We start from the raw sequence: 144179 nt of genomic DNA on the forward strand, positions 1-144179 counted from the left end.
GAGAGAGAGAAAAATGGTGAGAAAGTCGAGAGTGAGGGAAAAATAATGGTGGCCGAGAGAGGTAAAGAAAAAGAGAGAAAAGAAAAGAAAAAGAAATTTTTTTATTTTAGTTTAGGTGAGGTTAAAAAGGAAACTTTGAGTAATAAACCATTTATGGTCATGATTTATAAAGATGTTTATCTAAATTATCAAGCTAACCCTGAAAGCGCTTGAATTGCCAAGTTCTATTTCTTTTTTTTTGTAAGAATTTAATGATGTCTTTTCGGAGGAAATTCCTAGCGGTTTACCACCTCTTTGAGGGGTTGAATATCAAATTGATTTTATTCCTGAAACTGCATTTCCTAATAGGTCTGCATATAGAAGTAATCCCTAGGAGACAAAGGAGCTACAAAGCCAGGTTAGTGAATTGCTTGAAAAAGTTACATTAGACAAAGCATGAGTCCATGTGCTGTCCCTGTTTTGTTAGTACCTAAGAAAGATGGTTCATGGCGCATGTGTGTAGATTGTAGGGTCATTAATAATATAACAATCAAGTATAGGCATTCTATTCCTAGATTAGATGATATGCTTGAAGAATTGTATGGTGCATGCATGTTTTCTAAAATTGATCTTAGGAGTGGGTATCATCAAATTAGGATGAAAGAAAGGGATCAATAGAAAACCACATTTAAGTCTAAGTATGGTTTGTATGAGTGGTTAGTAATGCCTTTTAGTTTAACTAATGCACCTAGCACTTTCATGAGATTAATGAACCATGTCATGCATCCATTCATTGGAAAATTTGTGGCTGTTTACTTTGATGATATTTTTGTATATAGTCGAAATTTAAATAATCATGTAGGACGTCTTAGGTTAGTTTTAGAAGTACTTAGGAACAAAAGATTGTTGTAATATCAAAATGTGTAATTTTTGCCTAAATGAGCTTGTATTTCTAGGATTTGTTGTGATAGTGTTTGATCTAGGAGATTGGTTCGATTGCACTTAAGAAAGGAAAGGTTTTTGGAACAACGAAAGTCAAAGCTTATGCCTCGATGGGATGGACATTTTCAAATCTTAGAGAGGATCGATGAAAATGCTTATAAAGTTAACTTACCAGGTGAATATAATATGAATGCTACCTTTAACGTTGCTGATTTATCTCCATTTTCTGCAGGTAATAATTTTGATTTGAGGGCAAATCCTTTTCCAAAGGAGGGGAATGATGAGAATCCACCTGTACCCATACAACTGACTACCCATTGAGGAGCTGATCCAATACAACTGAAGATGAGGTGAATCACAAGGGTGCAAGTGAAGAGATTTAAGGATAACCTGGTTAGCTTCATTCAAAGTGTGATTAAATCTCAAGAGGGTATGGTAATACCCAAAGATCCAAAGCCCGTCTTATGCATCTAAGTTATGAAGGCAGAAATGGACCTGACAAGCTGTTTCGGTGCATTTAAGGGTTCCAGGCAGCAAGGGATTACTTTGTTAACTTTTGAACATGATTAAACTCACCAAGGGACAATGGAATTATGCCAAGGTAGAATCGAAGCTATTCAATGAGACATTTGCATATGGGGTTCAATTTGGCCGAAAATGCATGGTTTTGGCACTGACTTTGACATTTCTTGTGAATCAAGCAATATTTCCTTATTCCAATCAATGGAAACATATGGGAACCTATATTAATCCTATTTGGCATCCTACATGGCATATTGGAGCTGATTTGGAGAATAAACTAGCTGGTGATTAGTCAAAGACAGCTTATTTGACAAACTAGTTAACTAGTTTCCTAATTTGAAACTTTGACTTTTGTTTTAGGAAATAGTCTTTATTTTGGTTATTTATTTATTTATTTGCTGGAAAAATTACTTTAGGAAAGTTAGAATTTTATTATTTTGGTTGTAAATTAATTAACTCCTAATTCAAAATAAAAGAACTAATTAATCCAATTTAGATTAGTAAAGTAAAGGAAATTCGGCCACATCATGTCTCCTGAACCTATGGCCGGTTTTCCTAATGTGATTTAGGATTTTTGTTTTTTAAACCTTAACCTATTTAAAGACTTATTTTTTGATGAGAAAGCAATTTAGATTATTATTGAAAAATTATTTATGAGAAGAATTCTCTTTGTTCTTTTTGAACACCTAAAACACTTAATAGAGATAAAGTGTTTTAGTTTGACTTATCAATAGGACATCCATCACTTGTTGTGGCATCTTTATCATATACCTAGTTTTCTAGTCATAAGTTGATTAGGGATCAAGGTGGCCATTGGAATCGGAACTTAATTTTGATCCGAGCTAGTATAATATGGGTTTAGGAGCGAGTCGACCTAGGTTCATATCAACCAACCATACATACATACATATTCATTATTGCTGCATCAGCTAGGCAGCCTCAACATATGATTTAAGTTGACATAAAAGGCTATGATAATATGCATATCATGGTATCTTATATTATTTTTAAACAAAGATTATACATACAGTGAATAAAAGTATACTAAAATAATATCTTTTTTACTAAATATCAATTATATACATACGTACGTTGTTCGGCAACTATAAATTATACATCTTTGTTATTAAAAAAAAAAATCTATCTTTCTTAACAAAGAACCAACTAAAAAAATGTACAGAAGATATATTTCATATTTGGATAACTTTTTTTTTTTTTGGTTTTTATGTCTAAAATTAGATACAATACTTTTTGAGGTGACGTTGCATGGTAAAATAATTTAATTACTTTGTATAAGTTTTTGAGATGGTTGCATCAACAAATTAGCTAATGAAATATGATGCTCAGATGAATTAAATTGAAAAATTATGTTAAAATTAGTACCAGAGGAGCAATGGAGTGCATGCATGTGAGATGTAGTGAGTAGTGCCCAACAGAATATGTTAAAATTATGGCATGCCAGAGGAGCAGTGGAGTGCATGCATGTGAGGTATGGTGATTAGTGTCCAAGAAAATATGTTAGAATTTTTAAGTTATAGATGTAAGTAGTTTATCAATTGAAAGTATCTCATGCAAACTTTTATATTGTTTTTAAACCCAGAAAAAAAATGCTATAAATAAAAATATACTAAAATAATATATTTCTTACTATAGTATCAATTATATATGTACATATCTTTGTTCAGCAACTATAAATTATACATCTTTGTTATTCAACCAAAAAAAAAAAAAAAAAATTGATCTATAAAAAAGTAAAATGATGAGTTGCTTATAATTTAAAAGAAAAATCAGAAAATTATTTTAAATAAGTGATTATATTTATTGCATGTATTTTTATATGGTTTTGTTAAATTTAAAATATGTGGTTTTTATTTTTATTTTTCCTTACTATCAATTAACATTGTATATTACAATTTTTTATTTATTTATTTTTTTAAAAAGATCTTTGCCCTCAAGGATCCACCCCTAGTTACATGCATAAGAAAAATTGGTTCTCAAAATATTTGCAGACCATAGGATAACACAATTTAATAATATTTCATTTGAAAGACCATAGCATTAATAAAAGTAACATAAAGTTGCCATATCATAAACTGTAATGGCACCATACTTACATACATACATATTAATTATGACTGCATTAGCTAGGCAGCCTCAACATACAGTAACATAAGGGGCCATGGTAATATGCATATCATGGCATTATTCCACATACAATACATGCATGCATGCTTGATTATTACTTATATATATATGACTAGTGCTAGCTGGCAACCTAGTTCTTGCTTTTGAACTGTGGTGAGAGTACTGCCTGAATTGAAGAAGATAACTAACTGTGTGTATTATTTTGTGTATTTAAGCTTTACAGAATGGATAGAATTTATAAAGGTGTGGTTTTGACCAAAAAAGGAAGCTAATTAACATCTTCCTATGTTAGACAAAATTCAAAAATATTAAAAGAGGTAAACTAATGTCTTAAAGGCATTTTTTGTCAATGGAAATCTTACAAGTCTTGCCATATGAGAAATCTCTTGACTTAAAAAGTGAACGTTGCTTTTTTTATGATTGAGCAATCGTAGTCGTGGATGACGTTGATACAGAGGATATGTTTATGTTTGACTTCTCTTCTTATTTATCATGCCCCCTAAAGCTTGGAGAAGGTGCTATATGAACTCCAAGCTTATTCCTCAATAGTTGAAACACTGCTCCCGAAAGTGGCTTCATTTTATATTTGTAACTTGTAAATGTGAAAGGATATAGTGACCGATGAGCTATCCAACTTCTACTTTTTCTCTGACAAAGTGGTAATCGATCTGAATGTGCTTCATTTGTCCATGTAAAATAGGATTAATGGTCGTGTGATGTGATTCCGCCAGAGGCCGCTCAACTGATAACCCGCTGGGGTGCTGACTCGACATGGATGAAGACTAGGCCAATCACAAGAGCTCAAATTAAGAGATTTAAGGAAAACCTGGGAGTATTTATACAGGGGGTAATCGATCTCAACAGAGCTTGTCCATACTTGAAGATACAAAGCCTATTCTAAGCATCCAAGTGGTGGAAGCCGATACGGACCCGGGGTGACGGTTTTGTTACATTTTTGGAGTCTGGGAAGTATGAAATGGTTCCAATGCTTTATGGGTTCAATAAATATGCCTAATAGGTCATGGAATCAAGTTAAAGCAGCCTCAAATGCAATCAAAAAGCGCTTGTACGGACATCATCAACAATTTGGCCGAATTTGCTGTATTGCTTGCTGGCTTTACTGTATTTTACTGTATTAGCCTTTTCTTATTTTTCCAAGTATGGGCAACGTGTGGGACTTCATATTCAGCTTATTTGGCATCCTACAAAGCATCTAGAAGCTGATTTGGAGCTCAAAGAGGTCAAAGATTAATCAAAGTCAACTTGATCAAAAGGCTAGCATTTTTAGTTTCCTAATTTGTTTTTACTTTTTGTTTTAGGAAACTACCATTACTTTTTAGTTTTTATTTATTTATTTTCTGGAAGAATAAGTTTAGGAAAGTTATTATTTTATTATTTTCATTGTAAATTAATTAATTCCTAATTCAAAATAAAGGAATTAATTAATCCAAATTAGATTAGGAAAGGAGTGAGAATTTCGGCCACCATAGGAAAGTACTTTGTATGGCCGGTTTTCCCTTTTGTTTTTAGGGTTTTATTTCGTGGCTTTGTAGCCTATTTAAAGGCTTATTTTTCAATAAGAATACAACTTTGATTTGATTGAGAAAATACTTGTGAGATTAATTATCTCTTTGTTCTTTGAGAACACCTAAAACACCATTAGAGAATTGGTTGTTTTAGCTTGACTTATCAATAGGTTTTCCATCCCCTATTGTGGCGTCTACATTATACCAAGGTTTCTAACCACAGGTTGGTTAGGGGTTAAGGTCCATCCCATTAGAACTTGAACTTAATTAAAGATCCAGGCTAATATAATACAGGTTTAGGAGCAGGTCGTCCTAGGTTCGTATCATCATGTGTAAGGTTTGTCACACAGTAGGTGAGGTCGTCTGTATAGAGCTATGCCAATGTCTCTTAGGAGGTAGGTAAGCCATGTTATTCTGCCATTGCTATTACCATAGCTTGATATTCAGCCCCAGTGTTGGAACAAGCTACTGTTGGCTGCTTCTTGGAGACCAGGAGAAGCAATTCGCGCCAAGAAAGATGTAGTAGCCATTCGTGTTCGTCTTGTGGTTAGACAGCCTGTCTAGTCCACATCACAATATCTTGTCAAGTTAAAGGAACTTTGAGATAGAAAATGTAACCCATACATGAAGCTACCCTTGAGATATCTTAGTATTCTTTTAACATCTCTCTAAGATGTTTCAGGTGTTATTTGAAAGATATTACGATATGTAGTTGGTGCTAATTCACTGTTTTCATGTGTTGGAGTTGTTTAGAAGGTCTGATCTTCTTTGTTTACGTGTGTTACATGGTATAAGTTTTTAGATTTGTCTATTGGTTCACTATGTATATGGGTTGTACATATGGGAGTTGAATTTCTTGAGAAGAATCTAATATGGGGTTCCACGGTGTGGTAAGTGGATAAAGGCAATCAGGACCATTATGCCGTGTGTTTTCTAAGTTGTTTTCTAGAAAATTAACAAGCTCAAGATGTTTTTATGAGTTAATATGGTAGATAAGTATGGAAAATATTGTTCGTCAAACACAACATGCCTGTTGATGTAGACCCGATTGGTTGTTGGATGGAAACAACGAAATCCTATATCTTTTGTTTCATTTCTTATGGACCGATCACAAACACTTTTTTGATTGTGAATCTACTAACATAAATTCAATGCGTAATCTTAGCATTCAATGTGTATTCCTGAATAATCTCATTTTTCAATTATTAAACCATTTCATTTTATCAAGTTCAATGTTAATCAAATTAGTCAACATTTATATGTTTCAATGAAACAACAAGATGTTATTTGTAACAAGTAGTTTAGTTGGTTAGTTAATTGGTCAAATTTATTCATGAAATGGGTTGGGTTGGTATTAGTCTGGATACAACAAAATAATTCTATTAGATCTAATGTACTTATTAGATCTAATAAGTACCTTGTGTCAGAATTGAGAAATTCTATGGCTCAAATCTTTAGTATTCTATTATTTATTACATATGTCTACTATTTAGGTAGAATACTGTCACCCATTGTTACTAAGAAACTGAAAGAAACCTAAAAAATGGAAGAAAAGGGGGAAAAGTGAGGAAGAAACTTATGTAGAAAGAGAAACAACTTCAGAAACAAGGGGGACTAAACAGGAACAAGAGAGATCCACCGAAGAAGATCCTTCTCCTTCCCCTTTTTTTGGAAGAAAAGGAGGATCCGGACAAAATCGATGGAAATGGAAGAGATACAAGTGAATGGAAAGGAAAAAACAAAGGATGAATTCTACTTGAAAGAGACACGTTATAAAAATAGACCCATTTATGAAACTTATTATATGGATGTGGATGAAAATCAAGAAAATTCACAGTTAGAAATGTTTATAGAAAAAAAAAATCTACTCTGGGTTGAAAAACCTCTTGTTAATATTCTTTTTGACTATAAGTTTAGTTTTAATCTATAGATTAAATAATTGATTGAGTTAACTTAACTTAACTTGAGTTAAATTTTTTTTTAAATAAATTTTTTATAAATTAAAAGAAAATAAAAAGTAAATTAATAAAAAGATCAATACATAAGATATATAGACTAAGAGATAGGAAGAAATTCGACCTCCCTCCCACATATTTGATACCTTCTCCTACGAAAAAAGTCGCAATATCGATACCATTCGTAATTCCATCAATTATTTGTTTATAAAAAAAATGAGTTAATTGAGCCAATCCTCTTATACCTTTAGTTAAGCATATTGCATAAAAAACATCTATGTAACTACGATTATATGACCAATCATATATCCCATTTCATAGTTTTTCCCTAAGAAATTCTCTTTTTTTAGGAATACTTTTAACAAATGAATTAAAGAAATTCAAATTTTGTACAGAGGAATAAACTGGCCTATATAAAAAAGATGCTATAAGGATTCCAAAAAAAGCAATACTAAATGAAAAAAAATTGCGTTTGAAATAAATTCATACAAATCCACAGAAGTATTTGGATTTGGATGTAAAAGGTTTATTGCTGGATTTAACAATTTTGATAATATATCCAAATCCACAGCTTCTTGATTGAATTGATTGAAGAAAGGGATTTCTATGAATCCAATGAACAAAGTAAATAGTACTAATACAAGCATAGGAAATAGCATAGTATTGTCCAATTCCTGTGGATATGAGAAAGTGTTCTTAGTTCCAGAATGACTAATAGTAATAAAAGGGCACATCATGCTTCTTAGATCACTATCAAATCGATATGCCTTTTTAGAAAAAAGAAAAAAAGAAAAAGCCCTTTCATTATTATTCAGTATTAACAAAGGAACATTTTTTAATAATTTTTTCCCTTCTTTACCCCATAGAGATATTGAATAGAACGAGCTATTTTTTTTTTCCATTATAAGTTTGAAACTGAAGGTTTAAATGTCTTTCAAAAGTAAGTAAAAAGATTCGAAACATATAAAATGCAGTTAAGCTAGCTGTGGAACAAGCAATTATTGCAAAAATCGGTGAATATAACCAACTATCACTAAGAATTTCATCTTTGGACCAAAAACATGAAAGGGGCGGAATACCACATAGAGAACGTGTACCTAACAAAAATGCAATTTTTCTAATTGGTACATGTTTTCGTAAACAACCCATAAGAACCATATTCTAGCTTTTATCTGGAGAATATCCAACAATTGTTCATGGAATGAATAATTGATCTGGATCCTAAAAACAACAATGCTTTCAAATAAGCATGAGTAACCAAATGAAATAAAGCCGCTTGATAAGACCCCATACTGATGCGAATCCACCTGAACCCGCACAACTGACAACCCGCTGGGGTACTGACCCGATACGGATGAAGGCCGGGCCAATCACTAGGGGTCAAGCTAAGAGGTTTAGGAAACAATTGCTGCCTTTATCCAGGGGGTAATTCATTCTCAAAAGGGCTTGAACATACCCAAAGATACAAGGCTTGTTTTGAGCATACAATTGGTGAAAGCCCACACGGACCCGGGTAGCAGTTTTGGTGCATTTATGGAGTTGGGGCAGAAAGAAATGGTTGCAACTCTTTATGGATTCAATAAATATCACTAAGAGGTCATGTAAAAAATTCAAGGCAGAAGTAAAACCAACATGTACAGACTTGTACGGACAGTTTCAAAATTTGGCCGAAAATTGCTGTATTGTTTGCTGACTTTACTGTATTTTGTTGAGTTGGCTTTTTCTCTTTCTTCCAAGCAAGGGAAACGTGTGGAACTCCATAATAAGCTTATTTGTCATCCTAAAAAGCATATTGAAGCTGATTTGGAGCTCAAATTGGTCAAAGATTGGTCAAAGTCAACTTAGTCAAAAAGCTAGTATTTTAGTTTACTAATTTGATTCTACTTTTTGTTTTAGGAAAATTACCATTACCTTTTGATTTTTGTTTATTTATATGCTGGAAAAATAAGTTTAGGAAATTTATTATTTTATTATTTTCATTGTAAATTAATTAAGTCCTAATTCAAAATAAAGGAATTAATTAATCCAAATTAGATTAGGAAAGGAGGAGACTTTCATCCATATTAGGATTCTTCATTGCATGGCTGGTTTTTCCTTTTTGTTTTAGGGTTTTATTTGTTTTCTCTTGGCCTATAAAAGGGCTTCTTTTTGAGGAAGAACACACCATTAATAATATTCAGAATTTATTTTGTGAGATTGAATTTCTCTTTGTTCTTTTGAACACTTAAAACACCATTAGAGAGTGAGTGTTTTAGTTTGAATAGGACTTCCATCACCTATTATGATGTCTTCACTATATACCAAGGTTTCTAATCACAGGTTAGTTAGGGGTCAAGGTGACCATTAGAACTTGAACATAATTAGATTCGAGCTAATATAATATGGGTTTAGGAGCAGGTCGTCATAGGTTCGTATCACATACCTAAAGCCAACATCATATAACCTAATTGAGACATTGTAGAATAAGCTAAACCCCTCTTAATATCTTTTTGAGCAAGAGCTAAAGTGGCTTCTAAAAGTAATATTATTATAAAAATAAAAGCTGTTAGATTCATTATGAAAGGTATAACTATGAAAAGCGGAAGAAGCCAAGCTACAAGAAATATTTCGGCTGCTACCATAGTAGCAGCGTGTATAAAAGCGAAAATAGGGGTAGGTCCTTCCATAGCATCGAGTAACCATACATGATGGGGGAATTGGTCAGATTTAGCAACTGCACCGGTAAATAATGAACAGGCACACAAAGTAACAACTAAAAAATCAACTTCATTATTATCAACCACGTTATTGAATATTTCAAACAAATACCTGAATTCTAGACTACCCATTATCCAATAAAAACATAAAATTCCTAATAATAACCTAAAATCCCCTACACGATTAGTTACAAACACATTTTGACAAGCAGTTGCCATAATAGGTAGGGTGAACCAAAAAACTATTAATAGGTAAGAACACATTCCAACTAATTCCCCCAAAAATATAAATTTGTATCAAATTTGAACTAGTGACTAATCCTAACATTGAAGTATTAGAAAAATTCATATAAGCAAAAAATCTCAAATATCCCTGATTATGAGACATATAATTATCACTATAAATAAGAACTATAATTCCAATAGTAGTGATTAATACTAACATAAAAGAAGTAAGTGGATCAATTAAATAGCCAAATTCTAAAGAAAAATCATTATTGATGGTCTAAGACCATACAGATGGATAAATAAAACTGTTATTTATTTGTTGAATAAATATATGGGCGGAAAAAATCATAACTATACTTAACAGTAAAACACTAGGAAAACCCATATACGGTAAAGATTTTTTATTACCGTTGGAAAAAGTAGAAGTCCTACTCCTATTAACATAGGAGTTAGAAGGGGAATGAAAGGTATGATCCATGAATATTGATATGTATATTCCATAAAAAAAATCTTTTTACTTAATTAATTGTATCTGATTTACCGGCGTTTATTTCTTTGAAAATGGTCAGTTAATAAAAAAAGTTAAGATATGCAAAACTGAAATACAATTTTCTCGCTTTAATTATTCTGAATCTTTCTCAACTACCTCAAATATTTCAAATCAAGAGGTTAAAGTTGGTAAAACGATATGACCAAGTTACTAGTGAAAAAAAAAATACATTTTTTTATTAAATTATTAAGTCAAATTTTATGAAGATATAAAAATTGAAAAATTAATTTTTTATTACTATTACGTATTACAATAATTTATTTATATATATAGAGAAAGGATAAAAAATTTCACCAAAAAAAGCTTTTTGTTGTGATATGAAGCATAAATAACCCCAATTTAACTCATAAAATAAAGTTATTTATTTTAGTTTTAGTTGGATTATTCAGAATCAGTAACGAATTTGAACCAATTGATTGTCTTCTATTCCAATAAAAGACATTTGTTGGAAAGGTTATGAGACAGAAACTATGACTCCAACACGTGACTTTATATAAAATTTAAAGAAGGAATTCCTAAAATAGCTTTTATAAAACCATCTATCTTGTACCTTTTTGCAAATTAACTACTAGTCTCATTCTAATTTTTAAAATTTAATTATATTTACTCATTTATCGAGCTTGACCAATTAAATAAAATGAATAATTAATAGAAACAAATTACTAAAGTTTTTTTTAATAAAGATAGGGGCTGGGTTATTAAACATTTTGAAGTATTTTATTCCATGTATAAAATTTTGGATGACGAAAAAAAAACTAGACAGAGATAGAAAGACACAGGTTTTTTTCTTTGTATTTATTTTTTTCTTGTATCAACTCTAATCAATTCTAGTTCTATTGCATAATAGATTCTATAGATACAGAAGATATCAATTTGAAGGAAGATATAAGAGTACCAATAAAATAAATACAAATCTTTCTTCCATATGTTGTATCAAATTGTATGGAATAGAAAAAAAAATAAAAAAAATTGTATTTAATTTTTAAAAACCACCATATTGTTTATGTTGTTAGTAATATTTTATGCGATTTTTCTAGATCCATATTTTTATAAAGGAAGTACAATCTAGAGAATAAATAGATCGATAATTAGAATTAATAGTAAAGAACAATTGGTTTTGAACAATAGATGTCTTTGACATCCAACCCTGGTAATGAATAACCTATTTGAACTTTTTATAATAATTAAAAAATTGACAATTTATCAAAGTTAAAATAATTAAACAAATAAAAGGAATAATTTATATTCTTTAATGGTTTGATCCAATCAATTGTAATATTAAATAAATTGAAGTTGTTTTGCTCTTATAGTCGAATAAAGAATTTTATGTTGACTGAATTTTAAAAACAAAAGACGCTATTTTTTTGTGTGAAAAAAGAGTAAAAGCAAGCACAAGATTTCACCTTTCGTTTTAGTATGTTTTATAATTTTCAAGGTGGGGATTCTTATTTTCCCCATCGATTTGATAATTCAATAATAACAAAGGTTTGTCTTTTTTAATTATATTATTTTTATACTATATAATTATATTCTAATATATTTAGAATACCATAGAATATAGAAGAGCAGGTATAAGATTTTCAGTCAAAATTAATAGATCATTGAAACTAATTGATTAAGTTTAAAATGTGTCTTATCACTTTCTAAATTCTTTTTTCTCTAAGTTCATATCACTCTGTATCCCTAACTTTCACCCAAATTAATAAAAAGCCCTTTTACCTTTTTTGAGGTGATTATACAAAGACCTTACCGATTTTTTCTTCGTGGATAATTCTTTTGTAGATTCATAAAATCTCATAAATGAGAAATGAATCATTAAAAAATGCAAATTATAAAGATAAAGAACATTTTTGAGTTTTATCCATGGATTGAAGTTTGAAATATCTAGGTACAACAGTTCCCGTTTAATCGAGCATGAATTAATAAATTCTAAAAAAACCCCAGTGTTAAGTTAAATAAAACTGACAACCTAATACCAAATATAATGACATATTGAAAAAAATAAGGATTCTTGTTGAAAACGATACGTTCAAATCCCTAATTTGGAAATTTTCAAAAAGTTTTTTTTAATCATCAATTTTAATGTTTCCTAAAATATATTGCATTGAATTTTTTCCTTTAATCTCGACAATTGAATAAAAATAGGTTATTATAATTTCAGGCAAGCCGCTATGGTGAAATTTATAGACATACTACTCTTAGGAAGCAGTGCTAAAGCATCTCGATTTGAGTCCGAGTGGTGGCATGGCATCTTGTAAAAGAGTAAGTCCTATAATGAAATCAATTTTCGATTTCCATTCCTATAATTGAGGTACCTCGTTTTTAATTTCAAAAATTTCTGATATTTTCAACTTTAGAGCATAGATTAACTCATACGTCCTTTTCAATCATTTCAATTGTAATTACAATTCATTTAATAACCTTATTAGTCGATGAAATTGTAGGCCTATATGATTCGTCAGAAAAGGGCATGATAGCTACTTTTTTCTATATAACAGGATTATTAGTTACCCGGTGGATTTATTTGGGACATTTACCATTAAGTAATTTATATGAATCATTAATCTTTCTTTCATGGAGTTTTTTCATTATTCATCTGGTTCCTTATTTTAAAAAACAAAAAACCATTTTAATTTAAATGCAATAACCGCCCCAAGTGCTATTTTTATCCAAGGTTTTTCTACTTCGAGTCTTTTAACTGAAATACATCAATCTGCAGTATTAGTCCCAACTGTTCAATCCCTTTGGTTAATGATGCACATCAATATGATAGTATTAGGCTATGCAGCTCTTTTATGTGGATCGTTATTATTAGTAGCTCTTCTAGTCATTATATTTCAAAAATTAATAAGGATTTTTAGTAAAAGCAACAATTTTGTAAATGATCCACTTTCTTTTGGTGAGATTCAATACGTCAACAAAAGAAACAATGTTTTACAAACCACTTCGTTTCTTTCTTCTAGGAATTATTATAGATCTCAATTGATTCAACAATTGGATCTTTGGAGCGATCATATTATTGGCCTTGGGTTTATCTTTTTAACCATAGGTATCCTTTCGGGAGCGGTGTGGGATAACGAAGCATGGGTATCATATTGGAATTGGGATCCTAAAGAGACTTGGGCATTTATGACTCGGACCATATTTGAGATTTATTTACATACTCGAACAAATTTTAAAAGTGTAAATTCCGCAATTGTGGCATCGATGGGATTTCTTATAATTTGGAGATGCTATTTTAGAGTTAATATATTAGAAATAGGGTTGCATAGTTATGGTGCATCTACATCAATATCGAATTGAATTGAAGAAAAGGCTTCACGAATACAAACCTAGGACAACGTAAGCATATATATAAGAAAACTTCATGTAAGCCATTGAGAAACCTTTGAATCAAGTAATGTAAATGATTCAAAGGTTTCTCAATGGCTTACATATCTGGTTAAAATAGAATTCAAATTCATTTTGTCATTTTAGTTAGTTAAACTTACGAGAAGAAAAAAGAATTTTTTATTTTTTTATCTTACAACAAATGGTTTTGACAATCATAGGATTTCTATTTGATGTTTTAGTTTGTTTACTAAGGAAAACCATCAATAAAAAAATTAGATAGAATAGCTTTGACTTTATCAACTGTTCGTGAGAAAACGAAATCCGGATAAATCCCAATAGCTATTGCAGGTAGCAGTATAGAGAGCGAAACAAATAGCTATCGTGGCCTAGAATAAAAAAAACAAGAGTTTGGAGCATTAAAAAGCTTGTATCCATAAAACATTTGACATAACATAAATAATGAGTAAATAGGAGTTAATGATACGAAACTAGGACGACCTGCTCCTAAACTCGTATTATATTAGCCCGGATCTTTAATTAAGTTCAAGTTCTAATGGAATGGACCTCAACCCCTAACCAACCTGTGGTTAGAAACCTTGGTATAATGTAGACGCCACAATAGGTGATGGAAAACCTATTGATAAGTCAAGCTAAAACAACCAATTCTCTAATGGTGTTTTAAGTGTTCTCAAAGAACAAAGAGATAATTAATCTCACAAGTATTTTCTTAATCAAATCAAAGTTGAAAAATAAGCCTTTAAATAGGCTTGAAAGAAACAAAATAAACCCTAAAAAAGTAATTCAAAACCGCACTCCTATAGGAATTAGGAAACTTGACCGAATTCTAATATGTCCTAAACTATGTTTCCTAAACTAAATTTGATTAATTAATTCCTTTATTCTGAATTAGGAATTAATTAATTTACAATGAAAATAATAAAATAATAACTTTCCTAAACTTATTTGTCCAGAAAATAAATAAATAAAAACTAAAAAGTAATGGTAGTTTCCGAAAACAAAAAGTAGAATAAAATTAGGAAACTATAATACTAGCTTTTTTGACTAATTTGACTTTGACCAATCTTTGACCTCTTTGAGCTCCAAATCAGCTTCTAGATGCTTTTGAGGATGCCAAATAAGCTGAATATGAAGTCCCACACGTTGCCCATGCTTGGAAAAATAAGAAAAGGCTAATACAGTAAAATACAGTAAAGCCAGCAAGCAATACAGCAAATTCGGCCAAATTGTTGATGCTGTCCGTACAAGCCCTTTTTGATTGCATTTGAGGCTGATTTAACTTGATTCCATGACCTCTTAGGCATATGTATTGAACCCATAAATCATTGGAACCATTTCACGCTTCCCGGACTCCAAAAATGTACCAAAACCGTCACCCGGGTCCGTATCGGCTTCTATTGCTTGTATGAGTAAAACAGGCCTTGGTTCTTTAGACATGGCCAACCCCTCTTGAATATGACTTATTCCTTGTATGAAGACAGCAAGATTGTCCTTGAACGTCTTGGCTTGGGCCCTAGTGATCGGTCCCACCTTCATTTGTATTGGGTCAGCACCCCAGCGGGTTGTCGGTCGAACACTCTCGGGTGGATTCGCATCATTCCCCTCCTCTTGAAAAGGATTTGTCCTCAAATCGAAGTCACCACCTGCAGCAAAAGGAGATAAATCAGCAACATTAAAGGTGGCACTAACATTATACTCACCCGGTAGATCAAGTTTGTAGGCATTGTCATTTATCCTCTCCAAAACTTGAAAAGGTCCATCACCCCTCGGCATGAGTTTTGATTTCCTTTGTTCGGGAAATCTTTCTTTCCTTAAATGCAGCCACACCCAATCTCCAGGTTCAAACACCATTGATTTTCGGCCTTGATTAGCCACCCTTGCATATTGCTCGGTCCTCCTCTCAATGTTTGCGCGGGTTTTTTCATGAATCTGCTTTACAAAATCAGCTTTTTGTTTTCCATCTAGATTAGCACGCTCACTTAAAGGCAAAGGTGTTAAATCTAACGGAGTCAAAGGATTAAAACCATAAACAATTTCAAATGGAGTAAATTTAGTTGCTGAATGTAAAGACCTATTATATGCAAATTCAACATGTGGCAAACATTCTTCCCAAGTCCTTAAATTTCTACTAATTAATGCTCTCAATAATGCAGATAAGGTTCTATTTACTACTTCGGTTTGTCCATCAGTTTGTGGATGACAAGTAGTTGAAAATAAAAGCTTAGTACCTAATTTAGCCCACAATGTTTTCCAAAAATAGCTTAAGAACTTAGCATCCCTATCCGACACAATAGTTCTTGGCATTCCATGCAATCTCACAATTTCCTTGAAAAATAAATTAGCAATATTGGATGCATCATCAGTTTTGTTACATGCAATAAAATGTGCCATCTTAGAAAACCTATCTACGACAACAAATATTGAATCCTTACCTGTCCTTGACCTAGGCAACCCAAGAATAAAATCCATAGACAAATCTACCCAAGGATAGGTAGGGATCGGCAAAGGCTTATACAATCCATGCGGTTTCAATGTTGATTTTGTTTTTCGGCACTTCAAACATCTTTCACAAATTCTCTCAACACCTCTCCTCATGTTAGGCCAATAAAAATGTTCTTGCAGCAAGGATAAAGTTTTTAAAACACCAAAATGGCCCATTAAACCACCCCCATGTCCTTCCCGAACCAATAATTCCCTAATACTACAATTAGGCACACAAAGTTTGTTTTCCTTAAACAAATATCCCTCAAATATGTAAAATTTATTAAATCCATGTTTCAAACAGGTTCTAAAAATTTCTCCAAAGTCACTATCATGCTCATAAAGTTCTTTCAATTGTTCAAATCCAAGCAATCTAGCATCTAAGGTAGAAAAGAGCACATACCTTCGGGATAATGCATCGGCAACCACATTTTCCTTACCTTTTTTGTAGCGGATCACATATGGAAATGTTTCAATAAATTCAATCCACTTAGCATGCCTTCGGTTGAGCTTTCGTTGACCCTTGATATGCTTCAAAGACTTATGATCCGTATGAATCACAAACTCCTTTGGCATGAGATAATGCTGCCACGTCTCCAAAGCCCTCACCAAAGCATACATCTCCTTGTCATAAGTCGGATAGTTTAGGGCAGCTCCACTTAATTTTTCACTAAAGTAGGCTATGGGTCTTCCTTCTTACATTAAGACAGCTCCAATACCTACACCCGAAGCATCACACTCAATTTCAAAAGTTTTAGAAAAATTTGGCAAAACTAACAAAGGTGCATTACACAATTTTTCTTTCAACAAATTAAAAGATTTTTCTTCTACTTCCCCCCATTTGAAACCAACATTCTTCTTGACAACTTCATTCAATGGTGCTGCTATGGTACTAAAATCCTTGACAAATCTTCTGTAAAAGCTTGCCAAGCCATGAAAGCTCCTCACTTGGGTGATAGAAGTACGAACCGGCCACTCTTGAATTGCTTTCACCTTAGCTTGGTCAACTTTGATTCCTGCAGCACTTATTACAAAACCTAGAAACACAAGCTCTTCTTTGCAAAATTCACACTTTTTAATGTTAGCAAACAATCTTTCCTTTCTAAGAACTTGCAAAACTTGCCTAAGTTGATCCACATGGTCATCCAAATTTCGGCTATATATTAGAATGTCATCAAAATAAACAACCACAAATTTTCCAACAAATGGAAGCATTACATGATTCATAAGCCTCATGAAGGTACTAGGTGCATTGGATAATCCAAAAGGCATAACTAACCATTCATATAGCCCATATTTAGTTTTGAATGCGGTTTTCCATTCATCACCTTCTTTCATCCTAATTTGGTGATAACCACTCCTAAGATCAATTTTTGTAAACATGCAAGCACCATGCAACTCATCAAGCATATCATCTAATCTAGGAATGGGATGTCTATATTTGATGGTAATATTATTTATAGCCCTACAATCAACACACATTCTCCAAGAACCATCCTTTTTAGGTACCAACAAAACAGGAACAGCACATGGGCTAAAACTCTCACGAATGTATCCTTTATCAAGCAAATCACTTACCTGTTTTTGCAGCTCCTTTGTTTCTTCGGGATTGCTCCTATAAGCTGGTCTATTTGGTATGGCAGCCCCTGGAACAAAGTCAATTTGATGTTCTATCCCTCGAATAGGTGGTAGTCCACTTGGAATCTCATTTGGGAAGACATCTCCAAATTCCTTCAAAAGAGAAATCATTGAACTTGGCAATTCAAGTTCTTCAAGGTTAGTTTGATCATTAAAATAATTTTCTTTGTAAAGCATGACCAGCAAAGGTTTCTTACACTCAATAACCTTATTAATATCCCCTAAACTCAAATAAAAATTGCTACTTAACCTTTCCTTTCTTTCTTTTTCTTTTTTTCCCTTGGATTGGCGCAAACCATCGGATTTCTCTTCCTTCTCCAAGCTCGCGGGTTTGCCACTTCCTTTCCCTCTCTTTCAGCTTTCCCTTGATCTTTCCATTCAATATGAACCTTAGAAACCTTACCTTGGTCAGCAACCTCAATCTTACCTTCTTGAAAGGATGGTGAAGCTGTTGGTGCCATACTTGCTTTTTCCTTGAGCTTTTCGGCTTCTCTCCTTTGTTGCATTTGTAATTGGTCTTTGTAAACCTCTTTAGGAGATAATGGTTCCAGCTTGACCTTCTTCCCTTTAAACCTGAAAACAATACTATTTTCTCGACCAAAATGAGTAGCATCTTTATCAAATTGCCATGGTCTACCTAATAGTATATGTCCAGTAATCATGGGTACAATATCACATAAAACTACATCCTCATATCTACCTATATTAAATTTTACTTTGGCTTGTTTGTTTACTTTCATCTCACCACTATCATTAAGCCATTGTAATCTATAAGGTTCTGGATGTTTAATTGTTTTCAAGCCTAATTTATCAACTACAAGATTACTTATCACATTAGTACAACTCCCACTATCTATAATCATGCTACAAATTTTACCTTGTATTTCGCAGCGAGTGTGGAAGATGTTTTCTCTTTGTATCTGCTCTTCATCTTTGTAGACAGCAAGTACTCTCCTTGAAACCAAGTTCAACTCGGCATTAGATGTATCTACAGGTTCGGCTTCATCTTCATTGCAATCCTCCTCTTGCTCGGTTTCAGCCCCACTTTCTTCACTCGCGGATTCCAGCTCACCATCACCCTTTAATACCATGATTCTTCTATTTGGGCATTGGCTGGCTATGTGTCCTCTTCCTTGGCACTTAAAACATATTATTTCTCTGGATTTTTGAGGTTTAGGATCAGATTTTATCTCACCACTAAATGCTTGGACAGATTCGGTCTTGACCTCCCTTCTTGGCCGGTTGGTAGTTTCTTCTCCTAATTTCGGCTTCAACTTGTTTTCATAAGTGGAATTCCTTTTACAGCCACTTGAACTTGTCCTTCCACTGCTAGAAACTCCTCCAAACCGTGTACTAACACCCCTCCTCTTGAATTGGTTCTCAAGCTTAATGGCTACATGCAACATCTCCTCCAATTCCTAGTATTGTTGTAATTCAAGTTGGTTGGCAATGTCTCGGTTTAACCCTCCAAGAAATCTTGCCATGGTTGCCTCCCTATCCTCATTCATATTCAGCCTCATCATTAACATCTCCATCTCTTTGTAATAATCCTCCACAGACCTACTTCCTTGAGACAAAGATTGAAGCCTTTGATGCAACAACCTATGGTAATGGGATGGCACAAACCGCTTCCTCATGGCTCCTTTCATTTGTCGCCATGTTGTAATTAAGTCATCACCAACTCTGCTTCGGGTGTTTTGCTCATTGGTCCACCATTGGAGTGCATAATGGCCAAACTCCATTGCTGCCAACTTCACCTTCTTACCTTCCGAATAGTTGTGGCAGTCAAAGATCATCTCCATTTTTTCTTCCCACTCCAAATAAGCTTCGGGATCACTTTTACCCATAAAAGGTGGGATATTAACCTTGATATTTCCCAAGTCATCATCTGTATCTTCCCTCCTATATCTCCCATGGCCAGCTCTATCTTGGACAGCAAAGGTTTCGTCCATACCTTCCTCAAAGTCGCCGTCGAATGGCTCCTCATCAAATTCCTCTCTCGGCCTCTCGCGACCTCCTCGTCCTCGGCCTCGTCCTCCATGGAATTCTTGCCTATTTCTTGTATTCGGCCTTCCTTGTGAGGCTTCTAGTCTTCCCACTCTTTGATTCACATGCTCAACTTGAGCACTAACCCGTTGTATTGATTCCAAGACAGCTCTCATATCCACTTGGTCTCCACTCCCGGTAGCTCGGTCATCGCCATGGAATGCTACGGACTCTTCCTCATTGATCCTCAAGGGTGGATCCCTTCTTCTTATTCTAGAATCTGCCATGTTAGTAAAATACTGCAAAAATAAAATAAATCCTCACAATATTCACTCCCTCACGTGTTTCACTCAAACAAGGTCTCGACACTCGTGTTTGCACACTAGTTTCGGCTTTTACCCTCTTTTAAGCTCTCACACTCTTGCCTTTTTCCACTCAATGAATTATCTTAAAGTTCTAATTAAAACACCCACAAAATAGCAATTAGATCACTAGTACGTTTTAATTAAACTTATCAACAAAGTAGTAGCAAAAAGTAGGCGATACTGAAAGAATCCAACAAATCCTAATTTTTCGGCTTTCTAGACAAGAAAACACAAAATAATGGGAAAACGTTGGAATTTTTGAAAACTGCACCAGATGGTAGTAGATTATGAGTTCAAGAATAAAATTCCAGAAAAAGAAATTCAAATACGAACAAGAATCAATGAGAACAAAATTATAGAAAAGTGTTGGTTGTTGTTCTTGTAATTCAAGTTTTGTATCAATTCCTTTATCTAATTTTAATCCAAATAATTTAAGCACCCAAAATCCAAATATCCAGCAGCAAAAATAATTCTCCAGCAACTCAAATATTGAATAAATAATAAAAAACCAGCAGCTCCAACAAATTTCCAGCAAACAAATCAAACTCCAACAAACCGAAATATTTTTTTTTCTTCTTTTTTTTTATTTTTTATTTTTTATTTTTTTATTCGGCTTTACCTTCTTTTTTTTTTTTTTTTCACTCACAGAACATAAACAACTGCAGTAGCAAGAATAATTACCAAAATTGCAATTCCAACTCCAAAACAAACACCAAACCCGTGACCTCCAAATAAACACAAATGTGCAGTTTTTTTTTTTTTTTTTTTATTTGTTGCCGCAAACTCTTTTTTTTTTTTTTTTTTTGAATATATGAATGCAAATATTTAAGACTAAAACAGCAAAGAAAAATCAACAGAAACCAAATTAACAAGAACAATGATAAAAGACAACCAACAAACTAGGAAACAAAAATACGATAAAACTAGGAAATCCTAATTCAACTAGGAATGAATTTATTTATTTATTTATTTTTTTAAGATGCTGAACGTGTATAGGATGGATGCAACCTTAACCTAATGCTAAAATTGTAGAATAACACAAAAACAAATAAAGCAAATAAAGATAGATCAAACCTGAACAAAATTTAGCTCTGATACCAAATGATACGAACCTGGGATGACCTGCTCCTAAACCCGTATTATACTAGCCCGGATCTTTAATTAAGTTCAAGTTCTAATGGGATGGACCTCAACCCATAACCAACCTGTGGTTAGAAACCTTGGTATAATGTAGACGCCACAATAGGGGATGGAAAACCTATTGATTAGTCAAGCTGAAACAACCAATTCTCTAATGGTGTTTTAGGTGTTCTCAAAGAACAAAGAGATAATTAATCTCACAAGTATTTTCTCAATCAAATCAAAGTTGTATTATTATTGAAAAATAAGCCTTTAAATAGGCTTGAAAGAAACAAAATAATCCCTAAAAAATAATCCAAAACCGGACTCCTATAGGAATTAGGAAACTTGACCGAATTCTAATATGTCCTAAACTAAGTTTCCTAAACTAAATTTGATTAATTAATTCCTTTATTCTGAATTAGGAATTAATTAATTTACAATGAAAATAATAAAATAATAACTTTCCTAAACTTATTTGTCCAGAAAATAAATAAATAAAAACTAAAAAGTAATGGTAGTTTCCTAAAACAAAAAGTAGATTAAAATTAGGAAACTATAATACTAGCCTTTTTGACTAATTTGACTTTGACCAATCTTTGACCTCTTTGAGCTCCAAATCAGCTTCTAGATGCTTTTTAGGATGCCAAATAAGCTGAATATGAAGTCCCACACGTTGCCCATGCTTGGAAAAATAAGAAAAGGCTAATACAGTAAAATACAGTAAAGCCAGCAAGCAATACAGCAAATTCGGCCAAATTGTTGATGCTGTCCGTACAAGCCCTTTTTGATTGCATTTGAGGCTGCTTTAACTTGATTCCATGACCTCTTAGGCATATGTATTGAACCCATAAATCATTGGAACCATTTCACGCTTCCCGGACTCCAAAAATGTACCAAAACCATCACCCGGGTCCGTATCGGCTTCTATTGCTTGTATGAGTAAAACAGGCCTTGGTTCTTTAGATATGGCCAACCCCTCTTGACTATGACTTATTCCTTGTATGAAGACAGCAAGATTGTCCTTGAACTTCTTGGCTTGGGCCCTAGTGATCGGTCCCACCTTCATTTGTATTGGGTCAGCACCCCAGCGGGTTGTCGGTCGAACAGTCTCGGGTGGATTCGCATCACAACTTGAGCACTAACCCGCTGTATTGATTCCAAAACAGCTCTCATGTCCACTTGGTCTCCACTCCCGGTAGCTCGGTCATCGCCATGGAATGCTACGGACTCTTCCTCATTGATCCTCAAGGGTGGATCCCCTATTCTTATTCTAGAATCTGCCATGTTAGTAAAATACTGCAAAAATAAAATAAATCCTCACAATATTCACTCCCTCACGTGTTTCACTCAAACAAGGTCTCGACACTCGTGTTTGCACACTAGTTTCAGCTTTTACCCTCTTTTAAGCTCACACACTCTTGCCTTTTTCCACTCAATGAATTATCTCAAAGTTCTAATTAAAACACCCACAAAACAGCAATTAGATCACTTGTATGTTTTAATTAAACTTATCAACAAACAGTAAGTAAAAAGTAGTTCATACCGAAAGAATCCAACAAATCCTAATTTTTCGGCTTTCTAGACAAGAAAACACAAAATAATGGGAAAACGTTGGAATTTTTGAAAACTGCACCAGATGGTTGTAGATGATGAGTTCAAGAATAGAATTCTAGAAAAAGAAATTCAAATACGAACAAGAATCAAAGAGAACAAAAATATAGAAAAGTGTTGGTTGTTGTTCATGTAATTCAAGTTTTGTATCAATTCCTTTAACTAATTTTAATCCAAAAAATTTAAACACCCAAAATCCAAATATCCAGCAGCAAAAAATAATTTCCCAGCAACTCAAATATTGAATAACTAATCAAAAAACCAGCAGCTCCAACAAATTTCCAGCAAACAAATCAAACTCCAACAAACTGAAATATTTTTCTTTTTTTCTTTTTTTTTTTATTCGGCTTTACCTCTTTTTTTTTTTTTTTTTTTTTTTCACTCACAGAACATAAACAACTGCAGTAGCAAGAATAATTACCAAAATTACAATTCCAACTCCAAAACAAACACCAAACGCGTGACCTCCAAATAAACACAAATGTGCAGTTTTTTTTTTTTTTTTATTTGTTGCCGCAAACTTTTTTTTTTTTTTTTTTTGAATATATGAATGCAAATTTATAAGACTAAAACAGCAAAGGAAAATCAACAAAAACCAAAATTATCAAGAACAATGATAAAAGACAACCAACAAATTAGGAAACAAAAATACGATAAAACTAGGAAACCTAATTCAACTAGGAATGAAATATTTTTATTTTTTTTATAAGATGCAGAACGTGTATGGGATGGATGCAACCTTAACGTAATGCTAAAATTGCAGAATAACACAAAACAAATAAAACAAATAAGGATAGATCAAACCTGAACAAAACTTAGCTCTGATACCAAATGATACGAACCTAGGACGACCTGCTCCTAAACCCGTATTATATTAGCCCGGATCTTTAATTAAGTTCAAGTTCTAATGGGATGGACCTCAACCCCTAACCAACCTATGGTTAGAAACCTTGGTATAATGTAGATGCCACAATAGGGGATGGAAAACCTATTGATAAGTCAAGCTAAAACAACCAATTCTCTAATGGTGTTTTAGGTGTTCTCAAAGAACAAAGAGATAATTAATCTCACAAGTATTTTCTTAATCAAATCAAAGTTGTATTATTATTGAAAAATAAGCCTTTAACTAGGCTTGAAAGAAACAAAATAAACCCTAAAAAAATAATTCAAAACCGGACTCCTATAGGAGTTAGGAAACTTGACCGAATTCTAATATGTCATAAACTAAGCTTCCTAAACTAAATTTGATTAATTAATTCCTTTATTCTGAATTAGGAATTAATTAATTTACAATGAAAATAATAAAATAATAACTTTCCTAAACTTATTTGTCCAGAAAATAAATAAATAAAAACTAAAAAGTAATGGTAGTTTCCTAAAACAAAAAGTAGAATAAAATTAAGAAACTATAATACTAGCTTTTTTGACTAATTTGACTTTTTAGGATGCCAAATAAGCTGAATATGAAGTCCCACACGTTGCCCATGCTTGGAAAAATAAGAAAAGGCTAGTACAGTAAAATACAGTAAAGCCAGCAAGCAATACAGCAAATTCGGCCAAATTGTTGATGCTTTCCGTACAAGCCCTTTTTGATTGCATTTGAGGCTGCTTCAACTTGATTCCATGACCTCTTAGGCATATGTATTGAACCCATAAATCATTGGAACCATTTCATGATTCCCGGACTCCAAAAATGTACCAACACCGTCACCCGGGTTCGTATCGGCTTCTATTGCTTGTATGAGTAAAACAGGCCTTGGTTCTTTAGATATGGCCAACCCCTCTTGACTATGACTTATTCCTTGTATGAAGACAGCAAGATTGTCCTTGAACTTCTTGGCTTGGGCCCTAGTGATCGGTCCCACCTTCATTTGTATTGGCAAAACTACAACTATCGTTAACCAAGGAAAATCATTTGTGGTAAAAACAAGATACACTTGGACCAGAAAAACCCGTGCCCAAATATATAAAATAAAATATATTATTATGAGCACCACATGTTGTTGTTGGTAAAAAAAATTAAATATATTCAAGTAAGGTTTTCTGAAACATATCGATAAGCTAGCCCCATACTTCAAGTTGTTTCATGCCATAAATAAACTCAAACACTCAAGAAATCCGATGGACAGGAGGATTCACATCTTTTACAACTGACACAGTCCTCTACTCTTGGAGCTAAAGCTATTTGCTTAGCTTTACACCCATCCCAAGGTATCATTTCTAATAACATTTGTGATGCGAATCCACCCGAGAGTGTTCGACCGACAACCCGCTGGGGTGCTGACCCAATACAAATGAAGGTGGGACCGATCATTAGGGCCCAAGCCAAGAAGTTCAAGGACAATCTTGCTATCTTCATACAAGGAATAAGTCATAGTCAAGAGGGTTTGGCCATATCTAAAGAACCAAGGCCTGTTTTACTCATACAAGAATAGAAGCCAAAACAGGGCCGGGTGACGTTTTTGGTGATAATAAGGAGGCCGGGTTGTATGAATTGGAACCCCATCCTTATGGGTTCAATTCATATGGAGGATTAGTCATAGAAACCAGCCAAAGAAGCTTCAAAGCCGACCAACAAGGTGGTTTGCGCACAAGGGGAAGAAAAGGCCGGATTTGCTGTATTCCTTGCTGACTTTACTTTATTTTATTGTATTAGCCTCTTCTCATATGTCCAAGCAAGGGCAACGTGAGGAACTTCACAAAAAGATTATTTTGCATCCCACAAAGACTATTGAAGCTGATTTGGAGTCCAATTGGATCAAAGAAGGGTCATTACCAACATAGCCGAAATTTACCATTTTTAGTTTCCTAATTTGTTCTTACTTTTTGTTTTAGGAAACTACCATTACTTTTAGGTTTTTATTTATTTATTTCCTGGACAAATAACTTTAGGAAGGTTTTTATTTTATTCTTTCCATTTTAAATTAATTAATTCCAAATTTAATATAAAGGAATTAATTAATCAAACTTAGATTAGGAAAGGAAGTATAGTTTTCGGCCAACTAGGATTCTTTATGTGAGTGGCCGGTTTTTTTCGTAGGGATTTTAGGGTTTATTTTGTTTCTTTCAAAGCCTATTTAAAGGCTTATTTTTCAATAAGAATACAACTTTGATTTGATTAAGAAAATACTTGTGACATTAATTATCTCTTTGTTCTTTGAGAACACCTAAAACACCATTAGAGAATTGGTTGTTTTAGCTTGACTTATCAATAGGTTTTCCATCCCCTATTGTGGCGTCTACATTATACCAAGGTTTCTAACCATAGGTTGGTTAGGGGTTGAGGTCCATTCCATTAAAACTTGAACTTAATTAAGATCCGGGCTAATATAATATGGGTTTAGGAGCAGGTCATCCTAGGTTCGTATCATTTGGTATCAGAGACAAATTTTGTTCAGGTTTGATCTATCTTTATTTGCTTTATTTGTTTTTGTGTTATTCTGCAATTTTAGCATTACGTTAAGGTTGCATCCATCCCATACACGTTATGCATTTTTAAAAAACAAAAAAATAAATAAAAAAATTCATTCCTAGTTGAATTAGATTTCCTAGTTTTATCGTATTTTTGTTTCCTAATTTGTTGGTTGTCTTTATCATTGTTCTTGATAATTTTGGTTTTTATTGATTTTCCTTTGCTGTTTTAGTCTTAAATATTTGCATTCATATATTCAAAGAAAAAAAAAAAAAAAGAAGTTTGCGGCAACATTTAAAAAGAAAAAAAAAAAACTGCACATTTTGTTTATTTGGAGGTCACGGGTTTGGTGTTAATTTTGGAGTTGGAATTGCAATTTTGGTAATTATTCTTGCTACTGCAGTTGTTTATGTTCTGTGAGTGAAAAAAAAAATTTTAAAAAAGGTAAAGCCGAATATATATAAAAAAAGAAAAAGAAAAAAGAAAAAAAATATTTCGGTTTGTTGAAGTTTGATTTGTTTGCTGGAATCTTGTTGGAGCTGCTGGTTTTTTATTATTTATTCAATATTAGAGTTGCTGGGAAATTATTTTTGCTGCTGGATATTTGGATTTTGGGTGCTTAAATTTTTTTGATTAAAATTAGTTAAAGGAATTGGTACAAAACTTGAATTACAAGAATAACAACCAACACTTTTCTATATTTTTGTTCTCTTTGATTCTTGTTCGTATTTGAATTTCTTTTTCTAGAGTTTTGTTCTTGAACTGATAATCTATTACGATCTGGTCCAGTTCTTCAAAATTCCAAAATTTTCTCATTAATTTGCTTTATTTTGTCTAGAAAAATCGAAAATAGGTATTTTCATTCCATTCGGTATTTGCTTATTTTTGCTTACTGTTTTGTTGATAAGTTTAATTAAAACATACTAGAGATCTAATTGCTGTTTTGTGGGTGTTTTAATTAGAACTTTGAGATAATTCATTGAGTGGAAAAAGGCAAGAGTGTGTGAGCTTAAAAGAGGGCAAAAGCCGAAACTAGTGTGCAAGCACGAGTGTCGAGACCTTGTTTGAGTGAAACACGTGAGGGAGTGAATATTGTGAGGATTTATTTTATTTTTGCAGTATTTTACCAACATGGCAGTTTCTAGAATAAGAAGAGGAGATCCACCCTTGAGGATCAATGAGGAAGAGTCCGTAGCATTCCATGGCGATGCCCGAGCTACCGGGAGTGGAGACCAAGTGGACATGAGGTCTGTTTTGGAGTCAATACAGCGGGTTAATGCTCAAGTTGAGCATATGAATCAAAGAGTGGAAAGACTAGAAGCCTCACAAGGAAGGCCAAATACAAGAAATAGGCAAGAATTTCATGGGGGACGAGGAGGTTGCGAGAGACCGAGAGAGGAATTTGATGAGGAGCCATTCGACGGAGACTTTGAGGAAGGTATGGACGAAACTTTTGCTGTCCAAGATAGAGCTGGCCATGGGAGATATAGGAGGGAAGATACAGATGATGATTTGGGAAATATCAAGGTTAACATCCCACCTTTTATGGGTAAAAGTGATCCCGAAGCTTATCTGGAGTGGGAAGAAAAAATGGAGATGGTTTTTGACTGCCACAACTATTCGGAAGGTAAGAAGGTGAAGTTGGCAGCAATGGAGTTTGGACATTATGCACTCCAATAGTGGACCAATGAGCAAAATACCAGAAGGAGAGTTGGTGATGATTTAATCTCGACATGGCGTCAAATGAAAGGAGCCATGAGGAAACGATTTGTGCCATCCCATTACCATAGGTTGCTGCACGAAAGGCTTCAATCTTTGTCTCAAGGAAGTAGGTCTGTGGAGGATTATTACAAAGAGATGGAGATGTTAATGATGAGGCTGAATATGAATGAGGATAGGGAGGCAACAATGGCAAGATTTCTTGGAAGGTTAAACCGAGACATTGCCAACCAACTTGAATTACAACAATACTTGGAATTGGAGGAGATGTTGCATGTAGCAATTAAGCTTGAGAACCAATTCAAGAGGAGGGGTGTTAGTACACGGTTTGGAAGAGTTTCTAGCAGTGGAAGGACAAGGTCGAGTGGCTGGAAAAACAATTCCACTTATGAAAACAAGTTGAAGCCGAAATTAGGAGAAGAAACTACCAACCGACCAAGAATGGAGGTCAAGACCGAATCTGTCCAAGCACTTAGAGGTGAGATAAAATCTGATCCTAAACCTCAAAAATCCAGAGAAATAATTTGTTTTAAGTGCCAAGGAAGAGGACACATAGCCAGCCAATGCCCAAATAGAAGAATCATGGCATTAAAGGGTGATGGTGAGCTGGAATCTGCAAGTGAAGAAAGTGGGGCTGAAACTGAGCAAGAGGAGGATTGCAATGAAGATGAAGCCGACCCTGTAGATACATCTAATGCTGAGTTGAGCTTGGTTTCAAGGAGAGTACTTGCTGTCTACAAAGATGAAAAGCAGATACAAAGAGAAAACATCTTCCACCCGAGAGTGTTCGACCGACAACCCGCTGGGGTGCTGACCCAATACAAATGAAGGTGGGACCGATCACTAGGGCCGAAGCCAAGAAGTTCAAGGAAAATCTTTCTGTCTTCATACAAGGAATAAGTCATAGTCAAGAGGGGTTGGCTATATCTAAAGAACCAAGGCCTGTTTTACTCATACAAGCAATAGAAGCCAAAACAGGGCCGGGTGACGTTTTTGGTGATAATAAGGAGGCTGGGTTGTATGAATTGGAACCCCATCCTTATGGGTTCAATTCATATGGACGATGAGTCATAGAAACCAGCCAAAGCAGCTTCAAAGCCGTCCAACAAGGTGGTTTGCGCACAAGGGGAAGAAAAGGTAGGATTTGTTGTATTCCTTGCTGACTTTACTTTATTTTACTGTATTAGCCTTTTCTCATACTTCCAAGCAAGGGCAACGTGAGGAACTTCACAACAAGCTTATTTGGCATCCCACAAAGACTATTGAAGCTGATTTGGAGTCCAATTAGATCAAAGAAGGGTCATTACCAACATAGCCGAAATTTACCATTTTTAGTTTCCTAATTTGTTCTTACTTTTTGTTTTAGGAAACTACCATTACTTTTAGGTTTTTATATATTTATTTTCTAGAAAAATAACTTTAGGAAGGTTTTTATTTTATTCTTTCCATTGTAAATTAATTAATTCCTAATTTAATATAAAGGAATAGGTGAAGCTAGTTTGGTTGTTTACCTAAACTAGTTAAACAATAGGAACTTAGTTCAAACCATGTGCCACTTTTTACTATATTTGGAATAGACATGTTGCAGCTGGTTTTTGACTCTTTTGTGTATGAAAAGTTAGGTGTTGACCATTTTACTTTTTAAATTTCAAATATTTTACTCATTTTGTAAGCTCACATGCTTGGCATGTGTGAACTAGTTGTAATTTCAAGCTTATATAGTAAAATGAATGAAATGGCTATACATCCAAGCCTTATTTTCAAAAGCCAACGTGTTCCTCTTCTTCTTATCTCTTCTTCAACACCTTAGAACACTTTAGGAACCCTAAAAACCAGAAAACACCATAACCAAAACCTAAAAACACAACTCACACACAACCATTCCCAAGAGCATCACCAAAAGCTTGCTTGTTGCTAACACTTCAAGCTAGCTTGCTCTTGGTCATAACCTTCTCACCCCAACAAAGTGGTATCAGAGCAAGGCACATTTTTGTGAGATTTGTGAGGTTTTTGGGCTGGTTCGTTCCTTGAGAGTGAAGAGATACTTGAAAGCACAAATATATTTTCATATTCCTTCATACTCGAAAGCAACATCCACATGGCTTCTTCAAGTTTTTCAACTCCTTCTCCTCCTATCTTCAATGGGAGAACTACAACATTTGGAGTATCAAGATGCAAGCCTACTTGAAGGCTTATGGTCTTTGGGAGGTCACCATAAATCCCCAAGAACCCGAGCCTTTGAGACAAGGGGCAACGGTCAACCAAATCAAGCACCATGAGGAGGAATTGACTAAAGGTTTCAAGGCTCTCACCGCCATTCATTCTTGTATTAGTGATACCATTTTCCCAAGCATAATGGCATGTGAGAGTGCCAAAGAAGCTTGGGACAAACTTCAAGATGAGTTCCAAGGGAGTGCAAGGACAAGGCAAATGCAAATCCTTAACCTAAGGAGGGAGTTTGAGACCATCAAGATGAAAGACAAAGAAACGGTTAAGGAGTTCACCACAAGGCTTCTTAATGTGGTGAATCAAATTAGGGTGCTAGGTGAAAGATTAAGTGACCAAAGGATTGTAGAGAAGGTGTTGGTCTCCTTGCCCGAGAGGTTTGAAGCTAAGATATCTTCATTGGAGGAGTCAAGGAACCTAAATGAAATTTCCTTGACCGAGTTGGTGAATGCCTTGCAAGCTACGGAGCAAAGGAGGAGGATTAGGCATGAAGAATCAATGGAGGCTGCATTTGTGTCTAAACAACATCAAAAGACACAAAATCAAAAGAAGAACAAGCTTAAGGTCATAAAGGAGAAAGGTGAAACTAGCAAACCCGAGAGGAAGTCCTATGAACCTTGTCACCATTGCAAGAAGAAAGGTCATCATCCAAGAAGGTGTTGGTGGAGGCCGGATGCATTTTTCCATAAATGCCAACAAAAGGGTCATGTGGAGAGAGTATGCAAGGCAAACAAGAAAGATAAGCAACAAGCAAATGTTGCTAAAGATAATGCAAGTGATAGTGAATCCGAAGAGTTGTTTGTTGCTACTTGTTTTAGTAGCATCAAGAATGATGAAGGATGGATCATTGATAGTGGAGCAACACACCATATGTCTCAAAAGCATGAGTGGTTCACAAACTTGGATAGGAGCAGCCACAACAAAGTCAAAATTGGAAATGGAGCCTTGATGGAAGTGAAAGGCAAAGGAGATGTGGTGATACACACCACCAAAGGTATCAAAACTATCCATGATGTTCTCTATGTACCTTCTTTATGTGAGAACTTACTTAGTGTAGGTCAAATGCTTGAGAACAAATATGCATTACACTTCTCAAACATGACATGCACTATAGTTGATCCACATGGAAATGAATTAATGTGTGTTGGAATGAAGAACAAGAATTTTAGGTTGAATATGGATGAAAATGGTGCATCGGTTGCATTGAACACCAAAGTTGAGAACACCTCTCAACTTTGGTATAAAAGACTAGGCCATGCTAGCTTTAAGTCATTGGTAGGCACACATGAACTTGTTAGAGACATGCCATTGGTGGAGAAGCAAGAACATGTGTGTGAAGTGTGTCAAAAAGGAAAGCATACTAGGCTAGCATTTCAATCTTGTTCTTGGAGATCAAAGGAGAAGCTAGGACTTATACATTCCGATATTTGTGGTCCTATGAGTGTTCCATCCTTAAATGGCAGCAAGTATTTCATAACTTTCATTGATGATTACTCAAGAATGTGTTGGGTGTATTTCCTTGAAAGAAAATAACAAGCTTTGGAGAAGTTTGTAGAATTTATGAAGTTAGTGCAAAATCAATCCGGTTGCACTATAAAGGTGTTAAGGACGGACAATGGAGGGGAATACACAAGTGAGGCTTTCAAACAACTTTGTAAGGATCATGGTATAGTTCATCAATTCACTACACCATACACACCACAACAAAATGGTGTATGTGAAAGGAAGAACCGTACCATCATGGAGATGGCTAGATGTTTGTTGTTTGAAAGTGGCTTGCCAAAGAAGTTTTGGGCCGAAGGAGTTAATACATCCATCTACATCCAAAATAGGCTTTACTCCAAGTCTTTGAGGAGTAAAACCCCATTTGAGCTTTGGTTTGGATATAAGCCTTCTCTTGATCATCTAAGGGTATTTGGAAGCATTTGTTACATCCTAGTACCACAAGAGAAGAGAGGAAAGCTTGATGAAAGGTCACAAGTTGGTGTTTTGGTTGGCTATAGTGATGTAACCAAGGGATATAGAGTGTATAACCTGGAAACCAAGAAACTTGTGATAAGTAGAGATGTGAAAGTTGATGAGGAAGCTAAATGGGTTTGTAGTAAGGAGGAGTTGGCTAGTATGGATGAAGACAATCGACTTGAAGCTCATGATAAGGATGAGGAACAAGGAAATGATGAAGGTGCTGCCCATGATGATGAATATGATGAGAATGAGCTAGAAATCTCCATAGGGGCTGATTTGGAGATTGGTGATGGTGTGAGAGGCACAAGACCTCTTAATGAGATTTATGAAAGGTGTAATGTGGCATTCAGTGATCCAATCAATGTCCATAAGGCTATGGCAAGAAAAGAGTGGAGACAAGCCATGCAAGATGAAATCGATGTGATAAACAAGAATGACACTTGGAGCTTGGTAACAAAACCGAAGGGAAAGAATGCTATTGGGGTGAAATGGATCTTTAGGACCAAGTACAATCCGGATGGGTCCATAAATAAGCACAAGGCAAGGCTTGTTGTCAAAGGATATGCACAACAAGCCGGTGTGGATTATGGAGAGACTTTTGCACCAGTTGCAAGGATGGAAACCATAAGACTTCTCCTTGCAATTTCGGCACAAAAGTCTTGGAAAGTATATCACCTTGATGTGAAGTCAGCCTTCTTGAATGGAATATTGAAGGAAGAGGTCTATGTTATGCAACCCGAAGGTTTTGTGAAGAAAGGAAGTGAAGAGAAGGTATACAAGCTACACAAGGCCTTGTATGGCCTTAAACAAGCTCCTAGGGCATGGTATGCCAAGATAGATGGTTTTTTGACAAAGCATGGATTTAGGAGGAGTCCTAATGAGCCTACATTGTATATTAGGACTCATGGTTGCATGGTGTTGGTTTCTCTTTATGTTGATGACCTCCTAGCGACCGGTGGTAATGAGAAAGAAGTGAGCAATTTCAAAAGTGAGCTAGAATTGAACTTTGAGATGTCTAGCCTTGGAGAGATGAAATACTTTCTTGGAATTGAAGTTGTCCAATCATCCAAGGGCATCTTCATATCTCAAGAAAGCTATGTGAAGGAGTTGCTCAAGAAGTTTAACATGGAGGATTGTAATAGCGTTGCCACACCTATGAATGAAGGCACCAAGTTGGTGAAGGATGATGATTCTCCAAAGGTAAATCCTTCCATCTATAGAAGTTTAATTGGTAGCCTTTTATATGTATGCTCTACTAGACCGGATATCATGTTTAGTGTGGCTGTTTTGTCAAGATTTATGCATAGTCCATCACAAAATCATCTTAGTTGTGCAAAAAGAATCCTAAGGTATTTGAAAGGTACTAGTGATTTTGGTATATGGTACAAGGATGGCATGAATGAAGCTTTGCTTGGTTATAGTGATAGTGATTGGGCTGGTTCTTTGGATGATAGCAAGAGCACATCAGGCTACATTTACACTTTTGGAAATGGTCCTTTCTCATGGAATTCCAGAAGCAACAAACCGTTGCACAAAGCACTGCGGAAGCCTAGTATATTGCTTGCTCAAGTTGTGCTAATCAAGGTGTTTGGCTTAGGAAATTATTGGAGGACTTGAGCTTGAAGCAAGAGGAAGCCACGGTAATATTGTGTGACAATACTTCAGCAATAGCAATTGCACAAAATCCAGTCCAACATGGGAGGACCAAGCACATACCGGTCAAGTATCATTCCTTAAGGGAATTTGAAGCAAGTGGTGAAGTGAAGTTGGAGTATGTGACTTCCGAGGAGAACTTCGCGGATATCTTCACCAAGCCATTGGGAAAGAAGAGATTTGAGATATTGAGAGGACTTCTCAACGTCTCATACAAAATTGCCAAGGAGGAGTGTTGAAGAGTGGCAATTTTGCCACTTGATGGTGCATGTCACCGGCTAGCATGCACACCTTGGTATCAAATCCTTTCCTTTTATGAGTTTATATTTTTTGTATGTTTTTAATTGATTCAAGGTATATTTTGATAATGTTTTGTGCCTAAGTTATGTATGCAAAATTATAGGCAAAATTATGCACAAAAGAGTAGGAATGTTATGCTTGAAGTGCCTATGGTGCTAGATTCATAATTTCCAGCAACATAGTTCCACTATTTATCTTATATCTCAGGTTGTAAATGGAGTTTTGGGCTGAACTTTTGCAGGATGTATACCGACATATATAGAAGACTATGGTTTAAATTTCAGGTCAAAATGACATGGGAAAGTCCATTTTCTATTCCAAACAGATTGCTGTATCTGATGGGCCCAGTATGCAGAGTATGGGCCAGTTTTGGAGCTGTTTGGCCCATGATCCGGTTCCAGAACTTTCCTAGCTCTTGGAACAATATTTATTGATGACCAAGGATGCTTCAAACCAAGTTTCATAGGCAGATACAAAGGGAAACTAAGTAGGTGAAGCTAGTTTGGTTGTTTACCCAAACTAGTTAAACAATAGGAACTTAGTTCAAACCATGTGCCACTTTTTACTATATTTGGAATAGACATGTTGCAGCTGGTTTTTGACTCTTTTGTGTATGAAAAGTTAGGTGTTGACCATTTTACTTTTTAAATTTCAAATATTTTACTCATTTTGTAAGCTCACATGCTTGGCATGTGTGAACTAGTTGTAATTTCAAGCTTATATAGTAAAATGAATGAAATGGCTATACATCCAAGCCTTATTTTCAAAAGCCAACGTGTTCCTCTTCTTCTTATCTCTTCTTCAACACCTTAGAACACTTTAGGAACCCTAAAAACCAGAAAACACCATAACCAAAACCTAAAAACACAACTCACACACAACCATTCCCAAGAGCATCACCAAAAGCTTGCTTGTTGCTAACACTTCAAGCTAGCTTGCTCTTGGTCATAACCTTCTCACCCCAACAAAGTGGTATCAGAGCAAGGCACATTTTTGTGAGATTTGTGAGGTTTTTGGGCTGGTTCGTTCCTTGAGAGTGAAGAGATACTTGAAAGCACAAATATATTTTCATATTCCTTCATACTCGAAAGCAACATCCACATGGCTTCTTCAAGTTTTTCAACTCCTTCTCCTCCTATCTTCAATGGGGAGAACTACAACATTTGGAGTATCAAGATGCAAGCCTACTTGAAGGCTTATGGTCTTTGGGAGGTCACCATAAATCCCCAAGAACCCGAGCCTTTGAGACAAGGGGCAACGGTCAACCAAATCAAGCACCATGAGGAGGAATTGACTAAAGGTTTCAAAGCCGAAAGTCAAAAAAGAAAGTTCAAACTGGCCAAGGAAGGAGACTAGAACCAAATCTGTCCAAGCACCAAAGAATGAGGTAAAATTAGATCCTAAACCTTCTAGACCTCATGATGTTGTGTGTTTTAAGTGCCAGGGAGGAGAACACATTGGTAGCCAATGCCCGAATAGAAGAATCATGATGTTAAAGGGCAATGACGAGCTAGAATCGAAAAGTGAAGAAAGTGAGGATGAAGCCAAGCAAGAGGAGGAGGACTTGGAGGATGAACCCGAAACCTTGCAAGCATCCAATGCAGAATTAAACTTGCTTTCTAGGAGAGTACTTGCTGCATACAAAGATGAGGATGAAATTCAAAGAGATAACATCTTCCACACCCGATGTGAAATTCAAAGTAAGATTTGTAGTATGATTATTGATAGTAGAAGTTGTACTAATGTAATAAGTAACCTTGTAGTTGATAAATTGGGCTTAAAAACAATAAAACATCCTGAACCATATAGATTACAATGGCTTAATGATAGTGGTGAGATGAAAGTAAACAAACAAGCCAAAGTAAAATTTAATATAGCTACATATGAGGATGTAGTTTTATGTGATATTGTACCCATGATTGCTGGACATATACTGTTAGGTAGACCATGGCAATTTGATAAAGATGCTACTCATTTTGGTCGAAAAAATAGTATTGTTTTTAGGTTTAATGGAAAGAAGGTCAAGCTGGAACCATTATCTCCTAAAGAGGTTTACAAAGACCAATTACAAATGCAACAAAGGAGGGAAGCCGAAAAGCTCAAGGAAAAAGCAAGTATGGCACCAATAGCTTCACCATCCTTTCAAGAAGGTAAGAATGAGGTTGCTGATCAAGGTAAGGTTTCTAAGGCTCATATTGAGTGGAAAGATCAGGGGAAAGCAAACCCGAGAGCTTGGAGAAGGAAGGGAAATCCGAAGGTTTACGCCAACCCAAGGGGGAAAATAAAAAAGAAAGAAAAGAAAGGTTAAGTAGCAATTTTTATTTGAGTTTAGGGGATATTAATAAGGTTATTGAGTGTAAGAAACCTTTGCCGGTCATGATTTATAAAGAAAATTATTTTAATGATCAAACTAACTTTGAAGAACTTGAATTGCCAAGTTCAATGATTTCTCTTTTGAAGGAATTTGGAGATGTCTTCCAAAATGATGGACTACCATCCAATCAAGAGGGAAAAGGTGAGCTTGCTGTCCAAGGTAAGTCTTCTAATACTCAGGTTGTGTGGAAAAATTTTAATAAAACCAAGAGTGAAAAATTGGTGCAAAAGCCGAGAGTGAGGAAGGTGAGATGGCCGTGACTGAGAAAGGAAAAGGAAGACAAGAAAGGAAAAATATAAATTTTTATCTTAGCTTTGGTGATGTTAATAAAGTAATTATGAATAAGAAATCATTGCTGACCATGAATTTTAAGGACACTTATTTAAAGATGTCTTTATTGAATAGAACTTTATCTGCATTGTTGAGAGCTTTACTTAATGGCAATTTGAAAATTTGGGAAATATTTTTTGCTAACTTTAAAAAGTGTAATTTTTACCATAATGAGCATGTATTTCTTGATTTTGTTGTAATAGTGTTTGACCCTGGAGAATTGGTTTTGTTGCACTAACGAAAGGAAAGGTTTCCTAATCAAAGAAAGTCAAAGCTCATAACATGAATGCCTACAAGCTTGATTTACCGGGTGAGTATAACATGAATGCTGCATTTAATGTTGCTGATTTAACTCCTTTTTCTGCAAGTGATGATCTTGATTTGAGGACAAATCCTTTTCAAGAGGAGGGGAATGATGTGATTCCGCCCGAGCCCGCTCCACCGATAACCCGCTGGGGTGCTGACTCGACATGGATGAACACTAGGCCAATCACAAGAGCTCAAATTAAGAGATTTAAGGGAAACCTGGGAGTATTTATACAGAGGGTAATCAATCTCAACAGAGCTTGTCCATACATGAAGATACAAAGCCTATTCGAAGCATCCAAGTGGTGGAAGCCGATACGGACCCGGTTGACGGTTTTGGTACATTTTTGGTGTCCGGGAAGCATGAAATGGTTCCAATGCTTTATGGGTTCAATATATATGCCTAAGAGGGCATAGAATCAAGTTAAAGCAACCTCAAATGCAATCAAAAAGGGCTTGTACGGACAGCTTCAACAATTTTGCCGAATTTGCTGTATTGCTTGCTGGCTTTACTGTATTTTACTGTATTAGCCTTTTCTTATTTTTCCAAGCATGGGCAACGTGTGGGATTTCATATTCAACTTATTTGGCATCCTACAAAGCATCTAGAAGCTGATTTGAAGCTCAAAGAGGTCAAAGATTGATCAAAGTCAACTTGATTAAAAAGGCTAGCATTTTTAGTTTCCTAATTTGTTTTTACTTTTTGTTTTAGGAAACTACCATTACTTTTTGGCTTTTATTTATTTATTTTCTGGAAAAAATAACTTTAGGAAGGTTTTTATTTTATTCTTTCCATTGTAAATTAATTAATTCCTAATTTAATATAAAGGAATTAATTAATCAAACTTAGATTAGGAAAGGAAGTATAGTTTCAGCCAACTAGGTTTCTTTATGTGCGGTGGCTGGTTTTCTTTATGTTCTAGGGTTTTATTTCATGGCTTTGTAGCCTATTTAAAGGCTTAGTTATCAATAAGAATACAACTTTGATTTGATTGAGAAAATACTTGTGAGATTAATTATTTCTTTGTTCTTTGAGAACACCTAAAACACCATTAGAGAATTGGTTGTTTTAGCTTGACTTATCAATAGCTTATCCATCCCCTATTGTGGCGTCTACATTATACCAAGGTTTCTAACCACAGGTTGGTTAGGGGTTGAGGTCCATTCCATTAGAACTTGAACTTAATTAAAGATCCGGACTAATATAATACGGGTTTAGGAGCAGGTCGTCCTAGGTTCGTATCACTTCTAGTCTTCCCACTCTTTGATTCACATGCTCAACTTGAGCACTAACCCGTTGTATTGATTCCAAGACAGCTCTCATATCCACTTGGTGTCCACTCCCGGTAGCTCGGTCATCGCCATGGAATGCTACGGACTCTTCCTCATTGATCCTCAAGGGTGGATCCCCTCTTCTTATTCTAGAATCTGCCATGTTAGTAAAATACTGCAAAAATAAAATAAATCCTCAAAATATTCACTCCCTCACGTGTTTCACTCAAACAAGGTCTCGACACTCGTGTTTGTACACTAGTTTCGGCTTTTACCCTCTTTTAAGCTCTCACACTCTTTCCTTTTTCCACTCAATGAATTATCTCAAAGTTCTAATTAAAACACCCACAAAACAGCAATTAGATCACTAGTATGTTTTAATTAAACTTATCAACAAAGCAGTAGCAAAAAGTAGGCAATACCGAAAGAATCCAACAAATCCTAATTTTTCGGCTTTCTAGACAAGAAAACACAAAATAATGGGAAAACGTTGGAATTTTTGAAAACTGCACCAGATGGTAGTAGATTATGAGTTCAAGAATAAAATTCCAGAAAAAGAAATTCAAATACGAACAAGAATCATAGAGAACAAAATTATAGAAAAGTGTTGGTTGTTGTTCTTGTAATTCAAGTTTTGTATCAATTCCTTTATCTAATTTTAATCCAAATAATTTAAGCACCCAAATCCAATTATCCAGCAGCAAAAATAATTCTCCAGCAACTCAAATATTGAATAAATAATAAAAAACCAGCAGCTCCAACAAATTTCCAGCAAACAAATCAAACTCGAACAAACCGAAATATTTTTCTGTTTTTTTTTTCTTCTTTTTTTTTATTCGCCTTTACCTCTTTTTTTTTTTTTTTTTCACTCACAGAACATAAACAAATGCAGTAGGAAGAATAATTACCAAAATTGCAATTCCAACTCCAAAACAAACACCAAACCCGTGACCTCCAAATAAACAAAATGTGCAGTTTTTTTTTTTTTTTTTTAAATGTTGCGGCAAACTTCTTTTTTTTTTTTCTTGTTTTCTTTTTTTTTTTTTTGAATATATGAATGAAAATATTTAAGACTAAAACAGCAAAGAAAAATCAACAAAAACCAAATTAACAAGAACAATGATAAAAGACAACCAACAAATTAGGAAACAAAAATACGATAAAACTAGGAAACCTAATTCAAGTAGGAATGATTTTTTTAACTTTTTTTAAATGCAGAACGTGTATGGGATGGATGCAACCTTAACCTAATGCTAAAATTGCAGAATAACACAAAAAAAATAAAGCAAATAAAGATAGATCAAACCTGAAACAAATTTAGCTCTGATACCAAATGATACGAACCTAGGACGACCTGCTCCTAAACCCGTATTAAATTAGCCCGAATCTTTAATTAAGTTCAAGTTCTAATGGAATGGACCTCAACCCCTAACAAACCTGTGGTTAGAAACCTTGGTATAATGTAGACGCCACAATAGGGGATGGAAAACCTATTTATAAGTCAAGCTAAAACAACCAATTCTCTAATGGTGTTTTAGGTGTTCTCAAAGAACAAAGAGATAATTAATCTCACAAGTATTTTCTTAATCAAATCAAAGTTGTATTCTTATTGAAAAATAAGCCTTTAAATAGGCTACAGAGCCATGAAATAAAACCCTAGAACATAAAGAAAACCAGCCACCACACATAAAGAAACCTAGTTGGCTGAAACTATACTTCCTTTCCTAATCTAAGTTTAATTAATTCCTTTATATTAAATTAGGAATTAATTAATTTACAATGGAAAGAATAAAATAAAAACCTTCCTAAAGTTATTTTTTCCAGAAAATAAATAAATAAAAGCCAAAAAGTAATGGTAGTTTCCTAAAACAAAAAGTAAAAACAAATTAGGAAACTAAAAATGCTAGCTTCTTGATCAAGTTGACTTTGATCAATCTTTGACCTCTTTGAACCCCAAATCAGCTTCTAGATGCTTTGTAGGATGCTAAATAAGCTGAATATGAAGTCCCACACGTTGCCCATGATTGGAAAAATAAGAAAAGGCTAATACAGTAAAATACAGTAAAGCCAGCAAGCAATACAGCAAATTCGGCCAAATTGTTGATGCTGTCCGTACAAGCCCTTTTTGATTGCATTTGAGGCTGTTTTAACTTGATTCCATGACCTCTTAGGCATATGTATTGAACCCATAAAGTATTGGAACCATTTCATGCTTCCCAGACTCCAAAAAGGTACCAAAATCGCCACCCGGATCCGTATCGGCTTCCACCACTTGGATGCCTAGAATAGGCTTTGTATCTTCAAGTATGGACAAGCTCTGTTGAGATTGATTACCCCCTGTATAAATACTCCCAGGTTGTCCTTAAATCTCTTAATTTGAGCTCTTGTGATTGGCCTAGTCTTCATCCGTGTCGAGTCAGCACCCCAGCGGGTTATCGGTGGAGCGGACTAAGGCGGAATCACATCATTCCCCTCCTCTTGAAAAGGATTTGTCCTCAAATCAAGATCATCATCTGCAGCAAAAAGAGTTAAATCAGCAACATTAAAATGCAGCACTCATGTTATACTCACCTGGTAAATCAAGCTTGTAGGCATCAGGTGAATCAAGCTTGTAGGCATTCTTGTTATTCAGCTCCAAAACTTGAAAAGGTCTATCCATAGGCGGCATGAGCTTTGACTTTCTTTGATTAGGAAACCTTTCCTTTCGTAAGTGCAACCAAACCAATTTTCCTGGGTCAAACACTATTACAACAAAATCTAGAAATACATGCACATTATGGTAAAAATTACACTTTTAAAAGTTAGCAAACAATATTTCCCAAATTTCAAATTGCCACTAAGTAAAGCTCTCAACAATGCAGATAAAGTTCTATTCAATAAAGACATCTTTAAATAAGTATCCTTAAAATTCATGGTCAGCAATGATTTCTTATTCATAATTACTTTATTAACATTACCAAAGCTAAGATAAAAATTTATATTTTTCCTTTCTTGTCTTCCTTTTCCTTTCTCACTCACGGCCATCTCACCTTCCTCACTCTCGGGTTTTGCACCAAATTTCTCACTCTTGGTTTTATTAAAATTTTTCCACACAACCTGAGTATTAGAAGACTTACCTTGGAATGCAAGCTCACCTTTTCCCTCTTGATTGGATGGTAGTCCACTTGGAATTTCATTTGGGAAGACGTCTCCAAATTCCTTCACAAAAGAAATCATTGAACTTGGCAATTCAAGTTCTTCAAAGTTAGTTTGATCATTAAAATAATTTTCTTTATAAATCATGACCAGCAAAGGTTTCTTACACTCAATAACCTTATTAATATCCCCTAAACTCAAATAAAAGTTGCTACTTGACCTTTCTTTTCTTTCTTTTTCTTTTTTTCCCTTGGATTGGCGCAAACCATCGGATTTCTCTTCCTTCTCCAAGCTCGTGGATTTGGCACTTCCTTTTCCCTCTCTTTCAGCTTTCCCTTGATCTTTCCACTCAATATGAACCTTAGAAACCTTACCTTGGTCAGCAACCTCAATCTTACCTTCTTGAAAGGATGGTGAAGCCGTTGGTGCCATACTTGCTTTTTCCTTGAGCTTTTCGGCTTCTCTCCTTTGTTGCATTTGTAATTGGTCTTTGTAAACCTCTTTAGGAGATAATGGTTCCAGCTTGACCTTCTTCCCTTTAAACCTGAAAACAATACTATTTTCTCGACCAAAATGAGTAGCATCATTATCAAATTGCCATGGTCTACCTAATAGTATATGTCCAGCAATCATGGGTACAATATCACATAAAACTACATCCTCATATCTACCTATATTAAATTTTACTTTGGCTTGTTTGTTTACTTTCATCTCACCACTATCATTAAGCCATTGTAATCTATAAGGTTCTAGATGTTTAATTGTTTTCAAGCCTAATTTATCAACTACAAGATTACTTATCACATTAGTACAACTCCCACTATCTATAATCATGCTACAAATTTTACCTTGTATTTCACAACGAGTGTGGAAGATGTTTTCTCTTTGTATCTGCTCTTCATCTTTGTAGACAGCAAGTACTCTCCTTGAAACCAAGCTCAACTCGGCATTAGATGTATCTACAGGTTCAGCTTCATCTTCATTGCAATCCTCCTCTTGCTCGGTTTCAGCCCCACTTTCTTCACTCGCAGATTCCAGCTCACCATCACCCTTTAATACCATGATTCTTCTATTTGGGCATTGGTTGGCTATGTGTCATCTTCCCTGGCACTTAAAACAAATTATTTCTTTGGATTTTTGAGGTTTAGGATCAGATTTTATCTCACCTCTAAGTGCTTGGACAGATTCGGTCTTGACCTCCCTTCTTGGCCGGTTGGTAGTTTCTTCTCCTAATTTCGGCTTCAACTTGTATTCATAAGTGGAATTGCTTTTCCAGCCACTTAAACATGTCCTTCCACTGCTAGAAACTCCTCCAAACCGTGTACTAACACCCCTCCTCTTGAATTGGTTCTCAAGCTTAATGGCTACATGCAACATCTCCTCCAATTCCAAGTATTGTTGTAATTCAAGTTGGTTGGCAATGTCTCGGTTTAACCCTCCAAGAAATCTTGCCATGGTTGCCTCCCTATCCTCATTCATATTCAGCCTCATCATTAACATCTCCATCTCTTTGTAATATTCCTCCACGGACCTACTTCCTTGAGACAAAGATTGAAGCCTTTGATGCAGCAACCTATGGTAATGGGATGGCACAAACTGCTTCCTCATGGCTCCTTTCATTTGTCGCCATGTTGTAATTAAGTCATCACCAACTCTCCTTCGGGTGTTTTGCTCATTGGTCCACCATTGGAGTGCATAATGGCCAAACTCCATTGCTGCCAACTTCACCTTCTTACCTTCCGAATAGTTGTGGCAGTCAAAGATCATCTCCATTTTTTCTTCCAACTCCAAATAAGCTTTGGGATCACTTTTACCCATAAAAGGTGGGATATTAACCTTGATATTTCCCAAGTCATCATCTGTATCTTCCCTCCTATATCTCCCATGGCCAGCTCTATCTTGGACAGCAAAGGTTTCGTCCATACCTTCCTCAAAGTCGCCGTCGAATGGCTCCTCATCAAATTCCTCTCTCGGCCTCTCGCGACCTCCTCGTCCTCGGCCTCGTCCTCCATGGAATTCTTGCCTATTTCTTGTATTCGGCCTTCCTTGTGAGGCTTCTAGTCTTCCCACTCTTTGATTCACATGCTCAACTTGAGCACTAACCCGTTGTATTGATTCCAAGACAGCTCTCATATCCACTTGGTCTCCACTCCCGGTAGCTCGGTCATCGCCATGGAATGCTACGGACTCTTCCTCATTGATCCTCAAGGGTGGATCCCTTCTTCTTATTCTAGAATCTGCCATGTTAGTAAAATACTGCAAGAATAAAATAAATCCTCACAATATTCACTCCCTCACGTGTTTCACTCAAACAAGGTCTCGACACTCGTGTTTGCACACTAGTTTTGGCTTTTACCCTCTTTTAAGCTCTCACACTCTTGCCTTTTTCCACTCAATGAATTATCTCAAAGTTCTAATTAAAACACCCACGAAACAGCAATTAGATCACTAGTATGTTTTAATTAAACTTATCAACAAAGCAGTAGCAAAAAGTAGGCAATACCGAAAGAATCCAACAAATCTTAATTTTTCGGCTTTCTAGACAAGAAAACACAAAATAATTGGAAAACGTTGGAATTTTTGAAAACTACACCAGATGGTAGTAGATTATGAGTTCAAGAATAAAATTCCAGAAAAAGAAATTCAAATACGAACAAGAATCAAAGAGAACAAAATTATAGAAAATTGTTGGTTGTTGTTCTTGTAATTCAAGTTTTGTATCAATTCCTTTATCAATCCAAATAATTTAAGCACCCAAAATCCAAATATCCAGCAGCCAAAAATAATTCTCCAGCAACTCAAATATTGAATAAATAATAAAAAACCAGCAGCTCCAACAAATTTCCAGCAAACAAATCAAACTCGAACAAACCGAAATATTTTTCTGTTTTTTTTTTCTTTTTTTTTTTTTTTATTCGGCTTTACCTCTTTTTTTTCTTTTTTTTTTCACTCACAGAACATAAACAACTGCAGTAGCAAGAATAATTACCAAAATTGCAATTCCAACTCCAAAACAAACACCAAACCCGTGACCTCCAAATAAACAAAATGTGCAGTTTTTTTTTTTTTTTTTACATGTGGCCGCAAACTTCTTTTTTCTTTTCTTGTTTTCTTTTTTTTTTTTGAATATATGAATGAAAATATTTAAGACTAAAACAGCAAAGAAAAATCAACAAAAACCAAATTAACAAGAACAATGATAAAAGACAACCAACAAATTAGGAAACAAAAATACGATAAAACTAGGAAACCAAATTCAACTAGGAATGATTTTTTTTATTTATTTTTAAATGCAGAACGTGTATGGGATGGATGCAACCTTAACCTAATCCTAAAATTGCAGAATAACACAAAAACAAATAAAGCAAATAAAGATAGATCAAAACTGAACAAAATTTAGCTCTGATACCAAATGATACGAACCTAGGACGACCTGCTCCTAAACCCGTATTATATTAGTCCGGATCTTTAATTAAGTTCAAGTTCTAATGGAATGGACCTCAACCCCTAACCAACCTGTGGTTAGAAACCTTGGTATAATGTAGATGCCACAGTAGGGGATGAAAAACCTATTGATAAGTCAAGCTAAAACAACCAATTCTCTAATGGTGTTTTAGGTGTTCTCAAAGAACAAAGAGATAATTAATCTCACAAGTATTTTCTTAATCAAATCAAAGTTGTATTCTTATTGAAAAATAAGCCTTTAAATTGGCTACAGAGCCATGAAATAAAACCCTAGAACATAAAGAAAACCAGCCACCACACATAAAGAAACCTAGTTGGCTGAAACTATACTTCCTTTCCTAATCTAAGTTTGATTAATTAATTCCTTTATATTAAATTAGGAATTAATTAATTTACAATGGAAAGAATAAAATAAAAACCTTCCTAAAGTTATTTTTCCAGAAAATAAATAAATAAAAGCCAAAAAGTAATGGTAGTTTCCTAAAACCAAAAGTAAAAACAAATTAGGAAACTAAAATGCTAGCCTTTTGATCAAGTTGACTTTGATCAATCTTTGACCTCTTTGAGCTTTAAATCAGCTTCTAGATGCTTTTTAGGATGCCATATAAGCTGAATATGAAGTCCCACACGTTGCCCATGCTTGGAAAAATAAGAAAAGGCTAATACAGTAAAATACAGTAAAGCCAGCAAGCAATACAGCAAATTCGGCCAAATTGTTGATGCTGTCCGTACAAGCCCTTTTTGATTGCATTTGAGGCTGCTTTAACTTGATTCCATGACCTCTTAGGCATATGTATTGAAACCATAAAGTATTGGAACCATTTCATGCTTCCGGGACTCCAAAAATGTACGAAAACCGTCACCCGGATCCGTATCGGCTTCCACCACTTGGATGCTTAGAATAGGCTTTGTATCTTCAAGTATGGACAAGCGCTGTTGAAATTGATTACCCCCTGTATAAATACTCCCAGGTTGTCCTTAAATCTCTTAATTTGAGCTCTTGTGATTGGCCTAGTCTTCATCCGTGTCGAGTCAGCACCCCAGCGGGTTATCGGTGGAGCGGGCTCGGGCGGAATCACTTCAGAAGGTAAGAAGGTGAAGTTGGAAGCAATGGAGTTTGGACATTATGCACTCCAATGGTGGACCAATGAGCAAAATACCTGAAGGAGAGTTGGTGATGATTTAATCTCGACACAGCGTCAAATGAAAGGAGCCATGAGGAAACGGTTTGTGCCATCCCATTACCATAGGTTGCTGCATCAAAGGCTTCAATCTTTATCTCAAGGAACTAGGTCCGTGGAGGCTTCAATCTTTATCTTTAAAGGCTTAGTTATCAATAAGAATACAACTTTGATTTGATTGAGAAAATACTTGTGAGATTAATTATCTCTTTGTTCTTTGAGAACACCTAAAACACCATTAGAGAATTGGTTGTTTTAGCTTGACTTATCAATAGGTTTTCCATCCCTATTGTGGCGTCTACATTATACCAAGGTTTCTAACCATAGGTTGGTTAGGGGTTGAGGTCCATTCCATTAGAACTTGAACTTAATTGAGATCCGGGATAATATAATACGGGTTTAGGAGCAGGTCGTCCTAGGTTTGTATCATTTGGTATCAGAGCTAAATTTTGTTCAGGTTTGATCTATCTTTATTTGCTTTATTTTTTTTTTGTGTTATTCTGCAATTTTAGCATTAGGTTAAGGTTGCATCCATCCCATACACGTTAAGGTTGCATCCCATACAATTTTAGCATTCAAATTCATTCCTAGTTGAATTAGGATTTCCTAGTTTTATCGTATTTTTGTTTCCTAGTTTGTTGGTTGTCTTTTATCGTTGTTCTTGTTAATTTGGTTTTTGTTGATTTTTCTTTGCTGTTTTAGTGTTAGATATTTGCATTCATATATTATAAAACAAAAAAAAAGTTTGCGGCAACATAAAAAAATAAAAATAAAAAAAATAACTGCACATTTGTGTTTATTTGGAGGTCACGGGTTTGGTGAATTTATGGAGTTGGAATTGCAAATTTGTTTATTCTTACTACTGCAGTTGTGTTTGATATTCAGTGAGTGAAAAAAAAAAAAGGGTTTGCGGCAACATATAAAAAAGAAAAAAAAAAAAAAAACTGCACTTTTAATTTTTGATTGGGAGGTCACGGGTTTAGTGTTTGTTTTGGAGTGGAATTGCAATTTTGGTAATTATTCTTGCTACTGCAGTTGTTTATGTTCTGTGAGTGAAAAAACAAAATGGAGGTAAAGCCGAATTAAAAAAAAAAAAAAGAAAAAAAAAATATTTCGGTTTGTTGGAGTTTGATTTGTTTGCTGGAAATTTGTTGGAGCTGCTGGTTTTTTATTATTTATTCAATATTTGAGTTGCTGGAGAATTATTTTTGCTGCTGGATATTTGGATTTTGGGTGCCTAAATTATTTGGATTAAAATTAGATAAAGGAATTGATACAAAACTTGAATTACAAGAACAACAACCAACACTTTTCTATATTTTTGTTCTCTTTGATTCTTGTTCGTATTTGAATTTCTTTTTCTGGAATTTTATTCTTGAACTCATAATCTACTACCATCTGGTGCAGTTTTCAAAAATTCCAACGTTTTCCCATTATTTTGTGTTTTCTTGTCTAGAAAGCCGAAAAATTAGGATTTGTTGGATTCTTTCGGCATTGCCTACTTTTTGCTTACTGTTTGTTGATAAGTTTAATTAAAACATACTAGTGATCTAATTGCTGTTTTCTAGGTGTTTTAATTAGAACTTTGAGATAATTCATTGAGTGGAAAAAGGCAAGAGTGTGTGAGCTTAAAAGAGAGTAAAAAGCCGAAACACGTGTGCAAACACGAGTGTCGAGTCCTCATTTGAGTGAAACACGTAAGGGAGTGAAATTGGTAAGGTCCTATTTTATTTCTATTGCATTATTAAACTAACATGACAGAATCAAGAATGAGGAGAGGAGATCCACCTTTAAGGATCAATGAGGAGGAGTCCGTAGCATTCCATGGTAATGCCCGAGCTACCGGGAGTGGAGACCAAGTGGACATGAGAGCTGTTTTGGAGTCAATACAGTGGGTTAGTGCTCAAGTTTAGCATGTGAATCAAAGGATGGGAAGGCTAGAAGTTTCCCAAGGAATTCGGAACACAAGAAATAGGCAAGAATTCCATGGAGGACGAGGCCAAGGACGAGGAGGTCACGAGAGACCGAGAGAGGAATTTGATGAGGAGCCATTCGGTGGAGACTTTGAGGAAGGTATGGATGAAACTTGTGCTGTCCAAGATAGAGCTGGCCATGGAAGATATAGGAGGGAAGAAACAGATAACAATCTTAGCAATATCAAGATCAACATCCCACCATTCATGAGAAAAAGTGACCCCAAAGCATATTTGGAGTGGGAAGAAAAAATGGAGATGATATTTGACCCCCATAATTATTCAGAGGCTAAGAAGGTGAAATTGGCAGCAATGGAGTTTGGCCATTATGCACTCCAATAGTGGACCAATGAGCAAAACACCCAAAGGAGAGTTGGTGATGACTTGATTACTACATGGCGACAAATGAAAGGAGCCATGCGGAAGCGATTCGTACCATCACACTATCATAGGTTGCTGCATCAAAGACTTCAATCTTTATCTCAAGGACATGGATCCATGGAGGATTATTACAAGGAGATGGAGATGCTTATGATGAGATTGAACTTGAATGAAGATAGGGAAGCAACCATGGCAAGGTTTCTTGGTGGTTTGAATTGTGAAATAGTCAATCAACTAGAATTGCAACAATATGTGGAATTGGAGGAGATGTTGCGTGTGGCTATTAAATTAGAGCATCAATTCAATACGAGGGGTGTAAGATCATGGTTTGGAGGTGTTTTCAACAGTGGAAGGTCCAATTCAAGTGGCTGGAGGAACAATCCCATCTATGAAAGCAAGCCAAAGCCGAAAGTCGAAGAAGAAAGTTCAAACTGGCCAAGGAAGGAGACTAGAACCGAATCTGTCCAAGCACCACAGAATGAGGTAAAATTAGATCCTAAACCTTCTAGAACTCATGATGTTGTGTGTTTTAAGTGCCAAGGAGGAGGACACATTGCTAGCCAATGCCCGAATAGAAGAATCATGGTGTTAAAGGGCAATGACGAGCTAGAATCAGAAAGTGAAGAAAGTGAGGATGAAGCAAGCAAGAGGAGGAGGACTTGGAGGAAGAACCCAAAACCTTGCAAGCATCCAATGCTGAATTAAACTTGCTTTCTAGGAGAGTACTTGCTGCATACAAAGATGAGGATGAAATTCAAAGAGAGAACATCTTCCACACCCGATGTGAAATTCAAGGTAAGATTTGTAGTATGATTATTGATAGTAGAAGTTGTACTAATGTAATAAGTAACCTCGTAGTTGATAAATTGGGCTTAAAAACAATAAAACATCCTAAACCATATAGATTACAATCGCTTAATGATAGTGGTGAGATGAAAGTAAACAAACAAGCCAAAGTAAAATTTAGTATAGGTAGATATGAGGATGTAGTCTTATGTGATATTGTACCCATGATTGCTGGACATATACTATTAGGTAGGCCATGGCAATTTGATAAAGATGCTACTCATTTTGGTTGAGAAAATAGTATTGTTTTCAGGTTCAAAGGGAAGAAGGTCAAGCTGGAACCATTATCTCGTAAAGAGGTTTACAAAGATCAATTACAAATGCAACAAAGGAGAGAAGCCGAAAAGCTCAAGGAAAAAGCAAGTATGGCACCAACGGCTTCAACATCCTTTCAAGAAGGTAAGAATGAGGTTGCTGGTCAAAGTAATGTTTCTAAGGCTCATATTGAGTGGAAAGATCAAGGAAAAGCCAAAAGAGAGGGGAACGAAAGTGGCAAACCCGAGAGCTTGGAGAAGGAAGGGAAATCTGAAGGTTTGAGCCAATCCAAGGGGGAAAAAGAAAAAGAAAGAAAAGAAAGGTCAAGTAGCAACTTTTATTTGAGTTTAGGGGATATTAATAAGGTTATTGAGTGTAAGAAACCTTTTATGGTCATGATTTATAAAGAAAATTATTTTAATGATCAAACTAACTTTGAAGAACTTGAATTGCCAAGTTCAATGATTTCTCTTTTGAAGGAATTTAGAGATGTCTTCCCAAATGAAATTCCAAGTGGACTACCATCCAATCAAGAGGGAAAAGGTGAGCTTGCTGTCCAAGGTAAGTCTTCTAATACTCAGGTTGTGTGGAAAACTTTTAATAAAACCATGAGTGAGAAATTTGGTGCAAAAGCCGAGAGTGAGGAAGGTGAGATGGCCGTGAGTGAGAAAGGAAAAGGAAGACAAGAAAGGAAAAATATAAATTTTTATCTTAGCTTTGGTGATGTTAATAAAGTAATTATGAATAAGAAATCATTGCTGACCATGAATTTTAAAGATACTTATTTAAAGATGTCTTTATTGCATAGAACTTTATCTGCATTGTTGAGAGCTTTACTTAGTGGCAATTTGAAAATTTGGGAAATATTTTTTGCTAACTTTAAAAAGTGTAATTTTTACCATAATGAGCATGTATTTCTAGATTTTGTTGTAATAGTGTTTGACCCAGGAGAATTGGTTTGGTTGCACTTACGAAAGGAAAGGTTTCCTAAACAAAGAAAGTCAAAGCTCGTGCCACCTATGGATGGACCTTTTCAAGTTTTGGAGCCGAATAACATGAATGCCTACAAGCTTAATTTACCGGGTGAGTATAACATGAGTGCTGCATTTAATGTTGCTGATTTAACTCCTTTTGCTGCAGGTGATAATCTTGATTTGAGGACAAATCCTTTTCAAGAGGAGGGGAATGATGTGATTCCGGCCAAGCCCGCTCAACTGATAACCCGTTGGGGTGCTGACTCGACACGGATGAAGACTAGGCCAATCACAAGAGCTCAAATTAAGAGATTTAAGGACAACCTGGGAGTATTTATACAGGGGATAATCAATCTCAACAGAGCTTGTCCATACTTGAAGATACAAAGTCTATTCTAAGCATCCAAGTGGTGGAAGCCGATACGGACCCGGGTGACGGTTTTGGTACATTTTTGGAGTCCGAGAAGTATGAAATGGTTCCAATGATTTATGGGTTCAATACATATGCCTAAGAGGTCATGGAATCAAGTTAAAGCAGCCTCAAATGCAATCAAAAAGGGCTTGTACGGACAGCATCAACAATTTGGCCGAATTTGCTGTATTGCTTGCTGGCTTTACTATATTTTATTGTATTAGCCTTTTCTTATTTTTCCAAGCATGGGGAATGTGTGGGACTTCATATTCAGCTTATTTGGCATCCTAAAAAGCATCTAGAAGCTGATTTGAAGCTCAAAGAGGTCAAAGATTGATCAAATTCAACTTGATAAAAAAGCTAGCATTTTTAGTTTCCTAATTTGTTTTTACTTTTTGTTTTAGGAAACTACCATTACTTTTAGGTTTTTATTTATTTATTTTCTGGATAAATAACTTTAGGAAGGTTTTTATATTATTATTTCTATTGTAAATTAATTAATTCCTAATTCAAAATAAAGGAATTAATTAATCAAATTTAGTTTAGGAAACTTTGTTTAGGACATATTAGAATTCGGTCAAGTTTCCTAATTCCTATAGGAGTCCGGTTTTGAATTAATGTTTTAGGGTTTTTTTTTTCTTTGTAAACTTAGCCTATTTAAAGGCTTAGTTATCAATAAGAATACAAATTTGATTTGATTGAGAAAATACTTGTGAGATTAATTATCTCTTTGTTCTTTGAGAACACCTAAAACACCATTAGAAAATTGGTTGTTTTAGCTTGACTTATCAATAGGTTTTCCATCCCCTATTATGGCGTCTACATTATACCAAGGTTTCTAACCACAGGTTGGTTAGGGGTTGAGGTCCATTCCATTAGAACTTGAACTTAATTGAGATCCGGGCTAATATAATACGGGTTTAGGAGCAGGTCATCCTAGGTTCGTATCAGAGATGCTCATGATGAGGCTGAATATGAATGAGGATAGGGAGGCAACAATGGCAAGATTCCTTGGAGGGTTAAACCGTGACATTACCAACCAGCTTGAATTACAACAATACTTGGAATTGGAGGAGATGTTGCATGTAGTAATTAAGCTTGAGAACCAATTCAAGAGGAGGGGTGTTAGCACACAGTTTGGAGGAGTTTCCAGCAGTGGAAGGACAAGTTCAAGTGGCTGGAAAAACAATTCCACTTATGAAAGCAAGCTGAAGCCGAAACTTGGTGAAGAAGCTACCAACCGGCCGAGAAGAGAATTTAAAACCGAATCTGCCCAAGCCATTAAAGGTGAGGTAAAATCTGAACCTAAACCTTAAAAGTCAAGAGAAATTATTTGTTTCAAGTGCCAAGGTAGAGGACATATAGCCAGCCAATGCCCGGATAGAAGGATAATGGTAATTAGGGGTAATGGAGAGGTGGAATCCGAAAGTGAGGCTAGTGAGGCTGAAATCGAACAAGAAGATGAAGGAATTGATGATAAGGCCGAACCATTAAACACATCAAATGTTGAGCTAAATTTGGTCTCAAGGAGGGTACTTGCTGTTTACAAGGATGAAGAACAAATTCAACAAGAGAACATCTTCCACACTCGTTGTGAAATACAAGTTAAATTTTGTAGCATGATTGTAGATAGTGGGAGTTGTACTAATGTAATAAGTAACCTTGTAGTTGATAAATTAGGCTTAAAAACAATAAAACATCCTGAACCATATAGATTACAATGGCTTAATGATAGTGGTGAGATGAAAGCAAACAAACAAGCCAAAGTAAAATTTAATATAGTTAGATATGAGGATGTAGTTTTATGTGATATTGTACCCATGATTGCTAGACATATACTATTAGGTAGGCCATGGTAATTTGATAAAGACGCTACTCATTTTGGTTGAGAAAATAGTATTGTTTTCAGGTTTAAAGGGAAGAAGGTCAAGCTGGAACCATTATCTCCTAAAGAGGTTTACAAAGACCAATTACAAATGCAACAAACGAGAGAAGCCCAAAAGCTCAAGGAAAAAGCAAGTATGGCACCAACAACTTCACCATCCTTTCAAAAAGGTAAGAATGAGGTTGCTAATCAAGGTAAGGTTTCTAAGACAATTATTGAGTGGGAAGATCAAGGAAAAACTGAAAGAGAGGGGAAAGAAAGTGGCAAACCCAAGAGCTTGGAGAAGGAAGGGAAATCTGAAGGTTTGCGCCAATCCAAGGGGGAAAAAGAAAAACAAAGAAAAGAAAGGTCAAGTAGCAACTTTTACTTGAGTTTAGGGGATATTAATAAGGTTATTGAGAGTAAGAAATCATTGCTGGTTATGAATTATAAAGATACTTATTTAAAGATGTTTTTGTTGCATAGAACTTTATCTTTATTGTTAAAAGCTTTACTTAGTGGAAATTTGAAAACTTGGGAAAGATTATTTGCTAATATTAAAAAGTTTGATAAACTTGTATTTCTAGTATTTGTTGTGATAGTATTTGACCCAAGAGATTGGTTTTGGTTTCAACTAAGGAAGGAGAGGATTCCCCCAAACAAAGAAAGTCCAAGCTTATGCCGCGAGGAGATGGATATTTTCAAGTTTTCGAAAGGATCAATGAGAATACCTACAAACTTGATTTACCGGGTGAGTATAGTGTTAGTGCTACACTTAATATTTCTCATTTATCTCCTTTTGCTGCAGGTGATGACTTCAATTTGAGGACAAATCCTTTTCAAGAGGAGGGGAATGATGCGAATCCGCCCGAACCTGTACAACCGATAACCCGCTGGGGTGCCGATCCGTTACGGATGAAGGTGGGACCAATCACTAGAGCACAAGCCAAGAAGTTCAAGGATAACCTTGCTGTGTTCATTCAAAGGATAAATCATAATCAAGAAGGAATGATCATGACCAAAGAACCAAGACCTGTTTTGCTGATACAAGCGCTGGAGACTGGTACGGACCCGGGTGACGGTTTTGGTACATTTTTGGAGTCTGGGAAGCATGAAATGGTTCCAATGCTTTATGGGTTCAATACATATGCCTAAGAGGTCATGGAATCAAGTTAAAGTAGCCTCAAATGTAATCAAAAAGGGATTATATGGACAGCATAAACAATTTGGCCGAATTTGCTGTATTGCTTGCTGGCTTTACTGTATTTTATTGCATTAGCCTTTTCTTATTTTTCCAAGCATGGGCAACGTGTGGGACTTCATATTCAGTTTATTTGGCATCCTAGAAAGCATCGAGAAGCTGATTTGGAGCTCAAAGAGGTCAAAGATTGATCAAAGTCAATTTGATCAAAAGGCTAGCATTTTTAGTTTCCTAATTTGTTTTTGTTGGGGTGAGAAGGTTATGACCAAGAGCAAGCTAGCTTGAAGTGTTAGCAACAAGCAAGCTTTTGGTGATGCTCTTGGGAATGGTTGTGTGTGAGTTGTGTTTTTAGGTTTTGGTTATGGTGTTTTCTAGTTTTTAGGATTCCTAGAGTGTTCTAAGGTATTGAAGAAGAGATGAGAAGAAGGGGACCACGTTGGTTTTTGAAAATGAGGCTTAGATGTGTAGCCATCTCATTCATTTAACAATATAAGCTTGAAATTACAACTAGTTCACACATGCCAAGCATGTGAGCTTACAAAATGAGTAAAGTATTTGAAATTTAAAAAGTAAAATGGTCAACACCTAACTTTTCATACACAAAAGAGGTAAAGACCAGCTGCAACATGTCTATTCCAAATATAGTAAAAAGTGGCACATGGTTTGAACTAAGTTCCTATTGTTTAACTAGTTTGGGTAAATAACCAAACTAGCTTCACCTACTTAGTTCCCCTTTGTATTTGCTTATGAAACTTGGTTTGAAGCATCCTTGGTCATCAATAAAGATTTTTCCAAGATCTAGGAAAGTTTTGGAACCGGATCATGGGCCAAAAAACTCCAAAACTGACCCATACTCTGCATACTGTGCCCATGAGATACAGCAATCTGTTTGGCATAGAAATGGACTTTCCCATGTCATTTTGACCTGAAATTTGAACCATAGTCTTCTATATATGTCTGTAGACATCCCTCAAAATTTCATCCCAAAACTCTATTTGCAACCTGAGATATAGGATAAACAGTGGACCTATGTTGCTGGAAATTATGAATCCAGCACCATAGGCATTTTAAGCATAATGTTCCTACTCTTTTGTGCATATTTTTGCCTATACTTTTGCATACATAAATTAGGCACAAAACATTATCAAAATATACCTTGCATCAATTAAAAACATACAAAAAATATAAACTCATAAAAGGAAAGGAGGTGATACCAAGGTGTGCATGCTAGTCGATGACATGCACCATCAAGTGGCAAAATTGCCACACTTCAACAGTTTTTACTTTTTGTTTTAGGTAACTACCATTACTTTTTGGCTTTTATTTATTTATTTTCTGGATAAATAACTTTAGGAAGGTTTTTATTTTATTCTTTCGATTGTAAATTAATTCATTTCTAATTTAATATAAAGGAATTAATTAATCAAACTTAGATTAGGAAAGGAAGTATAGTTTCATCCAACTAGGTTTTTTTATGTGTGGTGGCCGGTTTTCTTTATGTTCTAGGGTTTTTAAGTTGTCTTTTCAAAGCCTATTTAAAGGCTTAGTTATAAATAAGAATTAACTTTGATTTGATTGAGAAAATACTTGTGAGATTAATTATCTCTTTGTTCTTTGAGAACACCTAAAACACCATTAGAGAATTGGTTATTTTAGCTTGACTTATCAATAGGTTTTCCATTCCCTATTGTGGCGTCTATATTATACCAAGGTTTCTAACCATAGGTTGGTTAGGGGTTGAGGTCAATTCCATTAGAAGTTGAACTTAATTAAGATCCGGGTTAATATAATATGTGTTTAGGAGCAGGTCGTCCTAGGTTCGTATCAAATTCAAATGTAGGAGAAGGTTTTTTACTAATAAATCGATATTTAAAATCATTCCATTTGGGATTCTTTTCTCTATCAAAGTATCAGATTTCTAAATTCTCATATGGTCTTCCTAGAATTCCTTCCAGAGCCTGTTAAATAATTTTTATGGATTCTGTCATTTCACCAATTCGGACAAGATAACGATAACGAATCTTCTTCTTTTTGCCATTGGACTTCCCAATCAAATTCGTTGTAACACTCATAATGATCAACTTTATCAAGATCTGATTGTATTCTGGAAGACTGCAACATTGGTCCTAATAAACCCCAATTTATTACTTCCTTTGTACCAATAATGCCTACTCCTTCAACTCATTCTAAAAAAGATCGAATTTCGAACAATAAGTTTTTGATATTAAGCGATTCTTGTAAAAAAATAATCACAAAAATCCAAACATTTATCTATCTAGCCTTGAGGTAGATCAGCAGTGACACAAACCTTGGATGACCTGCTCCTAAACCCATATTATATTAGCCCGGATCTTAATTAAGTTCAAGTTCTAATGGAATTGACCTCAACCCCTAACCAACCTGTGGTTAGAAACCTTGGTATAATGTAGACGCCACAATAGGGGATGGAAAACCTATTGATAAGTCAAGCTAAAATAACCAATTCTCTAATGGTGTTTTAGGTGTTCTCAAAGAACAAAGAGATAATTAATCTCGCAAGTATTTTCTCAATCAAATCAAAGTTAATTCTTATTGATAACTCAGCCTTTAAATAGTGATACGAACCTAGGACGACCTGCTCCTAAACCCGTATTATATTAGCCAAGATCTTAATTAAGTTCAAGTTCTAATGGAATGGACCTCAACCCCTAACCACAGGGTGTAATGGTAGTTTCCTAAAACAAAAAGTAAAAACAAATTAGGAAACTAAAAATGCTAGCCTTTTGACCAAGTTGACTTTGATGAATCTTTGACCTCTGTGATCTCCAAATCAGCTTCTAGATACTTTTGAGGATACCAAATAAGCTGAATATGAAGTCCTACACATTGCCCACGCTTGGAAAAATAAGAAAAGGCTAATACAGCAAAATACAATAAAGCCAGCAAGCAATACAGCAAATTCGGCCAAATTGTTGATGCTGTCATTACAAGCCCTTTTTGATTGCATTTGAGGTTGCTTTAATTTGATTCCATGACCTCTTAGGCATATGTATTGAACCCATAAAGCATTTGATGTGAACCCGCCCGAGCTTACACCACCGACAACTCGCTGGGGTACAGATCCGATACAAATGAAGACTGGACCGATCACTAGGGCTCAAAAGGGCTTGTCCATACCTGAGGATAAAAGGCCCGTTTTAAGTATCCAAGTGGTGGAGGCTGATACATCGGATACCCATACATCGAACATTTTATATCGGACACCCTTGTCTCGGACATCGGAGCCTTGCCTTGGACATTTGATCTCGGACTTCGGACATCGGATGTAACTTAGCTCGGCCAGACACAACTTAGCTCGGACAGACATCAGTTGGCTCGGCCAGACACAAGTTAGCTCGGACAGACATAAGTTAGCTCGGATAGGCCATAAGTTAGCTCGGACATCAGGCAGACATAAGTTAGCTCGCTCGGTTGAAGACATAATTCAGCCTAGATGTCAAAGTCAACTCATTACCTAATTTGCGATTGACTTTATTTCTTTTTGGGTTTTTATTTATTTATTTTCTGGACAAATAACTTTAGGAAGGTTTTTATTTTATTGTAAATTAATTAATTCCTAATTTAATATAAAGGAATTAATTAACCAAACTTAGATTAGGAAAGGAAGTATAGTTGCGGCCAACTAGGTTTCTTTATGTGTGTGGCCGGGTTTTACCTAGGGTTTTTTTTAGGGTTTATTTTGTTTCTTTCGAATCTTATTTAAAGGCTTATTTTTCAATAAGAATACAACTTTGATTTGATTGAGAAAATACTTATGAGACTAATAATCTCTTTGTTCTTTGAGAACACCTAAAACACCATTAGAGAATTGGTTGTTTTAGCTTGACTTATCAATAGGTTTTCCATCCCCTATTGTGGCGTCTACATTATACCAAGGTTTCTAACCACAGGTTGGTTAGGGGTTGAGGTCAATTCCATTAGAACTTGAACTTAATTAAGATCTGGGCTAATATAATATGGGTTTAGGAGCAGGTCATCCTAGGTTCGTATCATTTGGTATCAGAGCTAAATTTTGTTCAGGTTTGATCTATCTTTATTTGCTTTATTTGTTTTTGTGTTATTCTGCAATTTTAGCATTAGGTTAAGGTTGCATCCATCCCATACACGTTCTACATCTTAAAAAAAAAAAAAAAAAAAAATTCATTCCTAGTTGAAATAAGATTTCCTAGTTTTATCGTATTTTTTTTGTTTACTAGTTTGTTGGTTGTTTTTCATCATTGTTCTTGTTAATTTTGGGTTTTGTTGATTTTATTTGCTTTTTTAGTCTTAAATATTTGCATTCATATATTCAAAAAAAAAAAAAAAGAAGAAGAAGAAGGGTTTACAGCAACATATTAAAAAAAAAAAAAAAAAAACTGCCCATTTGTGTTTATTTGGTGATCATGGGTTTGGTGTTTGTTTTGGGGTTGGAATTGCAATTTTGGTAATTATTCTTGCTACTGAAGTTGTTTATGTTCTGTTAGTGAAAAAAAAAAGAAAAAGGAAGAGGTAAAGCCGAATAAAAAAAATAAAAATATTTCGGTTTGTTGGAGTTTGATTTGTTTGCTGGAAATTTGTTGGAGCTGCTGGGTTTTTTTTTTTTTATTTATTCAATATTAAGTTTCTGGGAAATTATTTTTGCTGCTGAATATTTGGATTTTGGGTGCTTAAATTATTTGGATTAAAATCAGTTAAAGTATTTGATACAAAACTTGAATTACAAAGAACAACAACCAACAACTATTCTATATTTTTGTTCAATTTGATTCTTGTTCGTATTTGAATTTATTTTTCTGGAATTTTATTCTTGAACTCATAATCTACTACCATCTGGTGCAGTTTTCAAAAATTCCAATGTTTTCCCATTATTTTATGTGTTTTCTTGTCTAGAAAGCTGAAAAATTAGGATTTGTTGGATTCCTTCGGTATTGCCTACCTTTTGCTTTCTGTTTTGTTGATAATTAAAACATACCAGTGATCTAATTGCTGTTTTGTGGGTGTTTTAATTAGAACTTTGAGATAATCCATTGAGTGGAAAAAGGCAAGAGTGTGTAAGCTTAAAAGAGGGTAAAAGCCGAAACAATTGTGCAAACACGAGTGTCGAGTCCTTATTTGAGTGAAACATGTAAGGGAGTGAAATTGGTAAGGTCCTATTTTATGTCTATTGCATTATTATACTAACATGACAGAATCAAGGATGAGGAGATGGGAGCCACCCTTGAGGATCAATGAGGAGGAGTCCGTAGCATTCCATGGCGATGCCCGAGCTACCGGGAGCGGAGACCAAGTGGACATGAGAGTTGTTTTGGAATCAATACAGCGGGTTAGTGCTCAAGTTGAGCATGTGAATCAAAGATTGGGCAGGCTAGAAGCCTGACAAGGAATGCCAAATACAAGAAATAGGCAAGAATTCTATGGGGGACGAGGCCGAGGACGAGGAGGTCGAGAGAGATCGAGAGAGGAATTTGATGAGGAGCCATTCGGTGGAGACTTTGAGGAAGGTATGGATGAAACTTTTGCTGTCCAAGATAGAGCTGGCCGTGGAAGATATAGGAGGGAAGATACAGATGATGATTTGGGAAATATCAAGGTTAACATCCCACCTTTTATGGGTAAAAGTGATCCCGAAGCTTATTAGGAGTGGGAAGAAAAAATGGAGATGATTTTTGACTGCCATAGCTATTTGGAAGGTAAGAAGGTGAAGTTGGCAGCAATGGAGTTTGGCCATTATGCACTCCAATGGTGGAAAAATGAGCAAAGCACCCACAGGAGAGTTGGTGATGACTTGATTACAACATGGCGACAAATGAAAGGAGCCATGAGAAAGCGGTTTGTGCCATCCCATTATCATAGATTGCTGCATCAAAGGCTTCAATCTTTGTCTCAAGGAAGTAGGTCCGTGGAGGATTATTACAAAGAGATGGAGATGTTAATGATGAGGCTGAATATGAATGAGGATAGGGAGGCAACAATGGCGAGATTTCTTGGTGGTTTGAATCGTGACATTGCCAACCAACTTGAATTACAACAATACTTGGAATTTGAGGAGATGTTGCATGTAGCAATTAAGCTTGAGAACCAATTCAAGAGGAGGAGTGTTAGTACACGGTTTGGAGGAGTTTCTAGCAGTGGAAGGGCAAGTTCAAGTGGCTGGAAAAACAATTCCACTTATGAAAGCAAGCTGAAGCCGAAGCTTGGTGAAGAAGCTACTAACTGGCCAATAAGGGAACTTAAAACCGAATCTGCCCAAGCCATTAAAGGTGAGATAAAATCTGATCCTAAACCTTAAAAATCCAGAGAAATAATTTGTTTTAAGTGCCAAGGAAGAGGACACATAGCCAGCCAATGCCCAAATAGAAGAATCATGGTATTAAAGGGTGACGGTGAGCTGGAATCTGCAAGTGAAGAAAGTGAAGTTGAAACTGAGCAAGAGGAGGATTGCAATGAAGATGAAGCCGAACCTGTTGATACATCTAATGCTGAGTTGAGCTTGGTTTCAAGGAGAGTACTTGCTATCTACAAAGATGAAGAGCAGATACAAAGAGAAAACATCTTCCACACTCACTGCGAAATACAAGGTAAAATTTGTAGCTTGATTATAGATAGTGGGAGTTGTACCAATGTGATAAGTAACCTTGTAGTTGATAAATTAGGCTTGAAAACAATTAAACATCCAAAACCCTATAGGTTGCAATGGTTAAATGATAGTGGTGAGAGGGTAAATAAACAAGCCAAAGTAAAATTTACCATAGGTAGATATGAGGATGTAGTCTTATGTGATATTGTTCCCATGATTGCTGGACATATACTACTAGGTAGACCATGGCAATTTGATAAAGATGCTACTCATTTTGGTCGAGAAAATAGTATTGTTTTCAGGTTTAAAGGGAAGAAGGTCAAGCTGGAACCATTATCTCCAAAAGAGGCTTACAAAGACCAATTACAAATGTAACAAAAGAGAGAAGCCGAAAAGCTCAAGGAAAAAGCAAGTATGGCACCAATGGCTTCACCAACCTTTCAAGAAGGTAAGAATGAGGTTGCTGATCAAGGTAAGGTTTCTAAGGCTCATATTGAGTGGAAAGATCAAGGAAAGGCCGAAAGAGAGGGGAAAGAAAGCGGCAAACCCGAGAGCTTGGAGAAGGAAGGAAAATCCGAAGGTTTGTGCCAATCCAAGGGAAAAAAGAGGAAAAGAAAGAAAAGAAAGGTTAAGTAGCAATTTTTATTTGAGTTTAGGGGATATTAATAAGGTTATTGAGTGCAAGAAACCTTTTCTGTTCATGATTTATAAAGAAAATTATTTTAATGATCAAACTAACTTTGAAGAACTTGAATTGCCAAGTTCAATGATTTCACTTTTGAAGGAATTTGGAGATGTCTTCCCAAATGAAATTCCAAGTGGACTACCACCTATTCGAGGGATAGAATATCAAATTGATTTTGGTCCAGGGGCTGCCATACAAAATATGCCAGCTTATAGGAGCAATCCCGAAGAAACAAAGGAGCTGCAAAAACAGGTAAGTGATTTGCTTGATAAAGGATACATTCATGAGAGTTTAAGTCCACGTGCTGTTCCTGTTTTGTTAGTACCTAAAAAGGATGGTTCTGGAGAATGTGTGTTGATTGTAGGGCTATAAATAACATTACCATCAAATATACGCATCCCATTCCTAGATTAGATGATATGCTTGATGAGTTGCATGGTGCTTGCATGTTTACAAAAATTGATCATAGGAATGGTTATCATCAAATTAGGATGAAAGAAGGTGATGAATGGAAAACCACATTCAAAACTAAATATGGGCTGTATGAATGGTTGGTTATGCCTTTTGGATTATCCAATGCACCTAGTACTTTTATGAGGCTTATGAATCATGTAATGCGTCCATTTATTGGTATATTTGTGGTTGTTTATTTTGATAACATTTTAATATATAGCCGAAACTTGGATGACCATGTGGATCAACTTAGGCAAGTTTTGCAAGTTCTTAGAAAGGAAAGATTGTTTGCTAACATTAAAAAATGTGAATTTTGCAAAGAAGAGCTTGTGTTTCTAGGTTTTGTAGCAAGTGCTGCAGGAATCAAATTTGACCAAGCTAAGGTGAAAGCAATTCAAGAGTGGCCGGTTCCTACTTCTATCACCCAAGTGAGGAGATTTCATGGTTTGACAAGCTTTTATAGAAGATTTTTCAAGGATTTTAGTACCATAGCAGCACCATTGAATGAAGTTGTCAAGAAGAATGTCGGCTTCAAATGGGGGGAAGTACAAGAAAAATCTTTTAATTTGTTGAAAGAAAAATTGTGTAATGCACCTTTGTTAATTTTGCCAAATTTTTCTAAGACTTTTGAAATTGAGTGCGATGCTTCGGGTGTAGGTATTGGAGCTGTCTTAATGCCAGAAGGAAGACCCATAGCCTACTTTAGTGAAAAATTAAATGGAGCTGCCCTAAACTACCCGACTTATGACAAGGAGATGTATGCTTTGGTGAGGGCTTTGGAGACGTGGCAGCATTATCTCATGCCAAAGGAGTTTGTGATTCATACGGATCATGAGTCTTTGAAGCATATCAAGGGTCAAGGAAAGCTCAACCGAAGGCATGCCAAGTGGATTGAATTTATTGAAACCTTTCCCTATATGATCTGCTACAAAAAGGTAAAGAAAATGTGGTTGCCGATGCATTATCCCGAAGGTATGTACTCTTTTCTACCTTAGATGCTAGATTGCTTGGATTTGAACAATTGAAAGAACTTTATGAGCATGATAGTGACTTTGGAGAAATTTTTAAAACCCATTTGAAACATGGATTTAATAAATTTTACATATTTGAGGGATATTTGTTTAAGGAAAACAAACTTTGTGTGCCTAATTGTAGTATTAGGGAATTATTGGTTCGGGAAGGACATGGGGGTGGTTTAATGGGTCATTTTGGTGTTTTAAAAACTTTATCCTTGCTCAAGAACATTTTTATTGGCCTAACATGAGGAGAGATGTTGAGAGAATTTTTGAAAGATGTTTAAAGTGCTAAAAAACAAAATCAACATTGAAGCCGCATGGATTGTATAAGCCTTTGCCGATTCCTACCTATCCTTGGGTAGATTTGTCTATGGATTTTATTCTTGGGTTGCCTAGGTCAAGGATAGATAAGAATTCAATTTTTGTTGTAGTAGATAGGTTTTCTAAGATGACACATTTTATTGCATGTAACAAAACTGATGATGCATCCAATATTGCTAATTTATTTTTCAAGGAAATTGTGAGATTGCATGGAATGCCAAAAACTATTGTTTCGGATAGGGATGCTAAGTTCTTAAGCTATTTTTGGAAAACTTTATGGGCCAAATTAGGTACTAAGCTTTTATTCTCAACTACTTGTCATCCACAAACTGATGGACAAACCGAAGTAGTAAATAGAACCTTGTCTGCATTGTTGAAAGCATTAATTAGTAGAAATTTAAGAACTTGGGAAGAATGTTTGCCACATGTTGAATTTGCATATAATAGATCTTTACATTCAGCAACTAAATTTACTCCATTTGAAATTGTTTATGGTTTTAATCCTTTGACTCCATTAGATTTAATACCTTTACCTATAAGTGAGAGTGCTAATCTAGATGGAAAACAAAAAGTTGAATTTGTAAAGCAGATTCATGAGAAGACATAAGCAAATATTGAAAGGAAGACCGAGCAATATGCAAAGGTGGCTAATCAAGGCCAAAAATCAATGGTGTTTGAACCTGGAGATTGGGTGTGGCTGCATTTAAGGAAAGAAAGGTTTACTGAACAAAGGAAATCCAAACTCATGCCGAGGGGCGATGGACCTTTTCAAGTTTTGGAGAGAATAAACGACAATGCCTACAAACTTGATTTATCGGGTGAGTATAGTGTTAGTGCCACCTTTAACGTTGCTAATCTATCTCCTTTTGTTGCAGGTGATGACATCAATTTGAGGACAAATCCTTTTCAAAAGGAGGGGAATGATGCGAACCCGCCCGAGCTTACACCACCGACAACTCGCTCGGGTACGGATCCGATGAAGACTGGACCGATCACTAGGGCTCAAGCAAAGAGGTTTAAGGATAATGTTGCTGTGTTTATCCAGAAAGTAATTCATTCTCAAAAGGGCTTGTCCATACCTGAGGATAAAAGACATGTTTTAAGTATCCAAGTGGTGGAGGCTGATACATCGGATACCCATACATCGGACATTTTATATCGGACACCCTTGTCTCGGACATCGGAGCCTTGGCTCAGACATTTGATCTTGGACTTCGGACATCGGATGTAATTTAGCTCGACCAGACACAATTTAGCTCAGACAGACATCAGTTAGCTCGTCCAGACATAACTTAGCTCGGACAGACATCAGTTAGCTCGGCTTGACACAAGTTAGCTCGGACAGACATAAGTTAGCTCGGATAGGCCATAAGTTAGCTCGGACATCAGGCAGACATAAGTTAGCTCGGTTGAACACATAATTCAGCCTAGACGTCAAAGTCAACTCGTTACCTAATTTGCGATTGACTTTATTTCTTTTTGGGTTTTTATTTATTTATTTTCTGGACAAATAACTTTAGGAAGGCTTTTATTTTATTGTAAATTAATTAATTCCTAATTTAATATGAAGGAATTAATTAATCAAACTTAGATTAGGAAAGGAAGTATAGTTGCGGCCAACTAGGTTTCTTTATGTGTGTGGCCGAGTTTTACCTAGGATTTTTTTTAGGGTTTATTTTGTTTCATTCAAAGCCTATTTAAAGGCTTATTTTTCAACAAGAATACAACTTTGATTTGATTGAGAAAATACTTATGAGATTAATTATCTCTTTATTCTTTGAGAACACCTAAAACACCATTAGAGAATTGGTTGTTTTAGCTTGACTTATCAATAGGTTTTCCATCCCCTATTGTGGCATTTACATTATATCAAGGTTTCTAACCATAGGTTGGTTAGGGGTTGAGGTCAATTCCATTAGAAATTGAACTTAATTAAGATCCGGGCTAACATAATATGGGTTTAGGAGCAGGTCGTCCTAGGTTCGTATCAGCATTGGAACCATTTCACGCTTCCCGGACTCAAAAAATGTACCAAAACCGTCACCCGGGTCCGTACCAGCCTCCAGCACTTGTATTAGCAAAACAGGGCTTGGCTCTTTGATCATAATCATTCCTTCTTGATCATGATTTATTTTTTGAATAAGCACAGCAAGGTTGTGCTCTAGTGATTGGTCCCACCTTCATCCGTAACGGATCGGCACCCCAGCGGGTTGTCGGTTGTACGGGGTTCAGGCAGATTCGCATCATTCCCCTCCCCTTGAAAAGGATTTATCCTCAAATCGAAGTCATTACTGGCAGAAAAAGGAGATAAATTAGCAACATTGAAGGTGGCACTAACATTATACTCACCCGGTAGATCATGTTTGTAGGCATTGTCATTTATCCTCTCCAAAACTTGAAAAGGTCCATCACCCCTCAGCATGAGTTTTGATTTCCTTTGTTCGGGAAATCTTTCTTTCCTTAAATGCAACCAAACCAATTCTCCTGGGTCAAACACTATTATAACAAAATCTAGAAATACATGCTCATTATGGTAAAAATTACACTTTTTAAAGTTAGCAAACAATATTTCCCAAATTTCCAAATTTCCACTGCGTAAAGCTCTCAACAATGCGGATAAAGTTCAATGCAATAAAGACATATTTAAATAGGTATCTTTAAAATTCATTACTAGCAATGATTTTTTATTCATAATTACTTTATTAACATCACCTTCTTTCATTCTAATTTGATGATAACCACTCCTAAGATCAAATTTAGTAAACATGCAAGCACCATGCAACTCATCAAGCATATCATCCAATCTAGGAATGAGATGTCTATATTTCAATGGTGATGTTATTAATAGCCCTACAATCAACACACATTCTCCAAGAACCATCCTTTTTAGGTACCAACAAAACAGGAACAGCATATAGACTTAAACTCTCACGAATGTATCCTTTATCAAGCAAATCACTTACCTATTTTTGCAGCTCCTTTGTTTCTTCAGGATTGCTCCTATAAGCTGGTCTATTTGGTATGGAAGCCCCTGGAACAAAGTCAATTTGATGTTCTATCCCTCCAATAGGTGGTAGTCCACTTGGAATTTCATTTGGGAAGACATCTCCAAATTCCTTCAAAAGAGAAATCATTGAACTTGGCAATTCAAGTTCTTCAAAGTTAGTTTGATCATTGAAATAATTTTCTTTACAAATCATGACCAGAAAATGTTTCTTACACTCAATAACCTTATTAACATTCCCTAAACTCAAATAAAAGTTGATACTTAACCTTTCTTTTCTTTCTTTTTCTTTTTTCCCCTTGGATTGGCGCAAACCTTTGGATTTCTCTTCCTTCTCCAAGCTCTCGGGTTTGCCACTTTCTTTCCCGTCTCTTTTGGTTTTTCTTTGATCTTTCCACTCAATATGAGTCTTAGAAACCTTACCTTGATCAGCAACCTCAATCTTACCTCCTGGAAAGGATGGTGAAGCCGTTGGTGCCATACTTGCTTTTTCCTTGAGCTTTTCGGCTTCTCTCCTTTGTTGCATTCGTAATTGGTTTTTGTAGACCTCTTTAGGAGATAATGGTTCCAGCTTGACCTTCTTTCCCTTAAACCTGAAAACAATACTATTTTCTTTATCAAAATGAGTAGCATCTTTATCAAATTACCATTGTCTACCTTGTTGGGGTGAGAAGGTTATGACCAAGAGCAAGCTAGCTTGAAGTGTTAGCAACAAGCAAGCTTTTGGTGATGCTCTTGGGAATGGTTGTGTGTGAGTTGTGTTTTTAGGTTTTGGTTATGGTGTTTTCTGGTTTTTAGGGTTCCTAGAGTGTTCTAAGGTGTTGAAGAAGAGATAAGAAGAAGGGTACCACGTTGCTTTTGAAAAATGAGGCTTGGATGTGTAGCCATTTCATTCATTTTACAATATAAGCTTGAAATTACAACTAGTTCACACATGCCAAGCATGTGAGCTTACAAAATGAGTAAAGTATTTGAAATTTAAAAAGTAAAATGGTCAACACCTAACTTTTCATACACAAAAGAGTCAAAAACCAGCTGCAACATGTCTATTCCAAATATAGTAAAAAGTGGCACATGGTTTGAACTAAGTTCCCATTGTTTAACTAGTTTGGGTAAACAACCAAACTAGCTTCACCTACTTAGTTCCCCTTTGTATCTGCTTATGAAACGTGGTTTGAAGTATCCTTGGTCATCAATAAATATTGTTCCAAGAGCTAGGAAAGTTCTGGAACCGGATCATGGGCCAAACAGCTCCAAAACTGGCCCATACTCTGCATACTGGGCCCATCAGATACAGCAATCTGTTTGGAATAGAAAATGGACTTTCCCATGTCATTTGGACCTGAAATTTGAACCATAGTCTTCTATATATGTCTGTAGACATCCCTCAAAATTTCAGCCCAAATATCCATTTGCAACCTGAGATATAAGATAAATAGTAGAACTATGTTGCTGGAAATTATGAATCCAGCACCATAGGCATTTCAAGCATAACATTCCTACTCTTTTGTGCATAATTTTTCCAATACTTTTGAATACATAACTTAGGCACAAAACATTATCAAAATATACCTTGCATAAATTAAAACATACAAAAAAAAAAATATAAACTCATAAAAGGAAAGGATTTGATACCAAGGTGTGCATGCTAGCCGGTGACATGCACCATCAAGTGGCAAAATTGCCACACTTCAACACTCCTCCTTGGCAATTTTGTATGAGACATTGAGAAGTCCTCTCAATATCTCAAATCTCTTCTTTCCCAATGGCTTGGTGAAGATATCCGCCAAGTTCTCCTCAAAAGTCACATACTCCAACTTCACTTCACCACTTGCTTCAAATTCCCTTAAGGAATGATACTTGACCGGTATATGCTTGGTCCTCCCATGTTGGACTGGATTTTGTGCAATTGCTATTGCTGAAGTATTGTCACACAATATTACCGTGGCTTCCTCTTGCTTCAAGCTCAAGTCCTCCAATAATTTCCTAAGCCAAACACCTTGATTAGCACAACTTGAGCAAGCAATATACTCGGCTTCCGCGGTGCTTTGTGCAACGGTTTGTTGCTTCTTGGAATTCCATGAGAAAGGACCATTTCCAAGAGTGTAAATGTAGCCCGATGTGCTCTTGCTATCATCCAAAGAACCAGCCCAATCACTATCACTATAACCAAGCAAAGCTTCATTCATGCCATCCTTGTACCATATACCAAAATCACTAGTACCTTTCAAATACCTTAGGATTCTTTTTGCACAACTAAGATGATTTTGTGATGGACTATGCATAAATCTTGACAAAACAGCCACACTAAACATGATATCCGGTTTAGTAGAGCAAACATATAAAAGGCTACCAATTAAACTTCTATAGATGAAAGGATTTACCTTTGGAGAATCATCATCCTTCACCAACTTGGTGCCTTCATTCATAGGTGTGGCAACGCTATTACAATCCTCCATGTCAAACTTCTTGAGCAACTCCTTCACATAGCTTTCTTGAGATATGAAGATGCCCTTGGATGATTGGACAACTTCAATTCCAAGAAAGTATTTCATCTCTCCAAGGCTAGACATCTCAAAGTTCAATTCTAGCTCACTTTTGAAATTGCTCACTTCTTTCTCATTACCACCGGTCACTAGGAGGTCATCAACATAAAGAGAAACCAACACCATGCAACCATGAGTCCTAATATACAATGTAGGCTCATTAGGACTCCTCCTAAATCCATGCTTTGTCAAAAAACCATCTATCTTGGCATACCATGCCCTGGGAGCTTGTTTAAGGCCATACAAGGCCTTGTGTAGCTTGTATACCTTCTCTTCACTTCCTTTCTTCACAAAACCTTCGGGTTGCACAACATAGACCTCCTCCTTCAATATTCCATTCAAGAAGGCTGACTTCACATCAAGGTGATATACTTTCCAAAACTTTTGTGCCGAAATTGCAAGAAGAAGTCTTATGGTTTCCATTCTTGCAACCGGTGCAAAAGTCTCTCCATAATCCACACCGGCTTGTTGTGCATATCCTTTGACAACAAGCCTTGCCTTGTGCTTATTTATGGACCCATCCGGATTGTACTTGGTCCTAAAGATCCACTTCACCCCAATAGCATTCTTTCCCTTCGGTTTTGTTACCAAGCTCCAAGTGTCATTCTTGTTTATCACATCGATTTCATCTTGCATGGCTTGTCTCCACTCTTTTCTTGCCATAGCCTCATGGACATTGATTGGATCACTCAATGCCACATTACACCTTTCATAAATCTCATTAAGAGGTCTTGTGCCTCTCACACCATCACCAATCTCCAAATCAGCCCCTATGGAGATTTCTAGCTCATTCTCATCATATTCATCATCATGGGCAGCACCTTCATCATTTCCTTGTTCCTCATCGTTATCATGAGCTTCAAGCCGATTGTCTTCATCCATACTAGCCAACTCCTCCTTACCACAAACCCATTTAGCTTCCTCATCAACTTTCACATCTCTACTTATCACAAGTTTCTTGGTTTCCAAGTTATACACTCTATATCCCTTGGTCACATCACTATAGCCAACCAAGACACCAACTTGTGACCTTTCATCAAGCTTTCCTCTCTTCTCTTGTGGTACTAGGATGTAACAAATGCTTCCAAATACCCTTAGATGATCAAGAGAAGGCTTATATCCAAACCAAAGCTCAAATGGGGTTTTACTCCTCAAAGACTTGGAGTAAAGCCTATTTTGGATGTATATGGATGTATTAACTCCTTCGGCCCAAAACTTCTTTGGCAAGCCACTTTCAAACAACAAACATCTAGCCATCTCCATGATGGTACGGTTTTTCCTTTCACATACACCATTTTGTTGTGGTGTGTATGGTGTAGTGAATTGATGAACTATACCATGATCCTTACAAAGTTGTTTGAAAGCCTCACTTGTGTATTCCCCACCATTGTCCGTCCTTAACACCTTTATAGTGCAACCGGATTGATTTTGCACTAACTTCATAAATTCTACAAACTTCTCCAAAGCTTGTGATTTTCTTTCAAGGAAATACACCCAACACATTCTTGAGTAATCATCAATGAAAGTTATGAAATACTTGCTGCCATTTAAGGATGGAACACTCATAGGACCACAAATATCCGAATGTATAAGTCCTAACTTCTCCTTTGATCTCCATGAACAAGATTGAAATGCTAGCCTAGTATGCTTTCCTTTTTGACACACTTCACACACATGTTCTTGCTTCTCCACCAATGGCATGTCTCTAACAAGTTCATGTGTGCCTACCAATGACTTAAAGCTAGCATGGCCTAGTCTTTTATGCCAAAGTTGATAGGTGTTCTCAACTTTGGTGTTCAATGCAACCGATGCACCATTTTCATCCATATTCAACCTAAAATTCTTGTTCTTCATTCCAACACACATTAATTCATTTCCATGTGGATCAACTATAGTGCATGTCATGTTTGAGAAGTGTAATGCATATTTGTTCTCAAGCATTTGACCTACACTAAGTAAGTTCTCACATAAAGAAGGTACATAGAGAACATCATGGATAGTTTTGATACCTTTGGTGGTGTGTATCACCACATCTCCTTTGCCTTTCACTTCCATCAAGGCTCCATTTCCAATTTTGATTTTGTTGTGGCTGCTCCTATCCAAGTTTTTGAACCACTCATGCTTGTGAGACATATGGTGTGTTGCTCCACTATCAATGATCCATCCTTCATCATTCTTGATGCTACTAAAACAAGTAGCAACAAACAACTCTTCGGATTCACTATCACTTGCATTATCTTTAGCAACATTTGCTTGTTGCTTATCTTTCTTGGTTGCCTTGCATACTCTCTCCACATGACCCTTTTGTTGGCATTTATGGCAAAATGCATCCGGCCTCCACCAACACCTTCTTGGATGATGACCTTTCTTCTTGCAATGGTGACAAGGTTCATAGGACTTCCTCTCGGGTTTGCTAGTTTCACCTTTCTCCTTTATGACCTTAAGCTTGTTCTTCTTTTGATTTTGTGTCTTTTGATGTTGTTTAGACACAAATGCAGCCTCCATTGATTCTTCATGTCTAATCCTCCTCCTTTGCTCCGTAGCTTGCAAGGCATTCACCAACTCGGTCAAGGAAATTTCATTTAGGTTCCTTGACTCCTCCAATGAAGATATCTTAGCTTCAAACCTCTCGGGCAAGGAGACCAACACCTTCTCCACAATCCTTTGGTCACTTAATCTTTCACCTAGCACCCTAATTTGATTCACCACATTAAGAAGCCTTGTGGTGAACTCCTTAACCGTTTCTTTGTCTTTCATCTTGATGGTCTCAAACTCCCTCCTTAGGTTAAGGATTTGCATTTGCCTTGTCCTTGCACTCCCTTGGAACTCATCTTGAAGTTTGTCCCAAGCTTCTTTGGCACTCTCACATGCCATTATCCTTGTGAAAATGGTATCACTAATACAAGAATGAATGGTGGTGAGAGCCTTGAAACCTTTAGCCAATTCCTCCTCATGGTGCTTGATTTGGTTGACCGTTGCCCCTTGTCTCAAAGGCTCGGGTTCTTGGGGATTTATGGTGACCTCCGAAAGACCATAAGCCTTCAAGTAGGCTTGCATCTTGATACTCCAAATGTTGTAGTTCTCCCCATTGAAGATAGGAGGAGAAGGAGTTGAAAAACTTGAAGAAGCCATGTGAATGTTGTTTTCTAGTATGAAGGAATATGAAAATATATTTGTGATTTCAAGTATCTCTTCACTCTCAAGGAACGAACCAGCCCAAAAACCTCACAAATCTCACAAAAATGTGCCTTGCTCTGATACCACTTTGTTGGGGTGAGAAGGTTATGACCAAGAGCAAGCTAGCTTGAAGTGTTAGCAACAAGCAAGCTTTTGGTGATGCTCTTGGGAATGGTTGTGTGTGAGTTGTGTTTTTAGGTTTTGGTTATGGTGTTTTCTGGTTTTTAGGGTTCCTAGAGTGTTCTAAGGTGTTGAAGAAGAGATAAGAAGAAGGGTACCACGTTGCTTTTGAAAAATGAGGCTTGGATGTGTAGCCATTTCATTCATTTTACAATATAAGCTTGAAATTACAACTAGTTCACACATGCCAAGCATGTGAGCTTACAAAATGAGTAAAGTATTTGAAATTTAAAAAGTAAAATGGTCAACACCTAACTTTTCATACACAAAAGAGTCAAAAACCAGCAGCAACATGTCTATTCCAAATATAGTAAAAAGTGGCACATGGTTTGAACTAAGTTCCCATTGTTTAACTAGTTTGGGTAAACAACCAAACTAGCTTCACCTACTTAGTTCCCCTTTGTATCTGCTTATGAAACTTGGTTTGAAGTATCCTTGGTCATCAATAAATATTGTTCCAAGAGCTAGGAAAGTTCTGGAACCGGATCATGGGCCAAACAGCTCCAAAACTGGCCCATACTCTGCATACTGGGCCCATCAGATACAGCAATCTGTTTGGAATAGAAAATGGACTTTCCCATGTCTTTTGGACCTGAAATTTGAACCATAGTCTTCTATATATGTCTGTAGACATCCCTCAAAATTTCAGCCCAAAACTCCATTTACAACCTGAGATATAAGATAAATAGTAGAACTATGTTGCTGGAAATTATGAATCCAGCACCATAGGCATTTCAAGCATAACATTCCTACTCTTTTGTGCATAATTTTGCCTATACTTTTGCATACATAACTTAGGCACAAAACATTATCAAAATATACCTTGCATAAATTAAAACATACAAAAAAAAAAATATAAACTCATAAAAGGAAAGGATTTGATACCAAGGTGTGCATGCTAGCCGGTGACATGCACCATCAAGTGGCAAAATTGCCACACTTCAACATACCTAATAGTATATGTTCAGCAATCATGGGTACAATGTCACATAAAACTACATCCTCATATCTAACTATATTAAATTTTACTTTGGCTTGTTTGTTTACTCCCATCTCACCACTATCATTAAGTCATTGTAATGTATATGGTTCAGGATGTTTTATTGTTTTGAAGCCCATTTTATCAACTACAAGGTTACTTATTGCATTAGTACAACTCCCACTATCTACAATCATGCTATAAATTTTACCTTGTATTTCACAACGAGTGTGGAAGATGTTCTCTCTTTGAATTTGTTCTTCATCCTTGTAAACAGCAAGTGCCCTCCTTGAGACCAAATTTAGCTCAACATTTGATGTGTTTAATGGTTCGGCCTCATCATCAAGTCCTTCATCTTCTTGTTCGATTTCAGCCTCAGTAGCCTCACTTTCGGATTCCACCTCTCCATTACCCCTAATTACCATTATCCTTCTATTCGGGCATTGGCTGGCTATATGTCCTCTTCTTTGGCACTTGAAACAAATAATTTCTCTTGACTTTTGAGGTTTAGGTTCAGATTTTACCTCACCTTTAATGGCTTGGGCAAATTCGGTTTTAAATTCTCTTCTCGGCTGGTTGGTAACTTCTTCACCAAGTTTCGGCTTCAGCTTGCTTTCATAAGTGGAATTGTTTTTCCAGCCACTTGAACTTGTCCTTCCACTGCTAGAAACTCCTCCAAACCGTGTGCTAACATCCCTCCTCTTGAATTGGTTCTCAAGCTTAATTGCTACATGCAACATCTCCTCCAATTCCAAGTATTGTTGTAATTCAAGCTAGTTGGCAATGTCACGGTTTAACCCTCCAAGAAATCTTGCCATTGTTGCCTCCCTATCCTCCCTCATGCTTAATCTCATCAGGAGCATCTCCATCTCTTTGTAATAATCCTCCACAGACCTAGTTCCTTGAGGTAAAGATTGAAGCCTTTGATGCAGCAACCTATGGTAATGGGATGACACAAACTGTTTCCTCATGGCTCCTTTCATTTGACGCCATATCGAGATTAAATCATCACCAACTCTCCTTCGGGTATTTTTCTCATTGGTCCACCATTGGAGTGCATAATTTCCAAACTTCATTGCTGCCAACTTCACCTTCTTACCTTCCGAATAGTTGTGGTAGTAAAAAATCATCTCCATTTTTTCTTGCCACTCCAAATAAGCTTGGGGATCACTTTTACCCATAAAAGGTGGGATGATAACCTTGATATTTTCCAAACCATCATCTGTATCTTCCCTCCTATATTTTCCACGGCCAGCTTTATCTTGGACAGCAAACGTTTCGTCCATACCTTCCTCAAAGTCTCCACCGAATGGCTCCTCATCAAATTCCTCTCTCGGTCTCTCGCGACCTCCTCGTCCTCGGCCTCATCCTCCATGGAATTCTTGCCTATTTCTTGTGTTTGGCATTCCTTGTGAGGCTTCTAGCCTTCCCATTCTTTGATTCATATGCTCAACTTGAGCACTAACCTGCTGTATTGACTCCAAAACAGCTCTCATGCCCACTTGGTCTCCACTCCCGGTAGCTCGGGCATCGCCATGGAATGCTACGGACTCCTTCTCATTGATCCTCAATGGTGGATCTCCTCTCCTCATTCTTGATTCTGTCATGTTAGTATAATAATGCAATAAAAATAAAATAGGACCATACCAATTCACTCCCTTACGTGTTTCACTCAAATAAGGACTCGACACTCGTGTTTGCACACTTGTTTCGGCTTTTACCCTCTTTTAAGTTCACACTCTCTTGCCTTTAATTATCTCAAAGTTCTAGTTAAACACACTTAAATACAGCCATTAGATCACAAGTATGTTTTAATTAAACCTATCAACAAAACAGTAGCAAAAAGTAGGCAATACCGAAAGAATCCAACAAATCCTATTTTTTCGGCTTTCTAGACAAGAAAACACAAAATAATGGGAAAACGTTGGAATTTTTTAAAACTGCACCAGATGTAATAGATTATGAGTTCAAGAATAAAATTCTAGGAAAAGAAATTCAAATACAAGCAAGAATCAAAGAGAACAAAAATATAGAAAAGTGTTGGTTGTTGTTCTTGTAATTCAAGTTTTGTATCAAATCCTTTAACTAATTTTAATCCAATAATTTAAGCACCCAAAATTCCAAATATACAGCAGCAAAAATAATTCTCCAGCAACTCCAAATATGTAACAAATAGTCAACAATGCAGCAGGTCAAGGAAATTTCCAGCAAACACCAAATTCAACAAACCGATTTTTTTTTTTTTTAATTTGGCTTTTTCTTCTTCTTCTTCTTTTTTTTTTTTTTTTTTTCACTCACAGAAAATAAATCAACTGCAGTAGCAAAGATCAACACCAAAAATTGCAATTCCAACTCCAAAACAAACACCAAACCCGTGACCTCCCAATCAAAAATTCAAATTGTGTGATTTTTATTTTTTATTTTTTATATGTTGCTGCAAACCTTCTTTTTTTTTTTTTTTTTGAATATATGAATGCTAATATTTAAGACTAAAACAGCAAAGGAAAATCAACAAAAACCAAAATTATCAAGAACGATGATGAAAAACAACCAACAAATTAAGAACACAAATACGATTAAACTGGGAAATCCTAATTCAAATAGGAATGAATTTTTTTTTTTTTTTAAAGATGCAGAACGTGAATGGGATGGATGCAACCTTAACCAAATGCTAAAATTGTAGAATAACACAAAAACAAATAGAGCAAATAAAGATAGATCAAACCTGAACAAAATTTAGCTCTGATACCAAATGATACGAACCTAGGACGACCTGCTCCTAAACCCATATTATATTAGCCCGGCTCTTAATTACGTTTAAGTTCTAATGGAATTGACCTCAATCCCTAACCAACCTGTGGTTAGAAACCTTGGTATAATGTAGACACCACAATAGGGGATGGAAAACCTATTGATAAGTGAAGCTAAAACAACCAATTCTCTAATGGTGTTTCAGGTGTTCTCAAAGAACAAAGAGATAATTAATCTCGCAAGTATTTTCTCAATCAAATCAAAGTTAATTCTTATTTATGACTAATCCTTTAAATAGGCTTTGAAAATACAACTTAAAAAACCTAGAACATAAAGAAAACCGGCCACCACACATAAAGAAACCGAGTTGGCCGAAACTATACTTCCTTTCCTAATCTAAGTTTGATTAATTAATTCCTTTATATTAAATTAGGAATTAATTAATTTACAATGGAAAGAATAAAATAAAAACCTTCCTAAAGTTATTTGTCCAGAAAATAAATAAATAAAAGCCAAAATGTAATGGTAGTTTCCTAAAACAAAAAGTAAAAACAAATTAGGAAACTAAAAATGCTAGCCTTTTGATCAAGTTGACTTTGATCAATCTTTGACCTCTTTGAGCTCCAAATCAGATTCTAGATGCTTTTTAGGATACCAAATAAGCTGAATTGAAGTCCCACACGTTGCCCATGCTTGGAAAAATAAGAAAAGGCTAATACAGTAAAATACAGTAAAGCCAGCAAGCAATACAGCAAATTCGGCCAAATTGTTGATGCTGTCCGTACAAGCCATTTTTGACTGCATTTGAGGCTGCTTTAACTTGATTCCATGACCTCTTAGGCATATGTATTGAACCCATAAAGCATTTGAACCATTTCATGCTTCCCGGACTCCAAAAATGTACCAAAACCGTCACCCGGGTCCATACCAGCCTCCAGCTCTTGTATCAGCAAAACAAGTCTTGGTTCTTTGGTCATGATCATTCCTTCTTGATCATGATTTATCCTTTAAATAAGCACAGAAAGGTTATCCTTGAAATTCTTGGCTTGTGCTATAGTGATTGGTCCCACCTTCATCCGTAACGGATCATCATCTCAGCGGGTTGTCGGTTGTACGGGTTCGGGTGGATTTGCATCAAGTAGTTACTCCTTCAATACAAAAATAATTATGCATCATTCTTACACGAGTATAAACTTTGAATAGATCATATGTTAATTCGCTTTCTCGAAAAATATAGAAGAAAGGTGTTTGTGCACCAATATCTGCCATAAAAGGGCCGAGCCATAGTAGATGAGAAGCTATATGACTCAACTCCAACATAATTACTCTAACATAGCTAGCTCTCTTAGGAACATGAATATTTCCCAACTGCTCTGGACCATTTACAGTTATTGCTTCTGTGAACATATAGCTAAATAATCCCAATGCGTTACATAAGGCAGATATTGTACAATTGTTCAGATTTTCGTAATTTTTTCCATCCTTCGGTGTAAATAGCCCAATATTCGTTCACAGTCAATAACATCTTCACCATCTAGAGTAACAATCGGTTGAAGAACACCGTGCATTGATGGGTGGTGGGGACCTATATTTACTACCATGAGGTCGTTTCTTGTAGCTGGTATATTCATAGGTTTTTCCTCCATTCAATCTATCATGAATTGCTAAAAACTAAAATAAGTTCATTAAAATTCAAATTCAAGATCTAATAAATCAAATATTTCAAAATAAACTGCTTTTTCAAATTAGCAAGTTTTTTATTCCTGAATATCCAATTGATTAATTAATCCTTTATAATATATGTCAATGAATCATGTATCAGAATGAAATGTAAGCCAATGCATGTGTGCATTTCTTTGTTTTCATAGATCATACTACAGGAAATATAGGAAAAACAAATCTACCATTACCTAATGAATTTTGAATCGCGAATACATATGTATCTTTACCAGACTGAAATGACTGCCATTATGGGTATCAAACCAATATCGATTCATACAAGCTAAATCTTCGAATCGATAATTAAGACAAAGAAAGAATTTTAATTTAATTAGTTTAGTTGTGTCTCTTTTGCTTTTATCCAAAACTTGACTGTTTTCCTTCTTACCATACCATTTCCATTCCTAGAATTAAAACAAATTAGAATTCTCAATTCTCTACAAACTCTAGGGGATAAAATGTTTTTAGAGACAAAAAAATCATAATGATTGTTGTCTTTATTTCTAGTTATTTTTTGATATTTTGCAATGAATTTAGCAGAATTTTTGTTATCAATAGTGCTTTTTGTTAAGTACTTTTGAATTATTTCATGCTTACTCTTATGAACCAATGAAATACCTACGACTTGATATATAATAAATTGTCCTTCATTTTTTATAGACAGATGGATTGGGTCGATAATCAATATTCCCTTTTTTGTCAATTCTATAAAAGTTAAATCTTTATAAATCAGTAGAATATCTACGCTCAATTCGCCCCTTTGAATAGAGGATATAAAAATTTCTTTTGGATTTATTAGTCTAAGCAGGAGGCATTACACTTTGATGTTATCGATCATTTTTTTATTTAAAACACCATCCCATGTCAATTTAAAATGCAAATACCTTTTTAGGAAGAAATGAAACCCCGCTTCCGTATTGTTCTTGTATTGTTTTTTATTTCTATCTTTTTTCACGTCTGATCCCACCAAATCTTCTTCAATATCTTTGTCTTGATTTGACAAAGATGATTCAAAACCTGCTTGGCTGACAAATTCTTTTTTTCCTTGATTTTAGTTTTTTGATTCAAGAGATTTTTTTTCATTCAAAAATATTGATATATTTATTTATTTTCTTTCTAGTGATGCTTTTATTTTCACTAGCATTTTCATTTAAATTCAAATTAAAAAGAATTAATTTGATTGGAATGGCCCACGGTTTAATCTTATATGTATTATAAAGTATCAAAAATTCTAGGAAAAACCAACGATCCATATTTGATATGGGACAACTTCGTATTTCTTCATTCATTTGCATCCAATCAAAAAGGTCTTTTTTTGTATTGGATAGGATGAGTTCTTGATTTTGAGGAATCATGAGATAAAATAGACCTTGCATATCAGTTTTATCCAGTAGTTGATAATTATTCCCTCCAGTCTTACTATATTTATATGCTAAAAGATCATATCTACAGTGTTTTTCAAAATTCTCTATTTCCTTTTGTAATGAGGTAGCTTCAAAAGTTTTTTGTTTTTCATAGTGAATTAATTTGTTTTTTTCATTTTCATATGAATCATATTTCTTTAAATGGTTAGTTTAACATATAGAGTGTTGCTTGTTGCTATCGCACCACTTTTATGGTACTAAGCTAGACCATTTAATCGGAGATAAATCATATTGATCATGACCTTTTAACCAATTTTTTCCATTGATTCATTCTCGCATTTCGAAGAGAATTATGTCTTAATTTGGAATGAAATAGTTTCTATGTTCCACCAAAATATGTCTTTATTTCATTCTTAAGAAAAAAAGCTGTTCCATTATATTGAAAAATGGATCGTAAGTTATATAAGTTAAGGGCTGAGGGTTGTGATAATTTGTAAAATACATATGCTTGTAACACGTAAGATAAATCAAAAAACGTTTGTGCCTTTTTAGTACGAATAGTAGAAAGGGACCTTTCTATAATCGAAATAAAGTGAATTAGACTTTTATTTTTTCTAGAAATTATTTTTTGATTTGTTTCATTATTAGAATTAGAAATATCTTTATCATTGTTAATATATTTATTAAGAGTTTTTTTTTGTTGATTCCTAAAAAAATTGTGTATTAATATTCCAAATATCAATGATACCTAAAAAGATATCTATGTATATCTTTTCAATGAAAAACAATTTATAAAATAATGTGATTTATGAGTGTATTTGTTCTATCAGTCAAATTTTGTAGTTTTTTTTTTTTTTGGTCAATGAATAATTTGTGCAATCTGTAGGTCGAATTTTACTGAACGATTCCTGTAATAGTTGATTATTTCTTATTGAATCTTTTTCTTTTTTAGTTTCACTCAATTGATATATATCTAGTTGTCTTAAGCCAAATGATAGAATTGGGTTTATTTTTTCGAATTCTTTTACTATTTCTTTTAGAAATAGAATGGTTTTACTAAACTAGCTTTCTATGTCTCTTGGAACATTTAGAAAATTTTATTTTTCTTGAAAAATTCTTAGAACTAGAAAATGCTGATTTTTCCATTTTCTAATTTTTTTCTTGAGTTCTTTAAAAATAGGTTCAAAAATCGAAAAATGGTTTTAGGGAGAGCCAAAAGGCAGTTCAGTTTCCATTCCCCAAACTGTTAAAAAACAAAATTCATTTTTTTATCCTTTCTTTTTCATTAGACCGTTACAAGTTTTTTGTAGCTTAGATTTAAGCCAAGGTTTCAGACGAAAAGGAAATAGGATCTTTATTTGATTACCATTTGTTAGCTAGTTTTTCAAAAATTCTATTTCTCATAATTGGACGCCATTATAAGTACATTTAATATGCATTTCTCTATTTCAATCCTTTAAATCCTCAGACCATTCAGGAAATTGAAATAGTAGTATACGTATAATACTTTTAACTATTATCAACAAAGGTAATAGAATATTTTTTCTAAAAATAGATTGGGTTACTAACAGAAGACATCTTAGTATTTCAGCAAATATAATATTATCCCATGCTTCTGCTATTTCTATACATGCTTTTTCTCCTCTTTTGTCTTCTTCTATTTTGTCTTTTTCCTTGTTTTTCTCAGTGCCTTTTGGCTTTTTTTTTTTTTTTTTGGTATAATCTGAAATTGTTAATTATGTCTTTTTCCACATCCAACTTTTAAAAAACATTTTCATCGACTCAGAGATATCAAAAGAAAAAAAAGTCTTTTTCGATTCTATCCAAAAAATAGGATGAATGTACATTTGCTTGAAAGAATTTCCAAATAACTGTTTTATGTATTCGAGTGCGCATAGAACCTTTTATTATGTCTCAACAAAAATCCGGTTGTTGTGAATAACGTATCAAAGCCACTTCCTCTATTTCATCAGGATTATTAGTGTCTTTGGTATTAGTATCAGTAGTTTATAGGTTATTAGTAAAAATCACTACACGTTTGGATTTCGTGAACGAATCTCATACTTCATCGCCACCCCCTCTGCGCTTTCTCCTCCTGCTGTTCCAAATCATTAATTAATTTGTACGACCATCAAGCAACTTTTTTACTGATTTCTTTTAGTTCGATAGGTTTTTTCTTTTTTTTTTATCGTTAGGGTCTTTTATAACTGCATCAAATAGAAATTTATAATTTTTTTTTTGTTATCTTATAAATCAATCTTGATTTGTTCTTCTTCAGGAAGTAAAGAAAGCTCTTTAAAATTTAAACTTGATAGTGGTTTTTCAATAAGTTTATTGGTTAAGTTCAAGAAATATAAAATTTTTGTTGTTAATGGTTTTTATAAAATGGATTTTTTATCTGTTCAAATTTTAGGTAATTAAAATAAGAAGGATACTATGAATCTTATTTATCCAGAAACCCTCTATGTGAATGTTATTTTTTATGGAAGTTTTATCTAGGATTGCAGTTGAAAAAAAATTTGTGATTCGTCCTCGATAGGGGCCATTCAAGAAAGGATCATATATTTTAGGTAAGTATTCATTTTGAGGATTATCATTACAAAATCTAGTCTCTTTTTCGAGCATATCCCAAACAAAAAATATCCTATCTAAAGTTTTGTCTAGAATTTTAACTCTATTTATAAATTTTTTGTTTGGGTCTTTTAGTTTTTGTTCATTGCTATAACTTCAATTATTATATAATTTAGCAGAAGAGGGTTTATCTGCTGTAAATAGAGACATCTTTCTTTGTATCATTTCCAAAAAAGTTGACAAACTTGACGGGTATGTAAAAGATATTATTTCTTTGCCCTTGCTTTAAAGGGTCCCTAGGTGCTTTGTTAAGCATGGGAAGGGGAGCTCTTTAGAAACACTAATAGATGAAGTTAGGGTTATTAAGCTTTAATAGAGTATGTAACAGGAAAATAAAACGATAAAACCAATGTTAGAGGTATTAGAAGCCCTAGTTCTGAAGGGACCAACCATTGTACTTCTAGGGGAGGGTTTAACATAGTGGAGGGCCACAGCTTTTGTGAGTGTTTAGCGCAATACGGTACAGTATGCCACCAGCATAAATGAGGTGCACAAGAGCCATGAGCACGAGATAGATTTAATGCCAGCCTGGAAGTGACTCGCTAAGTCGGGATTTCCAGCTGCTGCCTATTGTAGAATCGTCGATAACCTGGCTGCCATTATTATGTGTGTAAAGACTTACTATATAGGTATACTGGAAACTGTTTGGCAGGTCAAAGGACCCTAAAATCCACTCCTTAGCTATAACATTCCAGAGTCATGCAGAGCAAACACTAATCATCCTTCAATTACTATTAATTAATTGCACCTTCAAGGAACGGAACGAGTAGAGTACAAAAAAGAAAGCTGAACCAATTGTAAATGTGATTTCCTCTCCGTAAGATCATTTCATGGTAAAGGAAATTGAACCTATGGCATTTAAGCAATGGTGGAAAGGAATAAAATAAAAAAATAAATAAAAAAAGAAAGGAGAGGGAAAAATAATATAAAAAAAAAGTAAAGCAGAAGAGCCCAGATTCCAAATGATTGAATGTCTGCATCACATGGAAATAAAAAAAAATTCTCACCAAAAATCACTTCCTCATGTGTTTCACTCAATCAAGGTCTCGACACTCGTGTTTTCACACTAGTTTCGGCTTTTACCCACTTTTAAGCTCACACACTATGTCTTTTTTCCACTCAAATAATTATCTCAAAGTTCTAATTAAAACACCCATAAAACAGCAACTAGATCACAAGTATGTTTTAATTAAACTTATCAATAAAACAGTAGCAAAAAGTAAGTAATATCGAATGAATTTAAAATACCTAAATTTTGGCTTTTCTAGGCAAAATAAGGCAAATTACAAGAAAATTTTGGAATCAATAAAAACTAGACTAGAAGGTAAGAAATTAAAGGTTCAAGAATAAAAATTTAGAAAAAGAATTTCAAACTCGAACAAGAATCAATTGGGACAAAATTAAGGAATAGTGTTGGTTGTTGTTCTCGTAATTCTAGTTTCATATTAATTCCTTTAACTAATTTTAATCCAAATAATTTAAGCACGCAAAAATCAAATATCTAGAAACGCCAAATATTGAATAAATAATCAACAAAACAGCAGCTTCAAGAAATTTCTAATAACAAATTTCAACACCAAATTCAACAAACCATTTTTTTTTTTTTTTTACTCACAGAACATAAGATAATTGCAGTAGCAATAATCAACTTCAAAATTACAATTCCAACACCAAACAATCACCAAACCCATGACCTCCCAAACAAAATACAAATTGTGCATATTTTTTTTTTTCTGTTCAGTTTTTCTTTTTCATTTTCTTTTTTTTTAATATATGAATTTAGATATTGAAGACTAAAACATCAAAGAAAAATCAACAACAAACTAAATTACCAAGAACAATAATGAAAAACAACCAACAAACTAGGAAACAAAAAATACGGTAACACTAGGAAACCTAATTCAACTAGGAATGAATTTTCTTTTTTTTTTTAATATGCAGAACATGTATGATAATAGAAGAAACCTTAATCTAATGCTAAAATTTAAGATTAACACAAAAATAACAAAAAAAAATAAAGATAGATCAAACCTGAACAAAATTCGGCTCTAATACCAAATGATACGAACCTAGGACGACCTATGCCTAAACCCGCATTATATTAGCCTGGATCTAATTATGTTCAAGTTCTAATGGTCACCCTGACCCCTAACCAACATGTGATTAGAAACCTTGGTATAATTAAGATGCCACAATAGGTGATGGATAAGTCAAACTAAAACACTCATTCACTAATGGTGTTTTAGGTGTTCAAAAGAACAAAGAGAAATTCAATCTCACAAAATAAATTCTGAATAATATTAATGGTGTGTCCTTCCTAAAAAACAAGCCTCTTATAATCTAAGAGAAAACAGAATAAAACCCTAAAAACAGAAGGGAAAACCAGCTAATAGGATTAGGAAACTAGCACGGTTGAATTTTCTTTCTCCTTTCCTAAACTAATTTTGATTTATTAATTCCTTTATTTTGAATTAGAAATTAATTAATTTACAATGAGAATAATAAAATAATAACTTTCCTAAACTTATTTTTCCAGCAAATAAATAAATAAAAACCAAAAGTAAAGGTAATTTACTAAAACAAAAAGTAGAAATCAAATTAGGAAACTAAAATACTACCTTTTTGACTAAGTTGACTTTGACCAATTTTTGACCAATTTAAGCTCCAAATCAGCTTCCATATGCTTTTTAGGATTCCAAATGAGCTAATCATGAAGTCTCACACATTTCCCTTGCTTTGATGAAAGAGAAAAAGCCAACTTAGCAAAATGCAATAAAGCCAGCGGGTAATATAGCAAAACGGGCCAAATACTACCTTTTTGGATGCCTTTGAAGCTGGCTTAACTTGATTCCATGACCTCTTAGACATATGTATTGAATCAACGAAGCATTAGAACCGTTTCATGCTGCCTGGACTCCATAAATGGACCAAAATCGCGACCTACGTATGCTCAAAACAAGTCTCGGATCTTCAGGTATGGACAAGCCCTCTTGAGTATGAATTAATCCCTGGATAAATGTGGCAAGGTTTTCCCTAAACCTTTTAGCTTGAGCCCTAGTGATCGGCCCTATCTTAATCCGTATAAAGTTAGCATCCCAGTGGGTTGTCGGTTGTGCGGGCACAAGTGGATTTGCATCAAAATTATCTACATGATAAAATATGTATCATAAGCATACGCGCTGTAGCTCCGTTAGGTGGAGCACCTCGTTTACATGCGCGCCAATGTTTTTTAGAGGAGTCCATCATGGAATCCAAAGATTTGATTTTATTGAAATATGGATGTCTTACTCTATGACGTTTAGGAACAAAATAAGAGAACAATAGCTTGACAAATGGTTTGGTCCAATTCAGCTTCGGGCACCCATGTAGGTGCCAATATAGAGCCCATCATTAAGTTGGGATAGTGATAAGGTGAATACCCTGTTGAATTAATGCCTGGCATAATGAGTATAAGGACCTTTAAAATATTATCTTTTCGTTCTATCTTATGAGCTTTACGGTGTATGAAGTTTCATATTTGATTCAAATGTCGCAATAGAGACTCCATTTAACTTAATTTGATCTAGGCTAGAAGTAGACCTACATCAAAATAACCCATCTTTGAAACACTTTGGTAGTGCTTCCAGATTGGAATTCACATCATGAATTGGAGCACATGGAGCCATCTTTTTGTCCTTCTATCATTCAAAAAATATGGTAGACTAACTGATATTTATATTGTTTAACGAAAGAGCACAATGCACAAAAATGCATGTTGGGTCTTTGAAACAGTTCAAATCATTTTGATAATAGTAAGTTGATATGTTTTAACGAGAAGGTCTACGGTTCTAGTCCGTATCGCCCTATAAACGTAAAACCTATAATTATAATTATAATATAAAAAAGAAAAAAATTAATATTTATAGAATATTAAAATATTAATAATTTTTAATAATTTATATAATATTCTATATTCTAATTTAGAATTAATTCTAATTTAGAATTTTATTTATAATATAGAATATAAATATAGAAAGAATAAAAAAAAAAAAGAATTTTGAAGTCCTTTTCTTTAATTCTTTAGATTTAGTTAGATTTAGAGATAATCTAATCAGATTATCTGAAGTGAGGTGAAACCAAGAGACGTTTATTTGTATAAGAGCAATAAAAACAAATATGTATTCTATGTATAAGAGCAATATAAACAAATATGTATTCTATCTGTATCGAAATAAATGTAATAGGTAATAGAAATAAAATGGAATTAGAATTATAGTTTATAGTGGCTGTAGATAATCTCAAAATGAGGCATATACCACAGCACTAAACAATTATAGATGACTTGACAATTAATTCCAATTTGAATCAATTAATCCAGTATATTTTCCACATTATTAATAGGAATACATTTATGTTTATGCTTTACGAATATGATATTTTCTGGGCATTTCTAGTAATATCAAGTGTTATTCCTATTTTGGCATTTCTAATTTCCAGAGTTTTAGCCCCGATTAGCAAAGGACCCAAAAAAATTTCAAGTTATGAATCGGGAATAGAACCAATGGGGGATGCTTGATTACAATTTCGAATATGTTATTATATGTTTGCTATCGTTTTTGTTGTTTTTGATGTTGAAACGGTTTTTCTTTATCCATGGGCAATGAGTTTTGATGTATTGGGGGGATCCGTATTGATAGAAGCTTTAATTTTCATGCTTATCCTAATTGTTGGTTCAATTTATGCATGGTGAAAAGGAGCTTTGGATTAGTCTTAGCTCTTGAATAATCAGACAATAAATATAAAAAAAATTGAAGCAGTTATGAATTCCATTATTGAGTTTCCCTTCCTTGATTGAACAATCCAAAATTCAGTTATTTCAACTACATCAAGTGATCTTTCAAATTGGTTAAGACTCTCCAGTTTATGGCTGCTTCTTTATGGTACCACTTGTTGCTTTATTAAATTTTCTCATTAAAAGGATTGCGTTTCGACTTTGATCATTATGGATTGGTGCCAAGACCTAGTCCTAGACAGCCAGACCTAATTTTAATAGAGGGTACATTAACAAGGAAAATGGCCCCTTCCTTAGTGAGATTATATTAACAAATGCCTGAACCAAAATATGTTATTGCTATGGGAGCATGCACAATAATAGGGAGATGTTCAGTGCCGATTCTGATGGTACTGTTCGAGGGCTCGATAAGCTAATTCCCGTAGATGTCTATATGCCCAGCTGTCCACCTAAACCAGAGGCCATTATAGATGCTATAACAAAAATTCGGAAGAAAATATCTCAAGAAATCTATGAAGATCAAATTTGATCTCAATAGGCGAATCAGTGTATTACTACCAACCACAAGTTTCATGTTGGACGCAGTACTCATACGAGAAATTATAATTAAGGATTACTCTATCAACCACCATCTACTTCAGAGATCCTCCTTAAAACATTTTTCAAATACAAAAGTTCAATATCTTCCCACGAATTAGTGAATTAGGCCGGAGCTTTTTTTTTTTTTTTTGGTACAAATACAGAATACCAAACAGCAAGCCAATCTTCATAAATTCCATCGGAACCATAAATGTCAAATATTTATAATACTTATACAAATAAACTACTTATACAATACAATTAAAAATGCGAGAGAGATAAAATAGATGCAGGGTCATTTGTCTGCTTGGTTAGTCAAACAGGGGCTAGTTCATAGATCTTTGGGCTTCGATTACCAAGGAATAGAGACTTTACAAATAAAGCCTGAGGATTGGCATTCCATTGTTGTCATTTTATATGTATATGGTTACAATTATCTATGCTCCCACTGTGCCTATGATGTAGCATTAAGTGGACTGTTAGCCAGTATGTGTCATCTTACACGAATAGAGTATGGTATTGATCAACCGGAGGAAGTATGCATAAAAGTATTTGCCCCAAGGAGGAATCCTAGAATTCCGTCTATTTTATAAGTTTGGAAAAGTATGAATTTTCAAGAAAGGGAATCTTATGATATGTTGGGAATCTCTTATAATAATCATCCACTTCCAAAATGTATCTTAATGCCGGAAAGTTGGATAGGATGGCCTTCACTTAAGGATTATATTGCCCCTAATTTTTACGAACTACAAGATGCTCATTGCATAATCAAAAAGTGATCTTTACTTCTACAACTCCAGATATTCAAAGAATATTTGTACTTTTTTTTTTTTAATAGATCAAATAGCTAAAGTTTCATTCATTTCATATGTATATGTTAAAAAAAGGATAGGCTAAAAAAAAGCAATCCTAAATAAAAATAATAATAGAAAATAATTAAATTAGAGGGATTCAATACGATTTTCAAATTTTGAAAGATACTTTTCCACATGAGCTGAGCTGAGTCAATAGGATGAAAGAGTTAACGATGCAGAACTATGTATCGCGCACATCACTTAGATGGGTTCCAGTAAGTAAGAACATAGGGGGAAATGGGGAAATAGAATATGAAAATAAAATCAAAACAAATAAATGCAAGGGGATCATATTCTATTTGTATTATATCTAAAATGAATCTTGGCTATTCGTACCCCCAATCTCCCTTTGTAATTTAAAAGAAGTAGTACTATTTTTTGGGAATTAGAGGAGACACAGTATGAACAAATAAATAAAAAGACGAGGAAGTAAAATCTATTTGTTTCTTTATATACACTTTACTCATCTATAAGTACTCGTATATAAATATTCTCTATTTCTTAAATAGAAAGGGTATCTCTCCAACCACTTTGATGGATAAACTTGTATCATGATCTATACTATTAATTAATGAACATGTATGTCAACCAATTTGTAGATTCAATACTCATACAAACAATCCATGTGCCAGGAACTAGATTTGAACTTGTGACACGAGGATTTTCAATCCTCTGCTCTACCAGCTGAGCTATCTCAACCATTCACGATGCATCATCTTCGTTTTAATAGATGACTTGGGTCTATGTCAATTAAAAAGATGAAAAGGGGAGTAGAAAGTCTTATCCAGGCCTTAGTGGAATTTCTTAGATCTTTAAAAAAATAAAAAATAAAAAATAAGACTTTGTAAGTTTTAGTACAGTACAAGCGATAATATGATCATTCCAATTTACAATTAGGGTTATATGCTCAATGATGTTCATTTGTACATGTATCATATATGTCACAAGGCTTGTGAAATTTTGAACCGCTAAGAAAATGAGAGTATAGGATAAAAATTAGGGAATCAAATGGGCCTTTTTGGCGATAGAGGGAATTGAACCCTCATGATTTCTAAAGTCGATGGATTTTCATCTTACTATAAATTTCATTGTTGTCAATGTTGACATGTAGAATGGGACTCCATCTTTATTCTGTCCGATTAATCAATTTTTCAAAAGATCTATTAGATTACGATGGAGTAAATGATTTGATCAATGAATATTCCATTTTTTTTTTTTTACTTGGAATTAATTCACAACAATTCTTTCATTTTTCATATAAACATATAAATAAATAAATAAATAAAAGATTCGTGTCATCATTAATCATTTAACTTGGAGATAGTATTTCTATACGTATACGTATATATAGGTTTATTCTTCATCCTTTCTAGACTTTCGATAGAAGGATTCCTTTACTAATGCATCGCAGCCAACTCCATTTGTTAGAATAGCTTCCATTGAGTCTCTGCACCTATCCTTTTTTATTATCACTTTCTGAATCCTTGTTTGTTTTCATAAATTAGGATTTGGCTCAGGATTGCCCATTTATAATTCCAAGGTTTCTTTGAATTTGAAACTTATAACTTGGTAGGTTTCCATACCAAGGCTCAATCCAATTAAGTTCGTAGCATCTACCAATTTCGCCATATCCCCCCCCCCCCCCGCCCCCCCAATTTTTTATTAGGGTCTTGATGCCACTCTTCTTTATTTGTTTATTTATATTAGGACGGAACCATTGAATTCATTAGATAGCAATTCCATATTGAAAGGTGTTTTCTCTTAATTTGGATATATTGTCTATCTTCTTTCATCTCTATCGGATACTCATATTTGGTCCAATCGAAAGAGATTTATCAGTTCTGTATTTGAAATTAAATTCAATATACAATATATATGGATATATGCCACATATATATTATGTATATTTATTATACATAATAATATTATACATAAATATATATGTGGTAGATGTATAAGCTAACATGCTATGCCCCTATTTCTATAATTTTTTGCGTGTAATTTTGAATACTTGAACAGTCGATTCTTTTTTTTTTTCGTTTCAGCTTTCACCTTTCCGAATGAAAACTCCATAATGTTTCATTATGATTTGGATTGCATTTATATAGATTGAATTGCACTTTTCTTTTTCATTTTTTTATTCCTCTTCCCCTTTTCTTAGGGAAGACCTTCTATAACAATAACATAAATAACATAAAAAAAAAGAACTAAAAAGGAATTTGTTTTATTATAATATTTTTAAAATATTAATTTTTTACTATAATTATTCTAATATTTTTAATCTTTTTTATATTATAAACATTAATATTATAATATTCAAAAATAATTACAAAGTCATTTTTTAATTCACAAAATATATATATATATATATATATATATCTTACTATCTAATCAAGATATTGATTATTGATAAACATATAGTTGATAAAGAAATCAAAATTATATAGAGCTATATTAATTGTTATGTTAATTGCTATGTTTCATAATATTCAAATATCCAATATTTCTTTGAACTTCAATTCTAGATTCTTCTCTCCATTCATATGAATTATGAATAGTTAATAGCTAAGATCCAAGTAGTTTACTAAATTCCTATGCATGTACAATTTATGTTATACGAGCTCGCTTAGCTCAGATGTTAAAGCATTGTATTTGTAATGCGATGGTCATCGATTCGATTCTGATAGTCGGCTTTTCTCCATCTGTTATATATATATATTTACAAAATTGAAAATAAGAATATTGAAAAGGCTTCTTACCGTTTTACCTTACCAAGGGTCACCGATCTATTATCTCTCTATTATCTCATAGAAATTCCTAATTATTAAAAAAAAAAAGTAGAAGTTCGATCTCTGTAAAACAAATCAATCAATAAAAGAACCTTTATTATTTATTTATATATTGCTCATTTATTAAATTACTTATTTATATTTTTTTATAAAATATATTATAAAATTTATTATTGTATTGTATTAAAATTATACATAATAATAAATAGAAATGATACGAACCTAGTACGACCTACTCCTAAACCTGTATTATATTAGCCCGGATCTAATTATGTTCAAGTTCTAATGGTCACCTTGACCCCTAACCAACCTGTGATTAGAAACCTTGCTATATAACGAAGACGCCATAATAGGTGATGGAAGGCCTATTGATAAGTCAAACTAAAACACTCATTCCCTAGTAGTGTTTTAAGTGTTCAAAAGAACAAAGAGAATTCAATCTCACAAATAATTTACTGTATAATATTCAAGCTTCATTCTTATTGAAAAATAAGCCTTTAAATAGGATAAGATTACAAAGCAAAAACCCTAAAAAAATTAATTCAAAACCGGACTCAAAGTGTGGAGAAAAAGAAAGTAGAGAAAAGGAAAGTGCCTAATTTTTCATAGTTTCCTAAAGTAATTTGGATTAATTAATTCCTTTATTTTGAAGTAGGAATTAATTAATTTACAATTGAAATACTAAAATAATAACTTTCCTAAACTTATTTTTCCAGAAAAAAAAAATCAAAATCAAAATAAAAGACTAAGTTCCTAAAACAAAAAAGTAGAATCAAATTAGGAAACTAAAATACTAGTTTTTTGACTAAGTTGACTTTGACCTATCTTTAACCTCTTTGAGCTCCAAATCAGCTTTTGTATGCTTTTTAGGATGCCAAATAAGCTTATTGTGGAGTCCCATATGTTGCCCTTGTTTGGAGGAGGAAGAAAAAACCAACTCAGCAAAATACAGTAAAGCCAACACAAAATACAGTAAAAAACAGGCCAAATTTGAAGCTCTCCGTACAACCCCTTTTTGAATGCCTTTGAAGCTACCTTGAATTGATTCCATATCCTCTTAGACATATGTATTGAATCCATAAAGATTTGGAACCATTTCATGCTGCCCGTTGTCCATGTTTGCACCAAAACTGCTACCTGGGTTCGTATCGTCTTCCACCACTTGGATGCTTAGAATAGGCTTTGTATCATCAAGTATGGACAAACTCTATTGAGAATTGATTATCCAATTAATTTGGCAATAGCAAAAAGATTATTAGTAATCCACGCTGCTTTTGCTAAAGCACATATCCATATGGATAGAAATATATCACTCGCTTCTCTGTTCTAACATGACAATTCTATTTGAAAATCTAAATCGAAAGTGTTTAAATGAAATCATTATGAATAGGTATACTGTACACTTTATTTTATTACATTATTTCCCTGGGATTGTAGTTCAATTGGTCAGAGCACCGCCCTATCAAGGCGGAAGCTGCGAGTTCCAGCCCCATCAGTCCTGACGGATCCAAATCCAATAAAATAACAAAAATACATCAATTCGTCTCTCCATTTTTCTGTGAAAAGCAGTACAAATAGCCGAATTTCATTCCCAACTGGATCCCTCATTTTTTTCATTTCAATTGTTTGTTTGGGTTTGGTTAAAATCAATGGTAAGGTAAGCGTAAAGGTGGCTAGTTGATACTTCATCAGATGATTGTACAAGGAAGGCGGTAAGTTATAGAAAAAAACAGAATGGAAAAGAACGATAAATCAAAATTTAAATTAATATAAGGAATTTCTTATTGGATCAAGAATCAACCTTTGAAGTAGGTATGGATAAAAGATCATCCTATGTTATACTATTTAATTATTGATGATGAATCGATCCGATATCCCAGATATTGTTGTTCATGATATTGATCCAACTCAATTACATCGAGACATAATTCATCCCATTGAATTTACAGACAAAAGATTTATCATCTCCGTGGGATTAAATCCTGAGTTATTGCTAATTAAAGAAAAATGAAATGATGATATTATGGAAGTCAATATTCTTGCATTTATTTTTACTGCACTATTCATTATAGTTCCTACTGCTTTTTTACTTATAATATATGTAAAAGCAGTAAGCCAGAGTGATTAATTTGAATTAAACTTGACTTTTTAGTTCTTATCATTGATTGAAGAAAAGAAATAAAATGAAAAAGATTCCAATTTTGCATGTTAAATGAATGAAATGAACAAAATAGAATCAGCAGTATTCTATGAGAGATGATAGTATGGTAGAAAGAAAGATTCATATTTTTCTTTCTACCATACTATCTAGTATTGTCATTCTACTGTATAAAGTTTATTGTCTGAAGATATAGGCTAGTTTAATATATATCATTCTACAATATTATCTTCATATATATAGATATCAATTCCATATATAAATTGCATAGTGTCGTGTCCCAATTTTATTTCTTCATCTAGTTCTATTTAATTTGTGTTTATTCCAATTAATAATCGGAAGTAATCAAAAGACAACTCTTATTCGTATGATTCTAATTCCTGTATTTTAGATTATTTTTAATATGAATCCCAATATCCATTGAAAGAAGTAATTGATTGAGTAGTTGACAGAGGTTCGGAGGGGCTCCATGGGAACTTCTACGGATTTCAAAAAGGATTAGTAAACCTCATCGATTTATAACCTTTGAACCATGATATGAATGAGTTCAATAAAGCAAGCATAGCATAAATAAAATTCATAAATTAATAAATCACAAAATAAAACAAGCAGTAAGTGTGCAATATGTGACTCGCCCAAGACAATATTTTATTATATGGAGTTGTAGTATCTTGTTGGACAACCACTATGTTGTTTCCCATAAAAAATGTGTATCCATGTAATAATAGATTTCTTTTCTCTTTGAACAGTGAAAAAAAAATGAAAAAAAAAAAGGTTTCGTTCTTTCCCATTGCCCATATATAACTTTGGTAAGAGTTGGGTCATCGAAATAGAAAAGTTATGAGGAATACGGTTGGAATCAATTTCCTACCATTTGTATTCCTTTCGAAATACAAACATGGGAATAATTGCAGTATTTGTTTGATTGAAAGATTTCATATATTATTCATAGAATCCATTACTCCACTAGGATCAAATACCGTTTCGAAATGAAGATGTTTTTTATCTCTATTTCAAAATGGAATTTTAATTTAAATAGTAAACCTAAAATTAAAAAAGGCTTTGCATGAAGATCTATAAAAAAAATTGATATAGTTTGGTTCCTAAATTCAATTAGCAGTACTTCTAGAGTCCACTTCTGCCCTATACTACAAGTGAAAGGGAAAATGTAAAGACTACTGTTACAGCAGCCCAAGCGAGACTTACTATATTCATGTGAATTATGTCCTCTATCTCTATGAATATGAATGAATTATTCAATTATTGTTCACTAAAAATAAATTATTGTTCATTAATAATAAAAAATCAATGGCGCAGAGTCAACGGGGGGTTCTAACCCAACACTATTGATAAAACAATCCAATAAATCCAATTATAACACGTTCTTATAATTATAAGATTTTTGGTATAATTAGAAAACATTAAGCACCAACAAAATACGCGGGACAACCTTTTGATTGAAGTAGCAAAGGGCTGTTACTAACATGTAGTAATAATAAAACCTATTCTTTCTTTTGGTGCCCTTCATTTTATTTTTTATTAAATCAAAAGTATAAAAATATAGAATCAAGATAGATCACTATCTACCACATACCACTATTTATTTCTTTCCCATATTTTCCATTTGATCTACGTCTTCAATTGGCTCTATGAAACAATCAAAGACGTCGTATTACATGTTCTTGATTAGAGATTAAAGTAAAAATATTAAAGATTAAAGTAAGAATTTCTTTTTGTATTTTTTTATAATTTCTATTGATAAATTTATGTTATAAATAGAAATTATATGTTCAATATAAGTAAAATATGGAAAAATAATTATAGATTCTTTATATATTCAAATAAATACATAATATATTCAAATAAATATATATATATAATAAATACATACATAAATAAGTCAAAGCCAATTTTCCATTCAATCTAATTAATATTGAAAGAATCCTAGAGTACTAAAAGACTTTCATGAGTATGTATATAAAGTATCTTCCACCCTATCAAGCAAGTATCAAAAGTCTTTTTCCTCCGCTTGGTTCTGTTGGAAAAAAAAAAGGGTAAGTTTTATCAGCAAACCGAAATAAGGTATTTTGATTCTTTTGTTGATCGGCAACACCCAGATTTGAATTAGGGAAAAAGGATTTGCAATCCCCTGCCTTACCGCTCAGTCATGCCACGAGGTGATACAAAATATATGAAAACATTCCCTTTCCTTTTGAAGTGAAAAACCAAATGTGGATGTGGATTTTCAGTGACAGGAAAAAATTCGAGACAAGTTTGAACTGTTAACTATTGACTGTGATTTCATGAACGGTTCTTGAATTTGAATCGAAAATTTTATTTCCCTAATGATCTAAGAAAATCCAAATTGATACATAACTAATCCTTTTTTTTTTTCAATAAAAAAAGAAGGCTTCTTAGTTTTAATTATAACAACAATTAGGGGTATATGTAAACCCTATAACATAAATTTTTTAAACAGATAAATCAGGCATCTTATTTGTATATGATGCCTATAGTTAATTTCATGAAATTTTGAGGAAATTATCATGCTTCAATTCAATTTTTACAATTTATCAACGAATAGATTGAATATTGAAAGTAAAAAATTTGATAGAGTATGACAGGTTCTTTTTGTCCCCAACAAAATAATATAATAAAAAAAAGAGGGAGAGTTCAGATAGATAATATAATAAAAAAAAGAGGGAGAGTTCAGATAGATAGTTCTATTTATATCCACAGATGTTTAATAAAATGAGCTTTTTTACACATTTCAATCCCATTCTATGAATTCGATTAAAAAAAGTAGGTAAAAATCTCTCTCTTCCTTGAGAATTATTTTTTGAACAATTGAATCCATGAAAAAGTTATGTGCTAGAAAAAAAAAATCCTAAATACATTTATGGTATCCAATTGGATTGGAATATGGAATATCATAATAATGGTAGAAATTGAATCACTTTTTGGTTTGGTATTCTATACAAATTGTTTGGATATTCTGGACAAAACTCCATAAGAAAAAGTGGAATTTATCATTTTTATTTGTATCTGTTACAAATTACAATTTGAGTATAAAATTCTCATTATGCCTCCTACATACGTATTTCATATATTCCATATATTTTATGGAGTTAGGTTAAATTTCATTTGATTCAGTAAACAGAATATCAATTCCATCATTGCTATATTGATCCATATGATTTCATGAAGAAAGAGTACATAATGGGATTTTTTTTTTTTTTTTGTATAAATGAGAAATAAAAAATGCTTGGGGGGTAGAACTAAGGAAATGTCTACAATACCTGGATTTAAGTAGATACAATTTGAAGGATTTTGTAGATTCATTGATAGGGGCTTAATAGAAGAGTTTTATAAGTTTCCAAAAATTGAAGATACAGATCAAGAAATGGAATTTCAATTATTTATGGAAACATATCAATTGGTAGAACCGTTGATAAAAGAAAGAGATGCTATATATGAATCACTCACCTATTCTTCTGAATTATATGTATCTGTGGGATTAATTTGAAAAACTAGTAGGGATATGCAACAAAAAGCAATTTTTATTGGAAACATTCCTCTAATGAATTCCTTAGAAACTTCTATAGTAAATGGCATATATAGAATTGTGATCAATCAAATATTACAAAGCCCCGGTATCTATTGCCGGTCAGAATTGGACCATAATGGAATTTCGATCTATACCGGCACCATAATATCATATTGAAGAGGAAGATTAGAATTAGAGATTGATAGAAAAGCAAGGATATGGGCTCGTGTGAGTAGGAAACAAAAAATATCTATTCTAGTTCTATCGTCAGATATGGGTTTGAGTTTAAGAGAAATTCTAGAGAATGTTTGTTACCTTGAAATTTTCTTGTCTTTCTTGAATGATAAGGAGAAAAAAATAATTAAGTCAAAAGAAAATGCCATTTTGGAGTTTTGTCAACAATTTGCTTGTGTAGACGGAGATGTGGTATTTTCTGAATCCTTATGTAAGGAGTTACAAAAGAAATTCTTTCAACAAAGATGTGAGTTAGCAAGGATTGGTCGACAAAATATGAACCGTAGACTGAATCTTGATATACTACAGAAAAATAAATTTTTATTACCACAAGATATATTGGCTGCTGCAAATCATTTGATTGGAATGAAATTCGGAATGGGTACACTTGATGATATGAATCATTTAAAAAATAAATGTGTTCGTTCGGTAGCGGACCTCTTACAAGATCAATTCGGATTGGCGTTGGTTTGTTTAGAAAATATGGTTAGAGGAACTATATGTGGAGCAATTAGGCACAAATTGATACTAACTCCTTAGAATTTGCTAACTTCAACTCCATTAACAATTACTTATTGAAAGGATTAGGGCAAGGTTAATCTAAAGAGAACAAGGTTTTAAATGGTTGGAAATTGAAATTGACTTGGAGTTTAGATGTTCTCGGCTTGCTTTGTTTAAGCTGTTGGAAAAATTTTCAGTTTTGATCGGTTTGTGTTTCTCTTGGTTTCAAAATGGAAAGTAAGGTATTTTCTCCAAAATTCAATACAATTCATTCATTTAGATGTAATACATACTTATAGCATACAAAATAGGTGTGAAAGCACACCATGGCTGGTTCTAAACACCAATACAAAACAAGTCCTTCATGGTGAAGCAAAACACATGTGTAAAGTAACTTTGCCACATGCTTCATGGTTTGTTGACAAGTGTTGCTACCTCATTGGGTGCTTCATGCATGCATGATGACACATGCCCTTCCATGCATTGGATGAGAGAGAGGCCAAATGGTTAGGCTCCATGTTACCAAGTAGCTTCCATGTCACCATCTTATTCACCAAGGTGCTTTCCATGTCATCAATGTGGTTCATTTCCCTAAACTTCCTAACACTCTAATTTGGCTAATAAATATTAAATAACACATTTTGGTCTCTTTGTCCACCAACTTAACAAGCCTAGAATACAACACAAAATGATTTAATCAACTACCTAAACGAAATACAAAGCAAACTAAGGAAGTTGTTTCTCGGCCAAGGTATTAGGCTTGGTCTCGAGTTTGGCTTGTTTATGGATAACAATTTGCCATGATTCTCTAAAATTTATGAATCTTTTTTCAGATTACACCCATTATCTCAAGTTTTGGATTGAACTAATCCATTGACACAAATAGTTCATGCTAGAAAATTGAGTTATCTAGGCCTTGGAGGATTAACAAGGCGAACAGCCAGTTTTCGGATACGAGATATGTATCCTAGTCACTATCGATGCAATTTGACCTATTGACATGTCTGAAAGAATCAATATTGGACTTATTGGCTCCTTAGCAATTCATGCGAGGTGTGGTCATTGGGGGTTTTTAGAAAGCCCATTTTATGAACTCTCTGAGAGATCAAAAAAAGTCCGGATGCTTTATTTATTATCAAGTAGAGATGAATACTATATGGTAATGGCAGGGAATTCGTCGACACTAAATTGAGGTATTCAAGAAGAACAGGTTGTTTTAACTTGATACCGTCAAGAATTCCTGACTATTGAATGGGAAGAGGTTCATCTTTGAAGTATTTTTCCCTTCCAATATTTTTCTATTGGAGTTTCCCTCATTTTTTTTATCAAACATAATGCTGCGAATCGAGCTTTAATGAGTTCTAATATGCAATGTCAAGTAGTTCCTCTTTCTCGATCCGAAAAGTTCATTGTTGGAACTGGGTTGGAACGCTAAGTAGCTCTAGATTTTGGGGTTCTCACTATAGCCGAACATGACAAAAATATCATTTATACCAATACTGACAAGATCCTTTTATCAGAAAATGGGGATACTTTAAGCATTCCATTAGTGATATATCAATGTTCGAACAAAAATATTTGTATGCATAAAAAAACCTAAGTTGCACGAGGTAAATATATTAAAAAGGGACAAATTTTAGTGGATGATAATACTATTGTTGGCGGCAAACTCACTTTGGGAAGAAATGTATTAGTAGCTTATATGCCATGGAAAGGTTATAATTCTGAGGATGCGGTACTCATTAATGAGCATCTAGTATATGAGGATATTTATACTTCCTTGCACATATGGAAATATGAAATTAAGACTCATGAAACAAGTCATGATCCTGAAAGAAACACTAATGAAATACCATTTACCCAGAAATTTAAACAAAAAAGGAATTGTGATGTTGGGGTCTTGGGTGGAGATGGATGATATTTTAGTAGGTAACCTCAGATGGCGAAAGAGTCATTGTATGCTCCACAAGATAGATTATTACGAGCCATCATTGGCATTTAGGTATCCATTTTAAAGGAAACTTGTCTAAAGTTACCTATCAGCGCTAGAGGTAGAGTTATTGATGTGAGATAGATTTAGAAAAAAGGGGTTCTAGTCATAATCCATAAATGATTCGTGTATATATTTCACAAAAGCATGAAATTAAAGTGGTGGATAAAGTAGCTGGAAGACATGGAAATAAAGGTATCATTTCAAAAAATTTACCTAGACAAGATATGCCTTATTTGCAAGATGGAAGACCCGTTGATATGGTCTTCAACCCATTAGGAGTACCCTCACGCATGAATGTTGGCTAGACATTGATTGTTCTCAGGTTGGCTGGAAGTCTACTAGATAGACATTATCGAATAGCACCTTTTGATGAGAGATATGAATAGGAGGCTTTGAGAAAACTAGTCTTTTCTGAATTATATGAAGCCAGTAAGTAAACAGTGAATCCATGGGTAGTTGAACCTGAGTATCCAGGAAAAAGCATAATAGTTAATGGAAGAACGAGGGATCCTTTTGAACAACCTGTTATAATAGCAAAGCCTTATATCTTCAAATTAATTCATCAAGTTAATGATAAAATGCATGGATGTTCTAGCGGACATTATGCACTGGTTACATAACAACCGCTTAAAGGAAAGGCCAAGCAAGGGGGGTAGCAAGTAGGAGAAATGGAAGTTTGTGATGTGATTCCGCCCGAGCCCGCTCAACCGATAACCTGCTGGGGTGCTGACCAGACACGGATGAAGACTAGGCCAATCACAAGAGCTCAAATTAATAGATTTAAGGACAACCTGGGAGTATTTATACAGGGGGTAATCAATCTCAATAGAGCTTGTACATACTTGAAGATACAAAGCCTATTCTAAGCATCCAAGTGGTGGAAGCCGATACGGACCCTGGTGACAATTTTGGTACATTTTTGGAGTCTGGGAAGCATGAAATGGTGCCAATGCTTTATGGGTTCAATAAATATGCCTAAGAGGTCATGGAATCAAGTTAAAACAGCCTCAAATGCAATCAAAAAGGGCTTGTATGGACAGCATCAACAATTTGGCCGTATTTGCTGTATTGCTTGCTGGCTTTACTGTACTTTACTGTATTAGCCTTTTCTTATTTTTCCAAGCATGGGCAACGTGTGGGACTTCATATTCAGCTTATATGGCATCCTAAAAAGCATCTAGAAGCTGATTTAAAGCTCAAAGAGGTCAAAGATTGATCAAAGTCAACTTGATCAAAAGGCTATCATTTTAGTTTCCTAATTTGTTTTTACTTTTGGTTTTAGGAAACTACCATTACTTTTTGGCTTTTATTTATTTATTTTCTGGAAAAATAACTTTAGGAAGGTTTTTATTTTATTCTTTCCATTGTAAATTAATTAATTCCTAATTTAATATAAAGGAATTAATTAATCAAACTTAGATTAGGAAAGGAAGTATAGTTTCGGCCAACTAGGTTTCTTTATGTGTGGTGGCCGGTTTTCTTTATGTTCTAGGGTTTTATTTCGTGGCTCTATAGCCTATTTAAAGGCTTATTTTTCAATAAGAATACAACTTTTATTTGATTAAGAAAATACTTGTGAGATTAATTATCTCTTTGTTCTTTGAGAACACCTAAAACACCATTAGAGAATTGGTTGTTTTAGCTTGACTTATCAATAGGTTTTCCATCCCCTATTGTGACGTCTACATTATACCAAGGTTTCTAACCACAGGTTGGTTAGGGGTTGAGGTCAATTCCATTAGAACTTGAACTTAATTAAGATCCGGGCTAATATAATATGGGTTTAGGAGTAGGTCGTCCTAGGTTCGTATCATTTGGTATCAGAGCTAAATTTTGTTCAGGTTTGATCTATCTTTATTTGCTTTATTTGTTTTTGTGTTATTCTGCAATTTTATCATTAGGTCAAGGTTACATCCATCCTATACATGTTCAGCATCTTTCAAAAAAAAAAAAAAATCATTCCTAGTTGAATTAGGATTTCCTAGTTTTATCGTATTTTTGTTTCCTAGTTTGTTGGTTGTCTTTTATCATTGTTCTTGTTAATTTGGTTTTTGTTGAATTTTCTTTGCTGTTTTAGTCTTAAATATTTGCATTCATATATTCAGAAAAAAAAAAGAAAACAAGAAAAAAAAAAAAAAGAAGTTTGCGGCAACATTTAAAAAAAAAAAGAAAACTGCACATTTTGTTTATTTGGAGGTCACGGGTTTGGTGTTTGTTTTGGATTTGGAATTGCAATTTTGGTACTTACTCTTGCTACTGCAGTTTTTTATGTCCTGTGAGTGAAAAAAAAAGAAGAAGAGGCAAAGCCGGATAAAAAAAAAAAAGAAAAAAAAAATATTTCGACTTGTTGGAGTTTGATTTGTTTGCTAGGAATTTGTTGGAGCTGCTGGTTTTTTGTTTATTTATTCAATATTTGAATTGCTGGGAAATTATTTTTGCTCCTGGATATTTGGATTTTTGGTGCTTAAATTATTTGGATTAAAATCAGTTAAAGGATTTGATACAAAACTTGAATTACAAAGAACAACAACTAACAACTATTCTATATTTTTGTTCAATTTGATTCTTGTTCGTATTTGAATTTCTTTTCCTGGAATTTTATTCTTGAACTCATAATCTACTACCATCTGGTGCAGTTTTCAAAAATTCCAATGTTTTTCCATTATTTTGTGTTTTCTTGTCTAGAAAGCCGAAAAATTAGGATTTGTTGGATTCTTTCGGTATTGCCTACTTTTTGCTACTGTTTTGTTAATAAGTTCAATTAAAACATATTAGTGATCTAATTTCTGTTTTGTGGGTGTTTTAATTAGAACTTTGAGATAATTCATTAAGTGGTAAAAGGCAAGAGTGCGTGAGCTTAAAAGAGGGTAAAAAGCCAAAACAAGTGTGCAAACACGAGTGTCGAGTCTTCATTTGAGTGAAACACGTAAGGGAGTGAAATTGGTAAGGTCCTATTTTATTTCTATTGCGTTATTATACTAACATGACAGAATCAAGAATGAGGAGAGGAGATCCACCTTTGAGGATCAATGAGGAGGAATCCGTAGCATTCCATGGCGATGCTTGCGCTACCGGGAGTGGAGACCAAGTGGACATGAGAGCTGTTTTGGAGGCAATACAGCGGGTTAGTGCTCAAGTTGAGCATGTGAATCAAAGGATAGGAAGGCTAGAAGTTTCCCAAGGAATTCCGAACACAAGAAATAGGCAAGAACTCCATGGAGGACGAGGAGGTCGCGAGAGACCGAGAGAGGAATTTGATGAGGAGCCATTCGGTGGAGACTTTGAGGAAGGTATGGACGAAACTTTTGCTGTCCAAGATAGAGCTGGCCATGGAAGATATAGGAGGGAAGAAACAGATGAAAATCTTAGCAATATCAAGATCAACATCCCACCATTCATGGGAAAAAGTGACTCCGAAGCATATTTGGAGTGGGAAGAAAAGATGGAGATAATATTTAACCGCCATAATTATTCAGAAGCTAAGAAGGTGAAATTGGCAGCAATGGAGTTTGGCCATTATGCACTCCAATGGTGGACCAATGAACAAAACACCTGAAGGAGAGTTGGTGATGACTTGATTACTACATGGCGACAATGAAAGGAGCCATGCCGAAGCGATTCGTACCATCACACTATCATAGGTTGCTGCATCAAAGACTTCAATCTTTATCTCAAGGACATGGATCCGTGGAGGATTATTACAAGGAGATGGAGATGCTTATGATGAGATTGAACTTGAATGAAGATAGGGAAGCAACCATGGCAAGGTTTCTTCGTGGTTTGAATCGTGAAATAGCCAATCAACTAGAATTGCAATAATATGTGGAATTGGAGGAGATGTTGCATGTGGCTATTAAATTAGAGCATCAATTCAAGAGGAGGGGTGTAAGATCATGGTTTGGAGGTGTTTCCAACAGTGGAAGGTCCAATTCTAGTGGCTGGAGGAACAATCCCATCTATGAAAGCAAGCCAAAGCCGAAAGTCAAAGAAGAAAGTTCAAATTGGCCAAGGAAGGAGACTAGAACCGAATCTGTCCAAGCACCAAAGAATGAGGTAAAATTAGATCCTAAACCTTCTAGAACTCATGATGTTGTGTGTTTTAAGTGCCAAGGAGGAGGACACATCGCTAGCCAATGCTCGAATAGAAGAATCATGGTGTTAAAGGGCAATGACAAGCTAGAATCGAAAAGTGAAGAAAGTGAGGATGAAGCCAAGCAAGAGGAGGAGGACTTGGAGCATGAACCCAAAACCTTGCAAGCATCCAATGCTGAATTAAACTTGCTTTCTAGGAGAGTACTTGCTGCATACAAAGATGAGGATGAAATTCAAAGAGAGAACATCTTCCACACTCGATGTGAAATTCAAGGTAAGATTTGTAGTATGATTATTGATAGTAGAAGTTGTACTAATGTAATAAGTAACCTTGTAGTTGATAAACTGGGCTTAAAAACAATAAAACATCCTGAACCATATAGATTACAATGGCTTAATGATAGTGGTGAGATGAAAGTAAACAAACAAGCCAAAGTAAAATTTAATATAGGTAGATATGAGGATGTAGTTTTATGTGATATTGTACCATGATTGCTGGACATATACTATTAGGTTGACCATGGCAATTTGATAAAGATGCTACTCATTTTGGTCGAGAAAATAGTATTGTTTTCAGGTTTAAAGGAAAGAAGGTCAAGCTGGAACCATTATCTCCTAAAGAGGTTTACAAAGACCAATTACAAATGCAACAAAGGAGAGAAGCTGAAAAGCTCAAGGAAAAAGCAAGTATGGCACCAACAGCTTCATCATCCTTTCAAGAAGGTAAAAATGAGGTTGCTGACAAGGTAAGGTTTCTAAGACTCATATTGAGTGGAAAGATCAAGGAAAAACCAAAAGAGAGGGGAAAGAAAGTGGCAAACCCGAGAGCTTGGAGAAGGAAGGGAAATCAGAAGGTTTGCGCCAATCCGAGAGAGAAAAAGAAAAAGAAAGAAAAGAAAGGTCAAGTAGCAACTTTTATTTGAGTTTAGGGGATATTAATAAGGTTATTGAGTGTAAGAAACCTTTGCTGGTCATGATTTATAAAGAAAATTATTTTAATGATCAAACTAACTTTGAAGAACTTGAATTGCCAAGTTCAATGATTTCTCTTTTGAAGGAATTTGGAGATGTCTTCCAAAATGAAATTCCAAGTGGACTACCATCCAATCAAGAGGGAAAAGGTGAGCTTGCTGTCCAAGGTAAGTCTTCTAATACTCAGGTTGTGTGGAAAAATTTTAATAAAACCAAAAGTGAAAAATTTGGTGCAAAAGCCGAGAGTGAGGAAGGTGAGATGGCCGTGACTGAGAAAGGAAAAGGAAGACAAGAAAGGAAAAATATAAATTTTTATCTTAGCTTTGGTGATGTTAATAAAGTAATTATGAATAAGAAATCATTGCTGACCATAAATTTTAAAGATACTTATTTAAAGATGTCTTTATTGCATAGAACTTTATCTGCATTGTTGAGAGCTTTACTTAGTGGTAATTTGAAAATTTGGGAAATATTGTTCGCTAACTTTAAAAAGTGTAATTTTTACCATAATAAGCATGTATTTCTAGATTTTGTTGTAATAGTATTTGACCCAGGAGAATTGGTTTGGTTGCACTTACGAAGGAAAGGTTTCCTAAACAAAGAAAGTCAAAGCTCATGCCGCCTATGGATGGACTTTTTCAAGTTTTGGAGCCGAATAACAAGAATGCCTACAAGCTTGATTTACCGGGTGAGTATGACATGAGTGTTGCATTTAATGTTGCTGATTTAACTCCTTTTTCTATAGGTGACGATCTTGATTTGAGGACAAATCCTTTTCAAGAGGAGGGGAATGATGTGATTCCGCCCGAGCCCGCTCAACCGATAACCCGCTGGGGTGCTGACCCGACACGGATGAAGACTAGGCCAATCACAAGAGCTCAAATTAATAGATTTAAGGACAACCTGGAAGTATTTATATAGGGGGTAATCAATCTCACCATAGCTTGTCCATACTTGAAGATACAAAGCCTATTCTAAGCATCCAAGTGGTGGAAGCCGATACGGACCCGGGTGACGGTTTTGGTACATTTTTGGGGTCCCGGAAGCATGAAATGCTTCCAATGCTTTATGGGTTCAATAAATATGCCTAAGAGGTCATGTAATCAAGTTAAATCAGCCTCAAATGCAATCAAAAAGGGCTTGTACGGACAGCATCAACAATTTGGCCGTATTTGCTGTATTGCTTGCTGGCTTTACTGTACTTTACTGTATTAGCCTTTTCTTATTTTTCCAAGCATGGGAAACGTGTGGGACTTCATATTCAGCTTATTTGGCATCCTAAAAGGCATCTAGAAGATGATTTGAAGCTCAAAGAGGTCAAAGATTGATCAAAGTCAACTTGATCAAAAGGCTAGCATTTTAGTTTCCTAATTTGTTTTTACTTTTTGTTTTAGGAAACTACCATTACTTTTTGGCTTTTATTTATTTATTTTCTGGACAAATAACCTTAGGAAGGTTTTTATTTTATTCTTTCCATTGTAAATTAATTAATTCCTAATTTAATATAAAGGAATTAATTAATCAAACTTAGATTAGGAAAGGAAGTATAGTTTCGGCCAACTAGGTTTCTTTATGTGTGGTGGTCGGTTTTCTTTATGTTCTAGGGTTTTATTTCGTGGCTCTGTAGCCTATTTAAAGGCTTATTTTTCAATAAGAATACAACTTTGATTTGATTAAGAAAATACTTGTGAGATTAATTATCTCTTTGTTCTTTGAGAACACCTCAAACACCATTAGAGAATTGGTTGTTTTAGCTTGACTTATCAATAGGTTTTCCATCCCCTATTGTGGTGTCTACATTATACCAAGGTTTCTAACCACATGTTGGTTAGGGGTTGAGGTCAATTCCATTAGAACTTGAACTTAATTAAGATCTGGGCTAATATAATACGGGTTTAGGAGCAGGTCGTCCTAGGTTCGTATCAGTTTGGGCTCTAGAGGGATTTGGTGTTGCTCATATTTTACAAAAGATGCTTACTTATAAATCTGATCATATTGGAGCTCACTAAGAAGTACTTGGTACTACAATCATTGGAGGAATAATACCTAAACCGGAGGATGCTCAAGAATCTTTTCGATTGCTTGTTTGAGAATTACGATCTTTAGCTCTAGAATTGAATCATTTCCTTGTATTTGAGAAGAGCTTTTAGATTAATAGGAAGGATGCTTAATCACAATGAATTAGAATTTTTCTTCTATGATCGATTGATATAAAAATCAACAACTTCGAATCGGATAAGTTTCTCCTCAACAAATAAGTACTTGGGCCAAAAAAATCCTACCTAATGGAGAGATGATTGGAGAGGTGACAAAACCCTACACTTTTCATTACAAAACTAATAAATCGGAAAAATATGGATTATTTTGTGAAAGAATTTTTGGGCCTATAAAAAGTGGGATTTATGCTTATGGAAATTATCGAGTAATAGGAGATGAAAAAGAAGAACCAAAATTTTGTGAGCAATGCGGAGTTGAATTTGTTGATTCTTAGATACGAAGATATCAAATAGGTTAAATCAAACTAGCATGCCCAGTAACCCATGTGTGGTATTTGAAACATCTTCCTAGTTATATTGCGAATCTTTTAGATAAGCCACTTAAAGAATTAGAAGACCTAGTATATTGCAATGTGTGATTTGATCAAAATTATGTGTTTACAAATTCAGAATGAGAAACTGTCATCCCATTCAATCAAATTAGGATGCCCTAGATCTGACATGTCTCTTGGTAGGAGTAACATGAAACTCAGAATTATGGGTGTGTTCAATACTCCCAAGTAAAAAAGGAATTGGTCTATGGTTGATTCAGTAACAAATAAATAGAAATTTGTACCTCATGAAAAAGAAGACTTCTTTTGTGGAATTAACCATTTCCTTTCTTTCTAAACGAAAGAAATTCTGTTGAAATAAGTAAAATAAGCAAATATGCCATGGTTGCAGGAGTCTATCCCTCGCATATAGACTTTAAGGATATCATGAAATAACCGTCGAGGCGACGTAGGGACCTAAAAGATTGAATGGAACAACATATAGATAAGTAAATACCTTATGAATTCTAAGGCCCTCCTTTACTTTAATTAAAATTAAGGGGATTCGTGATTCGAAGGGAAGTAGACTACTCAAGAATTTCACATTTCATTTATTTTATTATGCCATAATTAAATAAAGAATTCAATTCAAAAAATATACTAAAATAAATAAATAAAAAATGAAATTTGCTTGACCTTCTTTTGGAACTTGAGTAAGGAGTAGAGTTTTTGGCCTTTTTATAGAATTTGAAGTAGAAACAAAACCTCTTTCTTTTCTTTATCTTTTTTGGTGTAACTACTTGAGCCGAATGAGAGGAAACTTTCATGTCCGATTTTGAGGGGGGAAGATCCCATAAGACCTTATCCAAAATTTTCTTTTGCAAGGCCCATAACTGAAAAGCCCACTTTCTTATGATTACGAGGTTCATTCGAATATGAGATCTTGATACGAACCTAGGACGACCTGCTCCTAAACCCGTATTATATTAGCCCGGATCTCAATTAAGTTCAAGTTCTAATGGAATGGACCTCAACCCCTAACCAACCTGTGGTTAGAAACTTTGGTATAATGTAGACGCCACAATAGGGGATGGAAAACCTATTGATAAGTCAAGCTAAAACAACCAATTCTCTAATGGTGTTCTCAAAGAACAAAGAGATAATTAATCTCACAAGTATTTTCTTAATCAAATCAAAGTTGTATTCTTATTGAAAAATAAGCCTTTAAATAGGCTTTGAAAGAAACAAAATAAACCCTAAAATCCCTAGGAAAAAACCGGCCACACAATGAAAAGTTCTATGATGGCCGAAATTCTCACTCCTTTCCTAATCTAATTTGGATTAATTAATTCCTTTATTTTGAATTAGGAATTAATTAATTTACAATGAAAATAATAAAATAATAACTTTCCTAAACTTATTTTTCCAGAAAATAAATAAATAAAAACTAAAAAGTAGAATAAAATTAGGAAACTATAATACTAACTTTTTGACTAAATTGACTTTGACCAATCTTTGACCAAATTGAGCTCCAAATCAGCTTCAATATGCTTTTTAGGATGCCAAATAAGCTTATTGCGAAGTTCCTCACGTTGCCCTTGCTTGGAAGTATGAGAAAAGGCTAATACAGTAAAATATAGTAAAGCCAGCAAGGAATACAGCAAATCCGGCCTTTTCTTCCCCTTGTGCGCAAACCACCTTGTTGGTCAGCTTTGAAGCTGCTTTGGCTGGTTTCTATGACTCATCCTCCATATGAATTGAACCCATAAGGATGGGGTTCCAATTCATACAGCCCAGCCTCCTTATTATCACCAAAAACGTCACCCGGCCCTGCTTTGGCTTCTATTGCTTGTATGAGTAAAACAGGCCTTGGTTCTTTAGATATGGCCAACCCCTCTTGACTATGACTTATTCCTTGTATGAAGACAGCAAGATTGTCCTTGAACTTCTTGGCTTGGGCCCTAGTGATCGGTCCCACTTTCATTTGTATTGAGTCAGCACCCCAGCGGGTTGTCGGTCGAACAGTCTCGGGTGGATTCACATCATTCCCCTCCTCTTGAAAAGGATTTGTCCTCAATTCGAAGTCATCACCTGCAGGAAAAGGAGATAAATCAGCAACATTAAAGGTGGCACTAACACTATACTCACTCGGTAAATCAAGTTTGTAGGCATTGTCGTTTATCCTCTCCAAAACTTGAAAAGGTCCATCACCCCTCGGCATGAGTTTTGATTTCCTTTGTTCGGGAAATCTTTCTTTCCTTAAATGCAGCCACACCCAATCTCCAGGTTCAAACACCATTGATTTTCGGCCTTGATTAGCCACCTTTGCATATTGCTCGGTCTTCCTCTCAATGTTTGCCCATGTCTTCTCATGAATCTGCTTTACAAAATCAGCTTTTTGTTTTCCATCTAGATTAGCATGCTCACTTAAAGGCAAAGGTGTTAAATCTAATGAAGTCAAAGGATTAAAACCATAAACAATTTCAAATGGAGTAAATTTAGTTGCTGAATGTAAAGACCTATTATATGTAAATTCAAAATGTGGCAAACATTCTTCCCAAGTCCTTAAATTTCTACTAATTAATGCTCTCAACAATGCAGACAAGGTTCTATTTACTACTTCGGTTTGTCCATAAGTTTGTGGATGACAAGTAGTTGAAAGTAAAAGCTTAGTACCTAATTTAGCCCACAATGTTTTCCAAAAATAGCTTAAGAACTTAGCATCCCTATCCGAAACAATAGTTTTTGGCATTCCATGCAATCTCACAATTTTCTTGAAAAATAAATTAGCAATATTGGATGCATCATCAGTTTTGTTACATGCAATAAAATGTGCCATCTTAGAAAACCTATCTACTACGACAAATATTGAATCCTTACCTGTCCTTGACCTAGGCAACCCAAGAATAAAATCCATAGACAAATCTACCCAAGGATAGGTAGGGATCGACAAAGGCTTATACAATCCATGCGGTTTCAATGTTGATTTTGTTTTTCGTCACTTCAAACATCTTTCACAAATTCTCTCAACATCTCTCCTCATGTTAGGCCAATAAAAATGTTCTTGCAGCAAGGATAAAGTTTTTAAAACACCAAAATGGCCCATTAAACCACCCCCATGTCCTTCCCGAACCAATAATTCCCTAATACTACAATTAGGCACACAAAGTTTGTTTTCCTTAAACAAATATCCCTCAAATATGTAAAATTTATTAAATCCATGTTTCAAACAGGTTCTAAAAATTTCTCCAAAGTCACTATCATGCTCATAAAGTTCTTTCAATTGTTCAAATCCAAGCAATCTAGCATCTAAGGTAGAAAAGAGCACATACCTTCGGGATAATGCATCGGCAACCACATTTTCCTTACCTTTTTTGTAGCGGATCACATATGGAAATGTTTCAATAAATTCAATCCACTTAGCATGCCTTCGGTTGAGCTTTCCTTGACCCTTGATATGCTTCAAATACTCATGATCTGTATGAATCACAAACTCCTTTGGCATGAGATAATGCTGCCACATCTCCAAAGCCCTCACCAAAGCATACATCTTGTTGTCATAAGTCGGGTAGTTTAGGGCAGCTCCACTTAATTTTTTACTAAAGTAGGCTATGGGTCTTCCTTCTTGCATTAAGACAGCTCCAATACCTACACCCGAAGCATCACACTCAATTTTAAAAGTCTTAGAAAAATTTGGCAAAACTAACAAAGGTGCATTACACAATTTTTCTTTCAATAAATTAAAAGATTTTTCTTGTACTTCCCCCCATTTGAAACCAACATTCTTCTTGACAACTTCATTCAATGGTACTGCTATGGTACTAAAATCCTTGACAAATCTTTGGTAAAAGCTTGCCAAGCCATGAAAGCTCCTCACTTGGGTGATAAAAGTAGGAACCGGCCACTCTTGAATTGCTTTCACCTTAGCTTGGTCAACTTTGATTCCTGCAGCACTTACTACAAAACCTAGAAACACAAGCTCTTCTTTGCAAAATTCACATTTTTTAATGTTAGCAAACAATCTTTCCTTTCTAAAAACTTGCAAAACTTGCCTAAGTTGATCCACATGGTCATCCAAATTTCGGCTATATATTAGAATGTCATTAAAATAAACAACCACAAATTTTCCAATAAATGGACGTATTACATGATTCATAAGCCTTATGAAAGTACTAGGTGCATTGGATAATCCAAAAGGCATAACTAACCATTCATACAGCCCATATTTAGTTTTGAATGCGGTTTTCCATTCATCACCTTCTTTCATCCTAATTTGGTGATAACCACTCCTAAGATCAATTTTTGTAAACATGCAAGCACCATGCAACTCATCAAGCATATCATCTAATCTAGGAATGGGATGTCTATATTTGATGGTAATGTTATTTATAGCCCTACAATCAACACACATTCTCCAAGAACCATCCTTTTTAGGTACCAACAAAACAGGGACAGCACATGGACTTAAACTCTCACGAATGTATCCTTTATCAAGCAAATCACTTACCTGTTTTTGCAGCTCCTTTGTTTCTTCGGGATTGCTCCTAGAAGCTGGTCTATTTGGTATGGCAGCCCCTGGAACAAAGTCAATTTGATGTTCTATCCCTTGAATAGGTGGCAGTCCACTTGGAATCTCATTTGGGAAGACATCTCCAAATTCCTTCAAAAGAGAAATCATTGAACTTGGCAATTCAAGTTCTTCAAAGTTAGTTTGATCATTAAAATAATTTTCTTTGTAAAACATGACCAGCAAAGGTTTCTTACATTCAATAACCTTATTAATATCCCCTAAACTCAAATAAAAATTGCTACTTAACCTTTCCTTTCTTTCTTTTTCTTTTTTTCCCTTGGATTGGCGTAAACCTTCGGATTTCTCTTCCTTCTCTAAGCTCGCGGGTTTGCCACTTCCTTTCCCCTCTCTTTCGGCTTTCCCTTGATCTTTCCACTCAATATGAGCCTTAGAGACCTTACCTTGTTCAGCAACCTCATTCTTATCCTCTTGAAAGGATGGTGATGCCGTTGGTGCCATACTTGCTTTTTCCTTGAGCTTTTCTCTCCTTTGTTGCATTTGTAATTGCTCTTTGTAAACCTCTTTAGGAGATAATGGTTCCAGCTTGACCTTCTTCCCTTTAAACCTGAAAACAATACTATTTTCTCAACCAAAATGAGTAGCATCTTTATCAAATTGCCATGGTCTACCTAATAGTATATGTCCAGCAATCATGGGTACAATATCACATAAGACTACATCCTCATATCTTCCTATACTAAATTTTACTTTGACTTGTTTATTTACCCTCATCTCACCACTATCATTTTAACCATTGTAACCTATAGGATTCTGGATGTTTAATTGTTTTCAAGCCTAATTTATCAACTACAAGATTACTTATCACATTAGTATAACTCCCACTATCTATAATCATGCTACAAATTTTACCTTGTATTTCGCAGCGAGTGTGGAAGATGTTTTCTCTTTGTATATGCTCTTCATCCTTGTAGACAGCAAGTACTCTCCTTGAAACCAAGCTCAACTCGGCATTAGATGTATCTACAGGTTTGGCTTCATCTTCATTGCAATCCTCCTCTTGCTCAGTTTCAGCCCCACTTTCTTCACTTGCAGATTCCAGCTCACCATCACCCTTTAATACCATGATTCTTCTATTTGGGCATTGGCTAGCTATGTGTCCTCTTCGTTGGCACTTAAAACAAATTATTTCTCTGGATTTTTGAGGTTTAGGATCAGATTTTATCTCACCTCTAAGTGCTTGGACAGATTCGGTCTTGACCTCCCTTCTTGACTGGTTGGTAGTTTCTTTTCCTAATTTCGGCTTCAACTTGTTTTCATAGATGGAATTGTTTTTCCAGCCACTTGAACTTGTCCTCCCACTGCTAGAAACTCCTCCAAGCCATGTACTAACACCCCTCCTCTTAAATTGGTTCTCAAGCTTAATTGCTACATGCAACATCTCCTCCAATTCCAAGTATTGTTGTAATTCAAGTTGGTTGGCAATATCTCGGTTTAACCCTCCAAGAAATCTTGCCATTGTTGCCTCCCTATCCTCATTCATATTCAGCCTCATCATTAACATCTCCATCTCTTTGTAATAATCCTCCACGGACCTACTTCCTTGAAACAAAGATTGAAGCCTTTGGTGCAGCAACCTATGGTAATGGGATGGCACAAATCGTTTCCTCATGGCTCCTTTCATCTGACGCCATGTCGAGATTAAATCATCACCAACTCTCCTTCTGGTATTTTGCTCATTGGTCCACCATTGGAGTGCATAATGTCCAAACTCCATTGCTGCCAACTTCACCTTCGTACCTTCCGAATAGTTGTGGCAGTAAAAAATCATCTCCATTTTTTCTTCCCACTCCAGATAAGCTTCGGGATCACTTTTACCCATAAAAGGTGGGATGTTAACCTTGATATTTCCCAAATCATCATCTGTATCTTCCCTCCTATATCTCCCATGACCAGCTCTATCTTGGACAGCAAAGGTTTCATCCATACCTTCCTCAAAGTCTCCGTCGAATGGCTCCTCATCAAATTCCTCTCTCGGACTCTCGCGACCTCCTCGTCCTCCATGGAATTCTTGCCTATTTCTTGTATTCGGCCTTCCTTGTGAGGCTTCTAGTCTTCCCACTCTTTGATTCACATGCTCAACTTGAGCACTAACCCGCTGTATTGACTCCAGAACAACCCTCATGTCCACTTGATCTCCACTTCCGGTAGCTCGGGCATCGCCATGGAATGCTACGGACTCTTCCTCATTGATCCTCAAGGGTGGATCTCCTCTTCTTATTCTAGAATCTGCCATGTTAGTAAAATACTGCAAAAATAAAATAAATTCTCACAATATTCACTCCCTCACATGTTTCACTCAAACAAGGTCTCGACACTCCTGCTTGCACGCTAGTTTCGGCTTTTACCCTCTTTTAAGCTCACATACTCTTGCCTTTTTCCACTCAATGTATTATCTCAAAGTTCTAATTAAAACACTCACAACACAACAATTAGATCACTAGTATGTTTTAATTAAACTTATCAACAAAACAGTAAGCAAAAATAAACAAATACCGAATGGAATGAAAATAACTATTTTCGGTTTTTTCTAGACAAAATAAAGCAAATTAATGAGAAAAATTTGGAATTTTGAAGAACTGGACCAGATGGTAATAGATTATGAGTTCAAGAACAAAATTCTAGGAAAAGAAATTCAAATACGAATAAGAATCAAAGAGAACAAAATTATAGAAAAGTGTTGGTTGTTGTTCTTGTAATTCAAGTTTTGTATCAATTCCTTTATCTAATTTTAATCCAAATAATTTAAGCACCCAAAATCCAAATATCCAGCAACTCAAATATTGAATAAATAATAAAAAACCAGCAGCTCCAACAAGATTCCAGCAAACAAATCAAACTCCAACAAACCGAAATATTTTTTTTGCTTTTGTTTTTTTTTTTTAATTCGGCTTTACCTTCTTCTTTTTTTTTTTTTTTTCACTCACAGAACATAAACAACTGCAGTAGCAAGAATAATTACCAAATTTGAAATTCCAACTCCAAAACAAACACCAAACCCGTGACCTCCAAATAAACAAAATGTGCAGTTTTTTTTTTTTTTTTTTTTTCTAAATGTTGCCGCAAACTTCTTTTTTTTTTTTTTTTTTGAATATATGAATGCAAATATTTAAGACTAAAACAGAAAAGGAAAATCAACAAAAACCAAAATTATCAAGAACAATAATAAAAGACAACCAACAAATTAGGAAACAAAAATACGATAAAACTAGGAAACATAATTCAATAAGGAATGAATTTTTTTTTTTTTCAAGATACAGAACGTGTATGGGATGGATGCAACCTTAACCTAATGCTAAAATTGCAGAATAACACAAAAACAAATAAAGCAAATAAAGATAGATCAAACCTGAACAAAATTTAGCTCTGATACCAAATGATACGAACCTAGGACGATCTACTCCTAAACCCGTATTATATTAGCCCGGATCTCAATTAAGTTCAAGTTCTAATGGAATGGACCTCAACCCCTAACCAACCTATAGTTAGAAACCTTGGTATAATGTAGACGCCACAATAGGGGATGGAAAACCTATTGATAAGTCAAGCTAAACAACCAATTCTCTAATGGTGTTTTAGGTGTTCTCAAAGAACAAAGAGATAATTAATCTCACAAGTATTTTCTTAATTAAATCAAAGTTGTATTCTTATTAAAAAATAAGCCTTTAAATAGGCTTTGAAAGAAACAAAATAAACCCTAAAATCCCTAGGAAAAAACCGGCCACACAATGAAGAGTTCTATGATGGCCGAAATTCTCACTCCTTTCCTAATCTAATTTGGATTAATTAATTCCTTTATTTTGAATTAGGAACTAATTAATTTACAATGAAAATAATAAAATAATAACTATCCTAAACTTATTTTTCCAGGAAATAAATAAATAAAAACTAAAAAGTAATGGTAATTTCCTAAAACAAAAAGTAGAATAAAATTAGGAAACTATAATACTAGCTTTTTGAATAAATTAACTTTGACCAATCTTTGACCAAATTGAGCTCCAAATCAGCTTCAATATGCTTTGTAGGATGCCAAATAATCTTATTGTGAAGTTCCTCACGTTGCCCTTGCTTGGAAGTGTGAGAAAAGGCTAATACAGTAAAATACAGTGAAGCCAGCAAGGAATACAGCAAATTCGGCCTTTTCTTCCCCTTGTGCGCAAACCACCTTGTTGGTCGGATTTGAAGCTGCTTTGGCTGGTTTCTATGACTCATACTCCATATGAATTGAACCCATAAGGCCTCCTTATTATCACCAAAAATGTCACCCGGCCCTGTTTTGGCTTCTATTGCTTGTATGAGTAAAACAGGCCTTAGTTCTTTAGATATGGCCAACCCCTCTTGACTATGACTTATTCCTTGTATGAAGACAGCAAGATTGTCCTTGAACTTCTTGGCGTGGGTCCTAGTGATCGATCCCACCTTCATTTGTATTGGGTCAACACCCCAGCAGGTTGTCGGTCGAACAGTCTCAGGTGGATTCGTATCAGATCCAATCTTGGAAATATAGCATCACACTTTTTTTTACTACCCAAGGCTTCGAGACATTTTGAAATCGAGAAATTTCTACTAGAGCGAGTGTTATCCGAGAACAATTAGCTCTTCTGGATTTGTGAATTATAATAGATTATTTGTTGGTAGAATGGAAAGAATTATAGGAAGAAAGATCAAATGAATGTTCATTTTATTTCTGCGGAAGGAAAAATATTTTCTAGCCTTTTAGGAAATCAAATGAATAATGATTAAGTAAAACACAAATTCTTTAGTTTGGGTCTTTCTGGTAAAAAATAAATTATCATTTCCAATTATTTAGAAATTAATCGAATCATATATAAAGCTCATTGTTATTTCATATTTCCTTCTATTCTACACGAGAATTCTGATTTATTTTTATTAGCAAAGAGACGATGAAATAAATTCATTATTCCATTCTAGTGGATTCAAAAATGAGAGAAAGAACGAATGCCTTATCCCACTATTTCGATTGAAATATCGATAAATGGTATTTTTCGTAGAATTCTTATTTTTGCTTATTGTGATGATCCTCAATACAGAAGAAAAGGTTTAGGAATTACTAAATATGGGACGATAGGGTTGTATTCAATCCTAAAAAAGAGAGGATTTGCTTGAGTATCAAGGAGTTAAAGAATTTAAGCCAAAATACTAAATGAAAGTAGATCGATTTTTTTCCATTCCTAAAGAAATGCATATTTTACTCGAATTTTTTTCCATAATGGTATGGAACAATAGTATCATTAGAGTAGAGACATGAATCAGTTTAAATATAAGAAGTCGAGCAGGCGGATTGGTACGAGTGGAGAGAAAAAAAAAAAACAGATTGAACTTAAAATCTTTTATAGAGATGTCCATTTTGCTATAAAGGTGGTTAAGATTTTTTGACACAGCTGCATCATGATACCGCCAAGAATGGTTAAAAAAAAAATGTAAGGAATTAAAAAATTTGAAAAATTGGATTAAAAAAAATCGAAAAATTGGATCTATGTCCAATGGATCACACCTACCAAGAAAAAAATTATTTTGTTTTGGTTCGGCCCGTAATCATATATGAAAGAGCGGATGGTATAAATTTAGAAACACTTTTCCCCCGGGACCCGTTGTAGGAAAGTGATAATCTAGAACTTAAAGCTGTAAATTATATTTTTTATGGAAATGGCAAACCAATTCGGGGAATTTCTGGCTCAAGCATTCAATTAGTTCGAACTTGTTTAGTGTTGAATTGGGACCAAGACAAAAAAACTTCTTCTATCGAAGAGGCCCATGCTTCCTTTGTTGAAGTAAGGACAAGTGGTCTGATTCAAGATTTCCTAAGCATCAACTTATTGAAATCCCATATTTCGTATATTAGAAAAAGGAATGATCCGTTAGGTTCAGGTTTGATCTATGATAATAGGTCAAACCATACCAATCCGTTTTATTCTATTTATTCCAAGGAAAGGATTCAACAATCACTTAGCCAAAATCAGCGAACTATTTGTACGTTGTTGAATAGAAGTGAGAATTCTCAATCTTTGATAATTTTGTTATCGTTTAATTGTTTTCAAATGGGTCCATTCAATGATGTAAAATATTACAATGTAATAAAAGAATTAATTAAAAGAGATCCTCCAATTAGGAATTGATTAGGCCCTTTAGGAGCAGCCTCTCAAATCGATAATTACCTTTTAAAAACTCATAATCAGATCTTGGTAACTAAATATTTAGAACTTGACAATTTAAAACATACTTTTCAAGTACTTAAATATTGTTTAATGGATGAAAACGGAAGAATTTATAATTCCGCTCCATGCATGAAATCCCATATTTCGCATATCAAAAAAACGAATGATCCGTTAGGTTTAGGATTGATCTTTGATAATAGGCCAAACCCTACCAATCCATTTTATTCTATCTATTCCAAGGAAAGGATTCAAAAATTACTTAGCGAAAACCAAGGAACTATTTATACTTTGTTGAATAGAAGTAAGGAATCTCAATCCTTGATAATTTTATCATCAGTTAATTGTTTTCGAATGGGTCCATTTCATGATGTAAAATATTACATTGTAATAAAAGAATCAATTAAAAGAGATCCTCCAATTAGGAATTCATTAGGGCCTTTAGGAACAGCCTCTCAAATTGATAATTACCTTTTAAAAACTCATAATCAGATCTCGGTAACTAAATATTTAGAACTTCACAATTTAAAACATACTTTTTAGGTACTTAAATATTGTTTAATGGATAAAAATGGGAGAATTTATAATTTCACTCCATGCGATTACATCCTTTCGAATCCATTCAACTTAGATTGGCACTTTGTCCATCATAATTATGATCATAATTATTGTGTAGAAACAGCTACAATAATTAGCCTAGGGCAGTTTATTTGTGAAAATGTATAGCTAAAAAAGGGTCGTACCTAATATCGGGCCAAGTTATAATTGTTCAAATTGACTCCGTAGTAATAAGATCGGCAAAGCCTTCTTTGGCCACTCCAGGAGCAACTGTTCATGGCCATTATGGAGAAATAGTTTCCAAAGGAGATACAATAGTTACATTTATATATGAAAAATTGAGATCTGGTGATATAACACAGGGTCTTCCGAAAGTGGAACAAGTGTTAGAAGTGTGTTCGATTGATTCAATATCAATGAACCTAGAAAAGAAGGTTAAAAGTTGGAACGAACATATAGAATTCCTTGGTGATTCTTGATTGGTGCTAAGCCAACTGTAGTGCAAAGTCACATCTCTTTGGTTAATAAGATCCAAAAGGTTTATCGATGCCGGGGGTGCAGATCCATAATAGACATATAGAAATTATTGTCACAACTAATTGGATTGTTGCGAGTGGAACGAATAGGGCGTGTTTGGAAGAAGTGATTTGTCACAGAGCCATATTATTGGGAATAATGAAAGCATCTTTAAATACTTAAAATTTCGTATCCGAAGCGACTTTTCAAGAAACCGCTTACATTTTAGCAAAGCTGCTCTACGTGGTTGTATCGATTGGTTGAATGGTCTAAAAGAGAACATTGTTCTAGGGGGGATGATACCTGTTGGGACTGAATTCAAAAGATTAGTGCACCGTTCAAGGCAACATCACAACATTCCTTTGGAAATTGAAAAGAATAATTTAGTCAAGTGGGAAATGAAAGACATTTTGTTGGACCACAGAGAATTATTTGACTTTTGCATTTCAAAGAATTTATATGATATATTAAAACGATCATTTCTAGGATTTAATGATTCCTAAAAGAAAATTCATCATTTTTTCTATTTTTGTTGTGGTCGTTTAATTTGGTAATAGAAATAAAGATAATAACAAATAGAAAGAAATGAATGGTCTGGATCATGTATCAATGGCCAATCTTCAGTAGAAGAGAAGGTTCCATGGGAACAATTATTTATTTCTATTTTAGCTTCTATTTATTTATTTTTAACGAAAAAATAAAAAACAGAAGAAGTGTGGGGAGAAATGGTAAGAAGATATTGGAACATCAATTTGGAAAAGATGATGGGACCAGGAGTTCATTTTGGTCATGGTACTAGGAAATGGAATCTTTGAATGGCACGTTATATCTCTGCAAGGCATAAAGGTATTCATGTTATAAATCTTACCAAAACTGCTCGGTTTTTGGCAGAAGCTTGTGATTTAGTTTTTGATGCTGCAAGTAGGGGAAAACAATTCTTAATCATTGGTACCAAAAACAAAACAGCAGATTCAGTAGCATGGGCTGCAATAAAGGCTCGGTGTCATTATGTCGATAAAAGATGGCTTGATGGTATGTTAATGAATCGGTATACTACAGAAATGAGACTTCATAGATTTAGGGACTTGAGAACGGAACAAAAGACAGGGAGACTCAATTATCTTCCGAAAAGGGATGCAGTTGTGTTGAAGAGACAATTATCTCACTTGCAAAAATATCTCGGTGGGATTAAGTATATGACTGGATTGCCCAATATTGTAATAATTGTTGATTAGTAAGAAGAATCTACAGCTCTTCGCGAATGTATGACTTTAGGCATTCCAGCAATACAAATTGTGACCCAGATCTAGCAGATATTTCAATTCTAACAAATGATGGCGTTATAGCTTCAATTCAATTAATTCTTAACAAATTAGTATTTGGTATTTGTGAGGGCCTTTCTAGCTATATACGAAATTGTTGATTAATAATAAGATAAGTAAATTATTTTTGGAACTCCATAGAATAGATTTATTGAATCAGTTACTATTTCTTACTTGCATAAAAGAGATAAAAATAACCAAGGATATTATGCGATTAGTAGGTATTCAAAATATCCAATGCAAGTATGCAAATCGAAAATGAGATGGTTGAATCAAAATAATTCTTTTTAAAGTTCTATTTCTTTCAAAGGTTAATATGAATGTTTTATTATGTTCCATTAACACACTAAAAGAGTTATACGATCTACCCGATGTGGAAGTAGGCCAACATTTCTATTGGCAAATAGGAAGTTTCCAAGTCCATGGCCAAGTACTTATTACTTCTTGGGTCGTAATCACTATCTTATTAGGCCCACTCATTATAGCCGTTCAGAATCCACAAACCATTCCGACTGATAGTCAAAATTTCTTTGAATATGTCCTAGAATTCATTTGAGACATTAGCAAAACGTGGATTGGAGAAGAATGTGGTCCTTGGGTTCCATTTGTTGGAACTATGTTTTCATTTATTTTTGTTTCAAATTGGTCAAGGGCTCTTTTACCCTGGAAAATCATACAGTTACCTCATGGGGAGTTAGCTGCGCCCACAAATGATATAAATACTATTGTTGCTTTAGCTTTACTCACATCAGTAGCATATTTCTATGCAGGCCTTTCAAAAAAGGGATAAGGTTATTTCGGTAAATGCATTCAACCAACCACAATCCTTTTGCCCATTAACATCTTAGAAGATTTCACAAAATCTTTATCGCTTAGTTTTCGACTTTTCAGAAATATATTAGTCGATGAATTAGTAATTGTTGTTCTTGTTTCTTTAGTACCTTTAATGGTTCCTATACCTATCGTGTTCATTGGATTATTTACAAGTGGCATTCAAGCTCTTATTTTTGCAACCTTAGCTGTGGCTTATATAGGCGAATCCATGGAAGTTCATCATTGATTAGTTTTTGACATGGTCTTTTTTTTTTAGCTTAGCCTAACGGCATGTCTACGTGTCTCAAAGTAATCCATTTAGACTTAAGGAAGAAAAATATACAAATAAGATCGAAATAAGAATAAAGTATATACGATCTAGAGTAATAGTAAAAAGAATATTACGATATTTAGTTAAGGACTTGTTTAAAAAAAAAAAAAAAAGAAGGAAAGAGATCTAAAAGACCTTTTTCCTCAAATTCCTGTTTGGTCGATTTATAGCACCCACCAATGAATACTCCCTTTCTATTGATATTGTTTTATTCATTCAATTCATCGATTAACTAAAAAAAAAATTTAATAAATAATAAATTACATGAACTTCGATGAACTCAATCCTGATATTTCTATGCAATGATTATGTCTAACAAATTTATTAGTTAGATTAATTGTACTCATGGGGGATAATGATAAGTAAAAATAGAAGATAAAGGTTTACAAAAAGGATATTTATAAAAAAAAAAAAAAAGGGTTGATTAGAGGAGGAGGGGGCTTTGAACTAGATGTATGTAATCTAATTGTTATATGACAATTCTTATGTCTGTTTCGAAGAATGATTCTAGAATCCGACTGAATCTAAGATACGAATAGTTGGGTTATATTATGGGGGAAAGACTGTTCGAACATTGATATATCACTAATGGAATGCTTAGAGTATCCCCATTGCTTGATAAAAGGATATTGTCAGTATCGGTATAAATTGATGGAATTTGGTGTAGGTTTATGTTGTTGTACCCTATAGCACAATCATTCAAGGTGTTAGTCAAGAATGATTGTTGTTGGTTCTTGGTTCTTGATTTTGTTTTTTTGGGTTTGTTAAGGTTTTGTTTCTGGTTTTAATGGAGGTTTGGGGTTCTTGAGAAGGTTGTTAGCTTTTGGGAAGAAAAAGAAAACAAATGTAGTAGTTGAGAGAGAGAGAGAGAGAGCTAAAATTGTTGTTTTTCAAAATTTTTGAATATTACTTCCTCACGTTTTCATTACAATTTCCATACTTTTAAATACATCAAAAAGACAATAAGACATGCTGCCATATTGAGCAATAAATACAAAAGCATTAAAAGTAACCAACCAAGCCAAACTACCTCAACTAACTCTAATCAATGTGCTGGGCATGCATGAAACCTTCTTTAATGGGCAGTTAAGCTTGTCTAAGGTATTTGAATTTGAAAACCAGCTCCATTTGACTTGAAAATTGGAAGTAATCCTTTTTTAATATTAAACTGTGTTCTAGCCAAAAACCAGATAAAACAAAGCCCAATTTCCCATCCAAAAATAATCAAACCCAAGGCAGTTTTGTCTAGATTTCTGGGCAACAAAACTGCACAAGGGTCAGATTGTTTAGGGTTTAAATCAGCCTTCCTAGCTCCAAATTGGGCCATTCTTTTTTTTGATGCTTTCTATGCATTTCTAGTTTATTATATCCAAAATTAAGATCCAAATAACAAACCTTCTTCAAACGGAATCCAAGGAAGTGAACTTATGTTGCTGGAAGTACAATTCCAGCAACTAGACAAAAAGGCCCTAAGCTATAGTTAATGAGCTTAGGGCATTACAAAAAGGATATTGTTCTTAAAAATTAAAAGATAAAATAAAATGCATAAACATAAATAATGTTTAGTCTTTGATCTTGCAAAACAAAGAGTGCAAGTGTAACCGAACTACCTTTGCACATTGTGGCAAGATCACCACATTTCAACATAAATGATCTTTCTCTTATGTTCAACTATTGCTAGAACCCTAGAATCTAGAGGTACTTGGTGGTCCAACCCAGTTCCTGTTGAAGATGGTGTGGTTTTGGGTTCACTTGGCCAAGGGTGTCGTACACAAGGTGTTAGTCTTGTGCACAACCTTTAATCCGATTTTTGGTTTGATGTTTAGGTGATTTTTGTTTTTGGTTTTTGGTATGGTGATATTTAGGATTATTAGGGTTTTTGTTTTGAAGAAAGAAGAAGAAGATGAGGAGAAGATGTTAGAGTAGGCCACACAAAACTAGACAGCACACTAATTCTAAAAGCTCAAAGAACGCCAACCTCAACAATGGACCTATGTTGCTGGAAGCACTATTTCCAGCACATAGCCATTTTACAAATTCTTGAATTCCATAAATTTTTCTAGAACTTGTGACTTATGTGTGAGAAAATAAATGTAACATATCCTAGAGTAGTCATCAATAAAGGTGAGAAAGTATTTATGAACACTCAAGGAAGACACACTCATGGGACCACACACATCTGAATGAACAAGTTCTAACTTCCCCTTGGCTCTCCATGCACCAATTTTAGGAAATGGCAACCTAGTGGAGTTTCCAAGTTGACAAACTTCACGCGCATTTTTCACATCATCAATCATGGGCATATCATTCACCAAAGCATTAGTAGTCTTCATTGCACCATAATTAGATTGACCAAGCCTTTTATGCCAAAGTTGAGAAATGGACTCAACTTTACCTTTCAAAGCTTGTTCACTATCTAGTAAATTCAACCTATAGCTTTCATATTTCAAGGTAACTTTAAACACCTCATTTCCAAAAGCATCCAATATCAAACAACCATCACAACCAAAGTTCAAAACATATCCCTTTTCAACCAATTGTGCAACACTCAACAACTTCTCACATAATTAAGGAACATATAGAACATTTTGGATAAGTTTTGTACGTTTATTGGTGTTAAATGAGATGTCTCCTTTTCCTTCTACATCCATGAAACTTCCATTCCCAATCTTCACCTTTGTCTTGTAGGATCGATCAAGCTTCACAGAGTTGGTTTCTTCAAAAGTCATGTGGTGTGAAGAACCACTATGTACTAACCAACCAAAACCACTACTTGTAGCTATAAGGCATGTAGCCATAAATAAGGTCGTAGCCTCCTCATTTACAACATTTTCTTGTTGCCTTCGTTGCTTGCATACTTTACCCACATGTCCTCTTTGCCCACATTTGTCACAAGTTGCATCCGGTCTCCAAAAGTACTTGTTCGGTGCATGTCCATGCTTCTTGCAATGGGGGCATGGTGGGTAACCCCCACAGTTTTGTTGTTATCCTCCTTGTTGTTGCCTTGTATTGTTGTTGTTGTTGGAATTGTTGTTGTTGTTGTTGTTGAAACCCCCATAACTGGTTCCTCCTTTATTCTTGTTGTTGTTCTTTTTATTCTTCTTTTTGCTTTGACTAGACATAAAAGCACTTTCCAAAGACTCCTCATTTCTTATGGATCTTCATTGTTCGGTTGCTTGGAGGGCATTGATAAGCTCACTCAAAGTAATCTCACTATGATTCCTTGATTCCTCAAGAGAAGAAATCTTAGCTTTAAACTTTTCGGGTAAGCTCACCAATACTTTCTTTACAACCCTTTGGTCGATCAATGGCTCTCCAAGGACTCTAATTTGGTTCACAACCTTCAGTAGTCTGTCGGTAAAGTCCTTAACCAACTCATTTTGTTTCATTCTAATTGTTTCAAACTCTCTTCTTAAGTTTAAAACTTGCATTTGTCTTGTTCTAGTGTTTCCTTGAAATTGTTCTTGCAACTTTAACCAAACTTCTCTAGCACTTGTACAAGACATGATTCTAGTGAAGATGGAGTCACTCACCGAAGAATGAAGGACTGTCGAGGCCTTGAATCCTTTAGCTATCTCAGTCTCATGTGCAAGTCTTTGTGCTTATGTGGCATTTGCTCTCAACTCTTCAACTTCATAACCTTCTCCCATCACATCCCAAAGTCCAAAGGCTTGTAGGTAGGCTTTCATCTTTATGCTCCAAATGGAGTAATTTTAGCCCTAAAATTTTGGTGGAGTAGGAGGTGAAAAACTTTGAGAAGCCATGACACAAAACTGGATTTTTGAATAAAATGGCTTTTAGGTTGGATTTTTGGTGGGTTTTCTAACTAGATTTTTTTACCACTTCAAACTAAAAATGAAAGAAATGAAATGGGGGTTCTCTCACAAGAAAATAGGCTAGAAAGAAAGCTCACAAGGTTCCTCAATGGTTCAAACATAGCTCTGATACCATGTTGGAATTTGGTGTGGTTTTGGGTTCACTTGGCCAAGAGTGTTGTACACAAGGTGTTAGTCTCATGCACAACCTTTAATCCGATTTTTGGTTTGATATTTAGGTGATTTTTGTGTTTGTTTTTGGTATGGTGATATTTATGATTGTTAGGGTTTTTATTTAAAGGAAGAAAAAGAAGATGAAGAGAAGATGTTAGAGTAGGCCACACAAGACTAGACAGCACACTAATTCTAAAAGCTCAGAAAACGCCAGCCCCAACAATGGACCTATTTTGCTCGAAACAGTAGCCCCAACAATGGACCTATGTTGCTGGAAACACTGTTTCCAGCACATAGCCATTTTACAAAATAAAATCAATACCTAACAAAGAGACAATTCCTAAGCTAAATACAATAAAACTTAGGCATTCAAAAAGACATTAAAAGGAACAAAAAACATAGACATAAATATTGCATTAGGTCATTCAACAAAATATTTCTTTTAAAGAAAAAAAAGAGGGTGGAAGCCTTGGTGGATTTTGGTTTGCACAAGGTGGCAAGATTACCACCTTTTCAACAAAGACATGTATATGTGATATTCGATATTAACTAGGTAGATATGAAGTAAAGATATATTTAATTTGCCCTACTATTGCGTTATGAATTTCGATAGGGATTCCAATATAAGTCCTTCCATTATAATTGTAATTTTTTTTTTGAATATTGAATGAATTTAAATCACAAAAAAGAACAAAGGATTCAAAGAATGGTTCGAAAATAAAAAAATAAAAGAGGAAGAACTGGCCGAACAAAAGTTGTATGAGTTAACAAAAATTACATGGATAGGAAAATATCGAAACAGTTTTATTGCTTCAAGAATATTATTATTTCAATTCGGAGTTTTTAGTGACTTTGAATGGATAAATCTTAGCTATAGAATAAGTAAGCCATAATTAATTGGTTGATTGTATCATTAATTGTTTCTTTATTTTCTTTATTTTGTGAGGAATTTATCATGAATCCACTGATTTCTGCTGCTTTTGTTATTGCTACTAGATTGGCTGTTGGGCTTGCTTCTATAGGACCTAGGGTTAGGCAAGGTACTGCCACGGGCCAAGCTATGGAGGGGATGGCCAGACAACCAGAAGCAAAGCGAAAAATACGAGGTACTTTACTACTTAGTTTGGCTTTTATGGAAGCTTTAACAATTTATAGACAGGTTGTGGCATTAAGGCTTTTATTTGCAAATCCCTTTGTTTAAACTTTTACCCTATTCCTATTTAATTTAGAAAAATAATAGAATAAAAAAATATAGATAATTAGTCTATCTATAAGAATAAGAAAGAGGAGATCATATGAAAAATGTAACCGATTCTTTCCTTTCCTTGGGTTATTGGCCATTCATTGGGAGTTTTAGGTTTGATACCGATATTTTAGCAACAAATCCAATAAATCTAATTGTAGTCTTTGGAGTATTGATTCTTTTTGGAAAGGGAGTGTGTATGATTTGTTTATTTAAAGAATAGACTAGATCCAACCAACTGCACCTTTTTTCGTTATAACTCGAAAAGGTGCACGATTCAGCGAGTTTCTTCTGAATAAATTAAGAAATCATATTTAAGAACCATAGCATTTCATCATTCATTGGTAAATCTACTTTGATTCTCTATCAACCAATAATGTAGGATTGTTAACAGGGTTAAAGTAAAATCGTTTGAAGTCCAGATGCAACGTGGTACTCTTTCTACTACTATGTTAATATAGAATATGTGATTCCGCCCGAGCCCGTTCCACCGATAACCCGCTGGGGTGCTGACTCGACACAAATGAAGATTAGGCCAATCACAAGAGCTCAAATTAAGAGATTTAAGGACAACCTGGGAGTATTTATATAGGGGGTAATCAATCTCAATAGAGCTTGTCCATACTTGAAGATACAAAGCCTATTCTAAGCATCCAAGTGGTGGAAGCCGATACGGACCCGGGTGACGGTTTTGGTACATTTTTGGAGTCCGGGAAGCATGAAATGGTTCCAATGCTTTATGGGTTCAATACATATGCCTAAGAGGTCATGGAATCAAGTTAAAGCAGCCTCAAATGCAATCAAAAAGGGCTTGTACGGACAGCATCAACAATTTGGCCGAATTTGCTGTATTGCTTGCTGGCTTTACTGTATTTTACTGTATTAGCCTTTTCTTATTTTTCCAAGCATGGGCAACGTGTGGGACTTCATATTCAGCTTATTTGGCATCCTAAAAAGAATCTAGAAGCTGATTTGAAGCTCAAAGAGGTCAAAGATTGATCAAAGTCAACTTGATCAAAAAGGCTAGCATTTTTAGTTTCCTAATTTGCTTTTACTTTTTGTTTTAGGAAACTACCATTACTTTTTGGCTTTTATTTATTTATTTTCTGGAAAAATAACTTTAGGAAGGTTTTTATTTTATTCTTTCCGTTGTAAATTAATTAATTCCTAATTTAATATAAAGGAATTAATTAATCAAACTTAGATTAGGAAAGGAAGTATAGTTTCAGCCAACTAGGTTTCTTTATGTGTGGTGGCTGGTTTTCTTTATGTTCTAGGGTTTTATTTCATGGCTTTGTAGCCTATTTAAAGGCTTAGTTATCAATAAGAAGACAACTTTGATTTAACTAAAAAAATACTAGTGAGATTAATTATCTCTTTGTTCTTTAAGAACACCTAAAACACCATTAGAGAATTGGTTGTTTTAGCTTGACTTATCAATAGGTTTTCCATCTCCTATTGTGGCGTCTACATTATACCAAGGTTTCTAACCACAGGTTGGTTAGGGGTTGAGGTCCATTCCATGAGAACTTGAACTTAATTAAAGATCCGGGCTAATATAATACGGGTTTAGGAGCAGGTCATCCTAGGTTCGTATCATGTTGATCCATAAATGATTTCAAAGAGTTGGAATTTTTTTTTCGATATAAAACACTCATGTCGATAAAAAAATGATTTGAACCCCTTATTTGTATTTGATTTTTAAGAATTAGAAAAATGAATATTTCACCCCCATTTTTTTTTATCTTTTTTATCCAATGGTGAATCAATAAACTGTGTATAAAGTAAAAAGAATTCTTTGGATTTGAAAAAAAAAAAAAAGAACTACTTTGCTGACAATTATTTGTTTGCTCAAAATAATCCTCTGAATATTATGTTCTTGGATTAGTGATTAGTTTCTATACTTTCACAAATATGAATAGAGAAAAGAGGATAGGCTCATTACATTAAAAAAAGCTAAGGAGCTTCCCCCATACATAAGTAATTGGGCATGAGAGCCAAATGAATCGAAAGATTCATGTTTGGTTTGGGAAGGGATCGTGGAAGTTTTGAAATGAATGGAAAGATAATCTACTTTCATTAAGTGATTTATTATATAATCAAAAACAGGAAATCTTGAAGACTATTCAAAATTCAGAAGAACTATGCGTCGAAGGGGGGGTGGGAGGGAGGTTTGGAACGGTTGGAAAAAGCCTGGTCTCACTTATAGAAAGTAGAAATGGAAGTGGAGCAGTTTCAAGTGAATGGATACTCTGAAATAGAACGAGAAAAATTGAATTTGATTAGTTCAACTTAGAAAACCTTGGAACAATTAGAAAATTACAAAAATGAAACCACTCATTTTGAACAACAAAAAGCTATTAATCAAGTTCAAAAATGGGTTTTCCAACAAGCCTTACAAGGAGATTTAGGAACTCTAAATAGTTGTTTGAACATCGAGTTAGATTTATGTACCATCAATACTAATATGGCATGGTTGGAATGATGAAAGAAATAAAGGGTGAGTCTTTCTACTGCAGGCATTACTTTTATTTCAAACGAAAATAAAAAATTAAGAAATATTCATGGTAACGATTCAAGCAGATGAAATTAGTATCATTATTTGTGAACATATTGAGCAATATAATAGAGAAGTAAAGATTTCAAATACCGGTATTGTACTCCAAGTAGGCGACAACATTGCTCATATTTATGGTCTTGGTAAAGTAATGGCTGGGGAATTAGTAGAATTTGAAGATGGTACGATAGGCATTGCTCTAAATTTGGGATCAAATAATGTCGGTATTGTATTAATGGGTGACAATTTGATGATACAAGAGGGAAGTTCTGTAAAAGCAACAGGAAAAATTACTCAGATCCCTGTAAGTGAGGCTTTTTTGGGCTGTGTTATAAATGCTCTAGCTAAACCTATTGATCGTTGAGGTGAAATTTTAGCTTCTAAATCCCTGTTAATTGAATCTCCCACCCCGGGTATTATTTTGAGACGTTCAGTATATGAGCCTCTTCAAACAGGACTTATTGCTATTGATTCCATGATTCCTATAGGACATGGTCAGCGAGAATTAATTATTAGGGACAGAAAAACCAGTAAAACAGCAATAGGCATAGATACAATTCTCAATCAACAAGGGCAAAATGTAACATGTATTTATGTAGCTATTGGTCAAAAAGCATCTTCTGTGGCTCAGGTGGTGACTGCTTTACAAGAAAGGCCGATTCTTATACAGGAGCTACTATGGCTGAATATTTTATGTACCGCGAACAAAACACTTCAATTATTTATGATGATCTCTTAAAACAAGCACAGGCTGATCGCCAAATGTCTCTTTTATTACATAGACCACCGAGCTGAGAAGCTTATCCGGGAGATGTATTTTATTTGCATTCATGCCGTTTAGAAAGAGCTACTAAATCAAGTTCTCATTTAGGTGAAGGAAGAATGACTGCTTTACCAATAGTTGAGACTCAATTGGGAGATGTTTCGGCTTATATTCCAACTAATGGAAATTACTGATGGACAAATATTCTATCCGTCGATCTATTCAATGCCAGAATTAGACCTGCAATTAATGTGGGTATTTTTGTATCTATAGTAGGGTCCATAGCTCAAATTAAAGCCATGAAACAAGTAGTTGGCAAATCAAATTTAGAATTGGTGTAATTCACAGAATTAGAAGCTTTTGCACAATTCACTTCTAATCTCGATAAAGCTACTCAGAATCAACCCCTCTCGTAGTGGAAGAATAGATAATGACTATTTATATTGAAACCAATGGTTATCTTGATTCCTTAGAAATAGGGCAAGTGAGGAAATTTCCCGTTGAGTTACGTACTTACTTAAAAATGAATAAAACTCAGTTCCAAGAAATCATAGCTTCTACCAAGACATTTACCGAGGAATATTTTAAATTACTTTTAAATATTAAATTATTTTAAAATAAAATATAAAAAAATTATAAAATATAAAAGTTTTTGTTTTTTGTAATAATTATTTCCTATAATCATATAGAAATAATAATATATTACATTTCTATATTAAATATAATATTAATATTAAATACATAATAATTATATACACATATTAACATACCTTACATATATAATATATTTAAATATATAATATATATTAAATATATGGAAAATATTTGGAAATAATATATAAATGGAAATAATATATAAACTAGATTATACTTATATTACAAGTGCTAAGTGTATAAGAGCACCTCTTATTCAAATTATTCAAAAGATCTTTCTTGACATGGAAATCTAAAAATATATGGAAATAAATTGCGTCCAATAGGATTTGAACCTATGCCAAAGGTTTAGAAGATCTCTGTCCTATCCATTAGACAATGGACGCTTTGCATTCCAATTTTTTTATATTTATTTTTTTTCACATTTATTATTCGGACGAAACGAATATATGAAAGAATTCTAGGAATTGCGTATTCAACTATGTACTACATTAATTATATTCATTTTTTAATTATATTCATTTTGTTTATATTTCTATAAAACATATTTATTAGAAATTTGATATTTTAATGCATATCAAAATATATAAATACATATTAGATATAAATATCTATCACATATATAGATTTATAGGTTTTGACTATAAAAAAGAAATGTTGAAAAATATTGCATAGAGATAAGAGAAAGTAAGCACAAGCAAGTAGCGGGAATCGAACCCGCATCATTAGCTTGGAAGGCTAGGGGTTATAGTTGACGTTGTTTCATCATTTTTAACGTCTCTAATTCAAAATCGAACTTGAAACTTTGGTTTCATTTGGCTCCTTTATGGAAGATAAAGAAATTTCTAAATATAAATGAAATTAAAAATTCAAAATGGTCCATTTTCTAGACGATCCTTATAACAATCTTTCTGTTTACTTTGTTCTCTACTTCTATTTGAAAGAATCCTTAGGAAAAGGATTTTGTTTCCACCGAGCTAAAGTAATTTTTTGATGTCTCTAGTAAACCAAAGTTATTGTTTAATTAGCTATTTTGTGTCAATTTTCCCTATACAAAAAAAGAAAAATTGAAGATTTAGTTACGATTAGAAATACACTTGCTATCTTTATCCATGGATCATTTACTCATAATCATTCAATTGGAAATATTGATTGATCCAATTAAAAAAAAAATTATGTTTCATAATTTCATAATCCAATTTTTCAATTTCTAATTGACTCTTGGATACAAATCACAAGAATGTATATTCTTCCTCGAATTTTTCATTGCAAGGTAAAGGATTTAATCCTTTTAAGAAATAAAGTTTTTTCTCGGAATGGAATATTAATCAAACTGAGAGACCCCTTAACTATTCGGCAATTAATAGACTAAATCGCACTTTCACCACTAAACTATAACCGCTCCAATCTTATTATTGTATATAAATGGACTTTTTGTCGAACAAGAAACTCGGGCGTAATCAAAAGATAGGATAAGAAAAAAATGCATTATGCATGAATCCCTAGTTCCGTTTTTTATTATATACATATTTTTATTTATTTTTTATTTCAGTAAAATATCAGTAAACAAAAAAAAAAAAGAAAAAAAGAAAAAAGAAAATAAAGATGATGAGAAATCTCGCTTTGATTCTATCATTTTATTATATATGAAAATAGGTATTTTATGACTTTTGTTGTTTCAATAACAAGCCTTTTTGTTTTTGTTTCAAATTAAATAAATCATTTTATCTTATTACGATTGAACAAAACAAAAGAGGTTCGGCCCAGCTAGGTACTGACTAGGCCAAGCCATGGAAAAAAGGGCCCTGTAGGACAAACTCAAAGAGGGTTTTTTTATTTATTATTAACAATAAATATTTTTTTCTTTTTTCTTTTTTCTATTTATATATTATTTTTTCTATTTATGTATTATATAAAATACAGAATATATCTATTAAACATATATTAATTATATAAATCTATTCAAAAAATCTAAAAAATCTATGTTAAACATATTAACAAATATAGATTCCATTTTTAGATTTGATTTATATTGGATTTTTTATATTTATTTCATTTATATTGGATTTATATATTGGACTATTGTAGATTGTGTAGATTGGATTGTTGATATCTCTTTCAAGTCTTTTCTTTATACATATATCTTATATGATTATAGAATTATATATAACATATATGCATACATTTTATATAATCTAAAGGGGGCTTTTTTCAAGCCTTAATTTTGTGATGTAAATAGTAATTATCTCCTTTCAATTGGGGAAGGGATGGCTGAGTGGATGAAAGCATCAGATTGCTAATCCGTTGTATGAGTTTTTCGTACTGAGGGTTCGAATCTCTCTCTTTCCGTTTTCATTGATATCTTGTTCTTTTCTTTCAAATTTCTTCCGAGTTTAGGGTGTAATAGATAAAATCGTAGTAAGCGAAGAACATTTTAAAATCAAGGAAGAAAAGCCTTATTTCCTTTTTTTTTTTTCTTCACGTCCAAGATTACGCCTTAGGTCGTTAGATAGGAATCTGAAGATAAAGAGCGAAACAAAGAATATTACTACCGTGTAAACAAATATTTTGAGAGTAAGCATTACATAATCTCCAAAATTCTTTTTTAGGAAAAAAGAGAATAGATTTGCTATTTTTTTTTTAGACTGAATACCTTGCTCTTTTTATTTTGTATTTTGACACCAAGAAATAAAGTTTTTCTTTTAGAAATAGAAAATGAAATTTTCAATAAATGCATTTGTAATATTTATAACATAAGTGGATAAGTGGAGTTTTTCATTATCAATAATTTTCTTCCATACCCACAATTTGACATTGTGAGTACGCCAATAAAGCCTTTCAATGGAAAAGAGGTCATAATTAGGAAATGGGTTGATCCAAATTTCTCGTAGTTGTACAAAAATTTCAATATTGGAATCGAGAGTGCATACTCTAAAGCCTATCTAATTTTATGAAGCTTTATGTTAGAATTTTTTTTTTTTTTGGAATCAATCATGAATTTGGCTAAGACGTTATAAAAGATCTCATCGAAAACTTACAGCAACCTGCCAAACAAAAGCTAAGAGAAAAAATAGCACAGGTATTACTAGAATAACATCTACCATTGGATTCAAAAAAGCATAGCCCTCTGATAATTTGGCGATGAAAAAACCATTTGGATAAATAGCAGAATTAAGATAAATCCAGATCAAACTAAATATATTAAGAATAACAAATATTCTGTTATTTTTGTTATTGAAGATAATTGTACTATTTTGATTGAGTTATTAATAAGCTGAGTTATTGATAGAAGGGAAAATGAGTAAAACTAAATAAGATAGACCCTAAAAACCTTCTTTGATTTGAGCTCCCCCAATCAAAAATCCTTCAATTCTCAAATCAAAAGAGAATAGAATAAATCATACTTTCATACAATATCTTAATTGAATTCTATGTAATGATCAATAAATTCAATTTAATTCTGTATCAACACATATTAAAATTCTAGCAACAATCTTTATATTTTATAGATATTTATACTGGAGTTGACGAACAACCAATACCAATATTAGTGTTTATTAGGGTCAAATAGAAATGGGGTGTGGCCAAGTGGTAAGGCAACAAGTTTTGGTCCCGCTATTCGGAGGTTCGAATTCTTCCGTCCTAGAGCATGCCCAACCCATTATAGCATTATAACATATATAATGCTATATATCAGAAAAAAAGATTGCCTTTTAAAATAAAACACCTTTCTATTTAAGAGTATAATATTGGATTGGAAAATTTTTATTTGTATTCTTAATAATTCTTTTTTGAATCATATCTTTTTCACAAATTGAATTGTGTTCAAATAACATGCAGATATAATTGGATCCATTCGTGATCCCTAAATGTTAAATATTTAACATAAGATATCTATAATTCCTTTCAATAAAAATTTTTTAGTCTATCTGTATAGGGGTCCCATATTATTGTTATTTTGATTCCAATTTCAGAAACCAGTATGAAAAAACAACAACCTTACCTTACACCAGTCTTCATCCACTAGTTCACTAAAAAAATAAATTGGATTTTTTAACTATCTAGTTTTTTAATCATTGATGGTTTAATACAAATATGGATTTCTCTTAGGATGCTAAAATGCGGTCCTTAATTCAAAATGTTATTCAAATAATGATCTTGAGTCCGAAAAATTTTCAATTACTTAAATCTTTTTGATGATTTCTTATGAATTTGTAGTACTCAAATAAGTGTGAAATTGGTAAATTTATCCTATCACTATCAAGTTACTTGAAGGTGCAGATTCAAAAAGAAAATTTTATTTTATTTGTGGTATTCATATTTTATTTATATTTTATCATATTAAATAAATAAAAAATGAAATAAAATACATGTATTGGGGGTTAAATTGAATTTTTTTTGAGACTTCATTAGAACCTAGCCATTCATATTGTCATATAGAAGGAAAAAGTATAGATTACTATGTACCGATCGAACCAATGAATATTCATGATTCCATAATTGAATCAATTACATAGGTTCAAAACTAAAGGAATGTTATGGTAAAACTTCATTTAGAACGATTGGTAGAAAGCAACGTGCTACTCAAAGGACATGATCCGTTGTGGATTCTTACATCCACCATTTTTTATTATACAGGAATTATAGATGAATGAAAGTGCTCTTGAATCGACATCGTTTCTTCTATTTCAACAGAACTTTCTTTTTTTTTTTGGGGCGTGATGTAAATCATACATGATGGAGCTTGAGTAAAAAGTATTAATTCATTTCTCAGAGGCAAGAATCTAGGGTTAGTATTAATCAATAAATTAGGACAACTTCGTAAACTTATTTTCCATATATAAATCGAAAGGATCCAATTCAAGCAAGTTTCAAATTCAAAATTCAAATTTTTTGGAATTGTTAAAACCTTTTTGATCAAATTAAAAGTGTATTACACAAGAATCACTAAATCGTATGATTCTTTGATAGAAAGAAATCATAAAAAAGGGTATGCTACTCCCATTTTGAAATGATTCAAAATCACCAAAGTAATGTATAAACCCAATGATTCAAGGCAAAGATAAAGAATCCTAGAACAAGGAAATAATATTTTCGATTGTCCCGATAACTAGATCAGAGTGCAGAACCAAAGAGATTCTAAAAGAGATAGACAAAAAGGGGGTTATGGACCACTCAATAAATGAAATGCTTAAAAGGTTTCCTTGAGTTATTTGAGAGTTATCCAACTTAAGTTATGAGGGTGCAAATTGTAAATACAAATAATTTTTTTAGTGGAGGAAAGAATAAGTATTTAAATCGTAGTCTAGCTGATTTGATGATTTTATGGATATTTGACCTTATCATTGTATAGATAGATATAATTTCCAATTTTTGTGACCCATACAAGCAGAAAACTTCTTATATGTTTCGGGGGGATTGTTCATCTATCCCAACGAGCCATTTATTGAATCATTGCAATTGATGTTCGATCCAAAAGAAAAGGAAGAGATATTCGGAAAATGGGTTTTTATGACCCCGACAAAGAATCATGCCTATTTAAATGTTCCTGCTATTCTATATTTTCTTGAAAAAGGTGTTCAGCCTACAGGAACTGTTCATGATATTTCAAAGAAAGTGGGGGTTTTTACAGAACTTACCCTTTGATGTGATTCCGCCCGAGTCCGCTCCACCGATAACCCGCTAGGGTGCTGACTCAACACGGATGAAGACTAGGCCAATCACAAGAGCTCAAATTAAGAGATTTAAGGGCAACCTGGGAGTATTTATACAGAGGGTAATCAATCTCAACAGAGCTTGTCCATACTTGAAGATACAAAGCCTATTCGAAGCATCCAAGTGGTGGAAGCTGATACGGACCTGGGTGACAGTTTTGGTACATTTTTGGAGTCCGGGAAGCATGAAATGGTTCCAATGATTTATGGGTTCAATAAATATGCCTAAGAGGTCATGGAATCAAGTTAAAGCAGCCTCAAATGCAATCAAAAAGGGCTTGTACGGACAGCATCAACAATTTGGCCGAATTTGCTGTATTGCTTGCTGGCTTTACTGTATTTTACTGTATTAGCCTTTTCTTATTTTTCCAAGCATGGGCAACGTGTGGGAGTTCATATTCAGCTTATTTGGCATCCTACAAAGCATCTAGAAGCTGATTTGGAGCTCAAAGAGGTCAAAGATTGGTCAAAGTCAAATTAGTCAAAAAAGCTAGTATTATAGTTTCCTAATTTTATTCTACTTTTTGTTTTAGGAAACTACCATTACTTTTTAGTTTTTATTTATTTATTTTCTGGACAAATAAGTTTAGGAAAGTTATTATTTTATTATTTTCATTGTAAATTAATTAATTCCTAATTCATAATAAAGGAATTAATTAATCAAATTTAGTTTAGGAAACTTAGTTTAGGACATATTAGAATTTGGTCAAGTTTCCTAATTCCTATAGGAGTCAGGTTTTGAATTATTTTTTTAGGGTTTATTTTGTTTCTTTCAAGCCTATTTAAAGGCTTAATTATCAATAAGAATACAACTTTGATTTGATTGAGAAAATACCTGTGAGATTAATTATCTCTTTGTTCTTTGAGAACACCTAAAACACCATTAGAGAATTGGTTGTTTTAGCTTGACTTATCAATAGGTTTTCCATCCCCTATTGTGGCGTCTACATTATACCAAGGTTTCTAACCACAGGTTGGTTAGGGGTTGAGGTCCATTCCATTATAACTTGAACTTAATTGAGATCCGGGCTAATATAATACGGGTTTAGGAGCAGGTCATCCTAGGTTCGTATCACCCTTAATCACCAAACAACAGTCAATTAATGAAAAATTAATGAAATATATAAGAAATATATAAATAAAGAAGGTGGAGATCACTTGTAGAGAGCTTTGTATAGTATTTTCTTTGCTATTCTCTTTTAATTTGTTATTCCTACTTTCAATTTTGGGTATTACCATTAATGGTAATGGGGGTTAGTTGGATTTCTATGAACAAATAAAAAGGGGGATTGAGCTTTTTTCTTTTACTTATATTGATTGGTTGACTAAATTCGAGCTTTTTTCTACTTTTTTTTTTCGTTATTACTTTTTTCTTACATCTACATCCCTTAATTGTTTATATATCGATTAGCTATGTAGTGCCAATCCAACACAAGTCCTCATTTTTTTTATTTCAATTTATAATATTATATATTTTTTTCTAGTTCTCCATTGTATTCTTTTCTCAAATACTCATAGTGACAACAGTGTATCAAATAAATATAATTCGATCATGGATAAATGGATCTATTTTTCTCTGTGCCATAGATTTGATTTCATTCAAGGAATGGGTTCAATGGATTTTCTGTAATACAAGAAGTTTTTTTTTTTTTTTTGTTTTTGTTTTTGTATGATACAATTTGTTTTGCCATTTCAAATTCAATGTTGTGATTACGCTGTGCAATTCAACCTCTTTATTTATTTTATTGGGATTTTGATTGTATCTACACATTCTAATTCTTTTATTTAGATTCCTAACTCAATGGTAGAGTACTCGGCTTTTAAGTGTGGCTAGCATCTTTAACACATTTGTATGAAGCAACGAATTCGTCCATACCATTGGTAGAGTTTTGTAAGATTGCAACTGATCCTGCAAGGAATGAATGGAAAAAGTAGCATGTCTTATCAATGGAGAATTTTGAGAATATTTCATTCTTCCTGGATATGTCCAAATCCTTGTTTAAATTGTTTGAATTCTTGGTATGGCAAAAAAAAAAACAGAAATTGGAAAATCAATTTCAAGTCGGGTCGAGTGAATAAATGGACAGAGCTCAACTGTGGCCCTTATTATAGGGAAACAAAGAGCAATGAGCTTTTGGTCTTCATTTTTGAATGATTATCCGAATGATTACCTGAACTAATTAGATGTTAAAAATATTAGTGCTTGATGCAGTGATGTGATTCCGCTTGGGTCGCTTGGGTGCTGACCGGACATGAATGAAGACCAAGCCAATCACAATAGCTCAAATTAAGAGATTTAAGGACAAACTGGGAGCATTTATATAGGGGGTAATCAATTCTCAACAAAACTTGTCCATACTTGAAGATACAAAGCCTATTCAAAGCATCCAAGTGGTGGAAGCCGATACGGACCCGAGTACCAGATTTGGTGCATATATGGACAACGGGCAGCATGAAATGGTTCCAACTCTTTATGTATTCAATACATATGTCTAATAGGATATGGAATCAAGTCAAGGCAGCTTCAAAGGCATTCAAAAAGGGGTTGTACGGACATCTTCAAATTTGGCCTATTTTTTTACTCTATTTTGTGCTAGCTTTACTGTATTTTGCTGAGTTGGCTTTTTCTTTCTCTTCCAAGCATGGGCAACATGTGGGACTTCATGGTCAGCTTATTTGGCATCCTAAAAAGCATTTGGAAGTTGATCTGGAGCTCAAATTGGTCAAAGAATGGTCAAAGTCAACTTAATCAAAAAGCTAGTATTTTAGTTTCCTAATTTGATTCTACTTGTTGTTTTAGGAAATTCCCATTACTTTTTTTGTTTTTATTTATTTATTTTCCAGACAAATAAGTTTAGGAAAGTTCTTATTTTATTATTTTAATTGTAAATTAATTATTTCCTAATCCAAAATAAAGGAATTAATTAATTAGAATTTAGATTTAGGAAAGTAGGAAATTTGACCGGAAAGGTTATTGTATGGCCGGTATTCCTTATGTAGTCTAGGGTTTATTATGTGACTTTTCCAGCCTATTCAAAGGCTTGTTTTATCAATAATAATCAGTACATTATTGATACAAAAAATTATTTGTGAGATTGAATTCTCTTTGTTCTTTTGAACACCTAAAACACCATTAGTGAATGAGTGTTTTAGTTTGACTTATCAATAGGACTTCCATCACCTATTGTGTCATCTTCATTATATACCAAGGTTTCTAATCACATGTTGGTTAGGGGTCAAGATGACCATTAGAACTTGAACATAATTAGATCCAGACTAATATAATTAGGTATTCTCCATTATGAGGTGGAGATAAATGTGTAGAAGAAGGAAGTATATTGATAAAGAGGTTTTTTTTTTTCAAAATCAAAAGAGCGACTAGATTGCAAAAATAAAGGATTTATAACCATCTTGCTATATTATATTGATCACAAACCACTTAGATGAAAAAAGCGAGGATAGAGAGTCTGCCGATGGTCTTACCTTTTTCTAGGTATCTATCTTTTTCATACTATAATAACTTGTTTTGACTGTATCGTACTATGTATCATTTGATAACCCAACAAACCCCTTATCTCCAGTTCAAATCGAATTTCAAATGGAAGAATTTCAAAGATATTTTGAACTAGATAGATCTCAGCAAAAAATAAATAAATAAATAAATAAATAAAAGCCAAAAATAAATATTTTGAACTAGATAGATATTTCAAGGAAGTATTTGTGCAGAAAATAAATAAATAAAAGCCAAAAAGGAAAGGTAGTTTCCTAAAACAAAAAGTAAAAACAAATTAGGAAACTAAAAATGCTAGCCTTTTTGATCAAGTTGACTTTGATCAATCTTTGACCTCTTGGAGCTCCAAATCATCTTCTAGATGCTTTGTAGGATGCCAAATAAACTGAATATGAAGGCCCACACGTTTCCCATGCTTGGAAAAATAAGAAAAGGCTAATACAGTAAAATACAGTAAAGCCAACAAGCAATACAGCAAATTCGGCCAAATTGTTGAAGCTGTCCGTACAAGCCCTTTTTGATTGCATTTGAGGCTGCTTTAACTTGATTCAATGACCTCTTAGGCATATGTATTGAACCCATAAAGCATTGGAACCATTTCATGCTTCTCGGACTTCAAAAATGTACCAAAACCGTCACCCGGGTCCGTATCGGCTTCCACCATTTGGATGCTTAGAATAGGCTTTGTATCTTCAAGTATAGACAACCTTTATTTAGATTGATTACCCCCTGTATAAATAATCCCCGGTTTTCCTTAAATCTCTTAATTTGAGCTCTTGTGATTGGCCTAGTCTTCATCCGTGTCGAGTCAGCACCCCAGCGGGTTTCCTCAAATCAAGCTCATCACCTGCAGCATAAGGAGTTAAATCAGCAACATTAAATGCAGCACTCATGTTATGCTCACCCGGTAAATCAAGCTTGTAGGCATTCTTGTTATTCGTCTCCAAAACTTGAAAAGGTCCATCCATAGGCGGCATGAGCTTTGACTTTCTTTGATTAGGAAACCTTTCCTTTCATAAGTGCAACCAAACCAATTCTCCTAGGTCAAACACTATTACAACAAAATCTAGAAATACATGCTCATTATGGTAAAAATTACACTTTTTCAAGTTAGCAAACAATATTTCCCAAATTTTCAAATTGCCACTAAGTAAAGCTCTCAACAATGCAGATAAAGTTCAATGCAATAAAGACATCTTTAAATAAGTATCTTTAAAATTCATGGTCAGCAATGATTTCTTATTCATAATTACTTTATTAACATCACCAAAGCTAAGATAAAAATTTATATTTTTCCTTTCTTGTCTTCCTTTTCCTTTCTCACTCACGGCCATCTCACCTTTCCCACTCTCGGCTTTTGCACCAAATTTCTCACTCTTGGTTTTATTAAAAGTTTTCCACACAACCTGAATATTAGGAGACTTACCTTGGACAGCAGGCTCACCTTTTCCCTCTTGATTAGATGGTAATCCACTTGGAATTTCATTTGGGAAGATATCTCCAAATTCTTTCAAAAGAGAAATCATTGAACTTGGCAATTCAAGTTCTTCAAAGTTAGTTTGATCATTAAAATAATTTTCTTTATAAATCATGACCAGCAAAGGTTTTTTACACTCAATAACCTTATTAATATCCCCTAAAATCAAATAAAAGTTGCTACTTGACCTTTCTTTTCTTTCTTTTTCTTTTTCCCCCTTGGATTGGCACAAACCTTCGGATTTCCCTTCCTTGTCCAAGCTCTCGGGTTTGCCACTTTCTTTCCCCTCTCTTTTGGTTTTTCCTTGATCTTTCCACTCAATATGAGTCTTAGAAACCTTACCTTGATCAACAACCTCATTCTTAACTTCTTGAAAGGATGGTGAAGCCGTTGGTGCTATACTTGCTTTTTCCTTGAGCTTTTCGACTTCTCTCCTTTGTTGCATTTGTAATTGGTCTTTATAAACCTCTTTAGGAGATAATGGTTCCAGCTTGACCTTCTTCCCTTTAAACCTGAAAACAATACTATTTTCTCGACCAAAATGAGTAGCATCTTTATCAAATTGCCACGGTCTACCTAATAGTATATGTCCAGCAATCATGGGTACAATATCACATAAAACTACATCCTCATATCTACCTATATTAAATTTTACTTTGGCTTGTTTATTCGCTTTTATTTCACCACCATCATTAAGCCATTGTAATCTATAAGGTTCTGGATGTTTACTAGTTATTAAGCCTAATTTATCAATTACAATGTTACTAATTACATTTGTACAACATACTACAAATCTTATCTTGAATTTCACATCGGGTGTGGAAGATGTTCTCTCATTGAATTTCATCCTCATCTTTGTATGCAGCAAGTACTCTCCTAGAAAGCAATTTTAATTCAGCATTGGATGCTTGCAAGGTTTCAGGTTCATCCTCCAAGTCCTCCTCCTCTTGCTTGGCTTCATCCTCACTTTCTTCACTTTCCGATTCTAGCTCGTCATTGCCCTTTAACACCATGATTCTTCTATTCGAGCATTGGCTAGCGATGTGTCCTCCTCCCTGGCACTTAAAACACACAGCATCTCCTCTCTGGCACTTAAAACACACAACATCATGAGTTCTAGGAGGTTTAGGATCTAATTTTACCTCATTCTTTGGTGCTTGGACAGATTCGGTTCTAGTCTCCTTCCTTGGCCAATTTGAACTTTCTTCTTTGACTTTCGGCTTTGGCTTGCTTTCATAGATGAAATTATTCCTCCAGCCACTAGAATTGGACCTTCCACTGTTGGAAACACCTCCAAACCATGATCTTACACCCCTCCTCTTCAATTGATGCTCTAATTTAATAGCCACATGCAACATCTCCTCCAATTCCACATATTGTTGCAATTCTAGTTGATTGGCTATTTCACGATTCAAACCACCAAGAAACCTTGCCATGGTTGCTTCCCTATCTTCATTCAAGTTCAATCTCATCGTAAGCATCTCCATCTCCTTGTAACAATCCTCCACGGATCCATGTCCTTGAGATAAAGATTGAAGTCTTTGATGCAGCAACCTATGATAGTGTGATGGTACGAATCGCTTCCGCATGGCTCCTTTCATTTGTCGCCATGTAGTAATCAAGTCATCACCAACTATCCTTCGGGTGTTTTGCTCATTGGTCCACCATTGGAGTGCATAATGGCCAAACTCCATTGCTGCCAATTTCACCTTCTTAGCCTCTGAATAATTATGGTGGTCAAATATCATCTCCATCTTTTCTTCCCACTCTAAATATGGTTCGGGGTCACTTTTTCCCATGAATGGTGGGATGTTGATCTTGATATTGCTAAGATTGTCATCTGTTTCTTCCCTCCTATATCTTCCACGGCCAGCTCTATCTTGGACAGCAAAATTTTCGTCCATACCTTCCTCAAAGTCTCCATCAAATGGCTCCTCATCAAATTCCTCTCTCGGTCTCTCGCGACCTCCTCGTCCTCGGCCTCGTCCTCCATGGAATTCTTGCCTATTTCTTGTGTTCGGAATTCCTTGGGAAACTTCTATCCTTCCCATCCTTTGATTCACATGCTCAACTTGAGCACTAACCCGCTGTATTGACTCCAAAACAGCTCTCATGTCCACTTGGTCTCCACTCCCGGTAGCTCGGGCATTGCCATGGAATGCTACGGACTCCTCCTCATTGATCCTCAAAGGTGGATCTCCTCTCATTCTTGATTCTGTCATGTTAGTATAATAATGCAATAGAAATAAAATAGGACCTTACAATTTCACTCCCTTATGTGTTTCACTCAAATGAGGACTCGACACTTGTGTTTGCACACTTGTTTCGGCTTTTTACCCTCTTTTAAGCTCAACACTCTTGCCTTTTTCCACTCAATGAATTATCTCAAAGTTCTAATTAAAACATCCACAAAACAGCAATTAGATCACTAGTATGTTTTAATTAAACTTATCAACAAAACAGTAGCAAAAAGTAGGCAATACCGAAAGAATCCAACAAATCCTAATTTTTCGGCTTTCTAGACAAGAAAACACAAAATAATGGGAAAACGTTGGAATTTTTTAAAACTGCACCAGATGGTAGTAGATTATGAGTCCAAGAATAAAATTGTGGCAAAGGAAAGTCAAATTCAACAAGAATCCAGTAGAACAAAAATATTGAATGATTGTTGGTTGTGTTCTTAGTAATCCAAGCTTTTATGTATCAATTCCTTTAGCAATTTTAATCCAATTTTTTTTTTCTCTGCAACAATAATAATCTCCAACAACTCCAAATATTGAAAAGATGACCAACAAATTAGCAGCTACAAGAAATTCCCAGCAACAAACTTCAACACCAAATTTAACCCAACCGAATTTTTTTTTTTTAATTCGGGTTTCTTCTTTCTTTATTTTTTTTTATTTTTTATTTTTAAATACTCACTGAATATCAACACAACTGCAGTATCAAGAAGAAACAAAAAACTTGCAATTCCAACTCCTAATAATCACCAAACCCGTGACAGGAACAAAAGTGCAGTTTTTTTTTTTTCTTTTAAAGTTGTTGCCGCAAGTCACCTTCTATTTTTTTTTTTTTTTTTTTTTGGTTTAAATGTATGAATGCAAATATCTAAGACTAAAAAAGCAAAGAAAAAAAATCCACAAAAACAAAAATTACCAAGAACAAATATGAAAAATCAACCATCAAACAAG

At 34.4% G+C, this 144179-nt stretch overlaps 2 pseudogenes; one reads left to right on the plus strand and one right to left on the minus strand.

Annotated features, from left to right (window-relative positions):
- Window positions 1–51121: 51121 nt before the first annotated feature.
- On the minus strand, window positions 51122–77679 carry LOC125422350 (NAD(P)H-quinone oxidoreductase subunit H, chloroplastic-like; annotated as a pseudogene).
- A 9720-nt stretch (window positions 77680–87399) lies between these two features.
- LOC125421791 (DNA-directed RNA polymerase subunit beta''-like) lies at window positions 87400–119849 on the plus strand (annotated as a pseudogene).
- Window positions 119850–144179: the final 24330 nt, after the last annotated feature.

This window comes from Ziziphus jujuba, chromosome 2 (assembly GCF_031755915.1).
Source record: "Ziziphus jujuba cultivar Dongzao chromosome 2, ASM3175591v1".
NCBI lineage: Eukaryota > Viridiplantae > Streptophyta > Magnoliopsida > Rosales > Rhamnaceae > Ziziphus > Ziziphus jujuba.